The sequence below is a fragment of the Lygodium microphyllum genome, chromosome 6 (assembly GCF_053477565.2).
Source record: "Lygodium microphyllum isolate KBCC chromosome 6, Lygodium_microphyllum_v1.1.10, whole genome shotgun sequence".
Lineage (NCBI taxonomy): Eukaryota > Viridiplantae > Streptophyta > Polypodiopsida > Schizaeales > Lygodiaceae > Lygodium > Lygodium microphyllum.
In genome coordinates, this window is record NC_141140.1 from 83,918,006 (window position 1) to 84,062,184 (window position 144,179).

At 40.7% G+C, this 144,179-nt stretch overlaps 1 protein-coding gene and 1 non-coding gene across 6 annotated transcripts; both read left to right on the forward strand.

The window, feature by feature from the left end:
• Window positions 1-29,035: 29,035 nt before the first annotated feature.
• On the forward strand, window positions 29,036-109,173 carry LOC148034747 (uncharacterized). Of its 5 annotated transcripts, none has more exons than XM_087679715.1 (23): window positions 29,036-29,128; window positions 29,314-29,369; window positions 29,479-29,599; window positions 30,370-30,540; window positions 30,651-30,725; window positions 30,833-30,904; window positions 70,817-70,888; window positions 70,996-71,067; window positions 71,225-71,296; window positions 71,675-71,746; window positions 71,945-72,016; window positions 72,178-72,243; window positions 84,180-84,260; window positions 94,163-94,269; window positions 94,407-94,484; window positions 94,618-94,767; window positions 94,855-95,129; window positions 101,729-101,780; window positions 101,873-101,964; window positions 102,074-102,219; window positions 102,471-102,615; window positions 108,259-108,405; window positions 108,498-109,173. In XM_087679715.1, exons 2-23 carry the CDS (start codon window positions 29,321-29,323, stop codon window positions 108,705-108,707), a joined length of 2,397 nt encoding a protein of 798 aa, XP_087535841.1. In that variant the 5' UTR covers window positions 29,036-29,128; window positions 29,314-29,320; the 3' UTR covers window positions 108,708-109,173. The 5 variants fall into 5 exon arrangements, with proteins under 5 accessions (XP_087535841.1, XP_087535838.1, XP_087535837.1 ...); XM_087679712.1 differs by lacking the exon at window positions 29,036-29,128 and having other exon boundaries at window positions 29,135-29,369; window positions 108,498-108,650; window positions 108,753-109,173; XM_087679711.1 differs by lacking the exon at window positions 29,036-29,128 and having other exon boundaries at window positions 29,135-29,369.
• Window positions 51,938-52,040, forward strand: LOC148034748 (U6 spliceosomal RNA). Its single transcript, XR_015691246.1, has one exon. It is a non-coding gene; the product is annotated as a U6 spliceosomal RNA (small nuclear RNA).
• Window positions 109,174-144,179: the final 35,006 nt, after the last annotated feature.

The window sequence follows — 144,179 nt, forward strand, 5'->3', positions numbered from 1 at the left end:
CTAATTGAGTCAAGGGTGGATTGGCATGACAACAAAGATAGGAAAATCTGTGTTAAGACCCCCAAGTTGCAGTGCGATAGACTCTGACTAGCTTGATAAAAAAGGCTACATTAAGAGTCCACTAATGCATCAAGTCCTAGACTCGATGATTAGCTTGATAGAAGGAGCTGTATTAAGACCCCAAAACAAGTCAATAAGCACTATCCTTAGATTACTGCGGACATCAATTCATTATGTGGGGATGAGTGTCGGGGCTTTATAGTTATAACATGGTCTTGCTACCATAAACAACTCTATAAGGAGTAATAGCGACTTTGATCCTTGCTTGGTTTCCACTCTATGTGTGATACCCTATACCAAGTGGTAAGCCCTCACATGTGCAACATCATGAGGGTGTAGTATTGGGATGTGCTTATATTGTACTGTTTCTTTTATTGACTAATAAACATTATGTTAGAAAATTTGGGAAATTCCATGCACTTTAGGAACCCCCAATACCTGTATTATTTGACCACATGGTCAAACCTTGTTGTCTTACTTAAAGGTGGAGTCTACCCGGAATACTATAAGCTACCTTCCTAAATCCCACTTTCAAATATGGATCAAGATTTAGCCATGTGGTCCCATCTTTTGCTTTTTTCACAACCTTTTGTCCTCCTCCTTCTTTCATGAACCATCATGTAGGCAGAAGGAAAGCCCCCCATATTGTATTTGTAAAAGAAAAAAAAAGGTAGGTTCCCCTCCCCCTTATATATAAAGCCTCTCCCCCTCTTGGAAAAGGAGACCCTATGGGAAGGCCATGAGAGAGAGAGAGAGAGAGAGAGAGAGAGAGAGAGAGAGAGAGAGAGAGAGAGAGAGAGAGAGAGAGAGAGAGAGAGAGAGAGAGAGAGAGAGAGAGAGAGAGAGAGAGAGGTGTGTGTGTGTGTGTGTGTGTGTGTGTGTGTGTGTGATAGAGAAGAGAGAGATAGAAGAAGAAGAGAGAGAGAGAAATGAAATGATATATTAACATCTACAAAAATATCAAAATGACCTATGAGACTATGAGTTACAATCATTTGTATGATGCTACAACTATAACAATAATGAAAATGTAATAAGTAGTACAAGAAGACTAAAAGCTATAACTGGGGACAAATCTAGTAGACAAATAAAAAAACATTAGTTGATACAATCTCATGAGGATGTAGAAGGCCTTACTCTAGCCTAGAAAATAATCTTCAATATTTGCCTATGGAAGTGCTGTCAACACCTATATCAGGGTTTGGGATGTTTGGATTGGCCAAGATGGATGGCTTAATCAATCAATACTCGTCATGTATGTGTAGATGACTAAGGCTATGGGTGTGATAAAACCTCATGGGTCTTTATCACAAAGAAATCTGTAAGTTGCCTTTTGGTGAGACCTCGGTGACTTGGAGCTATTGTACTCAAAAGCAAATCCCAAAGCTATTGTACCTCTAGGAGGAAGAGACAAGCCACCATTGGTTAGTGGATTTTATGACTCTAAAGAGAGAGAGAGAGAGAGAGAGAGAGAGAGAGAGAGAGAGAGAGAGAGAGAGAGAGAGAGAGAGAGAGAGAGAGAGAGAGAGAGAGAGAGAGAGAGAGAGAGAGAGAGAAGTAGATGAAAGTGACCATGGACGTTGATGATGGATGAATGGCATACATGTAGGAGTTGTAGCCATTATCTTCTCTTCTTTTCTCCACCTTTCATTCCCATGATGCCATACAGATGCGTGGATGATGTGGAATCATTTTTGGATGTCAATCAATGAATTTATGCTCATGAACACCATCGATGATATCCAAGTTTTTCTTGTGTGATTTTGTTTTTGAAATCTATAAAAATATTTTTGAAAAAGAGAACAACAAATAATGAGTTTAAAAAAGGAGCCAATTGGTTTTTATGTGCTAGAATGTAGATATTACCATGTTAATTTCATGCAGTAGAAGATATGCCTTGCTAGAGGTGCATTTTAAATGTGCAATGATAGAGTTGGTTAAGGCAGAAGTGCACATATAATACAAATATAATTAAAGATGGTTTAAAAGACATGTGTAATCCCTCCATCTCTGATCTTGCAAGAAAACTTTAGAAATAGCGAGTGTTCATGTGATGGGTCTTTGCCATAATTGGTAGTTTGATTTTGTAGGATTCCAAGTTACCCAACGATAGAGGCCATGCGGATAATATCATTAGGAATTGTTGGGATAGGGAGAGGTATAGAAATGCTAGATGCTTGGTAGAAAGGATCAACTACTTGTAAACATGGGACAAAATGATGGCAAGTGATGTATTTAAATTCCAAGCTAGAAGGGATAGTTAATGAAGTGGGAAAAGGGTAGTGATTCCCTAGGGTTGTGTAGCTATACCAAGTTAAGGAATATGCATTTATGTTGTTAGAGGTAGTGGTGATAATAAGAGTTATCACAATAAGAAAAAGTGATTTAAGCTGCACATTGCCACTTCAACAACATTAGCAACCATCAATAATGGTTTAAATCACCTGGCATCCAAGAAAGGAGGTGTAATCAAGCCTTGTACTAGCTGTGGCTAGTGCAATACTTAAGGAATAGTCTCCATAAGCATCCAAGAAGCAAATCGTTGATGAATCTAGTAGTTGTGTTTCCCTATTCTTGGTGCCAATAGCCTAAAGTACAGCTGTAGATCGTATGATGCTTTTTTCTTCGAGAATAGTTGGAATGATAAGATAAATCAAGCTAGGGCATGTACTTTAGCCATGGATGAATAGGAAGAGAGATATACTAGTGAATCCATCATATGAAAGCTTGAAGTAAGAAGGAAGAAGAAGCTTTCTTTCAAAAGCAACCATGATTAGTCTCCCTTTTAGCTCCAATAAGGTCTTATGTGACCAAATTGGTTGCCAAAAATGCCTAGAACTAAGTGATGACCTGCTATTTTGACCTAAATGCCTCCATATTTATCCCAAGTTCATGTAGATGCCTTCAATTATAGTGTATTCTAACTATAGTTATCCTATAAGTCATTGCTTGTCATAGTCCATGTCTATAGTAGTACCTATGAATATAGATTTTCAAAAATGAAAATTTGAGAAATAAATAGAGAAAAATGGCTAGAGTGGACAAAAAACCTTAGGCCTTGATACCAGTTTTGTAATGAAGGGACCTAAGAGGAGAGAGAAAAGACTGCAAAAGGGAGAGAAAGAGAGTGTAGAGGAGAGAGCAAGATTGGATGAGGAGAGAAACAAATTAGAAATGGAGAGAGAAAGACAAGAAGAAGAGAGAAAGATAGTTGCACCCATGAGAGGATAGTAGAGAAGCTTGAGAAAATGAAATGACAAAGTTGTATTCTTCAATTAGTTGGGCCAATGTGACACTTATTATTTATTCAAATAAACACCTAATTCAATTCCTTACAAAATTAATCAAACAAGATAATTAAATAACCAATCCTTTCTAGGCAAGGATCAAGATAAACTTTCTAAGTGAAATTTTAGTAATTTTCATTCCAATAATAATAACCAACTCAATAATTGAGTTTAAAACTTTATGCATGTCAACCCACATTAATGCAACTAAGGTAACATGATTGATTTTTTATAAACTTGGGGAACATGAAAAGAAACAACTTATGATTTATTATATTGCCTTTCATTGAGCTACAAAAAATGTAAGTGCAGTGTGCATAATTTACAAGGAACTTACTTTTTCAATATAATTTTCTAGGTTACAGCTACAAAAACATTAATATTCCTAGATAATTTACTAGTATTGTGGTTTTAAAAACTAATCTAAGGGTCTAATCATTTCAAAAATAAAATTTGAAAAATATTTGATAATCTATGGAGTAAAGCCTTGATTTTTATTGATTTTTAAAGATGTATCTTGCTAATTTAATTAATTTATTTAAAAAAGTAAGTCTTAACCTCTTTTTTCTTCTCTCTCATTTTTTCTTTTTTAAATAAAAAGAAATTTACTTATAGTTTTAAAATTTTTTGTTAAAAATTCAATAGAATTTAAAACTAAATACATAATATTTCAATAATATTTGGGCATTAAATTTCTTGTAAAAGTTCTCAAAAATTAAACGTTAATATTAAATAAATAAAAATTAGCAATAAATTAAAGAAAGCTAAGAAAACTATCAATAAATCAAAATAAATCAAGAAAATTAATAAAGTTTTTTAAAAATTAAGATAAATCAAAATTTGATAATAAATCAAGAGAATTTAAGAAAAATAAAATTTGAAAATAATAATAATAAAGTATTATAAATTTAAGTAAAATTAAAATATATAAAATAACTCAATTTTAATACCAAAAAATATATTTACATTATAATAAAATATTCTAAGTATATTAAATAGAAAATGGAGTAAAATAAATTAGTTAAAGCTTCTACGAGGGTAGATGAATGTATGTAAACATAAAAAATTAAGGTTATATATGTGATTAAGAGATAGTCGCGCGTGATTCATTATGAAAATTGGTTATATTATGCTTTGTTGCCAAAAGATGCCACATTTGCAACAAAATTTCCTCTCATACACTAAGTGGTAAGAGAAGAATATTAAGCCAATATCAGTGCTTTGAAATAGGGTTTCCAAAAAAATACATTAAATAATTCATTTTGAAATTTTATAATTTCAAATCTAGGTAATAAAAAATTCAAACTAATTAAGCAAAGTTGTTTGCAAAAATGGTGTAGTGAGACAACCCACACCCCCCAAAATGGGGACTCATTTCAATCCAAAAAATATGAAATTCACACACACATACACACACACAAAATGACTTGTAAGATTCAAAGGCCCAAAGCTGCATGTGAGATCCCAATGCTCAAAGGTGCATGTGAAAAGGGAGCTTGGAGGGGTGAGAGAGAATTAAAGCTTATAACCTTTTAAAAAAAGAAAATAAGAAAAAATAGTCACCCAATCTCACTATCAATCAATGCCACCATCTCTTTCCTCACATGAATGCTAATAACCACCATGCAAACTTGAGCATCACCAACCTCGGGATCATCGCAATATGTGTGTGTGTGTGTGTGTGTGTGTGTGTGTGGGTGGGAGGGAGAGAGAGAGAGAAAGAAAGAAAGAAAGAAAGTTATATTAACGTCTTCTAAAGACCAAAACTGGCCTATGAGACAAACTGTGATACAACTGATGAGATCATCGCAAGAAAGAGAAGAAAGAAGAGGAGGAAATAGAGCATACCTACTACTATCCCGCCCTCCCCCCTTCATTGGCACCACACACTAAGACACATCACAAGACCAATCACCACGTAGATGAGAACAACAATTAAGAAGACGCCATGGAGTACTACCCTGGCCCTGATCACAATCACCTCTTCGTCCATGGGCATATCAATGTCCTCGAGAAAGTCACTTGTGCCATGAACCACAACAGTAAGGACTACCGCTCCCCTACCATGTCCAAGCTCTTCAAGTTTTCCCCAACGACGTTAAGCACATCTTCAAAACTAGCTCCACCACCTCCTTCTTCATCCTTGCCATAGTGTAGGAATGGGGGCTTGGGAGATTGCTCCGACCAACACCCTATCTCCAAGGGACAATATTCTCTCCTTCTGCTTGGGACAATTCAACTTTCTATGGATAGACCAAATGCAATGCCTCAACTTCAATGTGGATGTGGAGTGGGGAGTTGGTGTGGACCTAGATGTGCTCAGGGACAAGCTCTAGGAAGACACAAGCACAACATGAAATTAGTGTGTGTGGTGCATAATGAAATTGGAACTAGGGATACAAATGATTGGTCTAGAATTTGAATTGTCATGGGTTAAATGAATTATCGTGATTTCTCTTATTTGAATCAATTAGGTCTAATAATTGTCTTTTTGCTGCGTTCTTAGTTTTAACAGCTCCATGGCACCAATGCATCCTGCAAGGTGTTGCGTATGTATTTGAATACTACTTATATGTGCTTGTTTACTGAGATATCAAAACTTCCCTTGACTTGCATTGAAACAACCATCTCTGCTATGGCATAATGTGATGCCCCAAGAGTCATTTGTCACCATCAAACAAATTGAACCATCACTACTACCCACTCAAGCTCTTCACTTCAGAATCATCATCAACTTTGAAACCATCACACATTATCATACCTTCCAACATGCCATGCACATGGACTCTCTGTCACTATTCGAGTAGACCTCGATACCCTAGATCTATGCCCTATGTGACCATTCACGAGATAATAGGGTGATGATTACAATGAGAGAGGAGTCAATGAAGAGGAAGGGTGCTCAAGGCTTATATAAAGCCCTAGTACCTTAAACCTTGTCATTAGCATGAAATGTTGCAATAATTGAATGCGAGAGAGATTAGTTAGAGTGGGTAGGGCTACAAGCTAGGTGTTTGCTTTTTGATGGGGTGGGTGATTATTTAGTCAGAGGTGCTGATGCAATACTCTCCCAAGGAGGTAAGTCATAAATATATGTATGTATCATGTGGGTTCAACATAATGGATTTTTAAAATACTATTTTTACACATTTTTTACATACAAAAGGGTCCATTATAAAGGGATTACTTACAAATTGAATTGAAAAGGGTTATGTTTTATTAAGGATAAATTTACACACAAGGATATTTATAAATAGGCTTTGAATGCACATGATATAGAAGGTATACATATAGTGAATTACTCGAGGAGAGAGAGAGAGAGAGAGAGAGAGAGAGAGAGAGAGAGAGAGAGAGAGAATATAGTAGGAGAAGAAGGGAAGAAGAGGGAGGAAAAGAATGGAAGAGAAGGAGAAGAAGAAGTAGAGGAGGAAAAGAAGCAAAGAGGAGGAGGAGAAGAAGGGAAGAAGAGGATAGAAGGAGAGAGGAGAAGAAGAGAGAATAGAAAGGAGGGAGGATGTAAGATTCCGAGGCCCAAAGCTCCACATGAGATCCCAAAGCTCGAAGGTGCATGTGAAAAGGGATCTCGGAGGGGGGAGAGAATTAAAGCTTATAACCTTCAAAAAACATTTTAAAAAGAAAATGAGAAAAAATGGTCTCTAGTCTCATTGTTAATTAGCATGCCACCTCTTTCATCACATAAACTGTAATAGCCACTATTCAAAATTGAGCATTATCAACCTCAACACAATCGCACAGAGAGAGAGAGAGAGAGAGAGAGAGAGAGAGAGAGAGAGAGAGGTCTCAAGATCATCATGAGAAAGAAAAGAAAGAAGAGGAGGAAGCAAAGCATACTTGCCACCATGCTCCTCCCCCTTTTTGTAGCATCGCACATGAAGATGTATCAACCAACACGTAGATGAGAATAAATATTAAGAAGGTGGCATGGAGTACTACTTGGCCCTAGCCACAACCACCTCTTTGTCCCCGGGCCCTTCAATGTCCTTGAGCAAGTCACCCATGCCATGAACCACAACAATGAGGACTACTACTTCCCTACCATACCCAAGCTCTCCAAGTTTGTCCTCAATAATGTTAAAGAACATATTCAAAACTACCTCCGTTACCTCCTTCATCATCCCCACCATAGTGTAGGAATGGGGGCTTGGGAGAGTGCTCCGACCAACACCCCATATCCAAGGGACAAGATTCTCTCCTTCCACTTGGGAAAGTTTAGCTTGTTGTGGATAGACCAAGATAGACCAAATGTAGTGCTTCAACTTCGATGTGGATGTGGAGTGGGGAGTCGATGTGGACCAAGCTCTGTCAAGGGACAAGTTGACACCAAGCATGAGATCAAAGCAATGTGTGTGGTGCATAATGAAACTACAACTAGGGTTACAAATGATTTGGTCTAGAATCTGAATTGTCATGGGTAAGATGAACTATCACGATTTCTCTTGTTTGAATCAATTAAGTCTAATAATTGTCTTTTTGCTAAGTTCTTAGTTTTAACAATTCCATGGCACCAGTGCATTCTGCAAGGTGTTGCGTATGTATTTGAATACTACTTATATGTGCTTGTTTACTGAGAGAGCAAAACTTCCCTTAACTTGCATTGAAACAACCATCTATGTTATGGCATAATGTGATGCCCCAAGAGTCATTGTCACCATCAAGCAAACTGAACCATCACTACTACCCACTCAAGCTCTCCACCTCAGAATCATCATCAACACTCTTGAAACCATCATGCATTATCATACCTTCTAACATGCCATGCACATGGACTCTCGAGTAGACCTCGATACCTTGGATCTATGCCCCATGTGACCATTCACGAGACTGTAGGGTGATGATTACGAGGAGAGAGGAATCGATGAAGAGGAAGGGTGCTCAAAGCTTATATAAAGACTTAGTACCTTAAACCTTGGCATTAGAATGAAATGTTGCAATAATTGAACATGAGAGAGACTAGTTAGGGGGGGCAAGGCTACAAGCCATGCATTTTCTCTCCAATGGGGGGGGTGATTATTTAGTGTGGGGCACAATTGCAATACTCACACAGAGAGAGAGAGAGAGAGAGAGAGAGAGAGAGAACTCAATCTCAAGATCATTGCAAGAAAGAGAAGAAAGAAGAGGAGGAAGTAGAGCATACCTATCACTATGGCCGCCTCCCCCCTTTTGTAGCACCACATATGAAAACACATCACAAGACCAACTAATGCATAGATGACAATGACAATTAAGAAGATGCCATATGGAGTACTACCTTGGCCCCAACTGCAACTACCTCTTTATCCTCCTCGGACATGTCAATGTCCCCAAGCAAGTCACCCCTGCCATGAATTTCAACAATAAGGACATTAAGCGCATCTTCAAAAATACCTCTGCCACATCCTTCATCATCCCCACCATAATGCAAGAATGGGGGCTTAGGAGAGCATACTGACCAATTGAAAGAAGTTGGGAATACATTTGTTAGTGAGAGAGAGTTATTAATAATACCTTGTCACACTGACATAGGTATCAAAGGTGTGAGACATGTGATTCTTTGATGATAATACAATTACTATCTCTCATCTCACTTTCTTGTACTCAGCTTTCATTACTTCTCTCTCTTCTTTTCTATATTTCTAGTCCTTCTCTCTCCTCATCACTCATTCTCTCTCCTCTTTTCTCTCTATTATGCTCTTCTTTCTCTCACATCTCATCCCTCTTGTTGACAAGTGGTATAAGAGCATTGGTCTTTGATCCATTTGATACAATCCTTTCTTAGATTTCCTTCTCAGTCTTGTTACTTTTTCGTTACTCAATGATAGGATGTCAGTTGGGAAAATGGACAAGTGCAATGACCAAGGGGGCCAAGGATAGCTAGTCAGAGTTAGTTGGAGTACTTGAAGACAAAGTTGGAGGCATCTTGGGCAAAATGGCAGGTTGTGCATTCATAGTGACCAATTTTGGAGGTAAAATGGTTAAAGACAAGGAGAATAGAGTTAGTTTTGGCTAGAAGTCTAGTTACTTTTCAGGACGGGCTTTTTCTTTTCTCTCTCTTTCAAGTTTTGACTGAAGCTTTTATGGAGTTTATCAAGAAATATTCATTCATGATCAATGTGGACATGATCTTTCTTTGTGATCAAGAGGCAAATGATATTTGCATCGTCCTTAGTCTATAGAGTATACTTGCCAAGGGTTTTGGCCAGGCCTGGGATGTGCATTTTTCAACACATTTTGTGTTGATCTCTGTAGGTTTCTTCTTCATCTCCAGCTGGTCATGCCTCACTTGTTATTGATCAAGCATCAGTTGGCCACTTCTAAAGGGCAAGGCACTTGCTATTTCAACCTGTGAAGCTTCTCTCCCAACTCTTTCAAACCCTAGCCATGGTAGAATAGGGTAGCAGTTTCAATGGCCAATAATTTTGACAAATTTAACAAGATTATGCATCTTCTTCCTCTTAAGGCTTTCTATTTGGCTATGGGGCATAAATGGCAGCAAGATTGACCCATTTCTTTGTCTCTTCAAGCTTTCTTCACCTTCCAATAGTATGGACAACAAGCTATTTTTGAAACTCTTTTAATCTCAAGATTACTCAAGAAATCTTTCATTCAAAGACAAAGGACATTATTCCTGTAAGGATTGAGGTGTAAGATTAAAGAATTGAAGAAATTTCAGCATATTGAGCCTCTTGAAGCTCATATTGAAGATTTATTTTGGGGCTTTTCTTCAAGAAGCTTGAATCTTCAATATTCAAGTGCTCAAGCAATAGGGTACTGATTCTTCATGAATTCAATTTTATTCAAGGATGTACAGGCTAATTTTATGGATTCTTGGAGCTTCATGATGGATTGATGGTAGAATATGGAAGTTTCTTCAAATATTGGATTGAAGCTTGTATCAATCATCTTCTTCAAGTTTGATCAAGGTATTTCACTTGCTTAATCTTTGAAATCTCTCAATATCCACTTGCTTTAAGCTTTTTCACTTGTTGATAGGAGATTATTGATTAATTAATCCTATGAATTTATCAATAGATTAGAGATTAGTGCTATTCTCATTGATTAGAGCCTATTTCATTGAATTTCAACATTCATTTTAGTCCTATTTCATCATGGGTCTCATTTACAATGTCTTGATGCATAACCTTGATTTGGTTGTATGATTTTCTTTGCCCAAGATTGAAATATTGTAAAGGGTACGTACTGGCAATCAATGAATCACTAAATTGCATTGATAAGACCCTCGGCCAACACTTATTTTTTCATTCCAATCTTTCATTGATCAATCATGCATATATATTGAAGGCTAAAAGAAAATTTTAGTTATGCATTTCATCATTGATTGATTAATTAGAATGCTACTACCATGTTGATATTCCCAGCAAGAAAAAAGGTGGATGTCAGGGGAGGTGGTGGGATAATAGAGAGGTGACCCTCCCCCACTATTAAAGATCCCAAAGGGGTGCAACCAACTGACTCAGGGGAAACTTAACCCACTTCTTAGTTATTCGGAGCTTGTATAGGGAGCTTGTCATGCCATTATATCCCTCACCACATGTAGTATCCCAAAGTGGAGTTATTGAACACATAAAGATCTCACATGGATGGCATTATTTGGGACCCCATTGATCAGCCATAGGGATTATACAAGTTATTATAGTTTTACTACAAGAGGCATTTCAATAGCAGGGATCAAGTGCATTAATTGGAAACAAGACATTTGGGCTTTCATTTGGATGACTTTTTAGTTATCTACAAGTGTTATAGGTCATTCTAGATTCATTATAGGTCTTAATAGTATATTACACTCAAACAGTGAATTGCGACCACTCTTTGGAAGGCTTTTTACTAGTTATAGGTGTTATAGAGTAATTCAGAGGATTTGTAGGACCCCTACAGGATATTGTAGGTTGTATTCAACTCCTATAGGTCATAATAAGTTACCATAGGGTTGGAAACCTTATCCTTGACTAAGGAGAGTTGGATACACTAAAATAATGTTTTTACATGGTGTAGGATAGTTTTAGACAGAAATAAAATAATATTCTCAAAATATTCTATTTTGATTATGAACTTGAGTGTTATAGCTCCTCCTAAAGAGCTATTATGTGGACTTTGATTTTCATAAAAAAGTTCTTGATTCCAATATCGAGTCAAAAGCTATAGCCATTTTTGTAACAGGGGGTCTACTAGCATTGCATTGTACTAGTGAGTAGAAATGGTTGGAAACAAGGGAAGAAAGAACAAGCTTAATGACGATGTTAAGCAACAAATTAGGAAAGCACATGAGGCAATACCTGAGGCATATCAAGATGATGAAGATTCACAATAATATGGTGTATATAGTACTCTTAATGCCACTCTTTGGAACCATGAGACTAAGCATTCCATTAGAAACATGGAATTGGTTTCTAAATTGGATAAGATGGTTGAATAGTTAGTTCAATCAAACATGTAGACCAAGGAATTCATGGAGCATATGGCTCAATCTACCAAGGATTCTTTGGAGAAGTTTGCTTCTTCTACTAGGGATTCTTTGGATAAACTTAGTACTCAGATTTTTGTGCTTATAGTAGCACAAATGGCAAACAAAGAGAGTAGAGATAAATAGTCCTTTTAGCCATCAAAAAATAATCCTCAATCTAGAATTATTAGAAAGAAATGAATATCACATAGCACTTATGAGATTGGGGAGATTTCCTTTAGAGTTGATGAGCCTATTTTGAGCATTCATGGGTCAAATCCTCCTCAAACTACTAGAAACTGTACACCTATTCATCTAGGCAGGTTTCAAACCAACTATCAAACCCCAATGGTAGTTACATGGACATGCAGGCCCAAGTAACTAATGAACCTCAGTACTTTGTTGAGAGGAAACTCTGTGATAAGAGTGTGTTAACAAAATATAGTGGTAATTCATCATCACCAACTGATTTGGAGGAGTGCACTTCCAAGTTAGAGTCCTACTTTAATATTTTCCCTAGTTTAGATTACCAAAAGATTCACTTTGCTACTCTTCACCTTAGGGGCTTTGCTAATACATAGTGGAGGTACATAAAGAGGAAAAATCAGCAGGTTGGTAGTTGGGAGGAATTCAAAGCTAAGATGCCTAAAGTGTTTGCATCTCCCATTGAGAAAGAAAAGCTGGCAAGACGATGGTATCAGTTGGACCAAAGAAGCCTATCAGGTAGAGAGTATACAAATCAATTTTTGAATATTACTATGTATATAGAGAGTGTGAGCGATGATGCAAAGTTAAATAAGTATATCTATGGTTTGGAGCCTAATTTGTCAACTGATATTATGGCCCAAAAATCCCCCACACTATTCCACGCTATTGAGCTAATTGAGAGGCATACTTGCAAGTATAAGAGGGACATTTCTATACATGCTTCTTTTGGACAGCAAAGGTTTGTTTCTAAATAGGGAAACTTTGGTGGCAATTATGGAGGTTCCAATACTTCATTTAGTAGTCCCAATTTCCCTACATACCCTACTTTCAATGTCTCAAGATAACTGTGCTTCAAAGTTAGCAATCAGCCATAAATTAGAGCCTAGGCAAGGCGACAATAAACCCCGAAATGGTACATGCGAGTGATTCTACACTCTAGGCACCATTGGCCCACTTTACTCTCTTTAAAGTACTATTGCTTTTGAGGACACTATGAGGATATGTATCTTGACTATCCATAGCTCCAACAAGCTATAGTCTCATGTAGCTAAGTCATTCCATGCCCTCATCCTCATCCTAATATCATAAATGATATTGATCAATAAACCATCAAGACGAGTTGGACCTCTTCATCACAGTAGGAAAATGGGTTCATTTACTTTTTATCTTCTATCAGTTCTTCAATGTAATGAATGAGAGCATCACTAGGAGGATGTGTAATGTTTAGGCTTGGAGGTATAGGATTCTCACAGGATTGATTTTTTCTTTTTGTATTGTCTATCTCTACATTTGGGGAGTTGGTAAATCTAATTGAGATTGTCTCAAATAATTGAGACTGCAATTAAATTGTTGATATCGATAATTTGGGTTAGAGCTTGGGAGTCTTTGAGGAACTTTACAATAAGGGGCTTCAGACACCCAAAGCATTGACAATTTATGAAGGTGTGCATTGCCTCGAGCATTTTGAAGGGAGATGGTCTCCATCGCAATGTATACATTGCACATTCTGGTGATAAGGTTAGACAACTTTAGAGCTTCAATCATCTTTAAAAGCTCCTATTGTTACTTCTTTGTATTTACCATGAGGTCTTATGTGTCATTCACCTCAATCTTTCTTTGTATTTACCATGAGGTCTTATGTGTCATTCACCTCAATCTTTCTTTGTATTTACCATGAGGTCTTATGTGTCGTTCACCTCAATCTTTCTTTGGCTCAAATGAGGGTCCTATCGATTACCTATTACCTTCTTGTCTCTACCTCTTTCCTTATGCAAATCATCAATGTGGGTGGCTTCATCTAGTGCATCATTGATATAAGCTAGAGTGGCTAAGCCTAGAATCTCTTGCAATGATTTTGTAGATCCTTTGATTATGGATACCCTTGATGAATGCCTTCATTACATCCTTGGAAATGAGTCTTTCTACAATGAGGATTCATTTAAAATGGCTTCTCACTTTGGAGGCATAGTTTCTCATGCTCTCCTCTTCTTATTTCTTCATATTCATTAGTTGAATGATGATAATTTCACAATAGGTTACTTTAGCAAAGCACTTAATGAAGATCTCTTTGAGCAATGTGAATGAGGCTTTCTCAATGATATCAAACCTAATGAACTAGGTTCATCCTTTTTCTCCCAATCATAATCCAAACACTTACGCTTATCTAGCATCACCCATAAGGTTGTTCATCTCATAGATTCGTTGAAACTATCCAATGAAGTTATAAGGGTTGTTTGTAGCTATGAATTTATCCAATTTCTTGGCTAGAAGAGGGATATTTACTTGATTATTCATCCTCAATGTATTCCCATTCCAATGAGGAGAGTTTGAGCAATGTGAGTTCCTACTTGTAATATGTCTCTATGATCATATTGTCATTGGTGCATAAGATTTGATAGTGAATCTTGTGATGATTCTTCTTCTCTAGCATTGAATAATATTTTTTGAATGTTGTTCATCTTCGTTTGCAAGTTCTAAAGCTATGTAAGGTATCATTGTTGATGTCTATCAATCAAACAAGAGTGCATACTATATTCTAGTGGATAGATTATTATATGAAGTTATGCAAACTACTTATTTTGAGTAGAACACATTTTAATATGCAATGATTAATTTTATTGGACACTTCAATAGCATGGAATTATACTTTTGGGTGCTCTCTAGCATGGGATTATTGTATTTACACACACAAACACAATTTATTTATTTGGTTGTGACTCTTGTGCAAATCCTAAAGTGCTAGACAATTATTTTTGTAGACCTTAGAATATATTTATTAGATAGGAGTCAAATATTATTAAGCAAAGTGTATGTGTTTATGCAAAGAAAGTAATAGCCCAAAAAGGATATATTCCCAAAGTATTTTGAACAAAAAAATATATTGCAAAATTCATAAATGCTACATGGGAAAGGTGCTCACCACTCCATGCGTGCATAGGGGCCCACAATACATAGGTGCACGGATGCACAAGTGCACAGTGCATGAATGCACAGTAGTGGATGCACTAGTTTATGCGTTCTCAGTTAAAAGTTGATATGTAAGGAAAACACGATGGTGAGTTTAATGACAGGAACATTTCAGCCGTCAATGTAATGTTTGAAGAATCACACCAAAAAGAGACCTTCAATAATCAAATGTATTAAAGGTATCACAATTCTCCCCTTTACTTGCCTTTGGTTGAAGGCATTATATGATCCACTCCTCACCTCTCAACTCTTCTCTACCTTTCCTTGCATATAGCAAGGTGTGAGAGAGCCAAGACGAAAATATAGGCCCTCTAAACTTTCCACATTACATATTGTGTCTAGTTTAGCATATTATACATTCTCAATAATAGGTTTCATGTTTTGTCAATCAAAGTATCATACTTAGAAGTAGCTTGCTTATTGAATAAGTAAAACATTATTTTCCTTATTTATCAAACATTAAAATTTTTTAAAACACATTAAATAAATAAAAATAAATACCATCCTAAAAACCATTATTGATCAAACATAAAAATAAATAAAAATCACCACCTTAACTCCACAAAAGCTGCTAGCCCAAGGAGTTGGTGTTTCCTTGAGTGGATAGTAGAGTTGGAGAACAAAAAAAATTAAGATATACTTTTAATTAGAAAATTGATATTGAATCAAACATAAAACTAAATAAAAACCACCTTAACTTGCAAAAGCTACTGGCCAAAGAGGAGTGCCACCGTGAGTGGATATCACTGGCAACAACAAAGTTGGTGACTTTTGCTAATCAAGTGTAGTCCATTGTGGCTTGAAATGCATCAATAGATGCTACCATCTCTCTCTCTCTGTCTATATATATATATATATATATATATATATATATATATATATATATATATATATATATATGGTATCTTCGCATGTTGTACTACCAAGATCATGATCAATGCAATCAAGAGAGGGAACTTATATAGAGTAATCATTGAGGATATTAGTAGTTTTCTTGTGAATCGCGGAGATAGTACTACTCAAGGTGCAGCTTGGTGGAGGAGGAGGAGGAGGAGGAGGAGGAGCAACAACAGCCACCTGTATGGGCATGATTGATGACAGACTGTAGGTCATTAGTAGTCCCAAACTTGAGCTCCCTATAATGGGAGCTTGAACTAGATTGAACAATAAATGTGATTAGATGACTGACTATAGATGAGGAAGAAGGATGACAAAAAGTTGTGAATGAGGATGAAGTTGACCTAGTTGGTGCTCTAATATCAATACAACGCTTCTTCGAGCTAATGGCATAGTTTCAGCATTAGGGTAGCTCTGATTTTATTAACGCTATATTAGGGAATGAGGGAATTTCCATGCACTTTGGGAACCCCCACCAGTACCTTTATTATTTGACCACATGGTCAAATCTTATTGTTTTACTTAAAGGTGGAGCCTACCCTAAATGCTATATAAGCTACCTTCCCAAATCCCACATTCAATAATGGATCAAGATTTAGCCATGTGGTCAGATATTTATCACTTATTTAAAATTGGGACGTGGAAAATTCCCAAATCCTCTAATATAGTGTTTATTTCCCCTCCCCAATGCCTTTTCATCACTTATAAGTAGTGAGGAGAGGGAAATAGCAAGCAAACGGTGTAATTTTTTCTCCAATAGTAAAAGTTTATAGAAATGAATGGAGACTCGAGTTGATATACAATGATTGCCTATCATTGCATGGGAAGGGAGTGTGATGGAAGTTACACCATCAAGGAACATCTTTTTTTAACTTAAGATGATAACTATACAAAAGTGGATATATCCAAGAAAAATTAATGTTGATATATGAATTATGATTAATTATATGCATTTCTTTGTGCCTATTGCATTCTTTCTTTAGAGCTTAAAAAATGCTATACAACATGTGTCAATAATCTTTATCTATGTTGTGATAAAATTAGCTATAGCTTGGATATAAAAGTGATAATGAAGGTCCAATTGTTTTGTAAATGTCAATTAGTTCATTTTATTTTGTGAAGGCTTCTAATTACAAATGACGTTCATGAAGTGGAATTAGCAGCCTTAAAGCTCTCTATTTGTTGGGTCGCTCCACTAAAGCATCTTCTAATGACGATTAGGTGGTTATGTAACATGAGGAAAATATGCCATAAAAGTATGTTTTTCTTGAGCTTGGATATAGTGCATGTACATGCATGCATCCGCGTGCGTGCGCGCGCGCACACTAACACACACACACACACACTCTCTCTCTCCTCTCTCTCTCTCTCTCTCTCTCTCTCTCTCTCTCTCTCTCTCTCTCTCTCTCTCCCTCCCTCCCTCCCTCCCTCCCTCCCTCCCTCCCTCCCTCCCTCCCTCTCTCTCTCTCTCTCTCTCTCTCTCTCTCTCTCTCTCTCTCTCTAACATGCAAGCAAGTTTGGGTGTGTGTGACACAAACATAAAAATTTCAATCTCCTAATGATTTTGCTACCATGTAGAAACAACCCACATAGAATGAATAATGAAGACAAAATATTTGAGTAATTAACTTTGGAACAAAACGTTCTTGTCTTTGTTTTTGGGTTCACATATTTGTACACATGATTTTTACATCTTGGAAAATTATAGCAGCCAATTGAATGTGAGCTTGGCTGATAAGCGAGGATAAAGTATGTTGTCCTGGTCTAATAATCAATTAGCTAGTGATTATTGTTTGTGGGTAGACAATGGGGAAAGGTGAAATGCCATCCCTCGTGATCTTTTCATCGCAATTACCCACCATTTGAAACCCATCAACTATGTTAAGAGAGGCCAAGATGGTTGATGGAGTCCCATGAACTTGTCTAGAATGTTTCCAAGTATTAGCACATATAAACAAGAAAATATAGCTTAAATTAGGGTCTCTACCTTGGGTGGCAATCTTACCCTTTATAATACTTTATTATAGCATGCCATCACCATTTGGTCTCAATGAGACAAGCCACTTTGATGATGAGGAGTTGAACTAGTCCCAAATGTCTAAAGTGTTGTCTTCACAAAGTGCCTTTGAGATTAGAATGGTGCAAACTTAATCAAATCCACAAAAATATTTGCCTCTCCCACCATCTTCAGGGACTCATGTAATTGGACTCCACTCAGTATCTCATATGGTAACATCTTTCTCGTCCCTTTCATGGTCCATTTTTATGCTCACCCCCTTTTCCTCACCCTTCATTTCAACAACAATATTCTTGACATTAGGAGAAATATGGACTCTTTTTTTTGCCCCTTAAGGGGTTTCTCTCACCTCTCTCTCTCTAAAAAGAGATTCCAAAATAATATTATAATGAGATCTTTTACAATTAAGCAAATCTCATTTTTGTATTTTCAATAGATTTTACCTATTATTATATTCCCAAACTATAGGATAAGGTCAAATTCTCTCAAAATCCTCATAACTAAAAAAATACAATTCTATTTTCTCTAAAAACTAAGCCAATCATTGATATATGACTCTTTAATTCTCTCATGACTTTTCAAATTAAAATATATTAGAATCATTCTCATTGTTTCTTCTTAAAAGGGTGGATGTTAAAAAATAATATAAAATGACATACACATCATATTTTAAGATTACTTTTTTACCCAGAGACACCTTTTTTACTCTAGAGTTTCCTTGAAATTTTTTATATTTTTTGGACAACTATATGCCTATTTCTAGGCATTTTTTCATTCTCTCTCGAAGTTCTAGTTTTGTCCCAAATTTTGTGTACTCTTCTCTTTCCCTCCAGAATATGGTTTCTTGCATATGAATTCTTCTAAAGCAGCATTGAGGAGTGGTTTTGATACCATTTGGTAAAATAAAATAATCTCTATCTACAACACTCTCTACTCTACTACAAGCAATTTCCCTCTTTAGTACTATGCTATAAGATATCTTCCTCTTCAACATTCTATACTATAAGCAATCAAGAGAGAGAGAGAGAGAGAGAGAGAGAGAGAGAGAGAGACAGAAGGGGGGGAAGATAGAGGATTGTGTGAGAGATGAACTAAGAAAATAAGTGATAGAGTGACAGAGAGTAAATTAGGAAAAAAGATAAGATGATGTTATTGTTCTTCACTAGCCAAGCTTTTGTATAAATGTGTTTAAATATCTTTGATCAATTTTTGTTGAGAGAGAGAGTAGAGTAGAGTGGTTTATTATCGTTTATGGAAGGCCAAATTATGACCCATGGGATCTTTCCAGATATACAATGATTCTCCTTTCCCATGGTAGGAAAGGGGTAGCTACGGTGAAAGAACGATCTATGTAGCGTGGTTCTCTCGAAAGCGTAACATGCCCCCCCTAACTTCAATATAGGAGTAGTGGTTAAAAACTGGTGAAGTGGGCTCTATAAAGGGATATCAAAGTTAGCTCGTATGTGTGTATATGCTAGGCATGTCATAATCATGTGCTCCTCTGATTCTACACTCTATAGTCCACACAGCTTGCATAACCTCGTCTCTCTTGCTTGTGCACTCCATGCACCTGTCTCAATCAATAAAGTGTGTGATTAAGTTTGAAGTCGTGCAATACTCTATCTAAATACCATTGAGAGCGAGTTGGCTATGTATGACTACGTATGTGCCTTTGCCTGCATGTAGGATTCCCAACGTGAAGGATAGATATGCATATTGTAATAAGCATATGTGCCTCTGCCTGCATGTAGGATTCCCAGCATGAAGGATAGATATGCATATTGTAATAAGCATATGTGCATCTGCCTGCATGTAGGCTCCCAACATGAAGGATAGATATGCATATTGTAATAAGCAAAGTTTGCCATTTGCTCCATTGCTTTGATGTTTTGCTTGATATGCTCATAAGAGATCTAATTGAAATGTGTCCATGCATATATCTTCGGATGCCATATCTAGATATCTATCCACTCCCCACCCTTTAAACCATTTTCGCAAATCTAGTACCTATCATGTTGAAATCACTTTACTTTTTCACATTTTTGGTAGTCGTGCGCTAGCATCCCATGCTCGTTTGGGGAGCCTATTGTCATCCATTTGACATGCTTGGGTGGCATATCTTAGTACTTGGATTATAGCATGTACCTCAATTGGCCAACGACCAGTTTCCAAAAGCATAAGTACATATGGTGTGGTGCTTTTGATGCCCAAATGTCTACGAATAAAAGCTTTTTGTAGCTTCTCACATGTATTTGGAATACCTGCATACCACTTCACACATGTATGCCATTTGTGGTATTCGGAATCCCAAGTATTTTGTCTACGAATCCCCAATAATTTGGAAGTAGATACTAACTTTATAGATTGTCCCACATTATTTACTTTTGGTGGGGTCTTTGATTGCTTTGTTTTTGATACATTCACCATCAAACCACTATCTTGACAGAACCGTTCAAGAATCCCCATGAACTACTACATACGCTTGCTTCCACTTGTGTGCTTCCACTAGGTGCCCTTTCAGATAGCAGGTTTCGGGTTGACATTTAAGTGGACCCTAGTCCTACCTCGATGGACACTTCATCGATGTTGTTGGTATCATATGCATTGTATATGTTGCATGGCATTGTTCTAACTAGATGCATTTTATTTATTGAAGAGAAACCAAACTCGACTTTGCAATCAAGGAAATGCCCAATAGCTAGAAGTTTGAGTGTTGTAGGTGGGGCTTGTAAAATTGCAAATAATATAGGGGTGACTCGGTCAAGTCCCATTTGTCTAGACAACCCCAACTCAATCAAGAAAAGGAGGGGCAAGTCGTCTAAAGCAAAAGCAACAAGTATAAAAAAGGAGTTTCAAGACATAACCAAGAATCTCATGGAGACTATACACACCCAAAAGGAGAGAGTTGAAGCACAATAAAGGCAGGTTGAGGAAATGCTTGTTGCCTTGCAAGCCAGGTAGGTTCAAGTTACTAAAATCAAGTCCAAGTTTTACAAGACTCTATAAAAAGTATGTCCGACTCTAGAAAGGGTATGACTGACTTCCTTTGTGCTTACCTCTCTCGCCAATCCCCTCCATCCCCTTAGTTATGTGGTTCAAAGGATAGTCATAATGCCAATGGAAAATTCGTGCCTCTTTACATTGTAGTAGGATTTTCTATTCCATAAGTTTAAAGTTGTAGTAGGATTTTCCAATTCCACAAGTTCAATTTTGCAACATTTCTCTTCTTGCTCGAGTTGAAGTAGTCCCTACTCCTTTTTCCATTCACATATCTCAAGCTCTATGTTACTTGGACCAATGATTCTTGAGCCAATTGGTTCATATGAAGGACTTCTCTCTGTTTGTGTTGCTCTAAAAGGGTGTCTCTATGTTCATATTTCTCCAAAAGGGTGTTGAATTCCCAAATCAATACCTTCATAATGGACAAGTGATTTCAAAAGGTTTGCTACCTAAGCAAACATGATTAAGAAAATCAAAAGGATCTCTATTCTGTTATTTTTTTGCCTATTGATATGATGGTCACTTTCTTATAATGGCTTTTTTGCCATAGAAGCATTAGAACATAGTAGACCAAGGGAAAACCTTATAGTGTTTATAGTCAACCATTGAATTTATGCAACCTTATATTCAAAATGAAAGGATGAAATACAAAATGTAAAAAAGTAAAATCTACTCCAAATTTTTATTGTGGCTTCTATCTCAATCTAATATGGATTTTGGATATTTGGCAATTAAAATAGTGGATAATTCTCCTTAACTCATGTTGATGAGCAAGTGTGATGAGCTCATGCTCTGCAAGGTAAGCTAGTTTATGATATCTTGCTTGAGAAGCTCAAACAATGGTGGATGTTTAATTCATCTTCACCCATGTTTTGACATATTATTGAATTGATTGCCCATTAAAGCTCAAGTCTACTTTTGGATAATAGTGGTTTAAACTCGCTTAAGATGGATCCAAGCCATTTGCAATGTTAGAGATAGTTGTGGCTAATGATGTTTTTCTCAATGAGGTTGAGTTACTAATTTTTTTGACTTGATTACTAGATCTCAATGTAAAGGGGAATATCAGAGTCAACCTCAAGAAATGTCGACTTTAATTAGGATCTATTTAATCTGATAGGCTTCTCTTCTTTACTCTAGATATATGGTTTGTTCAACTCCATATCAACCCTAAACCTCAAGTTAAATTGTCACTTCAACCTTATTCTTAATTGAATGAACTCCTTTCAATAGTAATTTTGTTTATGACCTGTAGGCACACTTAAGTACCTCCATAATATTCCAACATGCTCACTTGTGTGTATCAAAAGGATGTTAAGTCACATTTAAGTTCACATTTATATCAATAGGTTTCATATAAGTTGAAGTGGTTCACCCATGTAAGACTTCACATCACATGTCCTAGCTATGTGAATCAATTCATAGCTCTTAAAATACATCAACACATTTTCTCTTGTTGCTAGGGATTTAGTTGAATACATGGGACATAGTATCAAACATATCTTGTATTCATTTAGTATCATATGTTGCATGCAGCAAGTAATCGTTCTACTTTTCATGTATTCAAATTAGTGTGTTTTTAGCTCGAGTCAAGTCATAGGTAAACATTTTTAAACATTGTATGCATTTTATCTTTATAAGATTACAAAAGTGAACAATGGCTTGTTGAAGATAAGATAATAAGACTATCGATGCAATTATTGGCAAAAGTTGGCAAAATTACATATGGATGCCATGAATCTCATCAAGGTACATAGTAATTGTCTTAGCACTAATAGGATTCAAAGAATCTAGTATTTGAGGCAATTCTTTGTTCTAAACTGCTAGGTCTCAATCTGCCTCATTGTTAACATCCATACCATGATCTATGGCCATGTTGTGCAACATACAACACATAACAATGATCTTGGGGACCTTGCAAACATCAATGCTTTTTATGACTCTATTCAAGATTTTAAAAACATTTTTTAGCCAACTAAAGGCTCATTCAACAATTATTTAAGAGGATGACAAGCAAAAATTAAATTGAGATTGTGATGGAGAGCAAGGCTCTTGAAAAGGAACTGGCAACCATGGCAAGTGGTAGAATTCCCATCTCCTATTATGTACTCACAGTTGTTGTAACCCCCTCCAATAAAGGTCAACCCTTTAGTTGGTTGATTGGCTTGTGCCAACTGAAAGAAGGAGCTATTCTACAATACTCTTTTGTCATTCTTTGGGCTGAGAAAACCTTACTTTCTCTTTCCAATGCTTGGTTGGCACTCTCATATACTACCTCTCTTTCACTCTCACTCAATAAGCAATAGAGTAGCAAGATAAATGCAAGCTTAAGTTAACACACACATGAATAGTTTGTTCCATTCTTTTTCATCATTTTTATACAAGTTTTAAGGGTTAGGATTTCCACCTTCCCCTTGGGCATTTAGCCCATATCCAAGTCTCTTGACTTGTCTCCCTCAAATTGCATGCATCTACCTTAGCTCAAGCCTTACTCTTAATGTGTGAATTAGTTTGCATACATTCTAGCCTCGTGGTCTTATTGAAATTTGCTTACAATTTGCATGTAGGGAGCCTAGCTCTTAGTTGTTCACATAAGATAACAAGAGTTGATAGTACAATATCTTCAAAATTTCCTTCTCAAAAAATGTGGTGGCATGTTGGACATTGCGATTGAAAACTATTAACCAAGTTGAAGTGGACCTTAATATTGATCTACCAAACCCTATTTGGTTCCCCTTTACAAAAGATCAATGGAATCAATGCAAAGAAGGTGGTTGGAAAAGTATCTAGACTCAATATAATGACAGAAAACACAATGGAACTTTTTAAAAATATGATTCCTATCCATACAATGACTATTCCCCTCTGAGTGAGTTATGTGGATGTGTCTAAGTCTTGTTTCTAAGTGAGTCTTTGTTGGTTTATGGGTGAGTACCCCACACACATAGAGGTAAACAAAAACTTCAAGGTTTGTGTGTTTTTTTCAAAGTTTTGTTTTATTTTTTTCTTCTCTAAACCTACTCTATCTTAATCGATCTATCAGTCCCCTATCAATCTAACCACAAGGTCTTTAGAGTGAGCATGATGCAAGAATGGGAGATCATTTTCCCACCTCTTCATCTTGTACTCAAGCACACATGCCTCCTATTCTACTACATGGTAGAAATGTGAGCACTATGAGAATCAGATTTTGTTATTTGTCTTGGCAAACAAAACCAAATTGTTTGCACTTATGCTCAATGTTTGTTGAAAAACATAGATCTAGAGCATGGCAGCTATGGAGATTGGAACTCAAAGTACAAACTTATGAAGACATAGACTAGATAAGACCAATTGTTACACAAGTGAATTAGGTTCCAAGATTGAGACTTGGACTCATAAAGACATTCTTATGTGTAAGGACAATGACACTGACACTTGATTGAAAGGACAATAGCATTGCATTGAAAAGTGAACCAAGTACATGTCTTTATAGCTTTCCAACTTCTCCACTCTCCTCACTGTGCTTATGGGATACATCACCTCATCCTGCAGCATACATCATTTGTCTATTTCTCAACACCCCCCCTCAAATGATGAATCTCTACCCTTGCTGGCTTTTGCCCCCCCTGCATACAAAGATGGACCAGGAGATTAGCTCTATGGCAACCTAGTCAAGTTAAGGCTTGAAATTGTATATTTTTGGGAGGGTTTTTACAAAGTCAAATCCAAAAAGATCCACTATGGGAAAAACATATGAAAGATACAATAAAAATTCTTCAAAACAATCAGTCAGAGTTGTTGATGGTAGTGGAAGCATCTTCTTCTTCTTCTTCATTCATGAACTGGTTCTGTTGACGATCACTTTGCACTTGTTGGGCTCTTTTCTTGTGGAAACATTCACTGGTTACATGGCCAATCTTACCACAATAATGGCATGTCATCCGACTTCTATTGTCGGTGTTGAATCCTCGACCTCTTCCTTTGGGTCCAGTAGCTCCTCTAATGTATAAGACGTTTTCCCTTGAGCTGGTCTCTTTTATATCTTTGCTTTTAAATTTGCTTTCTTCATCAAGCAGTGAGTGCTCAATATCTTTGAGTGAGAGACTCGGAACATTACTTAGAGTGGACACAAGGTTCTCATATGGATCCTTGTTTACACTTGCAAGCAGTACGACTATTGCTTCATCTTCATCAATATTCTTTTTAAGAGTTGCAAGCTGGGTTTTTAAACTCTTAAACTTATTAATGTGTATGGAGATGGAAGCACTATCCTTTATATCCAGCTTATAAAATTGCATGAGCAATTTTACCTTTGAATTCTTTACTTGAGTACCAAAGATCTTGTCAAGCTCTTCCCAAGCCTTTGTAGCATCTCTAATGCCAGAGATATGATGCAAGGCATCATCAGATAGTCCCCATGCAATGATGCCTAGAGCTTTGTTGTTCATCTTCTTCCATTCTTTGGTTCTTGGTGGAGCTATTGCAAGTATCCCAATTTCTGCATCTTCCTTCTTGTCATCTGTATCTTCTTCCTCATCTTCAAATAGGTCCCGTAAATCCTTCCGCATGAGGTGGTACATGGTTTTCTCCTTCCAGGCATGGAAACCTTCTCCATTGAACTTTGCTATTTGCTCAAGCTCTGCCATATTGAGCATCTCCAATTAACTGAGAAAAGACCAGCAAGGGGGATTTGTGAAGTGTCACAAGGAGGTCAGTGTCAACTGACACTAGTTGAGTATCAATAAATACTATTCTTGAGCTTAGTATTGAATGTCGGTGCTTGATCTTCTACTTGCTTGTTGATTTGAAGTGTTAATATTGCTGGAAATTGAGTTCAGACTCAGATAAGAGTGACAGTGTGTCCCCTAAGTTAAAGGGAATGAGAAATTGAAGAAAAAATGAGCTTGGACCTTGATGGCTATGGCTTCCTGGATTAGGGTTTTGACCCAGGCCTGGTTTTTTCCAGATATCTAGAGCTATAGTTGATCATTTTGAAAACTTTTTTTATGGAAATGTAGCTTACTCCATGTTCTACAATAACCCCATGAAAATCGTCAGGATCGGGTATAGCAGTATGCGCATAGATCAATGAATCGTCAATAGGCGCAGTTATGGCAGGGATGTTGAATTTCAGCAATGCTAGGCTTGTGAGTGCCCAATGTCAAGCTTAGATATGATAAAAGAAGCTCCTTGAGTAGAAGAACAATTCTCCAGAAGAAAGCGCACTGAAGTATTGCCTAGTTTGAGAGATATGAGAGCTCAAAGTGAGGTATGTTCTGCAGGCCACAAACTGGGGTTATGGCAGCAACTGACAATAGTGACAATGCCGAGGTCCAGATAGCCAAATCTCATGGATTGATGTGATACAGGGAAGCTTTGTGAGGTGGAAAACACCTCTCCAAAAGAAAGCTCAAAGAGATTTGGTATGCGGAGTGAGATACATGAGCTTCAAGATTACAGGGTGCTGCTGGCTATGGCTGACATGGAAGCTCAAGTGAAGGTAGAATTGAGAGATGAAGTCATGGACTAGAACTGAGCTGACTAGAGTTGAAGAGGGATTGAGAGAGAGTAGAGGAGAGCTAAACCATGCTTAACTGAGCTCTGATACAATGTTGAAAAACACGGATCTAGAGCATGGCAGCTATGGAGGTTGGAACTCAAAGTAGAAACTCATGAAGACATAGACTAGACAAGACCAATTGTCACACAAGTGAATTAGGTTCCAAGATTGAGACTTGGACTCATAAAGACATTCTTGTGTGTAAGGACAATGACACTGACACTTGATTGAAAGGACAATAGCATTGCATTGAATTGACACTGACACTTAATTGAAAGGACAATAGCATTGCATTGAAAAGTGAACCAAGTACATGTCTTTATAGCTTTCCAACTTCTCCACTCTCCTCACAGTGCTTATGGGATACAGCACCTCATCCTGCAGCATACATCATTTGTCTATTTCTCAACAATGTTGAGATATCATATGGTGAATATGAGTTGGATAGGGGAGTATTGAGAATGCAATTGCAAGAGGTTTAGAATCTTTTGATTATGTTTTTTGTGATGAGCACTTTGTTGATTTTTTTGTGTTGAGTAATGTTTATGAGAAGGTTAATTTGAGTTATGCGGGGATTCTTGAGTTGACTTTAGTTAGAGTTGAAGGTTGTAAGGAGATTAAGTTCAACTTGGAAGAGAGTAGACCTTGCATGGCACACTCTAATCTTTCTGTGGATGAAAGGGATATTGTTTGAAGCAACAATAAACTTGAGAGTGAGATTGAGGGAGAAGTAGAGTTGAGAGGACTAAGGAGGATTGTCCTAACATTTGGCTTGAATTTCCTTAGACAGGCTTTAAATGGAAGTCAGCTTAGACTTTGCTTCAAGAGATTAGAGGTGGACTCCAATGAGTCTCTACTCTCAATAACTCTCACCCACTAGTCACCTCATTCCCTTCTCACTACACTCAATGTACACCGTTTAAGATGGAACCATGACCTTACACTTATGCCCATTGCTAGGGTTACATGCACAACCCTCAAGTTGGTGCGCAGATCGGGTGTTGTACGCTTGCGCAGTGAATGCCGGAAGGTCCCCAAGAACAATAGAACTCTACTTTTTGCACAAAATTCAAGGTAAAAAGCATGAACGACATGAACAAGAGACCAATTGGGTGCAATCTCCCCCCATGCCTTGTGTGAGCGCTCCACAAAGCATGTATTTTATGTATTAATCATCTTCAAGCTCAAATAATAGCCCAAATTACAAAATAGCAAGCTTTTAGCTTTTAAGTTTGCTTTAGCACAAAATAAGAATAAAGCTAACGGGCGGTGCCCAAAGAGTCTGGCATGCCCAATACAATGTCCAAGTACAAATAACATAGTCGTGCGCCCATGCGCATACAAAATAATAAATAAATATCCAACGCCTCAATAAATAGGCGCGACAAAATATAGACGCCATGCTTAAGGTATGCGCCCATCAAAATATAAGTGATAAATCGAATACTCGCTATCCTCCAATGCTTTCCTCTGCCACTACTGCTATCTCTACACATCAACTGAAGTATTCACAATCATTAGTAAAATAATACAATTAAACCGACAAAAGTGAATACCTAGCAGTCTTCAGCTACAATAAATAAATCAACTGGTTAGAAATCAATCATAACCTTAATTTATAACGAGTGCGCACTCTAAACTCATAAACGTTTATTAATTTAATATGCATTTTGTGAAATCACCCGCTATGGAATCACCCATGTACACACTAAATTAATGAAATGCCTGAAAAAGATAGGTGTCCCCATCAACTTCTCGCACAAAGAATCCACTTTGTGTAAGAGCCCCGGTCAACAAAGTTTACGGAATCCACTGTAAGACCTCACGGAATCCACCGTGAAATACGCCTCCTGGCATCACAAGTGCACCTAGAAAGGCATACTTATATAGCTTATGAACTTGTGCTCCAGCTTTCAATGTTGGAGTTAAAAAATGCATTCAGTATCATTCCATGCAAGCCAAATACCCAATGTTTACAAGAAAGTATGCCTTGAATTTGAAAAGGTTATGCATGTTTTTTGTGTTTTGTGGCTAATGCATTGTGTGAACAAAGTTTCTTGAGTAGCTTTAAATCCTTTAGCTCTTCATATTCTCACTTTTAAACAAATGATGATGGAACTCCTTTCCACCCCCACAGGTAGAAGCACTCTAAAAGATCCAATAATCAACTAGGAACCATAGCTTTCATTTGATGTCACCCTTACATGATGTAATGTCCCCATTACTTAGTTTATTTTAGTAGACAATATGTATATACATTCTAAAAATTGATTTTTGTTGAAAACAAAATTACACATTTTTAAAATCAACTCTAAATATAAAAATAATTCTTATTATTAATGAGGTATTATATACAAGTTCACGGAATAAAGACTTAAAAAACCCTCCCAAAACTAACTTATTAAAACAACGTTTGTAATATAAAACAACAAAAAAAAATAGCATAGTGAATAATCACTTGACAATTAAATAGACTTGAGTGATTAGACTACAATAATGATAATACGGTATTGTACTGTACGTACATGAGTGTGTGGATTTATAAAAAGTCCAAGTGTGCGACAGGAGAGGGTTTGAAAAGTCAAAACGTGGTGCGACTCGCGAGCTCAGAGAGAAGACGAAGAGCGGTTTTTACGTGGATGATAGAGAGAGAGAGAGACACAGGGTTGTCGGAGTAAAACGAATTGGCTTACGTAACTACTTGCCTCTCTCTCTCTCTCTCTCTCTCTCTCTCTCTCTCGATAATCCATCTCCACAGACAGTGTGTACTGTATATCTCTGTAGACTAGTGTATCTTTCATCTCCACACAGAAGTGCCAGATATGGCCTTCCCCACCTGCAGAGCCTCTCTCATGAACCTGCTTGTCCTTATCATCAGCATCGCCATGCAGCTCCAGCTTCAGCTTCCATGCTGGGCGGTCGCTCTCTCTGACGGTAAAGCATCGAGAACTCATTCGCTTCTTCATATAATGATCAACCCGAGCTTATCTCTTCCAATTCCTTATATCCAATCTGTTTTCTATCTCCCTCTCTTCCTTATCAGGGGCTTCCTTACTGGCTGCCATGGAAGCTTGGAAAGCGAACTTCTCCACTTGGAGGGGGAGTGATCCGTGCCAGGGCTGGGAGCATGTCGAGTGCGACAGCAGCTCTCGCGTCACCAAATTGTGAGTTTTTGTCTCAATTACCTGCCTATTATCCATACAGAGCAAACGAAGGATCCTTTTTTGGGGGCGGGGGTGTGCGTTTAATAATTAACGATTATGGAAAATACAGAACACAAAAAGGAGCAGGGCCTATAATTATTGGTTATAGGAAATGCAGAGCAAAAAAGTGTCAGTGGATATAGTTATGACTATGGGAAATACAGAGCACCAAAAGGGCTAGGCAATATAGTTATGATTAAGGAAAATACAGAGCAACCAAAAAGCCAGGTGATGTAGTTGATGAAATACAGATCACAAACAGGAGCAGGGGATATAGTTAATGACTATGGGAAATACGGAGCACAAAAAGGAACAGGAGCTATCAAAGAGGTTTTTGGCATTTTCCCGTGTGTAAAAGGGGGCTCTTTTCACTGTTTTTCCCCTATCAGTTCAAAAGAACGAGCGTCTGCTTGGATGCGTAGCATACCTAGCTAGCTGCGGTTGGGGCCAAGGGGATGCTGACCGTGGGTGTGAGGTGCCTGCGGAGCAGAACCTCATGATGTTGTCGTAATTCACCATGTGAGAACTACAGTGGAAATTTGTCTAAAGCTTCTTGGTGTATCCTTAGTGATTATAGAAAATACAAGGCACATAAAGAAGCTGGGGTTATCATTATTGTCTATTGAAAATACAGAGCATAAGAAGCAGCAGGGGCCATAATCAATGATTATTGGAAGTTGAATGATTGCTTGCTTTTATTGTTCCTTAAGTTTTTCTGGTGGATTTTGTAGGAATTTGTCTTATACAGGGATATCAGGGCCCATCCCAACTGAGCTGAGCAATCTTCAGCACCTGGTTATCCTTGATCTTAGCAATCCACGGAATCCCAAAGTTGCCAGTGGTCGAAATCACATTACAGGAGACCTTGCCCCCCTTGGACTCTTATCCAACCTCCAATCTCTGTAATTCATCATTCCATGGATTTCTGTACACATATGCAATACTTGATTGACTGGGAACATCTGCTAACTCTCTGCCTAAATCTGTGTTTTGTTTCCATATTGTTCCCCAGAAATGTCAGCTTTAATGATATCCACCAAGAGTCATTTCCAGCAGCAGTTCTCAATCTAACTAACCTCATTGATTTGTAAGGATGCCTCCCTAGTAATCTTTCCCCTGGGTTTGCATTCATTATATTATTGAGCTTTGTTGTGATTTTCCTTGTTTGATGACATATTTCTCTTTCTTTTACAGGAGGATTGATAATAATTTCTTGTCAGGCACCATTCCAAAAGAACTCTCACAGCTGACCAAGTTGCAGTATCTGTAAGACATCTATCTTCCCAATCATTTAGAGAAAAGTAGAGAAGCATTTATCAAATTTACAGTAAGTGTTATCTATTTCAAAATGTTATGGCAACCAATCTGGGACACATGATTCCAAGATGTTGGAAAAAGGGGTTGGATGCATCTATTCACTGGCATCCATTGGGAGTAAATCAAGAAGTTTAGGTCTTACCTAGAAAACACATTCTTCATCTTCAATGCAACAAACAGCACGAGATGATTCTGCATGTCTCACACAAGGTCATTCAGTAGGCCCTTATGTTTCCTACACAGATAAGTTCTCATGTAGACTGTGTGCTATATGATGTCATTTAAGCAGGGGTTGTTAGCTTCCACTTCAGCCTAGTAGTAAAAGCAAGACTCTAGATTTCTGTACTTCCAGTCCTGGCATCAGACCCATGATGGTCTCAGCAAACTGCTTCTGCTTTCCAGCAGTTCTAATCTTATGTCCATTTGATGCATTGTATCCTTTTGGCTTCCTTAAAAGCTAAAGACATTTTCAGAGCTTGTTGTGCATTCAGCCAGCTCTTAAGCCAGTTGATACTAATCCTTGGCCACTTATTCAAGATGAGCAATTGTCTCTTTTGGCATTTCAGGTCATAAAAACCCACTGCCTCTTGTTTTCACAGCTCCATCACTTCTTATAAGCCGCTTAGAATGAGTCATGTTTCAGTTTTCTCTACCTTTTTTCTACATATTCATAGTTAAATTCATGATGACCATCACATCTTTCTCACATAGCTGTAACAAAGCTCTAGAAACCCTAGGATAGAACCTTTAAGGGATTGCATTATTAACAGAAGTTATCCAGTAACTTGAGTCCAGTTTGGCATGCTGTGTAGCTGGATTAGCCCTAGTTCAAGCCTAGAACAGTAACTTGTAATTTTGGGCATACCAAAAGATCATGCACCCGAGGGGACATAAAGCTTAAGAGAAAAAGGAGCTGAAAAGGATACTCTTACTATTTTCAGCCCCTTTTTCTTTTAGCTTTATGAATTGTCCTGGTTACTCCTTGCTCTCCTAAACAATAGCAGCCTTGTAATTACACCTTTGGTTCTCTGTGCTAAAGAAGTTAATCCTTTCACTCTTTCTTCTCTTCCTCATGTGGATAAGTTACAAAGTTGGAGTCAAAGTTTACATATATGACATAATGAAGGCTCATTCTTATCTTTCAGGCTCTCCCTTGTATTCCTTTGTGTGTGCGCGTGCGTGTGCGCATGCATGCTCTTTTTTTGGGTTGGGTTTTTTGGTGGGTGTTTTTGGGGGGAGGGAGGGTTGCAACTTGCCCATCTTCAACTGTGAGTTTGTCTCCAACTCTTTCATGTCTCTATAGCTGCAATCATGTCTTAAATAAATTTTTCTCAAGCCTCAAGAATTTGTCTATTTAATTTCCTTGAAATATTTATTGACAAAAATAAGTGAAATTTCAACTACTAAGGATACTACCTTGTACATGGTGTTTACAATGTATCAGAGCTTTGGCTTGATCCTTCAGCCCTATGCTAGTATTGCTTATAATTATAATTTTGTCTTATCTCTAGCTCTTGCATTGCATTGCATTTTTTCTTGTATACATTTTCTTGGTGTCTTTGATGGAAAAGTAGAATGGTATAATCCAAGGCATTTGAAGCCTTATAGAGGGGAATTGACATCTTCATGACCAAATTTCAAACTAGATAGAATTAAGAAGCCTGTTGAATCCAAGAAAAGAAGCATATCTGCTTCCTGGAGGCAAGCCATGTCAATAAAAGAAGCTGATCAAGAAGCCCTATACTTTTAGAATGTAAATTGGATTGAATGTAAGGACCCTCTCTATCTCAAAACAATGAAAAAGATCCTGTTATGAGTATACCATTATCTTCTTCCAAGTTATTTGATGTCATTTCTAATGGATCCTCATCAAGTGATGAAGAGTCCCAACCCTTTTTGTGAAAGATCTCATCATTGTTTTAAGCATTGACATTCTTCACCTTCAGCTCTATCTTCATTTCCATCAATCACTTCATCCTTTCCAACCTTGAGATTTGCACATGAACGAAGAGATAATAAGGAGGAGACCAAGTCAAGTATCCCAACTTGGAAAAATTTCAAATTTAGTATGCATGATGGTTCCTATTGTCAGAGTGCAACGATGTGGAAGTGTATTGCCCGAATGAAAGAAAAGAGTGAACTTAGAGAGAAAGAGATAGTAGAACGATGAAGATTGCAAAGAATGAATGCTGAATATAGAAGGCGGTATGTACAATGGGCTGTGGAAGTACATTCGGTTGAAGATCTCTCTCACCTTGCACAAGCATGAAGTGATGATGACCAGGGGGATAGGCACCACTCGTTGGAATTGGCCGACTGCTACATGGCATTGTTTGCCTGCCCGTCTTGCTTGGACTGCTCAAATTGCTGCCAAGCTGCTTGACTGGCCTGCCCAAACTGCGGAACCTGCTCCTATAGAAAATGTTGCTGCCTAAATTGCCCAAAACTGGCCTGCCCAAGCCTTTGCCCATATTGGAGGTTACCAAATCTCTAGCACCCCCTCTCAGATCTTGGACATGGCGTAAGGCTAAGGGATCTAGAATGTTGATGAAGAACGGCTTGAGGAAATGCCCATATTACCTCTCTCTTACAATACTTCACATCAATGATCCCCCATCCAAGATATTCTCATGGATGAAGTGATATTGGATCTCAATGTGCTTTGTCCTTCCATGAAACGCGGGATTTTTTGCTAGGGCTATGTAGCTCTAATTGTCACATAGAAGTTTGGTAGCTTTATGTTGCTCACATCCAAGCTCATTTTACAATTTCCCAAGTGAAACAGTCTCACAAGTGGTAGAAAACGCTGCTCACATCCAAGCTCACTTAACAATCTTCCAAGCTAAACAGTCACACAAGTAGTAGAAGATATTGCTTGGTATTCCACCTTTGTCAAAGATATGGCAATAGTAGGTTGCTTCTTTCTACTCCAAGAAATAGCATTTGTACCTAGGAGAAAAGAATAGCTTGTAGTTGATCACTTGTGATTAACATCACTTACCCAGTCTAAATTTGTTGAGGCTCAAAGCACCAAAGTTGAACCTCTTGCACCTACTAGATAAAAGAGGCCAAGGTTGGGGGTTCCCTTTAGGAACCACAGAATCCATAAGGTAGCCTGCCAATGAATCTTCTTGGGCTCACTCATGAACTTTGCAAGCAAATTAACTGAAAAACACAACTCAATCCGAGTTGTAAGAAGCCAAATAAATAACCCAATCAATTGTGGATATTTGGAAGCTTCCGTTGTTGGTGAACCAATGTGAGTCAAAGCCTTCCAATTCGGAACCATAGGAGGAGAGAGTGTGTGATACTTCATCATCTCAAAAGTAGCCAAGAGCCCCTATACTTACTGCTGTTGGGAGAGAAAGTTTCTCCTCTTAATTTGTCATATCTCATGACCTAGAAAGAAGTGCAGAAGCTCCATATTTGTCATCTTAAGTGTCTCCTTAGTCTACTTGATCATTTGTGCATGTTTGCTTGTCATAATGAGATCCTCCACATAGAGTACAACACCTTTGGCTGCCCTATGGACATAAAGGTTTAGATCACAAGCAGATCTCCGACACCCAAACTTCTCCCGAAGAAAAGAGTCTATCTTCTCATTTTCCCTTGCACGTGGAGCTTTCTTAAGGCCGTAGAGGGCCTTCTTTAACTTGTATACCTTATCATTAGAAGGTGAGAACCTAAGAGGTTGCTCAACATAGAGCTCCTCTTGCAAATCATCATTAAGAAAGGTGGACTTAACATCCAATTGATATACCGACCATCTCCTATGATTGATGCAAATACCCTGAACAATGTAATATGCTCAACAATTAAAATATTCGCTTGTTTTCAAGACTTAATATTTCAAGAAATGGAGAGAATAAATAGTTAAAGCTTAATATGACAATTTACAACCATGGAAATGTAAAAGTAATGGAGACAAGATTGAGGGTTGAAGGTGGGTAACCCTCCTTCAAGGAATTTATTTCTGCTCAACCCAAGTCCGTTAGGGAAGAGCTCAGTTTTACAATTAACCTAAGAATAAGTAGAACTAGTTCTCACTCTCACAAGATTATGAAAAGATATACATACATGTATGCATCACTTACTATGCAATAAAAATAAGAGATTTCTTTACAAGATGTGAGTAGAAAGAGGAAAAATCAGATTTTCTGCATCGTTGATAAGCAATACATTAATATGGCTTGGTTTTTATTCTAGAAATGGAAAAAGAACTTAAGGAGAAAGGGCTGTAATGAATTCATAGGCTTGTTGTCTTGCAAAAAAGCCGCAAAAAAAGAGAGAATATGGGGATATTTGATAGTATAGGAGTAAAGGATGATGATGTAGATGAATGGGGCTGACTTTTGGCTATCTTTACCTGTTGTATAAGAGTTTACGGCCAAGAAAATTGATGCAGAATGAAGAAAAACGAGTCCTCTTTATAAAGGAAAGAGAAAAGCTAGTGTAAAAAGAGAAAGTGGAGTAGCACGAGGCAAGTGTCTAGCCACATGTCATGAGCTGTGACAAGTGAAAGAACACTTGGAAGCTTGTGTGAAAAGTGTTCTGATACTTTTCTCTTCTCGATGGCTTTTCTTTTTGGGCAAAGTACTATCAAGAATAGAAACAACTAAATTTAGTAAGTACTGTCAAAATATAAAACTTACTATTTTAGAATGTCATTCATATGTTTTAGAACTAGCATTATTTCTAGAAGAATCCGAGGCTTCTAAAATTTACGAACCTTTTAATATTTAGGGACCCTTCTTTCCCCCAATATGGGTGTCATGTGAAAGCTCTTTACAAGTACATTACAAAAATAATGCTAAAATCTTCAGATGAGTCTCCCATGTAAAGATGCGTGCATTTTAAGCTTTGCATCTACACATACATAAATTATAAACATTTTATGATCATATTATCTTGCTAATTGTATCTATTTGTTTTGATAGATTTAACCCACACTTCAAGATATTAATGCTTTCTATATGCGAGCTTCACCATGATATGCTTAACTTCTAGTCATAGGCACCCAATTGGGTTATATAGGTGAAACTGTGCACTATCTTTTCTCTAACCCACTACGTAGACCCATCATTATCTATAACCACTCATCAATGGCAAGCTCTAATGCACTTTTCTTTATATTTAGTAAGTACAAAGGAGAAAAATTTAATAAGCAACTAAATATGCTAAATAATAGAAAGGATACAAGTTCTTTTTTTGTTGTGTTATGACAGCTCTTCAACTTTTACATAGTTGCCCACCATTATTTATGACCACTCTTGAGTGGCCAGCTCTAATGCACCTTTCTTTATATCTAGTGTCATGGAGATATGGAATTTTGAGATGCTTTAATCTTGTTGATAACATTTAATTAAGATATTAATCAAATGTAAAAGGTTGTTTAGCATATGGGATGTACATGGCAGGTATTTCATGGTAACAAGCCAAGGATCCTAAGGATGTAGTGGATATCAAAGGAAAAAGTTGTGATAAGCTACGCCAATTGGGTTTTGATGATCAGTTGATGTCAATTTTGGTCCTAGGACACTTGTTTGGCTTATAAGTGTTAGTGGTGGCTTTAGGGACTAGCATTAATTACTTAATCAATGCCAGTCTAAGGGTCAATTAGAGGTTAGGGACCACTCCAGGTTGCAAATGGACTAGCTAATTTAATTATGGATGGGCACATTTAATTTTTGGCAGGCTTAGAAGGATTGACATTAATTTAATGACTGGATAATGTTGAAAAATGAGTTTAGAAGACTGTCACTTGCAAAAAATGCCCATGCAAACTTAAAAAACGTTTTAGGGGGTTGAGTCTCAGCATTCAATCAGTTTTTAGTTTGAGAGAGAGGGAGAAGGTGCCACTAGTTAGAATTCAGACCAATTTTTAGCCATTGGTGGCAGTAGATAGTAGCCAAGGGGTCAGGAACAACATACAACAATAATTCTAGCACTAGGAGCTGCTGGTGATAGCTTTTAATGGAGATGATACCAGATTGGAGGACTCCAAGTAGTAGGCGACAATATTAAATGCTCATCGACGCAAGCTCTAGGCTGATTTTAGTATTTTTCCACATGAAATTCTGATTTTTTCTCTCTTTGGCATTTTTTCACATATTCCAGCATATTCTCCGACGATCTCAACATTTCTCAGCTATTTGTAGCAAGTCTCAGTCATATTTGTTGGACAACAGAGGGATTTCTATTGTAAACCCTAAATTTTTACAAAAATTAGGATTTAGCAAACACCTTGGGACCCGTGCCGTCAGTAATAGGCATCCTACACTGAAATCAGCACCTGTAATTTGTGGTATTGATAGGGATTTCAGATGCCTAGCCATCCATTGTAAATTTAGGGCAGCATTTGGCGAGTTGGGGTCCAATTTAGAGCAAGTCTTGGGTGAAATTCAAGGGGCAGTGGGCCCAATTTTTTTGTTGATTGTTGGACCAGCAACAAGGGGCTTTTGGATCAGCGGAGGAGATTGTGGGATCTCAGCTTGTAATAAATCTATTGGCAATTGAAGTCAATGAAATATGAAAAGGGTGCTAGTTTTGGGGCCAACAAGGTGTTCAATATCCAAGATTATTAAGGTAAATTGTGCATTCAATTTATGTTTATTTGTTGATTATTGTAATTAAGCGCTTGATTAGAGAATTAACACCCTATCCGAGAAGAAAGACTAGTTAGTAAATGCAAAGTTGACAAATTTAGTAAACAACTCAATATGGTAAATAATAGAAAGGATACAAGTTTTTTTTCTATTGTCTTATGATAGCTCTTTGGCTTTTATTTAGTTGTCCTTAACTGAAAAGCTTTTTCATTTGGTTGGGCAATCCTTCATAGATTTTTCATCTACCCATTGCACATATATTGCAAGTGAAATTTTGAATTTTAGCAAGAATTTTTGTGTTACAAGGCCACTTCTTGTGATTCGATCCTTGTGAAACAAAATTTGTCAAGGTTTCAAGAGTTGTTTTGTTTCTTTAACTTCTAGGGGATCTTTAACAATAATGGGTTTCTTTTGTTCTGGTCTTGTATAAGGCTTTAACGAACTTATGAAAAGCATCATATATTTCCTAATGAGTAGAAAGCTCAAGTAAATAAGAAACTTCATTTATTTTGTCAATGACTTTGAAGGATCCAAAATATCCACTAGAGAGCTTTGGAAAAAACGAGTTTTGGTTGCAACCTTATGTTAGTCTATTTTTATTAGATTTTAGCAAGTTATATTGACAAATTTCAAAAGCCAATGTCTTCTTCATTTACTTGCTTGTTTTTTTTGTTGCTCTTGAGTAGCTTTGATAGTGGTTTGAACTTAATCCATTGCTATTTTCAAATTTGAAGCTAATTCAACAGCAATATAAATCTTATCTTTAATTGAAATGATTGGAGAAGGAATCACTTTACCCTTATTATCTCATTTGGAGCTTTTCTTATGGATGGGCTCACTGTATTGTTGTAAGCAAACTTCAGCAATGGAAGATACTTTTCCCATTGTGACTTATGCTCACTAACATAAGCTTTCAACATATCCAAAAGGGCGAGATTCATGATCTTTGTTTGGCCGTCGGTTTAAAGATAAAAATACGAGAATTTTAAACTGATTTTCAAGTTCTCAAATAAGGCATACTAAAAGTTTCCTGTGAATTTGTAATCTTTGTTTGAGATAATTTTAGAAAGTGTACCATGTAAGTTGAACATATGTTGAATGAAAAGTCTTGTAGCTTATGAGGATTTCAATGTTTTCTAATATGAAATGAAATGTTATTGCTTGTTGAATCTATTAATTATAACCCAAATCATATTATGAGACTTAGTTGAAAAAAAAACATTTATTTGATAGATCTTAAGGTGTTTTTCAAATACCTAAGATGAAATCCATTTTGATAGATTCTCATGGAGCATTAGACACTGAAAAAGATTGTAGCAATCTTGGAGTCTTCTTCTTGTCATACTTAGATATTTGACATGCTAAATAAGTCTTGAAGATATTATATGTATCTCTTTGTAATGTTAATCAATAAAAGAAATGTTAAATTATACTTAAAGTGGCTGCTTTTCTATGTCATGCATAAAGAGATTCATGACTTTCTTTAAATACTTTTTATCTAATAAGAAAAGTGATACAAACATGATTATTCATGAGAAGATAATCATTTTTAATGAAATAATTTGGATGAGAATCTCCTTGTTGTAAATTTGTCGAAACTACTATAAAATCAATATCTTGATCATAAATATTCTTCATTACTTCGAAATCTTTATGATGAGCTACAGTAATAGTTGCAATGTGAGGCACTCTAGAGAGTGTATTAGTAACTACATTATGTTTTCTTGGAGTATACATAATTTGAAAATGAAACATAGACAAGAAATTTTTTCATCTTGCATGTTTTTTTGTAAATACTTTTTAAGTCTTGAATACTTTAAGCTCTGGTGATCAATTTATAAGAAATTCATTGCCTAAAATATAATGCTTCCATATCTTTAGAGCATGAATCACAACTAAGAGCTCCATTTCATAAATGTTATATGTTTTCTCTACGTAATTTAGATGATGGCTTTCAAAGGCTATGGCATGGCCTTCTTGATTTAGCATTGCACCAATATAATCACTGCGAATATTTACTTCCATAACAAATGACTTTATCAAATCTGGAATAATAAGAATAGGTTTAGAAGTGAGAGTTGTTTTCCGTTTTGTGAAAGTTGTCTTCTCTTTCTCTCTCCATTGTAATGAGCTTTTCTTCTTTGTAAGGTCATGAAGAGAAAAAAACTATATATACAAAATATTTGATAAAGCGACAATAATAAGAGCATAAGCCAAGAAAAGATCGCACCTCGTGTATATCATGAAGATCACACCATTCTTGAATTATTTTGATCTCCTTAGGATTCTTTTGAATTTCTTTAAAAGAGATGACATGTCTAATATAGTTTATTTTGTGTATGAAAATTTTAACTCTTTTTACTATTTATCAAGAGTTCATTTTGTTGGAGCAGTTTTAGAACAATCTCTAAGTGTCGATGGTGCTTCTCTTCATTCTTGCTAAAAACAAGATAATCATTAAAGAAAGTATTGATATATTATCGATGATCTCGAAAAATGTGCTTTATCATTTAATTGAAGGTGGCTAGTACATTAGTTAATCCAAAAGGAACTACCAAGCATTTATAAATACCAAATGAAGTAAAAAAAACAGTTCTATATATATATTGTGGTATTATTATGATTTAATGATAACCACTCTTTAGATCAATATGGCTGAAAACCTTTGAGTCTCCTAGACAATCCAAAATGTTGTCATTTTTGAAAATAGAAAATTGATTTTTCACAGTGATTTTGTTGAGAACTTGATAATCGATGCACTTTTTTGAATGTGCCATTTTTCTTGTGAACAAGAAGAACTTGTGAACAAGAAGAACTCGTGAACAAAATGGTGAGCTTGAGTAGATGTTTGACTTGTTTTTTGACTTTTTCTTGGTATGATGCTATATTTGGAGAAGAACTGTCCGAAATGATATTAATATGGTGGTATTCTGGCTTTTCCAGGGGAAGTTGATAAGGAAGATCTTCCAAAAAATAATCTTCATACTTTTCCAAGAGTTTAAGTTGCTCTTGGTTTTTATCATTCATGTTATTTTTCATATCATTGACATAGAGTAAACAACGTAGAACACAATCCTTAATTGCTCTAGAGATTTCAATATGGCTTATCATAGGCATGGTATCTTTGGATATTTGCTCCCCTTAAGGGACGCTCGACGCATCTGTCTATATTAGTCATTGAAGATAAGCTCCAAGGAGGTCTAAGGCTTCTGAGAAGCCTTGTTTGGGATCACATCACACTATTATTTGCTTTTGATTTAGCATACACAAGGAGTTTGACTCACCCCAACCTTTGGTAAGCCACAAACCATTTGCTTATGAGATGCCTTTCGAAAGTACTTGTGGTTGAGGTGACTGAACCAAACATGCCAAAACTTGACATGTTATTGAGAAGAAAGAAGACACAAAGAGCGGGCCGTTGTCTTCTTGAGCTTGTAAACAATGAAGACCATGTTCCTTCTTTCCATGGCACACTACCTTCCCCATTTGGCCATTGAGAATCGAGAATGATTGAGCATCGAATTCCACACGTCCTAGTCCACATATTGTGCTCACTGAAAGCAAATGAAGCGAAGATATGGGACATATTGGACCTTTGATGTAAAGGCACCACCTTTACCATTGGGAATGATATGAATCTCTCCTATGTCACGAATGGGAATGGAAGAGCTATGAACAATGTAGACTTGATCTTGCATCGAATGCAAATGATCAATTCTTTCTTTGGAGTGAGTTGTGGCGGGAAGCACCACTATCTACTAATTGTTCACGAGCATGCCATCAGTGTGGCATCCAAGAGTGAAGGTGTCTCCAACACCTCGAGTGGCAATTGCTCCAAGGCTTGGAATCCTTCCTGATGTTCTCCTTCTTATCATCCATCTTGTCCTTTTTGGGTAGTTTTCCTTCCAATGACTTACCTTGCCACACTTGTGAGAAACGGTGTCCTCCTTCTTGGACTTGTCATCCTTTTTCTTCTTAATTCGATACCATGGGAACTAGCTCTTCCCACTTAATGGTATCAACCCGTCTTGAAGCAGTCAAAGAAGTATAGAAACCAATGTAATGAGGGAGCTGTGCTAGAAGAGTGACTAAATTGTTCTTTAAGGAGATCATCTTCTATGCATTGAGGACCTCCGTCTGTAGTTGTTGGAGTTTGTTTATGTTATCTTTCATTTGATGTGAACTTTTTCGGATCTAAGGCTTGCATTTGCACTTCCAAAGATACCCTCTTCTGTTAGCAGAGTATTTGTCAGCTCATGTGTGATTCTGAGCTTGATCTGGGCTGGGCATTTTTATTAGGTATTTTAGGTATTTTTCTGGTATGGCATTTTATGTCATTGGGGCATTTTTATGCACCAGCCGGCCAGCATTAATGCTGTCCGACCAGCATTATTGCTCCCCACTTTTTCAGCCTATTTATACTCAGTGGCTCCTCCTCAGTCATCATCATCTTCACCATCTGCAGACTCTGTGGAGAGAGGAGCCAGTTCCAGTGCCCACGCAGCCAGTGACTCACTGTTGTATGCGACTGTCTCGTGTTCAGATATATGGATTCCATTTCCCGTGCATACATCTGAGTTCTCATCTGTATCGTGTTCTTTTCTTTTCTCTTTTTGTCTTGTGTTTCAGTAGTTTATTTCAGCACATGTTTATGCTTCCACCGCTGCTTCACTTCTGACATCTTCATCTCGGTATCATCGTGTTGTATAGTTGCTCCAAGTGCAGCCATATTTGTCACTCACCCACCATATACTTCACATGAGAAGTGAATATTGGTATGCAAGAGAGAAATATGAATGAGTGAATGCGCGCATTCCGTTGTCCTAGTTAGCCTATGCTTTCTCCATGGCCGTTTACATAGGGTAAGAAAGGGTAGAAGAATCTTTGACCATCAGATGATCAATGGCTTTGGTCATGAGCTCTACCAAATTGTAGGACTCTAGTATCGTTGCTATCATCACCTTCCAAATGCTGAAGTTATCACCATTGAGCTTTTGATCCTGGCGAAGAGTTGGTAGGATAAGGACTTGTAGTCCACAATGGCATAGAAATGCATGTTTGCCTTGAGAGACATCCTTCTCCCACCTTGAATAGATTGCATGTGCCAAGTAGTCCCCCTCTTGCTCCAAAAATATAGGAATCTAGGACTTCCTTCACCCGAACTTGAGGTTAGTTTACTGCCAAAGGCAATAACTCAAAATCTACTCTAGAAGCTGAAAATATAGCCTTTTCAGCAAATTTCTTATTGTTTCTGCACACACAAACAATAAAACTTTCTCTATTCATGTTGTCAAAAGACGATGTGCCAGCAAGACAGTAGGGTTTGTGGTGAGGAACACGGAGTGAACTTGGCAAACACTGAGAAGAGAAGAGAAGAGAGAAGAAACTTTGATGAATGGAATGATGAAGATCTGAATCATGGAGTGAATGTGATACAAGGGAACAAGGATGCTGTAGCACAAGGAAGATGATGAAGACAACCATGAACCACGAACTGCAATGTTCTCCTGATGGGGTGTGAGGGTGGTGGAGAGGCTAGAGAGAAGAGGTAACGGATTGAATGAATCAACCATCAAGAATGAGTGACAGAGGCAGCCTATAAATAGACAAGAGATTGTCTAGGGTGGCGCCCGAAGGGAGGGTGCCGGCTGTCTAGGGTGGTGCCCCACTATGGGCGCCCAGCCCCTTTTTGGGGCTGTCCACTGTAAAACCGTAAACGCAAAGCGCGAAACTCTAAACGCAAAACTACGGACGAAGGGTTTCTCAACACCCTCTCTCAGGCCCAAAAAAGGGGAACAAGAGAAGAGTGAGGTGGAGATGGAATGCTACATGTTGAAGAATGCTCATGTAGTAGGTGCCACTTGGACAGTGTTCCTTGTGGGAAAATTGTTCACTTGCCCAAGCGCCCTAGTACAAAGATGATGAAATCATATAATGCATAGGAGGAATGTCGGACTTTGTGTGGTGCTGAGAACCATAAGGATATGCCTGTACTTGATCTCGGGAGTAGGCTCCATGTTGACCAAGGGACAAAGAGGTCCACCCTAGAAGCTGAGAATATCACTTGAAAGGAAACCTTTGAAGATAGTTAGGAGACTGGATGAGATGTAGAACCCGAAACTCAACCTCGGGAGAGAAGCCACTAGCTTTGTGACTCCATGTTGAAAGGAATATGAAGGCCTAGCCACCAAGTCACTGTTGAAGATCCAAGTGCCTCGATCAAGGTAGATCTTCTAGATCTTGGGTATGAGTAGAGGAAATGATTGCTCAAAGGAGAGCCATTCCTTGAAAGTGAAAGGTGGTGGTGTGTGAAGAACTTCATGGCACACAGGGTCCCTCTTTGAATTGGAAGGAGTAGAAGTAGGAGCCCCCTCTGAAGCCAAAGAAGAACTGGAAGCCCCCTCTGAGGGCGAAGTAAGAAAATCTCCCTTTGAATCCTAGTCTGAGAGAGAAAGGGAATCCAATCACTCATGGCTCATGGAATGTGAAGCATTTGATGATGAAGGAAGTACCGCCGGCCGTGCCGAAGAATATATTTGGGGCTCGGAAGAAGACGGAAAGCACCTAGAAGTCGCCTCTCTAGCTTGAGTGGAAGAGGGTGGGGAAGAAGGAGGCTTAGGATGAGCCAAGGGTGCGGAACAGTCGTGGGCTCTCAGGAGAGTGGACTGTGGAGGAAATGTGGGTCGTGGAAGCCATTGTACCCAGAAGTGGGTGGGGGAAACCTCCGTGCAGTGGGGTGGTCTCTAGGAGGGCTTATCACCTCGTAAGGTCTTAGAGCCTCCATTTGCTCAAAAGGACTTAGTGCGCATTGGTTATAGCTTATTGCCTTGAGCATAATACTCTAATAGTCGATGCAGAACGATCTTTGTGGCCGAGAAAGGAGAGATGGCATAGGAAGTGCCAGGTGGGAGACGCGTATACTCCGGGGGGGTGGGGAGCAAAGGTTGAAGTTGGCACACATTGGTGGTGTGTTCGGTGATGCCACAATAGGAGCACCTAGTAGATTGGTCATCTGTAGGTAAAGAAGCCACGGGTATCAGTGTACCTTGCTGAAGAAGGAAGAGGTGAGCCACGAACCATAAACTGCAATGTCCGACTCAAGGGGTGTGAGGGCAGTGCAAGGGCTCGAAGTGAACTGCTAGTGCGAGGAGGATGCTATCAGTAGTAAGAGGTTGCAACTAGTAGATGAATGCAAGGTACAATAGTATGGTGGAGCTATTGGGTTGTAGAGAATAGCCGCCAGTAGACTGGCTGACCCGCCAAGTTGCAGAGAACAGCCACCAGCAGTAGTAAGGAGAGGCCGCCAGTAGACTAGTTGAGTCGCCAATAGTAGGGGGGAGCCACCAGCAGTAGAAAACAGCCACCAGCAACAGAGAGGAGCTACCAATAGTTTGGCTGAGCCACCAACAGCAGGGAGGAGCCGCCAATTGATTGGGAGGCGGCAGCAGTCTTGAACGCAGGTTGGAAAATAGCAAATGCAGGAGGGAGTAGCTAGTAGTTAGGATGTTGATGCAGTGGAAGAAGAAGAGAAGTGGATGCCGAACCCGCCACCGGTCTTTACCTTCATTGGAGTGGAGGATCTTTGCCACTTTTTGAGCAGATCCAACTCTGATACCATGTCAAAAGATGATGTACCAGCAGTGAGATAGTAGGGTTTGCAGGGAGGAACATGGAGTGAACTCGGAAAACATTGAGAAGAGAAGAGAAGAGAGAAGAAACTTTGATGAATGGAATGATGAAGATCTGAATCATGGAGGGAATGTGATACAAGGGAACAAGGGTGCTGTAGCACAAGGAAGATGATGAAGATAGCCATGAAACATGAACCGCAATGTCCTCCTGAATGGGTGTGAGGGCGGTGGAGAGGTTGAAGAGAAGAGGTGATGGATTGAATGAATCATCCGTCAAGAATGAGTGACAAAGGCTGTCTATAAATAGGCAAGAGACTGCCTAGGGTGGCGCTCAGAGGGAGGGTGTTGGCTGTCTAGGGCGGTGCCCCACTGTGGGCACCCATCCCCTTTTTGGGGCTGTCCACTGTGAAGCTCTTAACGTAAAACGCAGAATGCAAAACTACGGGTGAAGGGTTTCTCAACACATGTGTGCTTCCGCTCACTCCCTCTTGCCTCATATACTGAAAACATTGTCTTTGTGTTGCACTGAAAACTCCTCTTTACATCTGTCCACCTCACAGCAGCCCTTCATTGCTCTAATGCCATGTCAAAGTGGAGTGTTGCAGAAGCGGATGCATGGGCTGAGTGAAAGAGATGAATGCACAAGAGAGAGAGAGAGAGAGAGAGAGAGAGAGAGAGAGAGAGAGAGAGAGAGAGAGGTGCTGAGAGGCGAACGGAAGGTCGACGATGGCGGCTCCTTGTCCTGCGCGTCGCCCTGCCCTCCGCCTCCCTGCCCTGCGCGCCTAACCTGCTCGACGCCGCCCGTCTGCGTGTCGTTTCCCTGCTCGACGCCGTCCGTCTGCGTCCGTCCGCCTTGCCGTCTGCAGTCCTGTCGCCCTGTGTGACCTCGGACACCTGCCTGCCCGTCGCCTGCTCCTGATGCCCCTCGCCTGTCCCGTCGCCTGCCCCAGAGCCTGCCCCATCGCCTGCCCCGCCGCCTGCACTGTCGCCTGCCTCTGAAGCCCCGTGGGCTCTGCGCCTCCGTTTCGCCTGCACTTCGCCCTTTCGCCCTGTGCGTTAGGGTTTCGGCTGACGCCTGGCCCCTGCCCTGCGCCCCCGACTGTCCCCCTCTACCATCGACTGTCCGCCCTGTGCTCCACCCCTCCTGTCCTTGCACTGTTAGGGTTGTGCCCTGCCGCGCGCCCTCTTGGGACAGGTCTTGACTGCGGAGGACAAGGTTGCGTTTCCCGCTCTCCACCGCGCGTCCGTCCTCCTTCGAGATCCAATCGTGATATAAGATGGCTGGTCTGGATCTGGATTTCATAGACCAAACGGTGACAGCACTTGGCCCGGATTCTGATACTGAGGAACCTGAGGATATGGTTCCGTGCACCGAAGAGATGCCCCTTGGTCCTGACATCCAGCCTGCGGGTAAACGTACCAAGCATACTTCGGAAGAGACAGGGTTCATCAGGATCGTTCCTATGCTCAGGTTGCTTCGGATTCTGTGGACTCTCAGGATGTTGACTGGGAGCATTTGCTGGAATTTGCCAACACTCTGCTTGGCGATTATGTTCAACATAATCAGGAAGCCTTTTCTGACTCTGCACCTGACGATGTTCTGGAAGCCACTGTGGATCCAAAAACTGTCCTACGCTCCTTTTCGGTGTTTTATGATCACGCTGTGATACTCTTCTTCACTGGTCGAATCTCGCTGCTTTCCCGTATTCGCCAGTGGCTGCATAGTCTGCTACAAGGGGAATGTGTTGAAGAGATTTTTGTTGGGCCCCGAGGTTTTTTTGAGGTCCTGTTGAAATCTGAGACGCACCGTGCTGCTCTCCTGTCTAAACTGCCTTTGTTTTTTGATCGCTGGTTGGTTCATGTTGTTCCATGGCGCCCAATGGCAGATTTTCAGCGTCTGCTGCAACGTGAATGCCCTGTGTGGGTAGAAGTGGAAAATTGTCCGACTGTTTATTGGCCACTATTGACGGATGCTATGGCCGATGTGGGCACTGTTCTGGTCCCTCCAAGTCTCAGGGCTGTGAATCGCAACCGCTTGTGTATGTTATGGGACACTGCAAGGAAAAGGCCTGCTTGGTTACGTCTCAATTGCTCTGGCATGCATCCGTTACACTTTCATTTGAAATGGGGCAATTTTGTAGGACATTGCTTTTCCTGTGGACAATTGGGGCACTTTATGGCCGAATGCCCAGAGCAGCAACACACTTCAGATGTTGGCCATGTTGCACCGCCCATGGAAGATATGGTGTGTGATGCTCCGTCGCTGGATACTATCCACCCGCCTAAAGTTCTGGACAAAGGTAAACAACAGGTTTCGGGTCTAGATTCCCGTGCCACTGATTGGGTTGAAGTACGTGCAAAAAAAGGCAACAGGGTTGTTGCTGGCATGGAGAATATTGTGCCTACTACCTCACAAGATTCCATGCGTACATATATGCGCAGGAAGGAAATGTTGTCTTCAGAGCGCTCTGCTCCTGCTATGGTTTCCTCTGCCTCCCGTCGTCAGCCCGCCAGGAAAATGTATTCGGATCGTCCAAAGGGTCCACCTGCTAAGCTGGCTTTTGATACCAGAGGCAACGTCATTACCCCGTGGGACCGTCGTTATCCCCGTTCCATCCCCAAGCCAGCAGATATGCCGTCTACTTCCAAATCTGGTCCTCAGAACTCTTTTGCAGTGTTGGCAGATTTCTTGGACGAGGGAGTCCTGGACATTCTCGCAGAAAAAGTCAAATCGAGGCAAGCTGTGCCTCGTACCTGATTTTGTTTTGAATACACATGAAAATAGCCACGTGGAATGTGCGAGGAATTTGTTCTCGACACAAGCAACATGCCATGTGGACTGTATTGTATGAGAATCAGTGGGATGTCCTGTGCGCTGTTGAGCACAAGAGTCACGGAGAAGCCGGAAAAGTTGTGGATTGCCATGGCTTCCGTTTGTTCTATGCAGGGACACAGGCCATGCATTATTCGGGTGTGCTCATGATTGTACATGACAAATATCAGCCTGTTCTTATTAAAAATGATGTACATGGCCGCTTTCTGGTGATTGAAATCTTATTCGAAGGGGAGATCTTATGGTTACTTGGCCTCTATGCTCCGAATGATCCGTTATCTCGTCGGGAGCTTTGGAAGACTTTGTAGACCTCCTTGTCACTTGGCAGACGAGGTTTATTCATGGGGGCTTTCAATATGTGTGTGGATTCTTCCCAGTCCACATCGGAGCATTCGGTAATGGATGCGCCGGAAAGTCGTATGTGGCATGAGTTGGCTCTTGCTGTTCTTGAGCAAGATCTCTGGTCCTGGCTACACCCGTCTTCTACAGGGTTTACTTTCCATTCTGCCCAGTATGCAACAACATGGTCGCGGTTGGACCGCATCTACATCATGCAGAATGATGATTTTCTTCCCGAGATGCTCGAAATAAAAGTGTTGCAGCAATATGCCTTGTCGGACCATTTCCCTCTGCAGCTTGAGCTGCTTGCACAACCCATTGCACCTTTCAAGCAATTTCTGGAGAGACTCCCTTTGCGTTTCAACTCGTCTTACTTGAAGCATGCAATCTTTCAGGGCTATATGCAGCAATTGATTGACAGACTCTTCTTGGACTTCTCCTCTCAGGGCACTGCTTCATTTGAAAGATTGCTCTCTAATGTGCAGCGGGTTGCTCGGCAGTATGGGATCTATCATGCCTCGCTTTGTCGGCGGCGTCGACAAGCAGCGGAGGACCTACTGGCTTTGGTTCGTTCTCTGCTGGTGGACACTCCGGATGATGCATTTCTGCTAGCACTGGCTATGCGGGTGGCTGATCTTATTAAAGAGTTCCAGTTGAAATCGTATGACGGAGACGTTGCAAGATAGTGCATGTCAGACCCATAAGTTCTTTCGAGCTCTCCATGCCTCTCCTGCTCGAGAGAACATGACCAAACTCGAGGATGCAGAAGGCCACCTTATCCTGGATCCGCAGACTATTGTGCATATGTGCAGGAACTATTTCCGTGACCTTCTTGGTTCCACTTCTCCACCTTCAGCCCAAATTACTCAGGCCCGTTCGGTTTTTTATGACCTGGTCCGCATTCAGGTTCCACAGGACATGCAAGCTACTATGGAGTCAGATATTTGTGAGGCAGAGGTTATGGACGTTTTGTTACACTTGCCCAAGGATAAAAGTCCGGGTTGGGATGGTCTCACCAATGAGTTCTTTGAGGCTTTTGGTACCCAATTGGCAAAACCATTGCAGGCTTTGTTTCAGCAGGTGTGGGAAACGGGGATCATGCCTTCCTCATGGAAAGAAGGACTTATTAAACTGCTTCCAAAGGTTCCTTCGCCATCTATGTTGAAACAGTGGCGCCCAATTTCTTTGATGGGTTCTATGTACAAAATCTTTTCCAAAGTAATGGCGAATCGGCTACATAAGCATCTCCCTGCCATTGTGCACCCTCTCCAGTATGGTTTCATTAAGGGCCGAAATATTCTGCACAATGTGTTGAATGCACAACTGGCAATTGATTATGCACGGCATTCTAATCAGGAGGTCGTACTGATTCAACTGGACCTGGAAAAGGATTTTGACTATCTGGACTGGTCTTTCGTTGCTGAACTTATGTCTGCTATGGGCTTTGGTGCTCGGATGTCTCGTCTAATCTACACCATCAGCGGTGCGGCGTCTTCGAGAGTCATGCTGAATGGAGGTGTTACTGAGCCATTTGTCCTTGCCCGCTCTGTCAGACGGGGGTGCCCTTTGAGCCCTCTCTTCTTTGCCCTTGCGACGCATCCAGTTCTTTCGATGTTATCTCATATGGCAGCCTCTACTCAGTTGGCCGGATTGTCGCTTCCTACAGGACAACACTTCATTAGCCAATCCTTGGCTGATGATAGCTTTATGATTTTGCGTGTGGACAAGGATAACCTTCGAAAAGCATTGGATGTTTGGGATCTCTTTGGTCAGGCGTCCGGCCTTCGCATCAATGCACTCAAATTAGCCATTCTCAGCTGCACGGAGTCGGATTTGCAGTCCTTGGATTGGCAGGGTCTGGTTGTTCCTCGCGGCTCCATTGTCAAGCATCTTGGGTACCCTTTGGGTATTTTGATGTTTCCCCAAAGCAGCTTCTGTAGTGGATTTCTCAGAAACTAGTGGCTAAGTTTCTGTATTGGAAGTCTCAGGCCTGGCCCTTCCATGTCCGCCTCAAAGTAGCCCTGACAATTATGTTGCCAATGCTCACATATTTCTTGCCATTGTTGCCTTGGACTCCTACGACTCTGAATGCTCTTACTCAGTCTATTCATTTCATGCTATGGAAGGACTCATTGCATGCAAGTATTTCCTGGATTTCTTGGTCGCATGCGTGCACCCCCAAACGCATGGGTGGAGGAGCTATTTTAAATGCCCAAACTCACATGCTGGCACTCCGTTGGTCTCTTTTCCGCGCCATGTGCTCGGATCATCATCCGTGGGTCGTTATAGCCCGTTATTTCCTTGAGGACCATGGGCTTCTGCATGGCAATACCCAAATCCGGAGTTCTTGGTGGCACGTTCTTAATGCTGATTCGCGGTTCTCTAGTTCTTCTTCATCACTGCTTACTCATTTGGTATGCTCCTGGAAACTGGTCCTCCAGAAGGCTCAGTGGCATCCAGCGGAGGATCGCTTAGCTACTAACTCTTTTCAATTGGAATTGCTGGCAGTCTCACGTTTACTTTCATGGGAAGGTAAACACGAGCTTAGACCACAATTCAACCGGATGGCACGTTTGGGCTTGTCTTCAGTCGCGGATGCCACCCTTGCCAGTCGCAATATGCTAATATCGTTTTGTACAGCTAGGAGGCTTTTCAGGATCCCTCGTGGATATAGGCATTTATGGGAACAGCTTTTGACGGTGCTCCAGAGCAGACAACCCTTTCCTGCCCTTGCTTCGGATCATCCCTGGCAGGATTGGGACTTAGAAGGCCGGCTGAATTTAAGCAAAGCTTTTGCTAACCAAGTGTATCATCTTCTGATTAAAGATCATCAATGGCTAGTTACTAAAGCGAATGCTGTATGGGGACTGCGTAAATCCCGGTCATGGAGGGCAACTGTGATGGAGGGCTGGTTGAACAAGACACCCTTCAAATATAAGGTCTTTCTTTGGAGAGTGATGATTGGTGGTCTTCCGCTTGCTTCAGCTCTTTCCAAGCGACGAATCTCCAATGGCAACTGTTTCTTTTGCACCACTACTGTGGAATCCGCCCGGCACCGATTTATTTCTTGCCCCATTGCTAAGAAAGTCTGGTTATTTTTGTCAGCTGTTTGGCGAGGGGTGGTTGGTTTCACCCTACGCCCCTTTGACTGGGTTTTTGGGCAGCCCAAATACTCCACTCCGGCACAGCCACATATGAAGCTCATGTATCACTTTCTTCGATATTGGGGCTGTTGGCATAACTGGACCATTCGGAATGCTTTTCTTTTTGATTCCGCCTATAATGTTCAGCGGCATATTGCTAGGCTTAAGGGCCTCTTGTATTGGCAGTTAGATCTTCTCCAGCATTCTGACTTGCTCTCTAGGGAGGACTTACGTCCCTGGCATATGGCAATTTCCTCCGCGTCTTTGCCATGACTTTGTAACTTGTAGTACTTGGAACCTCTTCACATGATGGCTTAGATTGTCATCATGTATCAAGTAATCTTGTATTTTTTTCGTAATTAATACAATTACCTTTTACGAAAAAAGAGAGAGAGAGAGAGAGAGAGAGAGAGAGAGAGAGAGAACTCAGAGTCTCTTCGGAGACATCTGATAAAATTGGAACGATACAGAGAAGATTAGCATGGTCCCTGCGCAAGGATGACACGCATAGAGAGAGAACTCAGAATAGAGCATGCTGAACATTGAAATAATTTGGAAAGAGATGTGCAGAGGCTGCTGAATCGGTATACACTCGGCATGTAACCTCTCTTTGTGGGTACAACTAATGATGAGGCCATGTGATGGTAGGTACCAATAAATAGGCAGAAGGGGTGTCAAAAATGGGAGCGGGTCTGCCAAAAATGCTGGCCGACTGCTATTGGTGTCATAGATTTGCCCCAACTACTACAAAAGCTGTCAAAGGTGGTACCTACTGGATGGGCAGGCAGGCAGGCAGGATCGGGGGTAGGCAGCATTGTGGCAGGTCAGGACAGCAGGCGAGTTGGCGGACAAGTCTACCAGATGCAAGGGGAAATGGAAGGTGTAATAAAAAATGGGATGCAAAGTGCATAGTGTCACTTCAGTCATTGTGTCAAAGGAGAATCCTTCACTTGCTCAATCGCCCTTTTACAAAGATGGTCATCAAGATGCAAATGGAAAATGAGGCAAATTGGAAGATGAAACCTCCCCCTCTCACTCTTGAACGGTGGGAGAAGTAAGCACCTCCTCTCATCCCATCATGTCGATGCCCAATGGGGGAGGAGAAGCATTTGATGAAGAGGAGTGAAGTTCGAAACATATGAAATGAATGTGGTAGCCCCAAGGAAGGTTGTAACTTGGCCTTGGGAGGGGAAGCCTCCATGCTGGTCCAAGAATGTGAAGTCCAACCAAAGAGGAAACTAACGTGGAAATCTTGAACTATCCAAGTCTCTACCCTGATCAAGATCGTTAGGTCCTTGTAGTGTTAGTTCCTAATTGAAACACAATCATAAGCATAAGTACACATGAGACCATAGGACACGTATAACTTGACTTCAATGGATATGCCTTTGGCACTCCTTTGCACAAGGTTAAGAAGAATTTCCACTATGAAAGGGCAAGCAAGCTTAAGATGTAACATAGTAAGAGTAAGGATATGCAGCAGAAAAGTGGATACAAGCTTGAGTGAGCCCTGCTAGAATCTGAGGATATGCAGGTGGGAAGAGGGGTAACATCTCGGTCAGTGCCAATAGGCATTTGAACCAAGAGAGGCGCTATGCTCCACAATCCTTTGGACTGGATGGTCTCGTGGGTAAGTGGACTTAGCCGCTTCTAGCTATGCACTAGAGCTAGATGGCAACTAAGAAGTACAAATCAAGGATGCATCTAGCCTATCCTCAAGGGAGGTATTTGTTGAGATGGCAAGCTCAACACGTGCGGACATTGATGATGGACCGCCTGGCTAGATGAGTCCGCATGTCTACACTTAGCACGTTGGTGGTCATTATGATACTCACATGGCCACTGACTTATCACTTATTATATTTAGTTTGTTACACCTATCTACAGTTGGCAAAGATATAACGCTAGTCGATTAGTGTAGTCGGTTTTGCACTGTTTGACTTAGAAGGCCACTTTCCTTTATGTTGTATCTTATCTATACTTGGTGTACATTGTATAGTGTGTGGAAGAAGAAGAAAAAACCAGCAAGAAAATGTTTTGGCCTCCATCTCTTTTCTTGTGTTCTTGAGTGAGCTTCCTCTTATGTATACAGTGTGTGTTTGGCGTAGCACCTCAAGCAAGTCCCCCCACCACACGATTCTTGACATGGTATCAGAGCCGCGCCACTAAGAGAGGCTGATTTCGAAGGTTGAAGCGAAGGAGGAGAAGCTGTAAAAAAAAAATTACATGGCGCAGCGAACAAAATTTGAGAAAGAGATAGAGAGTATATAACAGATAAGAGGAGAATCGGTAAATTCTTTAGCTCCAAACAACTGATACAAAGATGGCTCTGTCCATCCGTGCGCTTCCACTGTGTGAAGCTTAGATGGCGATCTAGACAGAAGATAGGTAAAGAGCTTAAGGCTAGTTGGAACAACAACTCTGACTGGGTGAAAGATGAATGATAGATGGCTGTGAAGGGATTTAGCTTTTATATCCCGCGAAGGCCATTAGGTCGGCATGACTGACCTACCATATAAGCCTCCACTAGTCGGCTAGGGAATATTCCCTTTACCATCAGGCCAAGGTGCTGCCCCCGGACCCCCGCCAAAAGGGCCGCTGGCCCCCTTGGGACCCCCTAGCCAAGGGCCGCTTCTGCGGCCCCGGACCCCAAAATAGGGGCCCCTTTTAACTCCCTTACCCCGCAACTCGATGCAATGCGCCTCGAGTTGCTACCAGCTTAACCACTCCGTCTAACCCAAAGATTAGACCCACAGCGGTCACCTTTTTGCCATCCGGTCACATAGATCTCATATGATATATAAGTCAGGACTCTACCAATGTCTGGGCTCACATTTGGCTTCTCCTCATAATGGGGGCCTTACAACTTTGAGCACCATGGATCATTGGTGGCACCTAATGAGGGTGGGGCATTGATCATATCTAACACCCCCCCTCAATGTCCACCCATAGGTGAACTATCTTCTCGGCCCAATGCCGAGTCTCTGAAGATGAACTTGAAGCAGATCCTTCGTAAGTGCTTTGGTGAAGGTATCTGCTCCATTTTACTTTGTTGGACAGTAGACCAGTTCCACTATCCCATCCTCCATCAAATCACGCACATAGTGATACTAGATCTCTATATGTTTGGTGCATGTATGAAACACTAGATTTTTGGCAATGGCGATGCAACTCTGATTGTCACATCTCAGCACAGTTGGTTCTTCATCCTGCACTCCCATATGCCATAGAATCCTTCTTAACGATACTGCTTCACATGCGGCAAAACAAGCTGCCTTGTACTCTGCTTCAGTAGAAGACAATGCCAGTGTTGGCTGCTTCTTACTAATCCAAGAGAAAATTCCTGAACCCAAAGAGAAACAATAACCAGAAACTGACTTCTTGGATTCACTGTCTCTTGCTCAATCTGAGTCACAGTTCCTCACAAGGGAAGTTCCAAAACTGTATGTGATACCATAGTCAAGAGTTTCCTTCAAGTATCTGAGCACCCGCATCCCAGTCTTCCAATGACTCTCATGAGGTTTGTTTGAGAACCTGCTCAAAACACCAACAGTAAAACTGATATCTGGTCTGGTGTTACACAAGTAGATCAGACTGTTGACCAACCTCCTATACCTCCCAATGTCTGCTAGTGCTGATGTATCCTGGACGGATAACTTTGCATTCACCTCCATAGGTGTAGCTATCTCCTTGCACTCCGTCATGCCAAATGCCTTCAAGATCTCCCATGCATACTTCTTCTGAGAGATGAAGATCTTTCCTGGCTCTTGCCAGACTTCAATCCCCAAACAATAGTGCAGCAAGCCCAAGTTTGTCATTTCAAACTCAGAACTCAAAGCCTTTCGAGTTTGGTTGATCATATCTTCATAGTCAACTGTAATAAGAAGGTCGTCTACATATAGGACAATCACTACAGACTTTTTACCATCCCTGTAAACATACAAGTTAGCATCTGAGGCACATCTTTTGAAGTTTAGGTTTAAAAAGAACTTATCTATCCGTTGGTACCATGTGCTGGGGGCTTGTTTCAGCCCATACAATGCCTTCTTCAGCTTACATACTTTGTTCTCAGAATGGGGGGCCTCAAACCTTGGTGGCTGAGCCACGTACACCTCCTCCTTGAGGTCACCATTTAAGAATGCTGACTTAACATCCGTTTGGTACAGTGGCCACTTCTTGTGGGCAGCCACTGCAAGTACCGTGCGAATAGTGGTCATTCTGGCAGTTGGGGCAAATGACTCTTGAAAATCAAACCCTTCAACTTGTGAAAATCCTTGGGCAACCGGTCTAGCTTTGTACTTTTCTAAGGTACCATCAGCGTTATAATTTACCTTCTAGATCCACTTGGTGCCAATAACCTTCCGCTTTGCTGGTCGATCCACTAGCTTCCAAGTGTCATTCTTCATTATGCTGTCATACTCCGCTTGCATAGTAGTCTTCCATGATGGATCTGCAAGTGCTTCTTCCAAGTCAGTTGGCTCCTTTACTTCTCTCATTATCTCAACCATCAAGGCCATATTGACTATGTGAGTAGAAGCTCTCCTTTGCTCCTCTATTCTCTGAGGCCTCCTTGGTCCGTCTGCCTTCTCCTCAACAGATGCAGGCATAGGATTATCGTGGTCATAGAGCTGCTTCACCCAGCGCGGCAATGGCTTTTCCGGTGGGGTGATGTCAGGTTGGTGAACTTTTTCCTCATCATCTGAAGATTATGCTTCCTTCTCCTTAAGGATAGGGACAACTCTCGGGACAGGTTCATAGTGGACTACTTTTTCGCTTGATGATAAAGTGAAAGAACTTGCCTTCTCCTCCTCCACTGTATGTGGCTCCTCCTTGAACACCACATCACGGCTTGCGATGATATTCTTTGCCTCTTGGTCATATAATTTATAAGCCTTTTGCTCATCACTGTAACCCCAAAAGATACATTTTCTGCTTTTTGGTTTTAACTTGTTTCTCTTATCATCTGGAACATGTGTATAACATTCACATCCAAAAATTCTGAAATGTGAGACAGATGGTTTCTTACCAGTATAAGCCTCATGAGGTGTTTTTCCCTTGAGAGCCTTTGTGTAGCTTCGATTTAGAATGTAGACTGCAGTATTAACAGCTTCAGCCCAAAAATGGTTAGGCAATCCCTTGCTCTTTAGCATGCATCTTGCCATCTCCACAATGGTGCGATTCTTGCGTTCCACAACACCGTTTCTGCTGAGGTGTGTGAGGCGTCGTCAATTGACGCTTGATCCCTTTGCTCTTGCAAAAGTCTTCAAACTCCTTTGAGTTGAACTCACTACCACCATCTGTTCTAAAATTCCTCACACTTTTCCCTGTTTCATTCTCAACAAGTTTTAGCCATTCTTTAAACTTACCAAAAGCTCGAGCCTTATCACGAAGGAAGTACACCCACATCTTCCTACTGTAGTCGTCGACAATCAACATAAAATAAGAAGATTCCCCCAAGGCCTGTGTAGGCATCTTACCACACAAGTCAGCATGCACTAACTCTAGAGGAGCCTGTGCTCTATTCTTGCTTTGTTGTGGAAATGCCTTTCTTTGTTGCTTGCCCATCATACAAGCTTCACATGGTTCCTTCAATTCAGTTATTGTAGGTAGGTGAGCAACCATACCTTGCTTTTGTATCTCCTTCAACACTGCAAATCCGATGTGTCCAAACCTTTCATGCCAAAGCTTACTTGTGCCCACTCCAGCAGTGGCTGTAAGAGCACTTAGCTCATACAGGTTGTTCCTTCTTTCTCCTTTGCCAACAATTGTGCCAGCACTATCAAGAATTTCTGCACCTATCTTCTTGAACCTCACTTCATGACCAAGATCAGTTATGGCAGCAACTAATAACAGATTTCTCTTGATTTCGAGAACATACAACACATTTGAAAGCTTTTTGACTCCACCATTTGCAACAACAAAAGAAATAGTACCTGTGCCGGCAGCAGGGCATTTAGCATCATTTCCAACCGTCACAGTGATGGATTCTTGTAGAGGCTGCATAGAACTGTATAGACCTTTCTTGTTGGTAATGTAACGGGAGGCCCCACTATCCAACACCCATGAGTCAGTGGTAGATTCTTCTTGTGCCGAGGAGCACACTTCCTCAATGGTCGCCATGAATAATTCCAACTTTGCTTCAACCGTATTGGCTATCTCTTTCTCTTTACTTTTAAGGGTACCATTCTTTTCATCTGCCTTCTTGACACGACAATGTGCAATTGCATGTCCTTTCTTCTTGCAGTAGAAGCACTCTCCTTGAAACTTCTTCTTGCCGCCCTTATTCTTTTTGTCACCATCATTTTTGGTGGAGGAACCACCTTTGCCTTTTGCATTGGCAGAGAATGTAACATCTCCATTGTTGCTTCCTTCTCGGGCTTTCAACCTCAACTCCTCCTCCATCAATAATGCACAAAACTCCTCAAAAGTCAAAGCTTGAGGTCTCACCTGAGTATTAAGGGCAGTTACTAGTCCATCAAACTTTTGTGGACAAATCCGAAGACATCTCCGAGCTAGCTCTTCGCTAGTCTTTTGTATCCCAGCGCCAGCCATCTGGTCGCACAGATTCTTAATCTGAGTGATGAATGCTTCAACCGTCTCTCCTTCAGCAAACATCTCCGCTGCTAGTTGATTCTCCAAGTTTTGAATCCTTGTTTGGTTTCGTGTTTTGTGTACTGACTCCTTAGTACATTCCAAGCCTCTGATGCTTTGGCTGTATGCTGAATCAAAGTCAGAACATTGTCAGAACAGCTTGTAACTAAGGCACACAATGCATCTGCATTCCTTCGTTTCCAAGCTCGTAGAAGATCTGCATTCGGAGGAATCATCATACTAGAATTTGATGGGTCGGGGGTAGGCTGTGGTTCTGTGTCAGTCCCCAGCACAGTCTCCAGAAGCTCATAAGAATCAAGGATAGTTGTAATTTTTTACATGGTATCAGAGCCCAGGGGGCTCTAGAGATCGGAGACTGTGTAAGAGGCAAAGGCTTCAACAGCAAAGAGAAACTATGTCGACTTCCGGAAGCGGTTTTGGCACATTAGGAAGCGGTGCAGGAGGTGGTGTTGCTGTACCGGCTATTCAAACACTGAGGATTCATCCACCAACCTTCAACAAAGGCAAGTTAGATGGTACAAACTACACCTTGTGAAACAGAATTTACTGATTCTCCTCTTATCTGTTGTGTACTCTCTATCTCTTTCTCAGATTCTGTTCGCTGCGCTGTGTAATTTTTTTTTAAATATGGTATCAGAGCCCAGGGGGCTCTAGAGATCGGAGAGTGTGCAAGAGGCAAAGGCTTCAACAGCAAAGAGAAACTATGTCGACTTCCGGAAGCGGTTCTGGCGCATCAGGAAGCAGTGCAGAAGGTGGTGGTGCTGTACCGGCTATTCAAACACTAAGGATTCGTCCACTAACCTTTAGCGAAGGCAAGTTAGATGGTACAAACTACACCTTGTGGAAGTTCAAAATTACAACTATCCTTGATTCTTATGAGCTTCTGGAGACTGTGCTGGGGACTAATGCAGAACCACAGCCTACCCCCGACCCATCAAATTCTAGTGTGATGATTCCTCCGAATGCAGATATTCTACGAGCTTGGAAACGAAGGAATGCAGATGCATTGTGTGCCTTAGTTACAAGCTGTTCTGACAATGTTCTGACTTTGATTTAGCATACAACCAAAGCGTCAGAGGCTTGGAATGTACTAAGGAGTCAGTACGAAATACGAAACCAAACAAGGATTCAAAGATGGCTCTGTCCACCCGTGCGCTTCCACTGTGTGAAGTTTAGATGGCGATCTAGACAGAAGATAGGTGAAGAGCTTAAGGCTAGCTGGAACAACTCTGACTGGGTGAAAGATAAATAATAGATGGCTGTGAAGGGGTTTAGCTTTTATAGCCCACGAAGGCCGTCAGGTCGGCCTGACGGACCTACCATATAAGCCTCCACTAGTCGGCCAGGGAATATTTCCTTTGCCATCGGGCCGGGGGCGCTGCTCTCGGACCCCCGCCAAGGGGCCACTGGCTCCTCTGGGACCCCCCCAGCCAGGGGCTGCTTCCGCGGCCCCTGGACCCCAAAATAGGGGCCCCTTTTAACTCCCTTACCCCGCAACTTGATGCAATGCACCTCGAGTTGCTACTAGCTTAACCACTCTGTCTAACCCTAAGATTAGACCCACAACGGTCATCTTTTTGCCATCCCGTCACATAGACCTCATCTGATATACAAGTCAGGACTCAACCAATGTTCGGGCTCACATTTGGCTTCTCCTCATAATGGGGGTCTTACAACTTTGAGCACCATGGATCATCGGTGGCACCTAATGAGGGTGGGGCATTGATCATATCTAACAGAAGCAAGGTTCGAGCAAGCAAGCAACAGGTAAGAAGCTCTCCCATTCTTCCACTCTCTCTTGGATAGTGCCTGTGAAGGCACCGGAAGCAGGGTCGAGCAAAAATCTCAGATTGCTGTGAGATTTGGTGTGCGAGCAGATCACTATATATTCTGCAATGAGGCCCTTTAGGGCTTGTCCGCAGTTATTTTGGGCATCTGAGGCCGTTGCAAGCCCCGTTTTAGAGCCGCAAGGTTGCGGGCAACAGTTTCAAGGTATACTGTGATTTCGGCTGTATTGACCGAAAGTGGGTGTATAGGTTACAGATTGCGAATCTGTAATTTTTGAGGTGTTTGCAGGAAGCAAACATAAGGTTTATCTGCAAACAGGTTGCAGATTACATGTACTATAGAGCAATCAGTGAAAAAGGTTGCTTGGTGTATTGCTGTGCACGTTTTGTGAAAGATTGCAGAAGACTAGCTTGCTGTGTTGTATCCTTGTTTGTGATAATGGCAGAGAACAGTGGAAATCCCATTATTGAGAAGCTCGACAAGAACAACTACCCTTCATGGAAGTTTCGTGTAACGAACTTCCTCATTGGAAAGGGCCTTTATGAGTTTGTCTTAGGTTAAGAAAAGGAGCCAGAGCTGGGTATCCCTCCGACTGCAGATGAGTTAAAAGCATGGAAAGAGTGGAATGTGAAAGACAAAAAAGTGATGTACTGGCTATCTGAAGTCATTGATAATACTATGTTGGGATATATCAGGAATGCAGAAACTTCACATGCAGCTTGGACAATTTTTGAGAGCATGTTTTCAGTAAATACAAAGGCACGAAAGATTCAACTCAAGCAAGAGTTGAATGCCTTGAAGAAAGGGAAAATTTCTATCAATGAGTATGTGTTGAAGGTGAGGAGCATTGCAGATACTTTAGCAGCGATTGATGCAATGCCGGATGATGATGATTTGGTTTCATCCACTCTGAGTGGCCTTAACAATGAGAAGGCATGGAAATCATTTGTTACTTCAGTATATGTACGGAAGCCATTTTCAGATTTTGATGAACTGATCTCTTGTTGGGATGTAAAGGTCCTTTATTCACCTCCGTGTATTTTACACGTGTATTGCTATGTTGTACATGTGAATGCACCCTTACGGGCCCTAAGTATAAATACATTTAATTCTTTGTGTACCAACACATTGTTGGTACACCCAAATCAGTTCGTCACTCTCACTCTCACTCACCTGCTCACTTCCTCTGCTGCAAATCTTCACGCTTCCGCTACCCGCGCACTCCAACAATTGGTATCGGAGCTTTGGCTAAGGTGTGCGCGCTTCCCGGAGCCCGTGCGAGACATCGCCAGTGTTTCGCTTGCAAGAAATCAGCAAGTCGTCATCTCTGCTGGTCAAGCGAGAGCACGCGAGAAACAGGCAACAGTGCTGCAGGCTTGTTTTTGCTCAATCTGCAACCAGACAGGTCAGGCACAGCCATTCAAGGTCAGCACAGGTCAGGTCGTCACTGTTCTCAGCCACGTTTCTGTTCAGGACAGCCAGGCGACAGCTCGTGCAGCAGGTGACAGGTCAGTTCGCCACTTTCTGACCAGGCGACAGTCAGCGATAGGCTGCGTGGCATCAGGCGACAGTGACAGGCTGCGTGGCATCAGGCGACGGGCTGACGGGCAGGCGCAAGGTCAACGGCTGCAGATTCGTCACATTTTCTTCCGGAAAATTTTTAAATTTTTCTAAGGTTTACTGCAAGCAGCCCCTTTGCTACTGACGGGAGTTCGCGCGCGCAAGCACAGTTCTCAGATTTGGGCAAATTTGAGCCTGGAAATTTGGGGCTTTTCCCAGATTTGATGCTGCTTATGCTTGATAGTGACATCTATGTCAGAAATTGCAGACATTGTGCGCATTGACCTCAATTAAATTGGGGATTTTTCCAAATTTGCTGAAATTTTGCTCATCCGAGTAAAATTTCTTGGCATTGGACCAAGGAAAATTGGGGCTTTTCATGTATTGATGTAATTTTTCTCAGCTGAGTCAGTTTGTCTGACATTTGCGCACATTTGGACCTGGAAATTTGGGATTTTGTGCAGAATTTGATAAATTTCTGCATTATTTGCTTGTGCAGTGGCTGGTTTATGTAAAAACAGCAGAGGATTATTGCTGGATATGCAAGAACAGCAGTGTATTTGCTGATTTAGCTTGTGCTCTTGCAGTTCAGTGCATTTACACTTACTGTGATAAAAATGGCTGCAACTTCTTCTAGTTCTGACATTAAAAGTTTGATGGAAATCAAGTGATTTGATGGTCAGGGCTTTGATCTTTGGAAATATCGTATGCAGGGCATATTGTTCTTAAAGGATTGTGAGGATGCTTTGCAAAAGGATAAACCCGCACAAATGTCTGAGGCGGATTGGGCCAAAGTCAATAAAAAGGCTGTGGCTTATATAAAGATGGGTGTCACTGATGACATTTTGACAGACATTAAGGGTTTAGACACTGGTCATGCAATATGGGAGAAGTTGAAAACTACCTATGAGATCACCACACCTGTTAATCAGGTGCATTTAATGCGCAAGTTGGTGAATATGCGGCTGGATGAGTCCAAGCCTGCATGCAGGATATGCAGATCACCAAGGCTGATGTGATTGATGCACTTTTGTCAGTTGATGATGGTGTCACTCAGACTTGGATTGTAGACTCTGGTGCCTCTTTCCATGTGACTCCATGCTTGGAGTGCTTTGCTACTTTTGATGCAGGCTGTTATGGCAAGGTTTACCTTGGAAATAATCATGCTTGCAGCATTGATGGGATTGGCACCATACACTTGTCTTTGGATAATGGGCAAGAACTTGTGTTGAAAGATGTCAGATATGTGCCTGGCATCAAGAAGAGTTTACTATCTGTTGGACAGCTTGACTTGCATGGTTACACCACACTGTTTGGTGGTGGTTTGTGGAAATTAAAAAGGGGTTCCATGCTGATTGCTAAAGGAATCAAGAAGGGCACTTTGTATTGTCTGCACTGTAAAGCTTTGAATGGCAAGTTTCTTGCAGTTGCTGAAATTGGCTGTCATTTGGAGTTATGGCATAAGAGATTAGGCCATATGAGCCAGAAAGGACTTGATGTCCTTACCTCTTTGAAGAGGGTTGATGGAAAAGGCTCTAAACTTGATTTTTGTAATGACTGTCAGTTTGGAAATCAAATGAAAAATTCCTTTTACTCTGGTGTCTCCCGTAAGTCAAATGTCTTGGACTTAGTGCATTTTGATGTATGTAGCATGCCTGTGAAATCGTTGGGTGGTGCTGCATACTTTGCCTCTTTTATTGATGATTGTTCCAGGAAGATTTGGGTTTATTTGTTGAAAAAGAAAAGTGAAGCGTTGACTGTTTTTAAAACTTTTCATGCATTTGTGACTACTCAGACAGGTAGAAAGTTGAAATGCTTGAGAACTGATAATGGGGGTGAGTTCACATCTAATGAGTTTAAGTCCTTTTGTGACTTACATGGAATCAAGAGGGAGCTTACAGCTCCTTACAGCCCTTCTTCAAATGGTGTGGCTGAAAGATACAATAGGACTCTATGTGAGAGAGTGCGGTGCATGCTGTCCACTGCTAATCTCCCTCATGAATTTTGGAGAGAGGCACTTAAAACCGCGGTTCACATTTGCAACCGCTCTCCAAACAGGTCCTTAAATAAAGGCATCCCTGAGGAGGTTTGGTCTGGCAAACCCGCCTCATATGACCATTTACGAATATTTGACTGTGATGCTTTTGTGCATGTTAGAGATGAGCTGAGGAATAAACTTGACCCGAAATCCACCAAAGGCATTTTCATGGGCTATGGTGATGAGGGTGAATTTGGCTATAGAGTGTGGCTACCTCAGTCTAAGAAAATTGTTCGCAGCCGTAATGTTGTGTTTAATGAGGCAAAGTTGCTGAACAGTACTTTAGCCTCTGATGAAGACATGAAAAAGGTCAAATTTCAGAATTCGCAGCCACCTATTAGTTCAAATGATGAGCCTCATGGTGCTGTACCACAGGCTGAAACTGATGATCAGCCAGTTATCTTTGAGCCAGATGATGATGGACAGCAAATAGAAGCACAGGGAGGTCATGGACAGCAAGATAGACTTGCTGATTATGAAAATGCAAGTGCTGGAAATGAAAATGAAGGTGCTGTACAGCATGAATAGCATGCTGAAAATGGCTTACAGCAGCCAATAAATGCTGAAAATAACATGCCTCTAGATGTAGATCCGATTCCTGAGAATGTAGATCATTGGGTACGCAGGTCTACACGCCTAAGAAGGCAGCCACATAGGTATGACCCCTCTTTGCATTATGTGATGCTTACTGATGAGGGTGAGCCTCTGACATATAAAGAGGCTAAGTCATGCAAATTCAGCAATAAGTGGGAGCTAGCTATGTAGGAAGAGATTAAAACTCTGTATGCTAATGATACTTGGGATCTTGTCTCGTTGCCCAAAGGAAGAAAGCCTCTTCCAAACAAATGGGTTTACAAAGTAAAGACAGTTGATGGGAAACCCAAGTACAAGGCAAGATTGGTTGCCAAAGGGTATGCACAGAAGGAAGGGATTGACTTCCAGGAGGTCTTCTCACCTGTCGTGAAGATGACTACACTACATGTGCTTTTTGCTCTCACTGTTGTATTGGATTTAGAGCTGTACCAAATGGATGTGAAAACAACTTTTCTGCATGGTGACATTGATGAGGAGATCTACATGAAATAGCTTGAGGGTTTTGTAGTTCCTGGAAAAGAGCAGTTGGTGTGTAAACTAAAACGCAGCTTATATGGGCTGAAACAAGCACCACGACAGTGGTACAAAAAGTTTGACACTTTTATGCTCTCTCATGGGTTTACACGCAGCCATGCAGATCATTGTTTGTATATGAAAAAGGATATGGATGGCAGCCCTATCATACTTGTTTTGTATGTGGATGATATGTTGCTAGCTGGGAAGAGAAAGACTAGCTTGGATGCTCTCAAAGATCAGCTGAAATCAGCTTTTTCCATGAAAGATTTGGGGAATGCAGAGCATATATTGGGCATGAGGATTCATAGGGATAGAGCGCAGAAATTGCTGTTCTTATCTCAAGAAAAGTACATTGAAAAGGTACTGGACAGATTTAACATGGCTGAAGCTAAGCCTCTCGGAGTACCCTTACCTCCATACCTTAAGCTTAGTAAAGCCAACAGTCCAAAAGATGATATGGAAGCCAATGCTATGAAGGGAGTCCCTTATGCATCAGCTTGTGGCTCTCTTATGTATGCTATGGTGGCTACTCGTCCAGACATTGCTCATGCAGTGGGAGTTGTCAGCAGGTTTATGTCAAATCCTGGCAAACCACATTGGGAGGCTGTTAAGTGTATTCTTAGATATCTGAAGGGTACACAAAGAAAGTGTATTTGCTATGGGCAGGGTGCACTTAATCTGCAGGGTTATTGTGATGCAGACATGGCAGGTGACTTAGACACTCGCAGGTCCACTAGCGGGTATGTCTTTACAGTTGCTGGAGGGGCCGTCTCTTGGTGCTCCAGGTTGCAGAACATCGTAGCACTGAGTACTATTGAAGCTGAATACATATCAGCTACTGAAGCGTGTAAGGAAGCTATATGGTTGAGCAGACTCGCAGAGGATCTCGGTATGTCTATGAGTACTCCAGTGTTGGGATGTGATAGCCAGAGTGCTGTGTATCTGGCTAAGAATGCCATGTATCATTCACGCACAAAGTATATTGATGTGCGATATCACTTTATCAGATAGATTTTGGAAGACGGTTTAATCACATTGACCAAGATCAAAACACATGACAACCCTGCAGATGTTCTCACTAAAAGTCTAGGCAAGGCTCAGCATGAGCATTGCATACGACTAGTGGGAGTTGGTTAAAGGTTCACTCCGGACCTTTAAGTGGGAGGTTGTTGGGATGTAAAGGTCCTTTATTCACCTCCGTGTATTTTACACGTGTATTGTTATGTTGTACATGTGAATGCACCCTTACGGGCCCTAAGTATAAATACATTTTATTCTTTGTGTACCAACACATTGTTGGTACACCCAAATCAGTTCGTCACTCTCACTCTCACTCTCACTCACCTGCTCAATTCCTCTGCTATAAATCTTCACGCTTCCACTATCCGCGCACTTCAACATCTCTCATGATCACTGAAGAGATCAATATGCAGGGTGATTCGTCTGAAAGAAATGGTGAACAGGTTCAAGCATTTTACTCGAGTTCAGGAAGGGGACGTGGTAGATCCTCTTCGGGAGGCCGTGGTATGGGACGTGCTGGCGATAACCAGCAAAACAGGTTCAATCTACAGTTTGGTGAAATGCAGGTTTCTGGAGGCAGAGGAAACTTTAGAGGCAGGGGGAGCTCTAGAGGAAGAGGTGGATGGCAGAATAGAGGTTCTGGAAATTCTGCTATTGTTTGTCATTATTGTGGTAAAACAGGCCATATTGCAGCCCATTGCTATGCAAAGAAGGATGATATTCATAGTGGTAAATTGCAGCAAGGAAACTATGCATCGTCTTCACAACAAAACGAAGACAAAAATGAGCGTTTGTTTGTTATGCAACATATGATGAATGCAGTTGCAGGAAAAGGGACACATGATGATGTATGGTATGTCGATTCAGGTGCATCTAATCATATGACCAGTCATGTTGAATGGTTTGGAGAGATGCATGACTTGCAAAACCCAAGTTATGTGCAGACGGGTGATGATTTATGTCCCCAATTTCACACATTGGAAAGATTCCATTGTCTTTATATGATGGCCAGACAAAGAGTCTGACAGATGTATTACATGTGCCATCAATTACAAAGAATCTAGTATCTGTTGGCCAAATGGTAGAGCAGGGGTTGTAGGTCCGATTCAATGTATAAGGTTGTTTTGTAGAAGACTCTAATGACAGGTGCAGGTTGGTCGCAAAAGGAAGTAGAGTTGGCCGAATGTTCACTTTAGATGCTGAAATTCTTGTAATGGATGCTGTTATGTATGCTAAAGGAAAAGGAGTAGTTGCATATATTGAAATATGGCATAAACGTATTGGACATGCAAATATGCAAAGGTTGAAATTATGTAGTCCAAAGGATTGGTTACAGGATTGCCTTCTTTTAGAGTTGCAGAATTGCATAAAGTCTGTGAAGCATGCCAGTTTGGTAAGCATGCAAGACAACCCTTCTCACATGATAGAGAAGTGAGCAGAAATATACTTGATGTAGTATATACAGATATTTGGGGGCTTATACAGAATGTATCTCTTGGTGACAGCAAATACTTTGCTACATTTATTGATGACTGTTCAAGGAAGCTATGGGTATACTTCATGAAGGAAAAGAGTAATGTGTTTAAGCACTTCAAATCTTTTAAGACAGCTGTTGAAACAGAAACATGCTTGAAAGTGAAGTGCTTGAGATCAGATGGAGGGGGAGACTACCCCTCTAATGAGCTCAGTGGGTTCTTGAGGACTCAGGATAAAGAGGCAATTTACTTGCAGGTATACCCTATAACAAAATGGTGTTGCAGAAAGAAAAAACAGGCATATTGCAGAAGTTGCACGGGCATTAATGGCTGAAAAAAATATGCCCAAACATTTTTGATCTGAGGCTGTCCATACTTGCTGTCTACATTATGAACAGAACTTCCACAGCTGCAGTTCATAAGATGACTCCTGAAGAGTGCTTTATTGGCAAAAAATCCGATGTATCGCACTTGAAGGTATTTGGATGTGTTGCATATGTTCATGTGCCAGATGAGCTACGAAAAAAGCTTGATTCAAAGGCTGAAAAATGTATTTTTATTGGATACTCTTTAGAGCAAAAAGGGTATTGCTGTTATAACCCTGTCACAGGTGAGTTGAGAGTGAGCAGGGATGTTATCTTTGATGAGATGGGCAGTTGGTATGCATCTACTGGTGATGTATTAGATGATGATAATGATCAGGTAAGCTATGTGCAAAAAGAAAAACAGGAATCACAGAGTCTTAGTGGACCAGAAACATCATCTGGTATTATACCTTCAGTGAGCCCTAGGTCTGGGAGACTAAGGAGTAGTCCCACATCTTCAGGTGGATCTATAAGTGTTGTAGGAAGGACAAAGGAAAGAAGAAAGTGCTGGATGGTAATGATGCATCTACCAGTCATTTGGGATTTGATGGAGATTCTAGTGGTTCGGAGAGTTTGGATGATGAGCTTGGCATTCCTTCAGTCAGGACACCAGGTGTACAGAGAGCTCATAGTAATGTAAAGGCTCCTTTGAGTGATCCAGTGGTACGCAGATCTAGCAGGGTTAGATACCTTGTTAAAAGATTTAGTTTTGAAGGTTATGCAGCTCACCATTATGCTTATATGGTGAAACTAGTTGAGGATGTTGAGCCCACTTGTTTTGAGGATGCTGTTGGTCATGCTCATTGGGAAGTAGCAATGGATGAGGAGATGGTTGCATTAGAAGCCAATAAGACATGGGATTTGGTACCCTTACCTAAGGGTGAAAAAGCTATTGGTTGTAAGTGGATTTACAAAGTCAAGCATAATGCAGATGGTTCAGTTAGCAGGTATAAGGCTAGGCTGGTTGTAAAAGGAAATGCTCAAATAAATGGCATAGATGATGAAGAGATATTCAGTCCAGTTGCTAGGATGGCAACTATTAGGTGTGTGATTGCCTTGGCAATAACCAAAGGTTGGAGTTTGCAGCAAATGGATGTTAATAATACCTTCTTGAATGGTGAATTGCAAGAAGAAGTGTATATGGAGCATCCAGCAGGTTACGAGGATTTAGAGTATCCCACTTATGTGTGCAGGTTAAAGAAGATGCTCTATGGGCTGAAGCAAGCATCTAGAGCATGGTCTGACAAGATTAGAGAGTATCTTGTCAATATTGGATTTTGTATTTTTGATGCTGATCACTCACTTTATGTGAGAAAGGGAGATGCAAGTTTGGTTATCATAGTCATCTATGTGGATGACTTGATTATTACAGGTGACAATGATAATGGGATTGCTGAAGTTAAGGACTTCTTGAAGAAGAAGTTTGAGATGAAGGATTTGGGTGAGCTGAGATACTTTCTTGGTATTGAGGTGATCAGATGTGATGAGGGTATATGCCTATCCCAAAGGCAGTATGGCTTGGATATGTTATCCAAGTATGGTATGACAGCATGTAAACCTCTTTCAGTACCATTGTAGCAAAATGTGAAGTTGAGTGCTGACGTTGGGGATGAGATAGAAAACCCTACTATGTTCAGGAGGATAGTAGGGAGTTTGATTTACATGACTATCACAAGGCCAGACTTGAGCTATGCTGTTGGCCTTGTCAGTCAGTTTATATAGATGCCTAGAAAGCCTCATTTGGATGCAGTTAGACATATATTAAGGTATGTGAAGTTCACTTTACATTATGGACTTTTTTATGAGGCAAGTAAGGACGTACAGGTCTTTGGATACACAGATACAGATTGGGTTGGTAGCATGTGAGACAGAAGATCTATAAGTGGATTCATGTTTTCCCTTGGTAGTGCAGCAGTTATATGGAGCAGCAAAAAGCAATCTATAGTTGCTTTATCGAGTACAGAGGCTGAGTAGAGAGGTGCTGCTATGGCAGTATGTGAGGTGGTATGGCTGTAAAAGTTATTAGGTGATTTGGATGTGCAGGGAGATGGTCCAGTTGTCATTCATTGTGACAACATGAGCAGTATACAGCTAGCTAGGAATCCAGTGTTCCATGCTAGGACAAAACACATTGAGGCGCACTACCACTTTGTGAGAGAGAAGGTACTTGCAGGAAAGATTAACTTGGTATATGTCAGCACACAGGATCAGATAGCTGACATTTTCACAAAGGCATTGGGTGCAGAGAAGCTTCAAAAGTTCCGAAGCTTACTTGGAGTTGTAGAGATAGAATTGAGCTTGAGAGGGAGTGTTGAGATGGCAAGCTCAACACGTGCGGACATTGATGATGGACCGCCTGGCTAGATGAGTCCGCACGTCTACACTTAGCACATTGGTGGTCATTATGATACTCACATGGCCACTGACTTATCACTTATTATATTTAGTTTGTTACACCTATCTATAGGTGGCAAAGATATAATGCCAGTCGATTAGTGTAGTCGGTTATGCATTGTTTGACTTAGAAGGCCACTTTCCTTTATGTTGTATCTTATCTATACTTGGTGTACATTGTATAGTGTGTGGAAGAAGAAGAAGAAACCAGCAAGAAAACGTTTTGGCTTCCATCTCTCTTCTTGTGTTCTTGAGTGAGCTTCCTCTTGTATATACAGTGTGTGTTTGGCACAGCACCTCAAGCAAGTCCCCCCACCACGCGATTCTTGACAGTATTTCCTCACCCATACTGTACACTTATATGAGTACTTGACAATCTTTAGTGTGTGACCCTGGCAAAACATTCACCTTTCGATTTCCATAGAGCAAAGTAGAGGAAAATCTTACAACATGTTTCCCATACAAAAAGAGTATAAGCACATTCTTACAGAATTTTCCCATCCATGTAGGTTATTCAAATCGATGATGCACACTTTACATTGACACTTAATACTTGAGCAGGTACCAAGCCCCAAAACAAAAATTTTGCACACTTTTGCAAAATGTTTATGAAAGATTGAAAAAGTTCAACTGTATTCATAAGATTATGGCACTGAATAAATGCTTTTTTTCAAGGCATTCCACTTTGAAGTACTAGGAACACAGATGGCATGTGTGCTGTTTGTATGCATAACTGAGGGGATTTTCGAAGTTCTAAGTCAAATAATGCCTCTTTTCCCCCTAGTTCGTGTCTGTTCATGAGTATAGATTTACTGCTCAAATTTGACATAGTTTTTTGGTTCCTTTACATTATTCTTTTCTGTTTGTACAGTGATGCTACACGATTAGACATGAATCCAAAACTTTTACAACATGATTTACATTTGGTTATACAATTTGTAAGTGCAGGTATCTTGGCAATAATACGATAACAGGACCATTTCCTGAAGAGCTTGGTGAGCTGATCAATCTGCTAGAGTTGTAAGTGTATCCTAACATAGTGGTATACCAATACATACATTTGAATAAATATAAGATATTGGTTGTGAGCTCAAATATGGCATGTTGTTTTAAGAGAGTATTTGCAGGAGCTTATGGAACAACAATCTGTATTCTAAGATACCTCCCCAATTAAGCAAACTTGTCAATTTAAGATATCTGTAAGTTTTTTCAAGCCTGAATATATGAGGTGTTCACTTTTGTATCTTTTTCTGCTTTATTTGTTTTTGGGAAAGGGGGGGACTGTGTGCAAATGTTTGGTGTATGCATGCTTTGTATCTGGATGCCTCTTGCCTAACTCTGTCAAATTCATTTCAGGAATCTTCATGATTGCAATTTGTATGGAGGTCTTCCTCCTGAGCTTGGAAATCTGAAGAATTTACAAAATATGTAAGTTTTCCAGTTGTTTCTAGCTTAGGATGCTTTTGTGGGAGAAAGCAGCATGTAGAGAGGTGCAATTCTGAAAATCAGCACTTCTGTGTTTAAATAGGGGATTGGATGTCTGGATTTATAAACTTCCAGGCTGCAAAGTTGTTCAGGAGTAGAAAATTCATAGGCTAACTCAGTTCTTGGGATCCATGCAAAATTTTTTATAGGACATCTTATAAACCTATTTTTTATACCTAGATTGATAATTGATATGTTGTTTTAAACAAATTTGGCAGTTTTCAACCGGCAATTTATATATAACACTTGAAAACCATGGCAAGTCTAATGTTTGCAGTGGTGATACTCAAAATCATCTGATTTATCTTTTGGATGTTTCAGATCCTTGTACAGGAATTATTTGACAGGAAGTATACCTGACACTTGGAGCAATTTAACCAGCCTGAAGACTTTGTAAGAAAGATTTCTGGTTAAGACTTTTGGTGCCGGATGTTTTATCCGACTTTGAAAGTAGCATGAGGATTATTGATGCATACATTGTACCCGGGAATCTTAGTCAGAGTAATCCAACTTGGAATTAACGTGATGATTGTTTAAGCATCTGTTGCATTCTTGAAACTTTGCTCACTTTGAATCAATTCTTTTCCACAGATCGTTACACAGAAATTCCTTGACTAAGTACTTTCCGTCTTGGATACAAAACCTCCCTCATTTATATAATATGTAAGAAAAATTGCCTCTTTCTAAGTCGGTTGTAGATATTTTCATCTCAAGTGCAGGGCTTCCCAAGTTGCCAATATTAATCTCTATTGCGAAGAACCATTTCTTCTTTCAAAGTTATTTCCATTGAGAATCTTTTTGATGTAAGTTTTTTGTCATACCAGAAGTATGGACAACAATTTATTTTATGGCGATGTTCCCAGCTTGCAAAACTTCAGAGTTCCATATATGTAAGTAATGCTGTTTTTAGGTTTATGAAGATACACCTACACACATGCACACATCTGTGCACACACATATGCACATGCACACACATTTTTTTGGTGGATCAACTATATGATACTATATCAATGTACAAAAAGTCTCATGTTCAATGTGAACATAGCCCATATCAAAAACATTGAAAAAAGAGGAAGCACTGATCCTTTTTGAAGAAGATGCATCCTTGTTTTTTCTTTTGGGTTAAAACCATTGTTCATTGTATCATAAATGTTTGTAGAAGACAGATACATTTTTTTTGGTAAAGCAATATGAATGAATTATATCAATGTATAATTTTACTGCATGAACAGAACACGTATACAAAACACTAGGAAAAAGGAAAATTTGTTGTTGGCAAAAACATGAAGAGAAAGACAGTCAAACAAAGACTGCTGTATTGGATCTTCAGGAGTAAGCTATATTTGTCAATGAAATGACATCCGAATACTATGATTGGGAGACTTCCCTATAGCCTACAATGCCTAGTATCCTACCAATTAAAAAAAGATAAGTAGGATTTCAAGGCCAAGGGAACTATCCCAAAGATCCAAAGTCTGCAGTAGTCAGCCTATATCAGGCTGGTCACACACCAAATGGTGGACACCCACTTTGCAAGTATTAACCAATGCCTAGTATCCTACCAATTAAAAAGAGATAAGTAGGATTTCAAGGCCAAGGGAACAATTCAGAAGGTCCAAAGTCTGCAGTAGCCGGCCTATATCAGCCAGGTCATACACCAAATGGTGGACACCCATTTTGCAAGTATTAACCAATCCAAGTACTTTAGGGGTTGGGCATCCGCAGTCCTTTACACACCAGAGAGGACATGACCTGTTGCCTACTGTTGGATGAAGAATCGTCCCCTATGACAAGGGTGTACTTTTTGCATTTGCAACCAATATATATATATATATATATATATATATATATATATATATATATATATATATATATATATAGTTTTTTACTTTTTTGCAAAATTTGCCCTTTTGGTGTGTAAAGGCTTTGTGCCCACGCAACTCTGGCAGGGGTTGGGCATTCATCATGTAACTAACCTCAGTATCCCTGTGAGATGACTGTCAAGGGCCGATGGACTGAACTGCAGCCACGCTGATTCTGCTACCTGGAATGCCTCCTCCACCTCTAGTTGGCCCACATTTTCTCAAAAAGAGCACTGTGAGTTCGACATGAATTGAACCCTCACCAATCCCTTCACACCTCATGTTCATTACCAATGAGCCAACCACCTTTTGATGGAATGCTTGGGCACAGTTAAGCGTCTAATCAAAGCAATCGACAACTTGCACATAACCCAGCCGCCCGAGGCTGTGTGTAACCACCCTGAATGCTGCCAGTTTCTCCATCTCGCCCAATGCCCCAGCTGCAGTCTCCTCACTCTCGTCCAGTGCCCAGCCTCCCTCCACTTCCCCACTCCTGCCCAGCACATCTATGCTGCTTTCAATATTGGCCTTCTGTTCTCTCTCACCCAGCGCTCAGAATGTTCTTCTTCCCCCTCCTGCCCAGCACTCCTGCACTGCCTATCACTAATGCCGCCCGTGTTGCTCACCCTGCCACTGCCCACGCCCAACCAGGCCGCCCAGCCTCAGATTCCTTTGCCTTGCTGTCCCCTCACGTTTAGCACTGCCTGCTCATTCTGTATAATACAGCTGCTGGCCCTTCCTCTTACATCCTGCACACCACTGCTCATTCTACCCACATGCACTTCTGCCAATTGCTCCCTCCCTCACGTTTAGCACTGCCTGCCCATTCTCCACAATACAGCCGCTGCCCCTTCCTCTTGCATCCTGCACACTGCTGCTCGTTCTACCCACATGCACTTCTGCCAATTGCTCCCTTCTATTGAGGCATGGAAGCCTCTTCAACATACTCTTCCACTTTTGCAGCCTTTGTCCACTTGCTTTACCAAGCTGGCTCTCTCTCCCCCTCTCTCATCCAACCTTGTCCTTAGGCATTGGAATCACTGCAACACAGGCTTGAAACAGATGTGCAACCTGTTTCAGCATCATAGACATAAGGAGTGAGTGAGACTCACAAGATCGCAGCCAATCCACCACCACCATCAGGGGACTCTAGTGTAGCCCCTTGTGTACCCTTTGCCGATACCTTCTTGGTGATTTATTTTTCTTAGGACACAAGCTTCCCCTGATGATCCTCAAGAGTTTTAGATTTGTTGGAGTTCTCCCACCCACACATTAGCAGCCCGCCCCCATCACCCCCAAAAAAAGACACACATGCATGTACCCTTCTGGACTCCATGCAGGTGGCTCCTATGGGCACCCAAGTGAGCTTTACTTGAGTGGTACCCTTGGGAAATGGACGCTCTAGGTTGCAGTTCAGCTCATCTGAGGCAATGAAGGTGGCACTCACCACTAGTCCTCTCAACATCTGATCCTTGGTAGCATGGTTTGACAAAAGGATTGAAGGCCGGGGCTATTCCATACTCATGGATGCCACCGCCATCACTTTCTTCTTTTCAAGCCTCAATGAGTATTTCTCTCCCTATGGGTCTGATATTGATAGTGCATTTAGCCATGTCATCGGGAGAGAGAGCTTTGATGATGGGATCTTGGAGGATCCCCATTGATACCCATTGGTTGAAGTTATTGTCGCTATAGGATCCCTTGATGCCCTACCTCAAACAATTAGGATTCCTTCCATTAATGGAAGATTCACAGTTCAGTCGATTTCATACTCAGGCCCCCGTGGCCAGTGTTCCACCTGCAAGAGGATTGGCTACCTTGCAGCAGAATATCCCAGATGTAGACTTCCTCGCAAGACAAGGGAGGTGGTAGGCCTCAACCTCGGAGGTGGAGTGAGGCAATGCACTACAGATGGCACAATGCAAAGTGGAGGATGAGATGAGACCAGTGACAATGAGGGCACACTGGTGCTGGACAGAGATAGGGGTAGAGAGGGCGGGAGCAACAAAGACAAGTTGAGGGGTGATGGAGAGTGGTCAGAGATCTTAGACCGGCAGCCCAGGTGGTGCCATCGCAGCCATCTATAACCTTTGTAGACATTCTGCTGGTCCCCAAGTCATAAGCTAAAGGTGCATTACACTTTAAACCTTATTGGCTCATTAAATGGCCCAAAACTTAAAGGAACTTAGTGTGCTTTAGTGTCTCATAAGCAAACCCACACACGTTGGTTGGTCCCATCTCTGTAAAAAAGAGATGTGCTAGGTCACTTGCAGCCTTTTGCATCCACATCTTAGTCCTTCATCAGTCTACACCCTCCAGTGACTGCCATCTTCACTGACTGGCTGCTGCCCATAATCTCCAGCTGCTGTCATGACCATCTTCTGCTACCCCCTTGATCATTTGGAGGCTGTCTACATCTGCGTTTGGTTCCAACTGCTGATATCCTCATCCATTGCTCCATTTGCTTTAGATTGGAGTTGCCCAGCTTGTTTACCTCTGCTCATGTCACCATCAGTAGGAGAGGGTGCATATTATCAACTCGGCACTTCCTCATCGTGGCGTAGCTGCTACTTCACTCTTGTAGGCTGCAAATCAGACTGCCTTGACTGCCACATCATCACTCCAGCTGGCTGTTGCCACCAGCTGTGTTTTGAGTGTTACAGCACTTTTCAGCATCAGGATGATTTGGGTCTGTAACATGTCATTTTTGCATTTTCAGCACTTTTCCTGGCTAGCCTCTACTTTGATTGGTGGTTATTGCACTCAAGATCAATGTCTGGGGTAGTATTGTGCTCCCAATGAGGATACCGCATCCTCTCCCTCATCTTCATCCACTTTACTATATAGATGATGGAGTTTAGAGAATTTATAAGTAGCAGCTACCCCAACTACACACCTTTGCCTACAATCAACTCTTTGCTAGGAGTTGTGGATCGGTCAGATTTTGATGTTGAGGCTGGCCACCTCTCCACTCGAGAGGACACACCAAATTACAGGACACGTGGCTAACCCTCGTCTTCATCAAAGCCAGCCCCATTGTCAAACTTCATATAACTCTTTTGCTTTGAATGAACTGAAACCCTTCTATGTTGCTCCTCCTCTTGTGCAAGATCCGGTTGTAAGCTACCATGGAGACTGTGACTCGTGGTATGTCAATCTTTATAGAGGAGATTGTAAGGAAGATTCACATCTTTAGGTATACATGTTACATTACCATTTTCTTTGTTTGAGCATATTGTGGATGCTAATCAATTGCAATTCCCTCCTATCCCTTCCATATCTCATACTTATTTAGATTCTATTTCTTTTACTTTCAATAGCTTAGGATTAGATTCAACACTTGTATCATCCACATTAGGTTCAATTTCTCCAATGTCTAGTACAAATTAGATTAGGATCTTTTGTCTTAGCTCCTAGTTCATTTTCTTTTCAATTCCACATGTTAGCTATTCACAGGTGCATGCCACTCTACACCTTGGTACTTTGTTATTGGGAATGCCACCCATACACTTTGTACCCGCAAGTGAGCACAATTGTCTAACTGGGGATGGTTGTGTTGGGTATCTCTTGTTGAGCTAAACATGCATTGTAAACTTAATTAGCTCTTAATAACATCTCCCAAACTTAAAGTTACCAAACATTTATTATAAAGAAACGCTATCCTAGAGAGTGTTTGTGTCCCATAAGCCAAACCCTAATTTTGGGAGGACCAATCCATCTATAAATAGATAGGCTTCCCACTACTCAGTCTCAATCTTCTTTTTGTAGTTTTCAAGTGCCTTCTCTCCCTACTGTCCACACCCCATTCATGGAGGATATCTCAATTTGAGCCGTTTCCCCCTGTTGTCCATCATTAGTTACCAACTTGTTGCCTTTTGCTATTGTTGTATCATCCTGCTCAGTGCAAACCTTAGAAGGACTTATTCCATTGTCAACAAACTGAAATCTATTTTCTTCATAACCTATTCCAGAATCTTGCATGGATGTAGAAGCAAAAGGAGAAGGGTTAGAAGTAGAACTTGTGTACCTTGCCCTTGCATCTTGTAAGTGTTCCTCGTGTCGGATCCCAGCTCCCACCAGGCAGTCTTACCACTGTTTGGAAAACAGTATTCCCCCCTCCCGCCCCCCTCTCCTTGCCATCGACTCCCCACACATCCAAATGCTCCCTTCCCCTTGCAGCAACTTTCCTCCCCGGTAGCACAGCAACGTGATTGGTAGGTTCCCAATAGGGATGCGCAATGGAAACCGCTGGTCAGACGCCGGCGCATTCTGCGAGTGCCCCCCTAGTCAAACACCTTGTGCATCATCCTCTCTGAGGAACAACTCTTAGCCGTCCGCGCCATAGAGCTGGAGCTGAAAGAAACAACGATATTTGGTCAGGTCGTTGGACACTCCCTATCGAGGGCCCAGCTGTGGGACTGGCTTCACTCCATGTTGTGGATTGGCACATCACAGATCGTGGAGGTAGTCCTCATGGGCTGAGGGATCTTCATGGTTCGACTCACCTCTGTGGACGCAGCTCGTGAGTTAGTGGAGAGTTCGCCCTATGCCTCCACGAAGGGGGTCATCTACATGGTTCCCCGGTATAGCGGCTTCATTGTGGAGACATTTGTGCTCCACAACAGTTTTTTCAGACACCTAGTCATCTTACTTTTCCCCAGATTGGCGGTAGAGTACCCCCAATTAGTGGAGGACTTTGGACGGCTCTTTGGCACAGTTCTTCCTGCCTCCTTTGCAGATGCAGCGACAACAGCAGGAGTCCCAAAGGTACGGGTCGCCATGAAGGACACAAAGAATATACCAAAGTTCCTAGAGATTGAGGCAGGAGGTTGCTCCTTTAGGCAGCAGGTCATTGTGACTGGGCAACCAGGGCAGTGCCTGTGCTGCCACGACTTTGGGCATTAGGAAGCAGATTGTACGCGTTTCGGAGCCAAGACGGCTCCACTGATAGGCCCACAGGTGGACGCTGACAGCTTTACACGGGTCCAGAGACGACAAGGAGGGAGATGGTAGGGGGGGCCGCAACCACTCCTCAGACCCAACCTCACAGCAGGGAGCAGGAGGGCGGGCAACGCCTCCTCGGTAGAGCACTCTGTAAAACCCCCCCCCCCCCCCCCCCCCCCCCCAAGCAGGACCGCAGTCCCTCACATCCACCACCTGCACCACCGACTATCTCACCTGAGATCCTACAGTCCCCACACCCAACCCCCCACCTCCCATACCCCCCCTGACCCTGCCCCCCCCCAGCAGGACCGCAGTCCCTCACATCCACCACCTGCACCACCAACTATCTCGCCTGAGATCCGACAGCCCCCACACCCACACCCACCCCCCTTGACCCTGGCCCATAGCAGCGCCCCCCCCCCCCCCCCCCCCCCCAAAGCAGGATCGCAGTCCCTCACATCCACCACCTGCACCACCGACTATCTCACCTGAGATCCTACAGCCCCCACACCCACCCCCCCTGACCCTGGCCCATAGCAGCCCCCCCCCCCCCCCCCCCCCCCTTTCCAGGACCACCAGTCCCCCCACACCCGCCACGTACCTCCGACCATCCCACCATCCCCCCCCCACCCACCACCTCCCCTGCCGAGTACCCCCCCTGATCCGCACTTGGTTCAGGTGATCCCTCCCAGACCCACCCCCCCTCCTCCCATAGGAGGTGAGGAGCTACACTCGCGCTAGCAGTACTTCCCCTCCCACACAGCCACCAGCTCATCTACCCCTGTCGCTTGTCACACTTTCCCGAGACAGGCACAGTTGTTGCCATAGGAGTTTTTCTGTAGTGGTCCATGGTCCTACTTGAGAGTTGTGGAGCACGGAGAGTTTTCACTACCTCTTGAGGTGGGGATTTTCGTGGTTCGTAAGTCAAGGAGGGGTAAGGTCCATCTACTAGCACCACCGGATGGACCGAACTACGCTTTTTTCCTTCAGTCCTCTCGCTCAGAGGATTGGACGACGACATAGATAGAGGAGGAGCTGGAGAGTCAGGTGGTGGACCACACCTCCTAGTGGATGGCAGAGGAAGGACTAGCACTGTTTGCATGGCAGTGGCTTGGTTGCATGATGGACATTAACTGGTGGGCTGATGCCGAGGTTCCACACTTGAGCATTATCTTTCGAGCCCCTCCACAGTGGAGAGCTCCGCGGAATGTGATCAAGTGGCCCCTGGCATAGGCGGCCCGTTTCTACCAGTGTACAGAGTCATGACTCTCAGTATGGCTTATAGATGCATTGATAGTACCACTTGGAGCATTTATCACCCCTATGGTCCGACCGAGGGCCAGCATGGTGGACTGGAGTTCGTCATCCAGACCGGCGGCAAAGCTTACTTGTATGCCCCATAGTTTTTTCTCCTCATCGGCAGCCTCCACACCGAATAGATGCCTATTTAGTCAGTCACAGGTTTCTGCATGAGCTTAGACCTTGCATCTTGGAATGTGAATAGTCTCCACTATAGTGGGGCATGTGGTTCCGGGAAGTTGATTGTTCTGCAGGAACTGCAGCCTGCCCTTGCCGGACGGATCAACATCTTACTTCTACAGGAGCACAAGCTCACTCCCATCCAGGCCCAGCGGGTTGGGAAGGTACTCCTAGGTAGCTCGCACACTTACTGGGAGTACGCCATAGGTGCCCACAACAGGAGTGGAGGCGTATGCACCTCTATTGACCGGAGTCTCACCGCTTGTGTACGAGACCAAAGGACGATAGTGGCAAGGAGGGTTCTATGGATCAAATTGGATATTGGGGACTTGTGTCTTGGAGTCCTCAATTTCTTTGTCCCTACGGAGGTTAGGACACGCACCAGGTTCTGGGTGGAGATTGTGGATGGACTCCCAGAGGTAGACTCCTGGATCGTTAGAGGAGACTTCAATAACCTAGAGGCTTTGGAGAACCAGCAGGGCAGAGGCAGAAACTACCAGGGCATGGCAGGGGAGGAGTAAGAGGCATGGGAGGAGTAAGAGGCATGGGAGGTCTTTCTACTGGCAATTGGAGCACCCGATGCTTGGAGAGACCCTGCCTTCCACAGGAGAGAGAGGTTGCTGGACTTCTCTCGGGGATACAGGCGGCTAGGTGGAGTCCTGGTGGAATGGTTGGATAGGTTTTATGTGGGAGAGGGGTGTGGTTCTCATGGAGGCCAGATTGAGCAGTTGGCGGGCACCACACTGTCCGATCATTGCCCGGTTCTCCTAACACTTGATCCCCCAGTGTCTGCCCTAGACACACGATCCTGTTGGATCCCTGACTCGATCTATAGGAGGGAGGAGGTGACGAGACAGATAGAGCGGATTTAGACTAGGGAGTGGGGCAGGAGAGACCGGATCGCAGAGGAGGTGGCAGAGGCCCTAGCCGAGTTGAGCAAAATATGCCAAGCGGCAGCCCTACAGGCCAAGCAACAGTGCTGGGAGGAGGAGAGAGCACTCTGGCGGGACCTTGCAGCCACACAGAGATTATTACAAGAGGCAACAGGGGATCCCGCCCTCCACGCACAAGAGGTGGGCGCATGAGCAGCCATTGCTGGCCTAGAGAACAGGCGTTCAGAGTTCTCTTTCCGCACCTCAGTAGCCTTCTGGGTGCGGAAGGGGGACACGATGTGCAAGGAGTTCTTCTAGGTGCACCAGCCTTGCACCACAGGAGAGCAAATACGCAACCTTTGGAATCACTATGGGAGGACTCGTTCTAGCCCAGACGAGGTGATGGAGATTGCCACTAACTACTACATGCGCCTTTTCCAACAGGAGATAGCCTCAACTAGAGGACAACAATGTAGACAGTAGGTCTGGGATTACATCCCGTCCCTCGTCATAGAGGAGATGGGACGCTCCCTCCTAGCCCCCTTCACAGAGAAGGAACTAGAGGAGGCCTTCCATACACAAGATGGGCAAAAATGCCCGGGAGAGGACGGCCTCTCTAAGGCCTTCTTCACTACCTATTGGGAAGTGGTGAAGGACCCTCTATTGATGGCATTCCAGGAGATTTTCACTTCAGGACAGATGCCAAGGAGTCTTTCGGCATGCCTTATCAGTCTTCTCCCCAAAGGGGGAGACCGGTTGGAGCTTTCCTAGTGGAGACCAATTACCTTATTGTCAGTGGCCTATAAGGCATTGGCAAAGATGATTGGTAGTCGACTACGCCCCGTGCTTCCAGACATCATCCATGACGTACAGACAAGCTTTGTCTAGGATAGGAGCATCCTAGACAAAGTATTTACCTTCTTTGAGGCGAGAGAGTGGGCTTAGCACAGTGGGCAGAGATTGCTGGCCGTACTACTCTTGGATTTCGAGAAAGCTTATGATAGGGTGGACTGGGATTTCCTAGAGGGCACCATGGTGAGGTTGGGTTTCCCCCAGGTTTGGATCCGCGAGATCTCCGCACTTAACGATCAGCCACCAGTAGGGTCCTCATAGGTGGAAGGTGAGGGGAGGAGTTTCAGTTGGAGAGATAGGTCCGACAGGGCTACCCCCAGCCCCATACCTGTTCCTACTCTTTGCAGAGGCAATGTCTCACTTCCTTAGGTCACGTGTGAGCGGATTACGCGGCCTCCGATTTTCAATGAGAGAGGAGACTGAGTTATTAGACTCAGAGTATGCAGATGATATAGCACTCTACATAGAGGACGATGAGTTGATGCTGGAGAGAGTGAGTCTGGCTCTTGAGGTCTTCTGTTCTGCAGCGGGAGCAAAATCAACTGGCGAAAGTCGATTGGTTTCCTCACAAACCCATGGGCGACAGCTTGGAGGAAGGCACCAAGGCACTACTGCAAGGGCTGATGGGGAGGTGGCAATAGTCGCGAAGGCTGGACAGCCACGTGGAGGTAGACTGATGGCTGAAATTTGCACAGAAGGGTGAGAAACCTGCAAAAAGGGATAAGACTGAATGGCGGCAGCTTGTCTATTTATAGATGTTGAAGGGTGCCCCAAAGAATTAGAGTTTTTGTAGGACCACTGAAACTTTGTCCGGACCACTTCCCTTTTTAGGGTTTTTCATTAATTAAGTGTGTTTTGGGGCTGTTTTAGAATATTAATCAGCTGAAAATCGTGTTTTAGCTCAACAATATTATCGTACTTGCGTATCTAGGCTTTTCCATTTTGAGTTCTTCTATCAAGCATTATAATAAGATTGTTCAGTTATCTCTCCTTCTTAACAAGTATGCTAATCATTATCCGATTCTCTTTTACAGATCATAGCACTAATCTTACTATCTACGATATTGATGCTTCTAATTTAGGACTTTGCTTCAGTATTGAACATACTAATGATCTGTATTATAGCATGTTTATCTTGCATGTTCTTCCTTCATCCTAGATTTTGAGAATTCCATCCGTCCAAATCTGCTCAAGTCTGCACATCATGATATTAGTGGTATCAGAGTCAGCCAAAGGAGAGTTTTTAGTTGCCACTGGAGAACTTGCTCAGTTAGGAGGGAGCAAGAAAAAGGGTAATAGGCAATTTGCAGTTAGGCCATCCAAAGCCCTGATAAGTCCTCTGTTTCTCTCTGCTAGGAGCTATGGCATTATCATGCTAGAACAAATTATCTTCTCTGGCTAGGAACTTATACTAAAAATATCAATCTTTAGCTAATTCTGCTATCATAGTAGATGAAACTAATCCATCAGGCAAATGGGTGTTACCATCTGTTAAGCATGCAGAAGTTTATGGGGAACACTCTTTTTAAATTTCGACCTTCTTCCGTCTTTATTGAAGTCTCCTTCAGCCTGTTCCAATGGGTGACCATGGCTGTTGGACAGCCTCCATTCCTTGAGCACACTCAGCTTTATCTCTTACCTCATTTATCATTCACTATTCCAACTTTCAGTCATCATCTTCTTCATTTGTTCTTGTTTGAGTGTGTTAGTCATGTTCATACACTCTCTGTGGTTTCTCAGCAAAACCTACTGTATCCTCACACACTTTTCCAAAGTTTTTGCCATACCTGGTAGATACTCGTGCAAGTATTTAAAAAAAATCTAATACTACACCCATATGACGCAATGATGTCAGATCAATGACTGTCAGTCTTTAGAAGCTGCCCATGGCAAGACATGAATAAGCTGGGTCCCATACAAAAGAGGTGATTGTTCCAACAAAAGTTGCTTGTATTGACTGCCAATGAGCAACACATCGTAATTTATTGCACTCTTTGTGCTATAACTTGTGCTGAAGCCATTCCTCAGAAGAAAAAAATAATACTTTCTCAGAATATTTCTTTGGTGGGGAAACTGGAGGGGAGAGGCCACACTGCCAACAGCAGGCCCAATTTACGCAGATATACAGGCGCTTCTTTTTTGGAGTGTAAAACCACTGTTCATCATAACACCTATGCACATACTAATATACACACATGGGTGCACCTGCACAGCAGTGCAAAGTAGAAAGGAGGTGAGGGGCAGGTGACGAGAGCTGAACAGGAGCGGTGGACGTGGTGCACAGGTCTAATACAGCCCCTTGCTGGAAGTCAAGATCATGCTAGCTTGAAAAGAGACCAAGTTCAGCAAAGACTAGCCCTAAACAGGCTGTGCCAGGCTGGATTTGAGGTAGGAACAACCGCATGCAGTGTGTGCGCACATGCATGGGTGTGCACACACACACATACCTCACATGTGCAGGCACACACGTAGCGCACACAGATTTTGTACATATGTTCACATTGTGTAAAAGAAAACTGTAAAAAAGGAAAAGTTATTTTGTTAAATACCAATGTTAGTTTTGTATGTTGGCTTTCATATTTTTAAAGCCTGCAGATTTAAAGGGCTTTATGTGCCAGGCCGGATTTGAGGTAGGAACAACCACATGCAGTGTGTGCACACACGCACATACTCACACATGTGCAGGCACACATGCATGCACACAGATTTTGTACATATGTGCACATTATGTAAAATAACTGTAAAAAAGGAAAAGTTGTTTTGTTAAATACCAATGTTAATTTTGTATGTTGGCTTTCATATTTTTAAGGCCTACAGGTTTAAAGGGCTTTATGGTGGTTTATGCAGCTCCATAACATGCAATTATTTCTCTGGTGCTGCCCCCTCAATAGTGCCAGTGTAAGACATTTAAACTATTATCTTTACCTACTGCTGACATAAATAAAGAGTCAATTTTGCCTGCTCAAATGTTAGATAATTGGTCATTGTTATTACGTTCAAAAGTATGTACAAATTGGCCACAGAAGCCTCACCAAGCCGCCCCCCCCCCCCCCCCCCCCCCCCCCACCACACACACACACACACACACACACACAGAGTGAAGAAGATTGAATTAATAAATTAAAATATTTACAAAGGGCTTTTTGGCCAACCAAGCACACTCAAAACACATGGAACTAAAAATCTGTGTGTGTGTGTGCACGCGCACGTGTCTCCCTGTAATGGTTGCTGAAGTTAAAAGAATAATCAGATGTACAAGAGGTCGTCTGGCCAGCATGTGAAAGCCATATTCACCACTGGTTAAAACAAAACCAAAAATAGTCAATAGTGTGAAACTAGGAAAGATAAAACTTGTTGAAGCCCTTGAATAGTATCTATATCCTACACCATCATGGATGAGTAGGGATTGAACTTGTGCAAACAAGCTCTAACCATGGAGCAGCCACATCGCGGATGACACCCCTTGTTGATATCATAGAAGCCATTTTCCACAAAAAAGCCTCTAATGTGATCAATATGACCATGAATGCAAAAGGCAGAGTTGAAGATTAAAACATTTCTAATATGCTAGATGTGCCAAAGTCCAATCCAACACAAGAAATGAAGCAAAGATGTTGCAGCTGCAATGTGCCAATATGGGGTAATCTTCCCAAGACCCATGCACGATTAGTAATTTTTTGGGGTGTCACTGAAGTCCAAACCCTGGAAATAAAATCCCAACCTATCTAGCAACCAAGCATGAAACAAAAAGATGGGATGCAGTTTCTACACATAAAGTGCAAAATACACAATGGCCACTAGCAATCTTGCAGTAGGGAGGCCTCCAATAAGAACTCATGAGATAAAAACCTTTCCATGATATGAGATCTTTGACCTTCATAACTATAGCCATCTATCACCATGGTGTGTGAGGGTTAGAGATGCCTAGGATTTTTATTTGTTGGGGTGTAGATGACATAGAGAGATCTTAATGCCCACCTTGATAGAGAATACTTGCGAATTTCTTCATCATGGCTGCCATTGGAGAGCACCCAGCACCACCACCAATGTGCCCCCCCCAAACGATGACTACCCCTCCCTCAGCCATTGACAAGCTCAGATGACATATAGAGATCTTCATGCCCACCTAGATAGAGAGTACTCACAAATTTCTTCATCATGGCTGCCATTAGAGAGACCCACCTAACCCCCCCTCCCCCACTTTTCGATGATAACCACTTGTCCCGTAGCTATTGACAAGACATTTTTACAAGGAGTTATGTTGTCAAGAGCTACAACTTTATGCCAAGACAAGATGTCCACAATCTCTAAGGAGATGACCACGTTGCCCTCATGGCTTGTCAAATCCAAGCCATCATCTCTTGCCATAGGAAGCATCCACCTAGATACATGAGCTTGGATGACTGGGAGTAGTGGAGGCAACACCACCACAATAGACAGTGTGGTGTGATGGTAGCAACACTTTCTAGGAGTAGACTTTGTTAGATCTACTTGTTAGACTTCCTTCATCTACTTAGTAGAGTTGATGATTGAACTTTATTTAGCTATTGTTTCATGTTATTTATAAATCATGATGAGATCTCATTTGACTTGTGTTACATAATGAGGTCTCTGTGAGGGAGGACATGATTGAAGCTCAGCACAGAAAACCAGTAGACAGTAGAGAGTGAAGCACGACACCCAATGGAATAGACTGAAACAATGTAAACTGAAAGTACAAGGTACAACCCTTAAACCTTAGGGTTGTAGGGGGGTGTTCACACCCGAACACGGTAAGTGACCGTAAGTGTGTGTCATAAGCACATACGAAATAATACCATAAGTCTGGGGGAAAAAAACCTCTCCTATCGAGAGTAAAAAATGCCCCAGTGCCCTACTGATCACCGACACTCCGATGTGAGCGTAGGCGTGAGGCGTGAGTGAAATACCCAATAGAACCCCTTGGAGTGAAGAGTGATCAAGAGTACAAGGATCATCCGCCACCAAAGGAGATCAAATTTAAAGCATGGCGAAATGCTTCCAAATTTTCACGAGGAAGAGCTTTGGTGAAGATGTCTGCCATATTACTAGTGGTAGGACAATAGACAAGGCTAATATCACCTGCATGTAGCTTCTCTCTGACAAAGTGATAATGTATCTCAATGTGTTTCGTGTGTGCATGAAACACTGGGTTCCGTACCACTGCAATGGCACTTTGAGTGTCAATGAACAAAGGAGTAGGCTCCGTAACAGATACATCCAGATCAGCAAGCAAGCGTCTAATCCATACGCATTCAACTGTGGTAGTGAAAGCTACCTTGTATTCAGCTTCACATGACGATGTGGCAACAGTAGACTGTTTCTTGCTAAGCCAAGATATGCAAGACGAGCCAAGAAAGAAACAATTGCCACTAGTGGAGTGACTTGAATCTTAATCACTAGTCAATTGAGAATCATTGTAAGCATGTAACTGCAGTGGTCCCCCCTTGGTATAAAGCAATCCAAGAGATCTAGTATTTTGCAAGTAACGGAAGATACGCTTAATAGCTTGCCAATGTGATAGAATCCAATTTTGTTCCAATGGCTTTTTTCCCAAATGGCAAAGATACCAAATCCCATGTTTGATTCTTAGTGATAGAATCCAGACCATCTTTCATTGCTGCCATCCAATGCACACTCTGTTTTGCATCTTTAAAACATTCAGGCTCCTCATCATCAAGGGTGCTTGCTACCATAACAAACTCCATGGTATGTGCAGTATCATGCATATGAGCTTGCCTTCTAGTACGACCAGCCATGGGTGCATCCAGATGACTATCTTTCATAGTCTGTAAATACCATCTAGTCATTTGTCTTGCCTCTTGACTATGCATAAGCTCTTACTGAATTTCAGTTTCAGCACTTTGCTGAGTATTCAGATCAGTTAATGGCTGATTTTCTGCATTTTCCAAAGGAGTAGCTGGCTGAACATTGAGTTCACTTGCTGAAACTCCAGCTGAATCACCAAATGTAATGGGCAGCAGCCCTTCAAATACATCACGGGCAACCTGATATGTGTGTAAACCAGCCAGGGACAATTCTGATTTTTCATCAAATAGTACATCCCTATTGACAAACACCCTTTTTGAAACAAGATCATAGGGTCTGTAGCCTTTGCTTTCACTACTATATCCCATAAAAATGCATTTAACAGCCTTGTTATCCAACTTTTTCCTGCGTACCTTTGGAATATGTGCATATGCAAGGCACCCAAAGGTACGAAAGTGTCCAACAGAAGATTTCCGGTTGTTCCAAGCCTCAAAAGGTGTAATTTTCTTCAAAGCTTTGGTGGGACATTTGTTCAAAACATGGCAAGCACACATGACGGCTTCCATCCAGAAACTGTGAGGCAAGCTCTTTGCCTTCAGCATACATCTGGCCATCTCCATGAGTGATCGATTCTCTCTGTGCAACCCCATTCTGCTGTGGAGTATAAGCAGTAGTGTACTGATGGACAATGCCCTTCTGCTTCAAAAAGGAATTTAGCATAGAGGACATGTATTCCCCTCCTCGGTCTGAACGGAGAGTCTTAATTTTACAACCAGACTGGTTTTCAACAAGTGCAATAAAAGCCAAGAATGCATTATACACTTTTGACTTTTTGACCAAAGAGTAGACCCAGCAAAATCGAGTAAAGGCATCAATAAAAGTCACAAAATAGTAACATCCTCCCAATGACTTTGTTTGCATAGGCCCACATACATCTAAATGCACTAACTGCAACCTGGCTGTTGCTCGAAAAGCAAAATCACGGGGAAACGAAAAATGATGCATTTTCCCCAAAATACATCCTTCGCACAAGTGCTCAGGAAGTCTCTCCAGTAGAGGTAATCCATCTAGCATTTGCGTACGCTGTAAGAGCATTAAGCTGCCAAAGTTCACATGCCCCATCCTAGCATGCCATAACTCTGCCTGTATCATAGCAGAAGTAAGAGTGGATGTCAAATACGCTGACTGATCAATTGAAAGAGCATCCAACTCGAATAACCCATGACATAAAGTGCTTGTCAAGACCAAAGTCATGTGTTCTTTGTCTCTCACCATGCATCGGTCATCATCAAATGTGACATGCAATCCACAACGTGCCAAAGAAGAGATAGAGAGAAAATTCTTATTTATGCCTGGCACAAATAAAGCAACTTGTAGGCAGAGAATAGAGCCATCAATGGTTGTGAGCACAATCTCCCCAATACCTCTAATAGGGTATGATGCATTGTTGGCACACTGTATAAACTTGCCAACTGGAGCTGCATGAAGAGATGCAAATAAATCTCTGCGAGAGGTAATATGCCTAGAGGCACCACTGTCAAAAAACCAAGTGCATGTATCCTCAGTAGAGCTGAATACTTGATCTGCCCAAGAGGTGTCATAACTGCATGTGTAAAAACAATAGTCCCTACCTGCAACAAGGGACGCGGACTCAGTAGCAGTGGAAGGAGCATCAGAAACAGACATTCCTGACTCATTTTTCTTCTCTTTGGCAATGCACTTTCTGCACTCAGTGATATAGTGGCCTGGCTTCTTCCAATAATGGCATTTTCCCTTTTTGGGTTGCATGTCCCCTTTTTTTTTTGCCTGTGATATGCTAGAAGTCCCAGAACTCTGCGGAGCATTCTTCACTTGGCTGCCTTTTCCCTTCTGTCTAGCCATAAAAACGTGCTCAGAGGCTGTAGCATCTACACCACTAATCCTCCGTGTTTACTCCTCCTCTGGAAGCAAACTAACTAACTGAAGAAAAGTGATTGGCTTGCGCAGCAATCCTCATGGTGAGGTTTAAGGCCGTATGAAAAGCCAAGTACGAAGGAGGTAATGAGTTCAAAGTGGTAGATATCATCTGTGCATCCGAATAGTACTCATCAACATTCATGAGTTGCTCTTGCAAGTCCTAAATTTTGTTCAAGTGATCATGAATAGAATCACCTTCATCAATTTTCAATGTCTCTAGCTCTTTCTTTAAGAAAGAGATGCGAGTCTCATTCTTGCCTGCAAACATCTGCTCCTAAGTTAGCCAAGCTTCTCGTGAAGAAGTTGCTGAACGAATGTGGGGGATGATTGACCACTGAACTGCCAATGCAATCAGGGACAAAGCTTGTGCATTCCGTGTATCCCATGCTTTTTGAGCTGTTGTTCTTTGGGGAAGTGGCTGAAGTGGAGCAAGTTGAGGTGCCTGTGGTGCACGTCCTGCTTGAGGAGGAGTAGCTGGAGCCACAACTCCAGGTCGAGCTTCTTCTCCACTGATATAATCCCGAAGATTTTTGGCCACAAGTATATTCTTCATCATGAAGGACCAAAGTGAATAGTTATTTCCATCCAATTTGTCCTCCTTGGATACATAGGTGAAAACATCTCCTCCCTGATTTGCGGTGATTTTTCAATTACCAAAAATTGCAAAAGAGCAATGTCGAAGCAGGACTACACTGGAAATCTGAAAATTTTCAGAAATTGCAAGAAATAACTTTTTGCAATTAGTGTACAGAGGTGCACTCTGTCAAAACTGTCTGTTATGCATGCAATCCAACGTGCAATCAGTGCTCAACAACACTTTACCAGAAAAACCCCCAAAATTTCTTGCCTCGTGTTTGTCAAAAACAGTCTTTCAGTGATTGTAACTGTAGTGTATATGCCAATGTTCCCAGAAAACATAAAAGCCCAAAAAAAATTTGATGAATGTGTCCAGAAATTGCATTCAATGTGTCCTAGACACGTTTTTTAATGCTTTGCCAGTGGCGTAGGAACCCCTGCTTCCGGAAGTTGCAGGAAGTTAAAAAGTAGAAAAAAAAACCAGAAAAATATCAGGTCTGAGCTAACGACGATTGATAACTGGCGAGCTAGTTCTAGACGTCGGGCAACGAGCTGGAGCTGGTGCCACTGGCAGGAAGGGTGCTAGGCACGCGACGCGTTGCAGGGTAGGGGTGACTTTCTCCAGGCGTGAGGTGGTACAGGCGATCGTTAGAGCTGTGGACGGATGAAGCGACTGACGAGGCAGGGCAGGGGCACAGTTGACTAGCGAACAAGAGGTGTCAGGTGGGCGCGCCTGTGGCAGAGTCCAAGCGGATGGGTGCTGATCCAGGCGAGGTGATTGCTAACGGGACAACTGTCGATTGTTGACAAGTGCAGTGATTGACGTATGTTGGACGAGTGGGGGGGCAGATTGAACTGGCATGGCAGTTGGCGAATGGACCGCTTAGGGGCTGTGTTTGCCACAAACGCAGGCAGCTGAAGACTGTTGGGGCATTGGTCAAGCTGCTGCAGGTCGTGCTGAAAGAGCCAGAAGCTCCCAGAGGCTGAGCAGAACTAAGCCTCAATTGAACATAGTCAATGCTCTGATACCAAATGTGAGGAAGGACACAATCGAAGCTTAGCATAGAAAACTAGTAGATAGTAGAGAGTGAATCACGACACCCAATGGAATAGATTGAAAGAGTGTAAACTGAAAGTACAAGGTACAACCCTTAAACCTTAGGGTTGTAGGGGGGTGTTCACACCCGAATACGGTAAGTGCCCGTGTGTGTCATAAGCATATACGAAATAATACCATAAGTCTGGGGAAAAAAACCTCTCCTACCGAGAGTAAAAAGTGCCCCAGTGTCCTACTGATCACCAACACTCCGATATGAGCGTAGGCATAAGTGAGGCGTGAGCGAAATACCCAATAGTCTCGTAGGTCATTTCAGTCTTTTGTAGATGTTAATAACTTTCTTTTTTCTTTCCTCTCTCTTTGTCTCCCTCTTCATAAATGGCTTAATTGTATTTATAACTAGAAAAGTACAAAAGACAGGAGTAAACTAAATGGCCAGCAAAGGAATTGAAGAAACTATAGCATGCCAAGAGACCAAATTGTCCCTGATAAGAATGTTTGTTTACTACAATATACCAAATTGCCACCAGTGAAGAAGAAATCTCAATCAACCAATGTGACTTTGTACTCTAGAATGAGGATTAAAAATGAATACATTGCAAGTAGCCCAGCTATGTCAGCAACCCTAGAAATGCAGAAAGTGAATTAGAATCTTCATATGTGGTTGCACAGGATATGATAACTTAGGCTTTCCAAATATCCAATCACGGGGTTGCATAGTGTAAAGAAAAATACCCTAACACAGAAACATAAACAGAAACCGTACGACAAAGCACAGATTGATAAAAAGAACACAGTTAGGGTTAGGGTTAGAGTAACTCAGAGACAATGAACACAGTGAATAAATGAAATGATATGACTACTAATAATACGATGCTCATGCAGCAAACACACTATGCAGTGAATGAATACTGAACCTCGAACTCCTGTATCTCTAGGATCAGGGCAGGGGTAATGAGCTGGAGAGTGTGTCGTACTCCGAACGGATCCCGAATCGTAGCAAGGCAGCCTCCGGATGTCGAACACCAGCAAATGCAGCAGTGAGAAGCTAGATCTGATGCAGACAGCAGTGAGGAGAGAGAAAGACTAAAAACGGAGCCTGCAGGAGAGAGAGGCTGAAAACGTAGGCAGGACAGCTTGTAGGAGAGAGAAAGACTGAAAACGCAGGCAGGACAGCCTGCAGGAGAGAGAAAGACTAAAAACGACTGCAGACAGGTGAGAGAAAGATTGTAGCGGCTGCAGACAGGAGAGAGAAAATTGTCAGGGTGGCAGCTGGAGCCAGCAAACGCAGCCGTTTGCTGGCGTGGCAAGCTGTACGACAGCAGTGCAGATGAACAGCAGTCAGTCGCCAGGCAGAAACAACAGCAATCAGCGTGTGGAGGGCTGGAAACAGGCGCCAGCTGTAGGGAACAATGATGGACAGCAAGGGCTGAGATGTCCTCCGTGATCGGGGTGTGGCCAGCAAGCTGGTAACACCTGAAACTTGCAAAAACGAGATTATAAAAGAGTGGAGGGCTGGCTGCCAATTTATAGAAAATTAGGGTTCTAGATCCTCCCTTGCTTAACTTTCTCGATCCGCTCCCCGTTTTAGGGTTTTGGCTAAAATAAGCCTAAAATAAGCATGTTTTGGGGCTGTTTAAGTGGCTAAGCGCATTTCTTAGCACAACACATGGCAGTTCCATCCACATGACACCAAATCTCAAACAAAAGAGACCAGATTTCCTTGCCATTGGGCAAGAGATAAATTGATGATGATAGGTCTCCATACTAGTAATACCGAATAAACAGGAATCATTGATTATATTGCATCTAGACTGTGCAGAAGCAAGAGGGAGACTGCCCACCAACATTTTCCAAATAAATACTTTGTATTTGAAGGGGATTTTGTTGAGCCAATCCACTATCACCGTGGACTTTCACTACATAATGCCTTTGCAAAGACTCCAAATGGAATTACCTTTGCGTGTCAAAGAATCATGATTGTTAGTAAGCAAATGATATATCTGATTAACTGATGCATGCTCCAACTACAGCCATCCTTTAATTCTCCAATTTTTCCAGGGACTCTCTAGAAGTAGTTTGGGAAAGGATTGGTGAACACGCAAAGATGATGAAATAGTTTCCCAGAAGTCATGGTGTCCTCTGGGAACATGAAAGATCCTCGAACTGACCAGAAAGGTTTGTCATGCAGATAAAAGCACATCAGCAACAGAAATAGATCCCAGTTGTGCCATTCAATTTAACCTTGGTTTAGGTTGCTGCTTCCTTTCCCACGAAACAACATTTGAAACAGCCACAACAATTCAGCCTACACTTACCCTGCATAGAATTGGTTTGCAAACGATCATCACTTGGATGCCAATTAGACTTTTGAAGCACCATCTTTCATGAATGGAGCAAGTGAGCCAGTAACATAGAAGATTTGAGACTGATAGGCTGATCAGTGTTGAGAACATGCCAGCATGAGATTTGAATTCTGGTATTTCCATGCATGATACTCCTATTTTCAAGAAAGAATCGTGCTGTATAGGTCCAACCAATAACAGGAGATTATCATTTAGGCTAGTTTTCAGGTAGCTCAACACCTTGTGCATAGTTCTAGCATGAGCTTGGCAACAATTATACTCCCTGGTTTTGGAAACATATTATCTCAGCTTAAAGCACGTCTCTTGGTGTTCTGTGTTTTTTTCGCTCTATGTATTCTTGTTCTTTAGCTAGCAATTGTAATAGTCCACACTTGCTTCCACACCTTTGCATTGGACCCTCATCATCACATCTCTCAGCATTTTTTGACATTACCTCATGACACTCCTTGCACACCTCTCTCCTACAAGTAGCATCTCCTTCACAGACTGGCACTCACACCCAGTTGACTAGGTATCACCTCCACCCCACTTTAGCTCTAGTTGTAGCCTAAACCTGGCGGCATCTGGGTCTTGTCCCAGCGAGGGTAACCTGCAATGAGACCTAGTACAAGGGTGTAAGAGGAGGTGGTTGCCTTCCTCATGAGACAAATCCAAGGGCAAGAAATGATCGCTGTGAGGGAAAGTTTTTTTAATGGATAATATTTTATTTTTCATGGCTGTGTTTTAAGAGATGCTGAACAAGCATCTATATTCTTGCATTTAAAATCATTTTTATTGTCATGCTTCTCAGCAACTGACATGTGTGGCTAGATAGGGATTAGAAAGGAGGAGATATGATTCCTCGCAATAAGGGTTTCCCAAATATTCTAAACTTTTTGGATGAATTGTTTAAGGGAATGTTTTTGAAGTTGTGGATGTTTGGCTTCTTAAGAAGTTAGAACAACTTGGAATGATGAATTCATATTTTGAAGACCCTTTTTGACTCCATGTTGAATGGAGTAATCTGCTGAAAGAAAACTCTGGTTGTTATACTTACCAGCATTTTATTTTCATTTCAGTGTTAATCAATCAGGAAATTGCTTTACAAACTCTGATCCAAATGACAAGATAAAATGCAGCCAATCATATTTTGACTGCTCAGAATTTTTCCAGGATGTATTAAATGGTAAGGTTGAAACTTGACTTCTTCAAAGGAGCAGTTTGTGGTGATCAAGATTTAGACAATAGTGACTCCTACAAACCTAACACAACTAATTATTTGTATTCAATAATATCTGCTAATGATTCGGTTGGATGTGAAAGGGAGCTGTCCCAATTGTCCCCAAGGGCAAATACTGGAAGATCCTACAACATGTGTGTGCACAGTGAGTGCAGAAACAGGTGGTTGCCATCTTCTTGGCTTACTCTAAACTCATGAGCTCTCACATGGACAGTTGGTTACTATGTGGAAATGTCTGCATAACTTACATGGAATATTCATCTAAAGCTTTTGTAAATTTGGATCATATTGAAGGTGCCTCATCATCAAGCACAAACAGAAAACTCATTGGGTCCCTTGTTGGATTAGGAGGGTTCCTTCTCATATTTATATCTGGTTTAGGGTTCTTGTGGATCAGGAGTTCCAAAAGGAAGTTTTCATCATCGCAGTTTGTTGAACCTCTAGGTTTGTTTACTCAAGAAAATAACCAGTGAGTGCTATGGTTTACTACACTGGAAATTACAATGAAGCCATTTCATATTTCTGTCACAGACCTTTGGGAAGGGCCAGATGGAGTGCAACGGTTTAGCTTGCATGATCTTTCAAGAGCCACAGATAATTTTGATAGCACTCATGAGATTGGGCATGGTGGCTTTGGTAAAGTGTTTTATGGACTGGTGGATGGCAAGAAGGTAGCCATCAAGCGTGCACATTCTTCATCTATTCAAAGCAGCTCAGGGTTCCGCAATGAGGTCTTACTTTTAAGCCGGCTCCATCATCGAAATCTTGTGCGGCTTGTGGGCTTTTGTGAGGATGATGGAATCCAGGTTCCTACTTCAGTGCTGAAGTTTTCTCAGTCTTGTTCATTTCAGCACTTCTTTCCCTAGATACAAAACTCATATTTAATCACTTGGCCACTTCTTAAATGCTGTCTCATCTTAATTTTGAAGCATATGTATCTTTGAAAAACAAATGATGCATGATGTGCCTGTGTATGTGGGAGCTCATGCATTTTGCTTTTTGAATTCTTATGCAGGTCTCATCGTTTTGACACTTGTTAAGGGGTTTCATTTAGTGAGTGATTGGGATGTTTTGGTTCTAGTGAAGTGTGGATGTAATACTTTGCCTTCTCTAGTTTCTGAAGGTAAATGTTTTCAATGGGAAACACATTGGGTACCTACTCCGGAGTCCTGTCACCTCCATGTGGGAAGTACATCTGACCTTGGCCATTCTGTTAGATCACTAAGCATAAAGATCAGGTCATGGGTGGCCTTCTTGTCAAGGAAAGATCTCTTATTTTTTTTTCTCGAGAAAAGAAATTTCCATTAATAACATGTCAGGAAAAATGCCTGAAGTAAAATACAAACCAGAAAATAAGGCCTGTATAGGACTACATGTAAACAGCCAGTCCAGTGGGCTGTAATGCCGTTGGAAGAAGGTGCTGGAGTCCCAGTTACAAATAAAGCTCTGTCCTTACCCTGCAGTCTCTCTCATCTTCCATGTGGCAAGGCTCTTTGTGGTGCTATGGCAATAAGGTTTGCTAAAAGATTTGGTATAGTTTTCCTCTCTCTCCTACTCTTGGAGAATCAATCAGTCAAGAACAAAGTCATATGAGTGGGCCTGGAATGTGCCTATGCGGCCATGAAAAGCCCCCCACAAGGAGGAGTTCCCTTCTTGCATGAGCCTTGCAATATCCTCATATAGTAGTCTAGGAGATCAGCCTCCAAATCTAAATGTATATTTAATGTGTCTAGGGGGGTTTACACAGTAGATGAGATTTTTTTTCACCATCTCACACATGCACTACATGTTTACCCTTCTCCATTGTGTTAAGATAAAATAAGCATTACATGCTGAATTAGCCTCTTAAATAGCCCCAAAAATGCTTCATTAATTAAATCCCTAAATTGGTGTGTGGTTCGAGAGAGTTTTAAAACAGTGCACGGTACGAGGTCCCAAAACTTTCTATAAATAGGCCGGCTGCCCTCCATTCAATCTCAATCTCGTTTTTGCAAGTTTTAGGAGCTGTATATCCGCTGCCCACACGCCGTTCGTGGAGGACATTGTGGTTAGAGGTTCCCCTTGTTTGCTACCATCTGGCGCTTGATTCCAGCCTCCTTCGCTACCTTTTGGCTCTCGCCTGGTCCTCTAGAGCTATTTTTACTGCTGTTACCACTTGTTGGAGCTGTCGCCATCATCTACACCTTCTCATCACCTGTCAGACATTTGCATTTGCTGATTTTCTCTCTCCTCTAGCTGTTGCCTACACTTCGTGCACTATTGCCTTCAATCTTCACCAGCTTTTCTCTCTCCTTAGGTAACTGTGTTTTTAGTCTTTCTTTCTTCTCACTGTCCATCTGCATCAAGTTTAGCCTTTTGTGGCTTCATTTGCTGGTATTCGATTTTTAGAGGCTGGCTTTGCTGCGTTTTGGGATCTGTTAGGAGTACAACACATTCTCTTGCTCAACATCTCTGCCTCGGTCCTTGAGACACAAGAGTTCAGGATACAATTTCCATTCTTGCATTGTTTGTTTGCTGCATGAGCATTGTATGTTCTGTGTTCATTCATTCATTCAGATTCAATGTATTCATTGCCTCTGTGTTATCCTAACCCTAATTGTGTTCTTCTAAGTTTATGGTTTGTCGTATGCTTTAGTTTATGTCTCTGCATTAGGGTATTTCTTCACACTCTGGCAACAAGAATTTCATATACATTACCTTAGTTTCCCCTCTCATTGTTTATAGACATGATATTGCCAATGCACCATTATGATACAATCGGCTCTATCTTTGATTTAATGCAACCAATTTGCCTAGTGACCACCATGAGCTTGCCCAAAAAGCCACGCATTGGACCAAGTCTACATGACACCCTCCAAGCTAATGATGACACTTACATTTGTGATGTTGGGTCATTGATCAAGTTAGTATAGATTGCATTTTTGTTGACCTTGAGCCACAAGCCATTTGAAGTGTAACAAGGGCAACATTATAGACTTGACAAATGGGTTTAAAGAATTTTGTTTTGGTAGACTACAGCTGTAGCTAGACGGTTTCTAGGCTCAATTATGTGATTCTTGCCAATTATGTGGTTTGTTCGTCCATGTGACTATTGCTATGCCTTGACTTATATTAGAAAGTGATAAGTGGCTTGCATAGTTAGTGATGAATGTGACTCTTGAGTGTTAATTAGTGACGAATATTTGTTGCTCTCTCTCTGTGTAGTAGCTTGCCCCATCAGTCGACCAGGAAGTCACTCAAAAAGTCGTTGAAGAAAACACACAATGGAAACCTTTAGTCTGACATTGGTGCATCCCACAAGTACTCCCCAATCATATACTTTGCACATAGTTCTCTCTTAAGAAATAGCTTCAACCAGCCTGTGCCACAGAGAAAGAACTTGAGGAGAGTGTGGTCTTTACTCCCCATCTAGAGTTGCACTCCCCATCTAGAGCAGGCGCGACGCGACGGGCAGGGAGCCATTATCTTCTTCTCACTATCAGCAATTACACGATCAAGCCCAAGAATGGTTGTCCATCCCTATGTATCTATCCGTCAAGTAAGTCCAGTAAGATTGAGCAGTCCCCCCTTGGCATAAAGCAATCGAAGAGTCCTAGTACCCTGCAAGTAACGCAAAACATGCTTCACAGCTTGCCAATGTGATATGTGTGGGCAATGCATATATTTGCTCGGGACTGAAACTGCAAATTGAATATCTGGCCTTGTGTTGCATAACTAAATGAGACATCTCACTGTTGGAGCATACGTATGGATATCAAACAAATAATTGATATCATGCAAAGACAACTTGAGTCTAGTCTCCATTGATGTGCAAACTGGCTTGCGATCCTGTAAGTCAAACCTCTCAAGAAGTTTATCAATGTATCTAGACTGTGACAATCTAATGCCTCTAGCATCATGAATGAACTTAATGCCCAAATAGTAGTGCAAAGGCCCTAAGTCTGACATCTCAAAAGTTTGCTGCAAACTTTGTTTGAATGCTGAAATTTGATAAGCATGTGTCCCTGTGAGGAGAAGATCATCAACATAAAGACATATGACCAACAAGGATCCTGTAATATTCCCCCTCCCCCCCGGTGCAGCCTATAGAAATCCCCCCCCTTAATTTTAAAGAATAATCGAAAATTTTTTAACCCCTCCCTCCCCCTGTCGCCGCCGACAGGTGGCAGGGGGGAAAAGGAAGAGGACGATGTGGGAAGGAGGATGATGAGGATGCTGAGGAGGGGGGAAGTCGGCGTGGATGACGATTGCGCAGATCGTGATGACGAGGATGATGACGTAGACGAGGAGGGAGGCTACGTGGCCAAGCACCCCCCCTTGGGCGTATTGACCCTACCGTGGCCACCTGGAGGGGCTAAGGAGTCCCCGCCGCCATACGGATGGTAGGTGGTGACCACCACTCCACGTCCCCTCCCCCCTTTGCCACTATGAGAGAGAGAGCGCCCCTTGCTGCCAAAAAGAGAGAGAGAGAGAGAGAGAGAGAGAGGGGGAGAAAAAGAAGAAGAAGAAGAAAGAGAGGTGAGAAGAGAGAGAAGAAGAAGAGGGGGAGAGGAAGGGAGGGAGAGACTTCTGTGAAGGATCTCCTTCTCTTTTCTTCCGTAGAGGATGTCCACATGCATTCTTTCTTTCCCCTTTGCCCACGAACCCATATCCTGTTTCCGCAAGATTATCCTTCAATTGCAAGCTTAATTCTCTTCCCAATTGGCCCCTGCTAATTGAGAACAAGGTGTGGAAGTCTTGTGTGATTTGCATCTAAGAGAGACAAAGATCGAGAATGGCCCCCAAGCGGAAAATGCCACACGCGGATGGCAATCCCGCAATGAAACCCTCGAGCGAGGACATCACTGCCTATCCAATTGCGGTACTGACCGTAAGTAACGTATTTTCAGATTGATGAATGCTTGCTTTGATTCACGCATAAGATGCATTAGACCCGCACGAGAATGGTTTATTGAAAATGATAAATTCATCGCAAACATTTAAAAGGTGGAGTTTGTAAAGTGCTTGCATCAAGAGAAGCAAATTGCATCTAGTTGCTATGCGACAAATTCGTACATAGCATAAATAGCATATAAGATTCCAAGGTATTGTCGACTCTCCTTTTCTGGAAAATAATAGATAAGTATTTCACCACATTGAAAGTATGTTGTAGCTTGCACGCTTGACAGATCACATGGCAAGTAATCTATCCTAGAGGAAATTCAATCTCGAAACTCTAGTGCGTAGTTAGCACAAACAACGATCATAAGGATTAAAACTAAGATGCCTTGAGATCCGCTGATAGTGACTATGTTTATCAATCCTATTCGGGGTTGGGCTAGGTACAAACAACATCTCCAAGCCTCAAAGGCAAGGGAAGAACTCAAGGGATTAGGAAACCCTAGGATCAAGTATGGACCAATACTTCTAAACTTGTTGGGAAAAAGGTCGGGTTGTCGATCAATGTAGTTGCTCAATAGAATTTACATTCTTGCATAGTTGTATGAGACCTCGGTATGTGTCTTAGCCGAAGTGTTAAGTAAATTTTGCGTAGGATCACTTAGATTCCAAGGGGGAGAGCGGATATGCGATGAAAGGGTTATCGTGACTATTCTTGCAATGTTTGGAAAAGAGTACCATTGTTTTGTTGGTCGATCAAATAACACCCTAAATGCTTTTACATTCTACTAATTGTTGGATTGTGGTTTGGATGATTATTTCAAGTGCTTGTGATTGTTGAAAAATTCATGGCAGAGGTCTATAATGACAAGTTGCCATGGGGATAAAGGAATGTTTTTCTGGAAAATGATATTAGGGCTGATTGCCTTGATTGCATTTCATTCTTAATTGGATTAATTAAGGAAAGGATATTTTTGCGCGGGTGGATCATCTCCAAGGTCATGTTGCGTTTCAACTCGAGAAGGGCACTGCTCGATTTACAGGCCAAAGGTCGTGTGGTGAAAAGGCCGACCACGAAAATGATGTTTCACTCTTAGGACGCTTGTGGGTGAGGTGGAGCTTTGGACACCCCTTGCAATCCGGAACGGAGTTGAAGACGGTCGTGGTTCCAACGTTTTTGGCGTTTGAAGATCCTATTCTAGTTAATGGATGGAGATTATGGTGCCATGTGATTTGGACCGGGTATTTCTGTTGGGCAGAAGGGATATATAATTTCTCCTGTATGGGTAGGAGACAAAGATTAACTGAAAAATAAGTTAAGGAACTTGTTTGTCAAAAGGACTGTTTGCTCTGTTTTCGTGTCAATGCTATAAGTTACGCAAACGAACCCTGTTCCTTAAAAGGCTTAATTAATGAAGCTGGTTTTAAATGTTATACATAAATGTGGGTGGAAGTGGAGCATTTTCCGGTTGTTTATTGGGCCCTCCTTAAGGATGCTATGGTTGTAGTGGGTCATGTGTTGGTGCCCCCTAGTGTAAAAGCCACCAATAGAAATCGCCTATGTATGTTATGGAATACAGCCAGATAGTGGCCTAATTGGTTGCGTCTCAATTGCAATGGTATGCTGCCTCTCTGGTTTCGGCCTAAGTGGGGTGATTTTGGTGGACATTGCTTCTCCTAAGGTCAGCTGGGTCACTTCTTGGTAGAATGTCCCAATCGAAAGAGTACCTTGGTGGACCAGTGTATGGACCAAGATCGAAATGTCCCCCCTTGTCCTACTAAGCAACAAATCACTCAACCTACCTAGTCCAAACCCAAGTAGCCAGTTTTTCCTTCAGGAAACACTGGAATGGATGGAAGCCCGATGTAACAAAGGAAAAGCCAAGGAGAGTCTTGTGCCTTCAATAACTATAGACTCTTCTTCATTGCCAGACCACCTCTGCACGTATTCACATTGTTGAGATAAATCATTGGATGCACCAACCTTCAGAGTCCCTACTACCCCCAAGGGTCCACGGCCCCCAAAACAGCAGCAACAGCAACCATGCACCCGTGACCCTCCAGCCTATCTGGCTTTTGATGTTGTTCACCGTGTCATTACTCCATGGGACCACAAGTATCCAGGTTCTACTTCCCACTTTGCAGATGGACCCTCGTCTTCACAAGCTGCACCTCCAAGGCCCAGCCCTTTTGCAGTACTAGGAGACTTCTTTGAAGATGGTGTTCTGGAGACATTAGCAGCAAAGGTTCAGGCCCATGCGGCAAAATCTCGTCAGCACTCTTGAGTTTTTGTGTCTGTTTGGTCCCGGGGTGCCTCTTGCACATAGTATCTTCTTATGTTTATTGAATCCATTGTACTTGGTTCCTATATGATGGTCTAGTGCCACATCGCAATTTGTAATCTTGTTTTCATGCACATTTTTTCGTAATTAATATAAATTGCCCATTATGAGAGAGAGAGAGAGAGAGAGAGAGAGAGAGAGAGAGAGAGAGAGAGAGAGAGAATCATTGCTGTGCATCTGGGCAGATCCTTGTTTATGAATACATGCCGAATGGGAATTTGCACTCAGTTCTGTTCAGTAAGTTTTCATGATGAAAAGGTTTTCCACACAACTTACTTTTTGTCACAAATACATGCTTTGAAATGAGGATCCTGTTGTCAAATGTGTAGAGGATCAGAGTGGACTCACACTTGATTGGTTGAGACGGCTTGACATTGCAATTGGGGTTGCCCAAGGATTAGAGTACCTTCATTCTTTTGCGGTACAGTAATGTGCTTATTTGATTGGTATTTACTGTCTTTGTTTTGTTCTGTTTTTTAATTTTTGTGGTGAGAAACACGTCCAAGAGCTGGTAGTAAACCTGTGTGCAGGATCCACCTGTCATTCACAGAGATGTGAAGCCAAGCAACATTCTCCTCGACGATAACTGGGTTGCTAAACTGTCAGACTTTGGGATCTCAAAAGTTGCCCCAGAATTCGAAACACACGTTGAAACCAGGCCTGCTGGAACAGTTGGGTAATGCTTCCAACCTTTTTTTGAAATATGGATTGTTTATTAGCGAGTTTTCCAAGATACAACCACAAGCACAAAATTAGCAATTGAAAGCTACCTTATGAAATGTTAAGAGACTTGTATGAACTCAAAATCCGGATGCCTTTTGCAAAAACTAAGTAAAGGCATCTTACCAAATGTTAGAGACATGTATTCAATCAAGATGTCTTTTTTTGTGTTTACGTCTTGTTAAAATCTATACTGGTCACTTGCAGATACATTGATCCTCAGTACATGCTCAGGGAGTATCTGACTACTGCAAGTGATGTTTATAGCTTTGGGATGGTGCTTTTAGAGCTTATTACTGGTCAGAAGGCAGTTGATAACAAACGACTGGAGGAGCATAATCTTGTGGAATGGGTATCAATTCTAATACTTTGGTTACATGTTGATATATTTTGATTGTGACCAAAATGTAAAATGCTTTGTCATGAGAATGCTGGTATCCTTCTTTTGTGTGTAACCATAGCATGGCCAAGTTTTGCCAAGTGGCAGGCTTCTAATCCCATTTTCCAAGCATTATCCAGCTTATTAAACTAATTTTAAATATTAATTCTAAAAATTAATTTAATAATTATCTAGCACTTAGAAAATTAATTTCACTAAATTAGCTAGGCCAACTTGTCTCTCAAGTGTCCTTGAGCAATCATTACCCTTAGATTGGCATTAATTAATTAATTAATGCCTAGTCTCCCTTGCTCCTCCCCCCCCTCCCCAATCATCATTATCATCACCATCTTCGTCATCGACGTCCTCATCCACCCAATTATCTTTTTCTCTCTCCACATAAGCTTCTGTACAGAAGCTTAGAAGCTTCCAAACAAGGCTTAAACCCTTTTCATCCACACCATCTCGGGTTTTCTAAAACCAAGTCCCTGAGACCGATGTCTTGTGTGGGAGAGGGAGATAACGGACAGACGTCGATTCGATACACGGAGTGACTCAGAGGAGAGTTGCTAGAACGAGATTACTGCGTCAAATGGCCCCCAAACAAAAGACGTGAGGAGCACATGCGGGAGCTTCTACTCCGAGTTCGCGTGTGGATAACACCCCGAACCTCAATGCCCAGGTTCTTAGAAATTGATTTCGCATGGAAAGAATGCATTTAAGCATGTCTTTAATACACGTAGTCGAGTTAAATACATTTGGAAATTTTAAACGCAATTATCCATTCGTTTACGAAGTTACTGCATGTCATGTCTTTGAAAAATGCTTGCACTTTCAAGTTGCAATCCTAGACGCATATTGCATAGGGTATGAGGTGGATTTGTCCAAATGCATTCTTGATCTCCTCGCAAAAAAGAAACAGCGCATAATGCATTTAGATAGTAATATCCTAGTTGTGATTCGTACGAGATAATCATTGACGTCCATTCGATGTTGTCCAAGTAGTTGCATGCATGAAAAGGATTTATGTACCTTGCAAGTTGCATGCGATATTAATTACATCCTAGGTTGGGTTAAGTGCTGTAGGACGGATTAAATCAATAATAGTCTTATGACATTCGCTTATGCATGAACTTCTTTTATCGAAGTTGTTTTAGAAAAAGATGCATTTCATATTAAAGCTTGAATTCAATGCATTAAGCGAAGGGTTATGAGCATAGTTCTTGTTGAAATTCAACGTAGGTTTTTATACAAGTTAGCCCTAAATTGTCAATCATTATAGTTTAGGCAAGAAAAAGAAATGGTCATTGTACATTTTATAGTTGCATAAAAGGAAAAAGCCAATATTTGCGTGTAATGTTATGTCTTGCAACTATTTACACCTTTTAGGAATAATATTAGCGCCTCTAAGAAAAGACCATCTCTTGTCGCAAGACAATTAGATCGATTTAGGTAATCGCTTGTGAGGGCATAATCCACATGGGATTCATAAAAGTATAAATAGTTAGTACGACAAACACCTCATAGTGCTAGGTAGGGTTTGGTTACATTAAAAATTCTGCCTAGTATCGCACTTGGGATCCCAAGTCAAGACTTTCGATCCCAAAGATCCTACCCACTTTCATAGAATGCTAGGGTTAGCTGAATGCTTATGCAAGAACGATCTAGGGTTTTTACCCTAAGGATCAATTAACCAAAGACTAGACTTCCATTTGTATTTTAAAACCCTAGGGCCAAACGTTGTCGGCCTAGTAAGATTAGGGTTGGGTTGAGTCAAGAGGACATCCCAAAACCCTACATCTTGACCAAATGTATTTCTTGACCAAGGAACGCTGTTTGATGGGAGAAATGATCCCACAAGCTAGGTGGGACACTTGTCTCGTGCGACAAGCTGCAACGTCGCATGGCTTTGTGTTTAAACCACAAGATAGATTTGCCACTCCTTGGAACAAGGTTAGCAGGTTCTAAAGTACAAGTTCAACTTGCAAGAGGATGAGTGGTCATTCTGCTACATCACCCTTCTTTGGGCTGAAATGCCAAGTTAGGAAAATTATGAATTGCCTAGCAAGAAATTGACCAATCAAGTTAGGGCGATGAGGTTGCCCAGGATTTACTGTCTTAGTTTAAGGAACCTAAGGTGTTTGTTAATTTGGGTTAACAAGGTATAAACCCTAACCCAAGGATAAAAGGGTAAACAAGCAATGAAACCCTTGGGGATCTTGCCAAGTCGCAATTGATTCCGGATCGAATGCTAGATGCATTCGGAGAGAAGGATTCATACCTTAGCAGTTGGCCAAACAAACGACCACGGGATTGATTGTGTTTGTACAGTTAGGAGCACTGTTTGTACTTCTTTGCTCAATGAACTAAAGCTGAAAAAATAATCAATGCTTCAGGTTGAAGGCCTGGAGGGAGAGGCAGCATTAGTTACCCCCGACTGTCTGTCTGACCCTATTCAAGGGGGTTGTTAGCCGTGCCGGGTACGTGGACCGAACCTGTCGGGAGAGGTCTCTTCATGGGTGCTACTTGGAGCAGGAGGACGCTTGGGTGCCAGGGGGGGCTCTGTCCGTAAATCCCTTGCCTCCGGGTCCTGTAGAAGAGGCTGACATAACTCGGGATTGGATCTCAAGGCCCGCATACTAGTCTACGGGCGGAAACTTGGAATAGCGATCCCTGAGGATTGCTGGAAATGCCTTTGGGCGGATTATGGATTAGCCTTCGGGCTGGATTATATGATGTATTCCAAAGACTGATAAATAAGATCAATTGTTGAAAAGGAACTTGTTTGGCATTGTTTTTCCATGTCAGTGCTTAAGTTACGTGAAGGAACCGGTGATTAATTTGACTAATTAAAGAGGCTGTTTTTGCGTGTCAAACTAAATGTGGTAGGTAATTAGACAACTAAAGCAACCGTGAGGAAAGTGCGGTGGATGTGACCATGGGTCCGTCCTACGAAAGGGTGGTCCCGATTGGCCGGGAACTTTTCTCAAAGGAGTTGACAGCAAAGGACGATGACCTAGAATCTAGAGTACTAGAGTCCCGATTTATGCTGTTTTAGGGGAACGGAATGGGACTATGCCTTATGGGCAGAGAGGTCGAGCTTTGCATCCCTCTCGTTTCCCATTCTCCTTGAACCAAGTACAGCATGAATCCGCTTCGACCCTGACGTTTATGTGTAAAGTAGTTCGCTTGGGGTTTGACGCTAGCTACCGTTCTAGGAATTTGACCACTAGGAAAACCCTGATTCAGGTCGGTCCTAAGTAGGAACGGCCGGAATGCTTCCGCTTCGTGGTAGACTCGAGAAGACTTAGATCGCAAACCCCGTGACATTCCGTGGGAGTGCCGGGCGGCGCTTTCTGGATTCTCTTCCCGATGGGTTGCTAAGACATGCCCTACGAGCGAACAGGTGGACACGTTACATGTACAAGTCACATTTGCACATTTCATTAGCTTTTAATCAAATGCCAAGCAAAGCAATAAAATTTCACATCCTTCTGACACTACTGTGATGATAGGGTGTGGGTGAAGGGCTTACTCCTAATCATGTGTGATATCATCATCATCATCTTTAGCCTTTCTATGTAATCCTAGCCATCATAGTGGTCTCTTTCTTGTCCAATCTGATCCTCAAGCCGGCTCAATTGTCTATGGTATAGGCTTCAACCCCAAACCTTAACTCCATATAGAACAGTAGACATGACTAAGCATAAAAAAACCATAGTTTAGTGCAAGCTTCTTGAAATTGTATGTGGGCACACTAACTCTCAAGGGCCTTGTATCGCATAGGGAGCTTTCTACTGGCAGGCAGTTAGCCAGGGCCGTCACCTTCTGTATGAGGCCGGGATGCAGGACACGATATTCATCATTGAGGCAGGGTCGTGCGCAATGGTCGGTTTGGAGACTCTACCCATCCGCCAGGTACTGGAGCCCATAGCAAACCGCTCTGAGGTATGGGAGATCATAGGGAGTCTTACTGGATGGCATATCTGGAAGGCGCGGTGTTAGGAGACTTTCTGCGGAGAGAGACTTTCAACACAGGTGACCCTAGCTGAGCTTTGGACCTCCATCATCCACTCCCTCCGCGGCCATTGGGATCAGGTGCAGGGCGAGTCCGGGGCTCGTCAGGAGCTCCGTGGTCACTTCATGCATACATGGGGCGGCCAGGACCTATTTTTTGTGATGCAGGCAGGCAGCCCCAGATGGCGATATACCCCCGCTCCATGGCTTCTTGCCCCCATTCCCCCCAGACCGCCCTGAGAGGCTTGTATTCATGATGTATTTGTGTTTCTGCATCAGCTTCAGCTAGTCTGTTGAGCATGAGAACTCCGTTGTAATAAGTTTCTTTGAGTAATTTAATCAGCCACATTTTATTTTATTAAAAAAAAAAAAACTCTCAAGGGCCTTGAGTGTTGCATAGCGTCGTGGAATAGCCGGGGGCCCTAGCTAATCCACCCCCCCCCCCCCCCCCCCCAAGTGAAAATCTTGGTTCAGAGAAAGTGACTCCCATGTATACATTCTCTCTCACATGCTCCAATGCATCTCCCCTGAATGTGAACTAATACATAGATTGAGTCACCCACGCTGGCAAAGTGTCAAACGCTATGACTTCGGTGTTTTCAAGATTCACTGTGAGATCTCTTATGTCTATAAAAGGTATATAGTGCATCCAAGTGACCCTGCAAGCTCTCCAATGTCTAAAATGAGTACCCCTGTAATGCTTGGGGTTGGCAAGGTAGGATTGTATCTTGTGGAGAGGGCATAGGCACTTGAGGTATCTCGTTGAAGTGGATGTGGTTCATAGAGTTCTTCTTGATTGGATGTCTTCATGCATTCAAGATAAGTTTATGTATTAGAAATCTTAGGGATAGCCTCTACATGTGCACCTTAAAGTAGCCTAGATAGTGACGATCAATATGATCTCCTATTTCTTGCCTTTACTCCCTCGGACATAGGGTTCATTGTAGGAGTTGTACAGCCCATCTGTACTTTTTTAAGCGACATGGCTAACAACACTTTGTACTTTTTGAAGCAATATGGCTTAAAACACTTTGTAGTTGCTCAAAGGTAAGAAGCTAGCATTTTGACTTGAAATCTCGATTGCTAGTTGTTGTACCTCTCATCTTTTTTCTCCACAATCTCCCCACCACAGGGCACCACCTACAATGGTTCTATCTCTAAACATCTGTTGCCCCAAATTGTCCTTGATTGCTTTTGTACTAGTACAGTTGTTTCTTGATGAACTCGTGAAGAAATCTCCATCTAAGGGACTGCTATGCCTTGAAGAGCAAGACCAGCTGAAACCTTGGAACCCACTTGCCATAGCAACAAAGTCTGTACATGCCTATAGCTGAATCAATCTATAGATGCATTACATTACGTATTCTCCAAATATGCCAAAATCTTTCTCTCCATACCTAAAGCAGATCTAGTGATAGTTTTTACCATGTCAATGATACAGTAACTTAAAGCAAGTGACCTTCAACAAAAATTTCAATCAGTGTTAGTTGATAGTGCTTCAAGCAGAGGCAATGAAAGGAGTTTCAGTGATTTTTACATGGAGCGTGCGTTGGTTATTCAGGCAATAGATTTCTGATCACTATATTCTGCATTCCACAGGTAAAGCTGAAACTGATTCGTGAAGATCTAAACTGCATTGTTGACCCACGGCTCGGTGATCGATATCCAGAACAAGTTTATCATGACATTTTCAGACTCGCTGTAGACTGTGCATCATTCAAGGCGGAGGACAGACCATCCATGAAGGTGAATTCTGGAATTCGAGTCTAGTCTTTTATCACTGTTGCGATTGTTACTTGTGGACAGCTAATCACTTAAATCACGGAATTATTCTTTAGGCAGTGGTAACTATACTTGATGCCTGCCGTTGGTCAGTCTCTCCCCATCTTCTTCAATTGGCTGTACATGATACAGAAAGCTGTGCTCTTGAAGCAGAAGAAGATCACTCTATAAGCAGTCAAGTCAGTAAGGAATGGCTCACAAAAGATATGGCAAGCAGTTCAGCTGTCAATACCACTTTCAGTATGTCTGTTTTATTGCCACGCTGAGACCACGTATGTGTGAACTAACTGAGAAGAAATCTTCATTGCCAGGAGCTATCTGATTCATCTCCAAGGCAAGGCTTGTTTGGTACAGAATGATTCTATCTTACACATTCTCCATTGATTCTTTCGGTCTTGGAGCCTATCATCAATCATACTTCAGACAAATCCAAAGGCACATTTCATCGAGGGTGGCCACGATAACCTCTTTAAGGCTGTCCGAGCCAATGATATCCTTGCCAGTCTGATTGACGCATGTAAGTTTTCTATGTGGGTGCTCTGTCTTTCTGTCTATTTAGAACAGGGACCAGAGTGTCAAGTGTTCAACAAGAAGCTCTGTTTCCGAGAGAGACCCATTTATTGAACATTGCTGCAGACCTTATCACTTTGGCCTTGGTCACACGTTTACATTAACCTTTGTAAAGTTGTGCCAAGCCTTCATGTTGTAATATTATTATTCTTTTGACACCCACTTTGGCCTTGGTCACTTCTTCATATCGATCTTTCTAAGGTTGCATGTAAGTCTTCTTTCGTGTTGTAATATTATTCTTTTGATACTCGTGACTCGGGTAAGAGGATCCTTATATTACTCCACTATGGACCTCTTTTCCAAGGAAAAAGAACTGCAAATTGCTTATGGGAAATACCTTCCTTTAGTCATTGCATTTCGAGCCTTCCTTTTTTCTATTAATCTTTACAACTACTATGGTTGTGCATCACTTGATGATGTGAATAGCTCCATACGTCATGTTTTCCTAATGTGATGATGATCCTATCAACAGTACCTTGCTTCTAAATGAACATAGAAAGACATTGTAGACCAAGTTTTCCTAATCTTTTCAAGGCTAAGACAAGGGTCTGTCTATGGAACTACATCCAAAAAGCTCCAATTATAGGCCAGCAAGAGGGTTGTATCCCTTGTTGCCATGCTTTAGTCACATGGAGGCGCATGTGGTAGAGAATATTCATAGTAATGGTGGGCTGAAGACCAAGTCCAAAGGTGCATGTTGTATATATGTGGCCATGTCATGTATACTTAATGAGATTTGAAACCTCAAAAGCCTATTAGTAACTATATATTGAATGTCCTATGTATAATGCCTTGAGCCTGTATGCCAACAAGGATTTGCATCAATTGTGGTAGATATAAACATGATATTATAGGCTTGCAATATAAAAATGAGATCTGAAATCTCAAAAGCCTAGTAATAACTATATATTGAATGTCTGATGTATAATGCCTTGAGCATGTATGCCAACAAGGGTTTGCATCAATTGTGGTAGACAAAAACATGTTATTATAGGCTTGCAATGTAAAAATGAGATTTGAAACCTCAAAAGCCTAGTAATAACTATATATTGAATGTCCAATGTATAATGCCTTGAGCCCGTATGGCAACAAGGATTAGCATCAATTGTGGTAGATATAAACATGGTATTATAGGGGTGCAATGTAAAAATTAGGGGTGAATTTCACCCTAAATGGATGTTTTGGGAGGTGTCTAGGTTTGGTTAGAAATTTGCCCCAAGCATTAGAAATAAGGCTTTTAAGCAAGATTTTGCTCTCTTTTCTAAACTCTTGACCTTTGATCAATTTAACATCTTCACACATGTCTACAATCAAGAAATCATAGGAATTCTATTTACATGTGAGACTACAAGTTTATGAAATTTTTAATGTAGAATCTCTATACGTACTTTCATGGACATCAATTTCTAAATGTAGAAAGTTCTCAAATTCATAGGTCTTTTGACTCAGCATGCGGGTTTCTGTATCTGATTGCAAGTAATGCAAACCAATGACAATTGTTAAAACATTCAATTTTCAATAACCAAGTCTAGGATCTTATGATGTATTCATGGTTAAGCACTAGTGAAGGTGTACTTGGTTGCACTAGAATAATTGAAGTACAATGCATCCTTTGACCTCAAGATCAGCTTTGGGTGGTGCATGGACACCACTCCCCACAAACCACTCAAGTTCTTCATGGTCAGCTCTACCTAGTTCAATAGGTTTTGAGATGATCATTGTTAGCTACCAAAAATCAAGTGGCATGCTCAAGGTCCCTCGACGCATCCATACAATGTTTCTTTCCCTTCGACCATATCACAATATGCCAAGGATAGCCAATAGGCTCACGGAAGAGATCCTTACAGGAGAGTGTCAAGCATCACTTGAATTCTTAATCGATTGAATAGGTCTAGGAAAGCACAATAAAGTTGCAAGTTGAAGTGCCCATGCATACACCATCCACAAGCTACAAATCAATGTTTGCAAAAAGGTGAATCACAAGTGTGAGGAGAATATGGAATGAGCACCCAAAGCTTCCAATAGAGGAATAAGAGCAAACGGAAATCGACCAAATATGCATGGAGCTAATTTTCTACTTGGTCTAGCAAAGCTACACGAGCGTGAAAGGCTAGAAGCGCATGGTCCTAGGAACATGGCCCTAATTCAAGATGCTAGTCAAACTTACCACATTCATTGTGCAACAAGCAGTCCTCCCTCAATGGCTTACACAAGCTATTAAGGATCTTGGGAATGCACTACCTATCCAATCCACCAAATGTAACCCTATTTCACTCCTAACTACAAAGGCTAGCTAAAACTACTCCCAAACCTCACCCTCATAAAATTGTTGTGATTCAAGAGGAGGTATAGTCCATATAAGAGCACCTAGAAGAAGTATTGATATCCAAGGATACTCCCACAATGAGGCCATAGAACTCAAATGTAGTTTGTAAACAAAGATTAAGAGAAAAAGAGACAATCAAGCTCCAACAAGAAATGCAACAAGCCCAAAGCCAACACAAAGCAAGTTTGCAATCTACAAGAAGCTCTCAATTGTGAAATTGAAAGAGTTGATCCAATTTTAGCAAAAGAACAAGGTTTTGACTCTTGAGAAGAAGTAGCAAGAGCATGCCTTCTTTTTATTATAGATACCCTTAATGCTAACATAGATAAGAAACTGAAGGAAATAACAAAAGAATTGAAGGGTCAAAGGAAAAACAACCAGGATCTAATCATGCAAATGGCCAATGACCTTTGTTAACACCATGAATGACATGCATTTAAAGAGCTTGCCATGGAAATCTCTCCTATGCTCATCAAGCTAGGTCAATAGATGTGGAGGAACCAATAATCTAGTTAGACTAGCTAAAAGAAGGCTCATTTACTCAAGAGGATCGTACTACTACACTCAAGCTTCCATCCCATCACTTCGAGGAGAAAATTCAAAAGAGGTTCAGTGGTATAATCCAACTTATACTAGTATGACTCAACATGTTCTTAAGCTCCAACTTTCAATTCCTCCTAGTCAAGAAGATGTAAGATCTCTAGGCAACATACAAAGTATTCAAGGCAACATAATCTCTAGACAACATCCATGTCTTTTTCAACTTTGTATTCCCTTGAAGCTTCACAAAGTTCTACTTCTTGCTTTAGTGGATCGAATCGTCAAGACTAGTGTCCACATGGGATGCAAGCTAGTCCAGTATCTAGTGGAAGATCTTACAAAGTCTTCTTTTAGAATCACCAAGTATGGCAAGAAAACTATAATAAGAAGTCGCAATAAGTCTATAAACTCCAAGTAACATGGTGGAAGCCCTTATTTAACAATGAACTTATTTGGTATTCCATTACAATACCTCTATTAATAATTGTAGTGACCTAGTGCTCTAGCCAAAAAAGAAGATGACATGACAAGAATTATGATCCACCCTAAGGGCCAACATGGTCATGCTCCAAACTTATGAAAGACCAAAACATTTATGCCCAGTAGGGAACTACAACTTTGTCTTCTTATGTGAAGATCGCATTCCCTCTATTAAAGTCTTTATGGAAGTTCACCAACAATTACAATGACCCTTATTTTTTGTCCATTGTCAATTACAACAGTCTCCTCCTCATCCTTCTCAACAACTCAAGGAGCCGACAAGATCACGTTCCATGACTCTTCTTGGATGTCAATGCCAAGTTTGCCCTTGCCCCCTCCCTCGGCTCTGCAAAACTATGTGCACAACTCTATCTCCATGCATAGTTTCTCCACTTCATTGAAAGCTTAAAGGATGCAATCTAGAGTTACTTGACCAAGCTGTCATATAAAATCCAATAGAAACTTGACTACTTCCCAAAGAACATTTCCTCTATTACCACTTTCTATCTCAACTTCTCTACCCAATGTTCTACTTCCATCTCCATCTCCACCCCATCCCTTATGTTAATGACAAAATGCAGAAAGCGAAGTCAAAGAAGTCAAAGCAAAAGTGCCAAAAATTACCTTAGAAGATATATTAAAATTTAAGCTTTGTTGGAGTATTTTTAGGGAATTGGTAATTTTACTTTGAAACATCATATGTATGATTTTATTATTTTGTGAGAGATGGGCTCACTCTCGTGCAAATTGCACTATCTTCAATGGATGTACTCATCAATTGATAAAGGATATGAGGGTTACAACCCCAACCCCATTACAACAATGTATTTTGTTCATTTCCAAGCCTAAACTAGATCTCACAACCTTAGGAGGAAGTATGCACTAAGTGGAAGGTTGGTCATGAACTCATTAAGAGGATAGGATGTCCAAAAAGTGGTGGAAACCCTAACCATAACTCTTTTTGTATATAAGGCTTGATAATGAATAGAACAAGCTATTCATATGTGTGCAAACTTATGCCATTACTCTTTTTGTTATTCGTTTCTCTTGTACTAGCTTTCTTGAGAGTAAGTAAAGGATAGAGATTATGTGAGTGTATGCAAGAGTGAGGAACTTGTGAGATGAAGCTCTTATCAATTCTTTGTTTTTCTTTCTCCATTGATTTGTAAGAGGTAGAGTTGATGGAGTGTGTGAGGATCGAGTTGAGAGAGAGGGAGGGACTTGTGAGGTGAAGTTTGATCTTTCATCTTTTTCTCCTTCTCCTCTATCATCTTATTTCTACATAGGCATACAAGAGGTGAATATGAAGAAGTGGAGTTGTAGCATTTGGAGCGACATGTGGATCATGAAGCTATCATGGAGCCTTCGAGTTTTGGACTCCAACACAAGGTAAAATGGTAAGCTCTCTATATCTTGAAATTAATCTTGCATTCACTACTTCTTTTGATGTTGGAAGAGTGGATGATTGATTAGTTTGAGCTACACATGAGATTGCTAAGTGAGAGGTGGCCAACTAACATGGTTGAAAAACTTGAAATAATAAGAGTTCATCCAATCTTCCAAATGTTGGGTTAGACACACATAACTAGGTTTGGAATAAACATAGAATAGGTTTAGGGAAAAATGGGAAAAAAAGTACACATATAAAGCTTTAAGATTTTTGTTCACCTCTACTTACATGGGCCTGTGTACTCACTCACCCACAGGTCTGTCAGCTCCATGTGGGGAGATAAGAAGCTAAGACTTGGCAATGATTTGCTTTTGTAAATGGTTATCATAGAGATTCTTATCTCTTTCACTACAATGTAGCCAATGGCGTGTTAGGGATACCATTGATTTCAATTTTTGGTAAATCCTTTGCTTGCTCTTTGACTAGATGGTGTTGCAACCAATGGCTTATTAGGGGATACCATTGTACTAAGTGTTTTCCTCAAGCATTGATTGATTGACATTGTGACTTGTTTTAATCTACATTCATTTGGTGAATATAAAAAAGCATCATGTAATTGATTCTAGTAGAAAGTTTGGGAGAATGAAAGTTACCTTGCATGCAAACTTTGGATTGGTATGTTGGGTTTCCCTATATGCTATAGAGATTCTATATAAGCATTGATATGTACTGTAGGGGTAGCTAAGGAGGCATCAATTGTATAATTTAAGACATGTCTTGTGTGTGTGTGTGTGTGTGTGTGGACATCAATTAGAAGTTATTGGAATCTTTCTGACTAGCTACACACAGCTCTTCTCACTTAGGATCAAGAGACTTGGGAACTTTGCAATGCATTGGTGGAATCTCAAATGGTACAAATGCAAAATAATCCATGTCTATATTGATTGATAGAGAGGGTGGAAGGAAAAGTCATGAAGAAGACTTGACAAAGAGTGACAATGTTGCCCTAACATGTGATGAAAAATATCCCACACATGGAAGCCCATTTTCAACATTCTATTGGATCATATTCACATATTTTCATTGCATTCTTCGTAAGGATTATGGAGAAATTTGTATATGAATATAGTTTCTTTGTTATAGAATGCAACAAAAAAAACAAGCCATTGCAACATGTAAGAATGTGGAGCAAGTGCTATGAGAGATTGGGCTACACAAGCATCAAGAAATGATTCTATTGGATTGTATTCACATTATTTCATTGCATGATTTGTCAAGATAATGGAGAAAAATGTATATGAATATAGTTTCTTTGCTTATAGAATGCAATTGAAAAAAGAAGCCATTACAATGTATAAGAATGTAGCAAGTATTATGAGAGATTGGGCTACACAAGCATCAAGTAACGATTAAAAAGGATGAGAAAAGATCATTAAAAAATGGTAGTTGATCAAATAAGCCTCACTTTGGAGGAGCCAATGCTAGAAAGTTTCTTTTAGTACCCATCAATAAGGAAGGGAATGCCACATTTCACACGTTGCAAGGCTACGATGGATGGAAAAAACTACATACTATGGTTTTCGATCGAAGTAATGGAAGAAAAACAAGGTTAGAAAAAGCCATGTTTTAGATTATTCTCAATAAATTGATCGTATACTTTAAATGATGGTATTGAGGATGGAGATAAGCAAGATTTTATTGATGTTGTAGATGGCTTTTATAAAAGCATGGTGAAGCGTAGGGTAAAAGTTGTATCACACATTGCAGGGTATGTTCAAAGTTAAGATCTTAGAAGTATATGAACTGTATAAGTTATTTTGGATATTTTTATCCATGTGTGATGTATACCTGTGTAGCATATCCTTGAGGTGCATGTGCCATACTTTGTAGTAAAGGGAAGCATGGGAGTTTGATTCACATAAGTGATAGAAAATCCTTATTCGATAGCATGTGGTGCATACAAAAAAAAAATCAATCATGTTGAAGGGTTGAATGGTAGCAATCAAACGATCCAATTGTTATCTTGGTTGCAAAGAATCATAGTGGCAAATGAAGCTCAAATCTCACATAAGAGAGAAAATGAGAGTATTGATGACATGATCGAACCATGTTGTGTCACTAATCAAGCACATTATGATACATTGAGTGCCAAAGAAAACCATGTCAAGTGGCTAGAAACAAGGCTTTGAGAAGGTAGAAAATGGATTCAAAAAGAGCTAAGATAATAAGATTAAGAATGCATTTAGTATGACTGCAAATTTTTATTTAAGAGAGAAAGACAAAGAGTGAATCTATGTGAATGAATCTTAAAATTTAGGCACTATATATTAGGATTTTGCTCTCTATTTTTAGTAAAATTTCAAATCTCTTGCCATGTTGGAAAGATGGCGATGCCTAAGGTAGCTAAGAAGAAGCTTCCTCTCAAAGCCCCATATAGTGTTTAGCTTAATGGAGCATCTACATGCCTAGACATACTCTTTAACTTCACAGTCTCCATCCCCTTTTCAACCTAACCTAGCTTCCTCAAGCCACCCTAAGAGGGCTCCTACTTAGCATCCCTCTACAAGAAATGCAAGTGGAGGCAAGGTAGAGTGGTCCTAAGAGAAACCAAGAAGTATTGACACTTTTTTTTTTCTCATCAATCCAAAGTTTAGCTTCTTGGGACTTGTTTGTAAGATTATGCGATACCTCTATCAAACAAAAAGTCAGAGATGATTTTTGGCATATGGTTGGGATCAATCCGCTCGTTTCACAAAAGAATGTCTTCATGCTCTAGAAAGGGCTACTACATAGGCATTTTAAATTATTTATGCTTAGCATTGTGCAATGTATGCAAAGCGCATTATTGTAACCCCCAAGAACTTTCAACTTGTAAGGAATCTTCAAGGAGTAAAGGACACATTCATTCCAATGGAATGAATGTTATTTGTAATGTTATCTTTTTTGAAATAGTATTATCCACATGCATAAGATATATGACTATATCTCACCACAAAACTATTGTACCAACTTAAAAGTATGAACAACGTTTTTGTGTTCAACCTTTGCTCTCAACTTTAACGTGCACATTTGCTATAATTTTTGCTATTTAATTAGAGTTTTTGCTATGCTTGTCAATCTCAACTAGAGAAACATACAAAAAGTTATAATTTCTTGTGTACACTTTACATTCATATGATCTACGTGGTGTAGAATTTCTTAAGGATAAATAATTACAATGTTGATTCCTCGATTATTGATCCATCCATAATTTCAAGTAGGATGAAAGCTTTGTTGGCATCTTTGTTGACCAAATTTTTTTTATAGACTCTTGGCCATGTAATGGGTGCGCATGTGAAGTTTCATCACATTTTGATAAAAGATTATGGATTTACAATTATACAATGAATTATGCATATAAAATTGCATTTACCAAGGGTTGAAAGTTCATTCTTCTCATTTTAACATTTTTCTTTCTTTGTTTCTTTGTCACTTCCTCAACTTTCATCTCAAGAACAAAACATAGTCTTGAAGCATGAAAATGGTGGCATCTATAGTAGTGGGAAGCACTCACACAAGTGTGGATAGAGGCTCTTGCATAATGGATCTAAAGCAAGTGCAAATGTGAAAGTGCTACATGATAAGGTAAGAGAAAGCCACTAGTAGGCTCTAATGAGAGGACAAGAAAGAAACTCAACACATAAATGATGGGATTGGAGATAGGTGACATTCTAAAATCATCAGGATAGAGGCTTCATATGGTTTGTCTCCCCTTCCAGCCCCTCTACCAAAGCAACTTAGCGACAAAGTTGCTCAAAGCATGGTACACCTAGCTATCCAATGCATTCGACCATTACAATAATTCTTTGGAAAATGACTAAGTTACAACATGTCAAATACAAAGAGGATAGTGATGTGGCCTCTTCGAAGAAGTACATGAAGGGCATAGTTTCTGACCATGGTGAGGACAAATGATAACATGAAGTGAAGAAGCAAACAATTCAGAAGATGAAGAAGAAGGGAAGCAACCACATTGTACAATATTGTCTCATTATTCAATGTTTAAAAAAGGAAAGCTTATTTTAGTAAAGCAGCCACACACCAAAGAAAAGTGAAAGTATGTGATGAAAATGCCTTCATGTGAAATGATGTTTAACGAATGAAAGTATATGCTATAAAAAATTTAGTAATTAGAATGAAAAAGTTGTGTTCACCCATTGCATGAGGGTTCTCCTACGGTGCTGCATAGAGCTCAAAAGTGGTTGTGTATATGCATGTGTTCTTAACAAAGCTTGTTTGAGACAAGGTTCAATATGAATTGGCTTGTGCGGGATTCTCTACCCGAGACTGAGGTCTCAAAAAGATGTGAGTGTATTGTATGAGAGCATGCACATATTGAATGCACACATGGATTTTTCATTTCTTTCCTGAACATTTATGGGTGTTCAAAAAGCGTGAGATGGATTTGCACGAATAAGTGGTGCTCAATCAAACATTGGTACATCACAGGTAACATGCATATAATGCACTAGATGAGTCCAATCACATGATCACATTCCAATATAGCATTGAGGGGAGTGTTCAGAGGTAGCAATTGTAGTTGTGCAATGCTAAATTGTATGGGTGGAAAGATATAGGAAACACCTCGCTTAAGAGGGGGTGTTGAGGATGCAAGCTTTGGTTATGTGTATGCAGGCACTCTTAGGTGCTAGAGATTGTTTGGTGTGTGGTGATGTGAAATCTGGAGAGAAGTGTGCACGTAGGTGCACACATGTAATGTATGAATAGGCATGTGTCACTTAGGGACACACATTGAAAGTGTGAGGCTACATAATTAAGGCATCATCTATTCTATATATAGCCATTGTATGGAATAAAATATAGAGAATAGATTAGAGTGTGCAATTTGGTTTGTAGCCATGTCTTTCTTGGTTAATTTCAATGCAGCTAGATTACATACGTAATCTATGTTATACACCATGTAATTGTTTACATAACCCTCGCATACCATCCCTTTAGGCTCACATCCATTGCACTTAGGCTAACACATGTATACTACTGCACACGTACATGTGCACCTATACCCCTAGTACACTCACCAAGCAAAAAATCTACAAATAGCAAGGCACAAGAAGCAACCCATCACCACAACACATGCGCATATACAATCTCACAGAACCAAGAAAGACAAATGAATCACAATCAACAACTAAAATGGGAAGGGAGCACACAAAAATAAGAAGAGAAAGCAACCTTGGAAACCAAACAGAGTCAAAAAGGCAAATAATACAATAAAAAAATCTCAAGTGAAAAACCACCACCTAAACCATGGAAACTCAAACCCAAAAATGGTTAATTTGTTGGTTAATCATCTTTAAGGTGTTGCGAATTAAGGTACTGTCATCACAGTGCACCAAAACCATAAAGATAAACCTTTAAGGAACATGATAGAGCAACAAGGTAAATAATAATGAATAGAAATAAATCACGAAGAATCTAAATTAGCTAGAGGAAACCTAGGACGTGAACCTATGATGTAGATGTGTATGCTTGCAAAGATGACATGAGCTTAACTCCCATCACTAGCAGAGCCCCTAGTCATAGTCAATCTCTCAACATCCAAAATACCCTATGCATGACTTTATCAATCAAGTCATCCAACTAGTCAACCTAGAGTTCCAAGTGGACCACACCAAGCATGAGGAAGAGAACCAAAAGTTTGGGAGGAGCCTCCGATGACTTCTAGGCAACTGTTGACAAATTCTAGCACATTTCTCACTTCAATATCTCAACCATGACACGTGGAGCTATGGATAAAAAATTTGTAGAACTATAGGGGCAAGGGAAAAACACCCTTAATTGATTGTTGGATATCAAATAAGGATACAAGACAGTGACTTGCAACCATGCAAGTAGAGATAGATGGCATCTGGAAGATATTATTGAATGTCAAATCCATAAGATTCCCACAAGATTCATTATCACATCTCGTATAGTGATGCATGTTTTGACTGCATGGATATATTGTAAGTAGGCATATACAGTGTTTAAAGACTCTTAATCAAAAGGATGAACACATCAAGAAACAAAGATCAAGTAAAAATCCCATTAGTGGCTAACCAATTAGACAAGTATCGTGTGCTAGGAATAACCCTTCTAGATTTGTGCATTAGGCAAAAAAAAAAAGCACTTTTGTTTATTGGCTAACATTTTACTTTACAGAGGATACTAGATATTTATCGACTTTGACATTCTTGTTAGAGAGGCTATCCATATAAATTCTCTTTCTAGAATTCATGGCATGGAAAAAATGCATTGTGAATGGTTTTCCCTTATTTTCTAGTTATGTTGCAGATAGGTCATTTATTGTTTGCTCTAACAAGTTTGCATTTGTAGTGCTACTAGACTTGTTACTACCCACTTAGACACCATCATTGAAAACATTACTAATTCTTAGAGGCCTTTCAAGTTTCTCCTTCAAGAGGCCCCGTTACAAAGTGACACACACAATTGTGGTAAAAAGAGTGATTTTGAATGTTTATAGAATAATAGATTCAAAGTTACTGAATATAGATGTGATGAAAAACTAACTTATTGTGTGCTCTATTATAGTGTAAAGATTACTTTGAGTCATATTCTAAGGGCAAAGGCAAGGGACAGGTAAAGGCAATATGAAAAGGCAAAGACAAGGGGAAGTCAACCACCAAGAAATTGCCATAGCCTCTATAAAGAAAGAAATATCCAATCCACCCCCTCTGAAGCCTTAACAGAAGAGGGCACCCTTTAAATTTTTAATTCTTTCACCAAGGAAACAACATATTGTAAGGAAACTAGTGATGATGGATGAAAATAATGAAGAAGAAATTGTGGTAGAGAAGGAGAAAGGCCCAAAGGGACGAGAAACTGAAAAGAAGCTAAGGGGTAGCCTTGAAATCTTCCATTTGTACATTTATACTATAGTGCCTTAGCATATTTGCACTATAATTTTAATGAAATCTTTCAATCTTACTCACATGAAATATTTTTTTAAAACAGAATCATATTAAAGTGTAAAGTGAATGCCAATTATTTTTTACAATGCTTATGTCTACTGACTAATATTTTTGGAAATAATATCTATGAGTAAGAACAAATTTGAGATTGTTATATATTCATGGTTCGAAACGTAAAATGCTAGGAGACAAACACCTCATTCAAGAGAAAGAGCATTTAGCTCTTCTTTCAATTTGTAGTACCATTGATCTTGAACTTATACCTAGAAGTTGTATTGTCTTAAAAATCCAAGGTATCTATTACATCCTTTAGACTTCAGTTGGATGCTACATTAACCTTCTTTACTTCTTCGTCAATAACTTGCATCCTAAGTTTCGATGGCATATCGTTGAGGCTCTCACAAGCTGTCACTTCATAACTTATCAATGGAAAGATGTCTAACACTAATAACCCACTATTTAGTAACACACAAGACCTTATGTTTGATTTGGGGGGTCACTTATAACTATGTAAGCATATCATGTAGGTTCAAAATAAGAGATTTTAAAGATATAACTTCATACATACATAAGGATATCATTTTAATATACTATTTTTACAAATTTTATACATACATAAGGATACCATATAAATGGTTTTTTCATATATTGAATAGAAAAGGGGTATATTTTACTTAGGAAAAAATCACAGATAAATAAATTTTAAAATAGGCTGTGAATGCATGGGATATAGAAGATTTATATGTAGATAATTCCTTGAGATGCGTGATGTCAAAAAGCAACAAAAGGAGCTCTAATATGGTAGAAAGACTAAAATATCTTGACCTTAATGTCAACTATAAAGTATATTCGTTGCAGTGGAGATCAACTCCCTTTGGAGTAGTCAAGGCTAGCATGCACTTGCACAAATTCTAGGCACCTTAGGCATGAAGTTGATAACGTAAAGATCCATGAAGACTTTCAAGGTTCATCCTATTTTGTCTACGTGTAATACAATTAGTTCTCGATTATCCACAATAGACAAGCTAGTGTCACCCTTAGTCTTACTAGCTTCCTAGGAGCATAGAAAAATCGTGCTAAGAACTAAAACCAATCTCTTAAGGGTTCCTAAATTACTTGGCCCAATCAGTACTCATCCTCCTTAGTGATGGTTCAGTCCACTACATAGAAGAACCCAAGGAGGACTTTGACCCCTTTGTTTACTACAAGAAAGAGGGTCATCCTATTCTAATGGATTATAGGCATGTGTAGATTGTGATATTAGGATGAGGAAGAGGGTGAGGAATGATCTAGCCCTAAGAAATAATAGCTTATTGGGACTACAAATAACCAGGATATGTATCCTCACACTATCCCTAAAGATAAAAATAAATGGAGGATAATGATGTATACCAACATTGCCCAAAATGTTGAATCACCCACATGTATAAATATTTCCCAAGACACAAAGCTCTCCCATGCTTCACACACTCCTCTACTTACAACTCCAAGGAATGCAAGGAATTACTAGGTCTAATATCAAGAGATAAAATCTAATGCCATCTTGAGCCTAGCATCCATAAATGTCTCCATTTTTCTTGGAGTCATGATGAAAGGAAGCCCTAGCATATGGTACACAATAAGAACTTGATGTATATAATTTGAGCTTATGCTATTAATACAAAATATATCAATGTTAGGAGCCTTTGGGGTTAATATCTTTTGGGAAGAACCAAAGCATCACATTGTCCTCTTAGTGGAAGCCTCAAAGACTTTATAAAACAAGTAGTTACTTATAAAGGTTATGGTGGAGTAGATTTTATAGATGTTGGGGGATTGCTGATGGGAGCCAGCTATAGGGAAAACATAGTGGAAGAAATGGTAAACCTATTAAAAGAATTAAATGCCTTTTATGAATATGATATAATTTTATTTGACATATTGGGAGATGTAGTCTACGGTGGTTTTGCAACCCAATTTTAGCTTTGAATCATTTGGAGAGTCTTGGAATTATCAATATAAGGGCTACAGTTAGCATGTTCAACAATGAAGATGGGATCCTTGCATAAAGAACCCATCAACCAAGCCTATCCATTTCAATTTTATTATCACTAATAATGGATTCAAAGTCTACCTGCAAGGTGTGTTAAAAGACCTATTGGTCAAAATTTTCAATGTAAAATTTCAGGTTGAATTTCGGGGTTGGTGCTTACATGTCCTCGGATGTGTAATATATGACTTATTGATGATGAAAGGATTGGTGCTTGTTGGACATCCTCGGGTGCATAATGTATGACTTATTGAGGATTGGGTTAATGTTCTAATCTTCTTATAGAATAAGAAGGATGTAGTGCAAGTCAAAATGGAGACTTGGAGAATCTCTCTAGTTGATCTTGATGTGATTTCTACACAACAAGAAACATGAGAAACCACTATTCAAATGATCAGTCCTTATTTGGATTGTGTCTTAGTGACTCTCTTTATAATGATCCCTAACTTAATATTGTAGACCCATACCACATTTTATCCTATCCTTATGAGCAAGACTGAGTTGAGCAAGTTATTGAGCTAATAAGAGCCATGTTTCCATGGTAAAAGCAAAGCCAATCTCTCAATCTTTACTCAATAGGCCCAATTAGCAATGGATGAACTTCCATTAAGCCCCACTTGATTATCACAATGAACTCTTCATCTCCCTAATGCAAAAGTAAGGTGTGGATATCGAGGAGGATAATAAACTTGAGGAAGAACTTGTAGATAGTGAAAGCAATGAAAATACTGACATTGAATCCATTGACTATGATATCCATGAAAGTATGATAGAGAAAATCTTGGTAGATCCCAAGTCCTCATAGATAGGAGGAATACTTAATGATGTAGGCATAGTCAGACTTAAACTTAAGTGGAATGGTTGGAGCACTTAGGGACACTAAATTACAAGTGAGCAGGATATCAACTTGTTGAGTTGATTCCCACATCACAAGTACTCATGGTGGTTGATAATGAAATTGACAGAGTATTTGATGCCCCATCGAAAGAAAATACCAACTTAGAGATGGATTGGAATGAGGACTCAAATCTTGAAACTTAACCACCTAGCAAGTCTCACAAGGATAAGGCAAAATTATCAATCTATCTTACGTACAAACATCTTGAAAACATTGCACTAGATAACAAGTCAAAAACCAAGAGTCGTAAAGAGCCATAAGATCTCCACCACTAGCTTGTATGAACACACTGGTGGCAAGATGACATGCATAGTGGATTGTATCACTACCTTGAAATGCTTGTATGAAGAATTGAGAAAGGGAAAGGCATAGGTAGTCAAATACCAACTAGAGCTCCTAATGAAGTTTGATGAGGAAGGGAATACTTAACATGGGTTCTTGTAGAAGTTTGCCAATAAACCCATGATCTCTAAACCCCTCTTGAAGACAATAGTAAGGAAATGGAGGAATTGATGAAAATATTGTAAGAAGTAGAGATAATAATAGATCACAACAATATAGCAAGAGCTCAAGTAGCACATCTCATTGGCAGTAGAGCAAAATAAATCCAAATGAGTCGCATTCATAAGGGAGTTAGAGATGAACTAGCAAGCCCAATCTATGCATTTTACCATTGGACTAAGCCTAATCGGTGCTATCACATAAGTGAAAGAGGGAGCTAAAAGAACACATAAAGAAGTCACTATAAATTTAGTGAAATCACTATACAAAAAAATTCAGTCTAAGGAACATGTGGAATCTTATAAACATGCAATCTCTCTACAATAGTAACTTTAGTAGAAAGCTATTTTAAAAGCTTACATGAGCAAAACCAATTATGTGGAGGAGTTGAAGGCTTAGTTAGGACTCACCACCACTGTAATTGAAAAACTAGATCATGATAGAGATCTCAAGCTCTTTACTCCTGATCTTATAGGGGAGAGACTAGTTGATTATCTATGCAATGTTGGTTGCAATAATTAGGGGCTAAGAGACATTGAACTTTGGAAATCAAAGTCCTCTAAGCCAAGTAGTTTGCAACTGTAGTCTATAGTAGAAACATCTTTTACTATGAACCACTATAAATTTTAGCACATCTCACTGATTATGTTGATCCTTTAAGTTTTGATAAACCCAAGGATGGATCTAAAAAGGAGTCTCATGGCTTGCTCACAAGCAACTATCCTTGATGTTAAGTGCTATACATCTATGAACTATAACATACGAGACTAAGAAGTCCTCAGTGGTACGATTTTAGTTGCCCATCAAGAGATAATCTTAAGTGGCATTGCCCATAGTACTCCTTAGAATAAACAAGGTTTGTTGTCACCTACATTTTCTTGAGTCTACTTCACAATGGAAGGTTCAGGTGACTATAGCCCATAAGGATTGAATCCGAGTTTCTAGAGTAGATTAAGGTCACATGTGGGTTTACCTAGCATCAACTACGAGCTACTACATTTTGCAAGTCAACTCAAACCAAAGCAAATCAATGACGCGTTTGGTTCATATTAAGTGACAAGTAAGGGGGAGCAATGCACGTCAACCCCTCTATTTGTAGGGTATAGTCTCAACTCCAATCCCCTGAAATGGCATTGATCGAGATCTAAGATGCCACACTAGGTAGTCAAGCATTCGGTCTTTTCCTAATCCTAGCACCTTGAAGAAAAACTCTCGGATGTGATCCATAGGATGAACCCATTAGGGGTTCCACCCTTGAGCTTTCCTCTTTGGATCATCTTAAATTATCTTATTATCTACCATGCATATGTTTCAATACATAAAGGCAGCTTCCTTAGTTAAACTTTTAGAACACTAGGTTCCCTCACGTAAATCCATCCACAACATAGACTATCAAGCATTCTTTTGAAAATAATTGCAAAAAAAGAATATTTATCCATATCTTCTCTAAGGTGAAATGCCAACCCAGCATTATGCTCGTTAATTTGGGACTCATATCCAAATCTCATGGCACACAATCCACTAATCCATCCTTATGTAGCATAAGAGTCTTTCAAGAAGTCCATCTTGGGCTCATAGGGATTAGGTCAATCCTCAATAGATCCAAGGGATTTATGTCTATAACCCCCCTAGCACCCTTGTTTCCTCCTAGCCTAATGTCCTCCCTACAGAGAGACCTCTCACATCTAGGGCGAGTTCTAACCTCTAATGTGATCAAACTAGGCCCTTGGTAAGGGCTCTTGGCACTAACCTTAGGGAAGTTTAGTATATAACAAAAAATCTACCATGAGAATACAATAACTTTTGTAGAAATACATAACCAATGCAATTATTCTATCATTAATAGCTTAGAAAATAGTTATTTTTCATAATATCAACCAAATACTCTCCTTAAGAGTTAACAAATTGATCTTTGGCTAGGAAAACCATCTTTTTCCCAAATCAATAAACCTCTTAGGGGGGTCATCTTATAGAAGCCCTCTATATAACATGCATTCAAAGGATAGTTTAAAAATCCATTTTTAAAAATTTTGTACCATTTTATACACCCCTTCTGTGAATTTCAAAGGCAATACTTATATCCCTTTTGCAATTCTAAAATTCAAAGAGTGTGAATTTTCATGGCCCCGTCTATACAATTCAAATTAAAACATGATGCTGCAATACTTTAGCCATGGAATTTTCATTATGGTCTCAGATGGATATTTGGACATGATAATATTATTAATGATTTACAATAACGCTATGACATAGAGCTATATGCAAAAAACTTTAAGATTCACATGTCCAAAACATGTTCTGTACACAATGTGTGAGGTTTGTTGATTGTCATACATGCATAACCTCTTGTCCTCATTCTGCTTTGTTTATTCAGCATTCAATATTTAGCATTCTCAACGTTCTTTTCTCTCTTTTTCTCTCCCTTCTCTTCATGTTCAACATCTACGATCAATATATGCATACACTTTGCATCACTACATTGTGATGTGGTATTAGAGAAAGTTTGGGGCTAATCAAGCATACTAGATAGATCGAATTGGTGCAAAAAAAGGCTATGTTTTCAGCATATAGGTGCAAGTGAGAGGGATGCACATCAACACATTGCTGAAGTAAGCAAAGATGCGTGTAAAAGAAGGCTTCTTTGATATTTATTTGTGCAAGAACATCTGTCAAAGTGTGAAAAAGGCTACATTTTGAGCATTTTGAAGAAAATTTGAATTTTTGTCACCTCCCATGAAAATTTCTTCAATTAACGAGCAAAGAAAGTCTAAGACGCTATCTTTTTAGAGCAAAAGGGGGGCTATCCAGCATGCATAAGAAAGTGTCAACAAAATAGACGTCTCATGTGTGAGTTTGTGCATTACAATGGGCATTTATGTATTTTATTACCAAAGTGTGTAGATTGGTAGCCCATTTTACAGTTTTGGCCTGCTTGTATTGTTGGGCTAGCTAACTTGTGTCAAAAGTGGATGCAAAAATGGAAGCATAAACATATGTTGTGATAAATTGCTGAACATAAGGACAGAAGAGAAAAAGACATAGAAAAACACTAAAAGGAAGAGAACTCAGAAGAATGTTCAAAAAATGGAATCCATATACTAAACATGAGATAGTCACATACAACAATAACTCATTGGCTGCATAGGCAATGGCACCAACCCCCTCTCTCCAATAGAACATGTAGGTGATAATGACTAACTAAGGAGGAGGAGCATGAATATAAAGGACAAAAATATGCCATAAATAGCAATAGATCAAGCAGTGTAAAATGCCCAAATAAATTTCATAATGGTCACAATAAAATGTCTAAAATGCCTACAAATGTCAAGCATGAACTAGACTCACATGAGCTGACCAGATTGCTAACACCTTCTCTCAGTTCATGGGTGATCTAATACAATAGAATGATACAATGATATTGTCTCATCATAGTCCATACAACAAAGACCACCAAAATAGGACCATGGATACCCAACCAATGGGTGATGAAGCTACCACCAAGTAGAGAAGAATCATAACAAATATCTATGTCTATCAACAATGTCTCACAATATCATACAAGACCATCCTATCAAAAATGTCTCTAAACATATGTGACCATGGATTTCCTACCTTTGGCCAAGATTGCCATAGTGTCTCCTCATATGAGCTGGGACTGGGAGCTAATACCATTCTCTATCAAATAACAACTCATCATCAACCTGAATGTCAATCCCAACTCTAAGATTTCTAAACTTGCTGGACTTTAGTTGATGTGTCAGGGACATCCCTCTTCGGAACCTATGCACCTGTATAGATGAGGCATACCTACCCCATCTTACCACTTGCTCACACTCCCTCTTTGGCACTAGAGAGTTGTAAGGGATAACTGCATCACTAGTACTAGAAAGCAAGAGGGGCCACCAAGCCCTTCACATGGTTTGAAGGAGATGACCCTATCCACCCCTTGGCCTTGGCCTTGGTTGGAGGATCCCAATCAGAGTCTGAGGAAGAGGATGACTTAGTAGAGGAGTCAAGATCCTACTTCATCTTCATCCTTGCGTTTCTCAAAGCTACTAACTCTTACCATAGTGATAACATTGGTTCTTCAACTTCTTCTTCCAGCCACCCCTCTCTAAAGCTATAAAGGCATCACTGGATCCACCAAATTGTGAGAGAGCCTCTCCTATAACTTCAAAGACGCCTTGTGCTCAAGCAACATCTAGGACGTATGTAGAAAACTGATGAGTGTTCATGTCGTCTTAGGCCGCAAAGCATTGGCCACTCCATTAAACTCTGGAGGGAGCTCATAAAGCACAATCCCCGCAAGATGAGCCTTTGGAAGGGTGTACTACATGTGTCAAAGCTAGTCATATACCTGTGTAACATGAAGTTAGAAAGACCGAATTATATCCTTCGGCTCAAATTTCATCTATTGGATCTATCCACAAAGAGTAATGGCACACATAGGTGAGATAGCCTCATACAATATCTAAAGATTTGCCCAAATTGTAGGAGAAGTCCTATAGGTAGTGATTGACTGCTAGAAGAATTTCTTTGGAAATGCAGCAAAGAAGGGAAAAATATGCACGAGCATCATCAATATCCCATGTGAGTATAGCTTCTTCATAATTATCCTAGTCAAAATAAGTTGGAAGAGAAGTAGGACACTCACAAGATCTAGATACAATGTATCATAACCGCTTCTGCACAAACCAAGCTTTCATAATAGCATTCCATGTGAGATAATCAGGGCCATGTAAATTGTCATTGGTGGAACAACATGGGGAAGTCATCTAAAGACAATAGAAATAGAAAAGAATGGAAAGAAGAGGAGGAGAAAGAGAGTATAGGCAAATCAAGAGCACAAATTATATGATAGAGTTCAAACAATGGATAAGGTGAAACTACGGATTAGGCACATATAAAATCACCTTGAAACATTGTTTCCTGATCCTACACAAGCACAAGCAGTGAAAATGTAAAGGTTGAAGTCATAATGCAATCAATAATTGTAATAAATGAAATTTTCTTACATAAAAATAGGGCATCCTAGCATGTAGTCCCTAAAGCATAGATGGCAAACTACAAAATAGTGAGAAAAAAAAGTAGAAATCAGGTTGAAAATTAGTAGAAGATGGTCACCTACCAGGCTAGAAGATCAGTGTTGTAGCAATGAAGAACAAATCCAATCAATAGTAGAAAAGCCAAAATGCAAAGCTGAAGCAGTAGAAAATAGCAGTACGAACTAGGATCCTAAAATCTAATACCATGTCAGAAGTGGATGTAGCAATGAAAGCATTAAAAAAATGTTGTAATAAACTGTTAAACACAAGGACAAAAGAGAAAAAAAAAACAAAAAAGAATGATGTAAAGAAGAGAACTTAGAATAATTTTTGAAAAATAGAATCCATATACTAAATACGAGACAATCACATACGACGATGAATCACTGGCTTGCATAGGTAATGGCATCAGTTCCGTGTCTCCAACAGAACTTATAGGTGATAATGGATTGACTAAGGAGGAGGGGACTAAATATAAAGGACAAAAATATGCCATAAATGGCAATAGGTCAACTAGCATAAAATGCCCAAATAAATATCATAATGGCCACAACAAAATACCTAGAAATGTCTAGACTAGATAAGGAGTTTGTGGATGCAGATGCTACAAAGTTTGAGGATGCAGATGAAATGCTAGCAAAAGGATTACGGGATACTCATGTCTTATTTGATGTTTAGGTGGATGTAGATGATTGAGAAAAGCATAAAGAAGACATTGGGATGAAGCTACCACTTTTCTTCCAAGGGAAAGTATGCATACAAGAGTATGGTTTAAGGATATCGGTAAAGTATGACATGATTAATGGACTACCATTTGATCCAAGAGAGAGTGTTTGGGTTGCATCCAACGAGTCTATGTAGTGATTACAGAGACTTCCCAAAACCCTACTATGTTAAGAATCACATGGCGGGGGAACTTTCTTGAGCTGTTGTACCAAACATACACCATACACACAAGAGCAAGCTAACTCAAGAACACAAGAAGAGAGATGGAAGCCAAAACGTTTTCTTGTTGGTTTCTTCTTCTTCTTCCACACACAATATAATGTACACGGAGTATATATAAGATAAAATATAAAGGAAAGTGTCATACTAAGTCAAACAATGCATAACTGACTATAGTAATTGATTAGCGCTATAACTATGCTAGCTGTAGTTAGGTGCAACAAACTAAATATAATAAGTGATAACTCAGTGGGGTCATATTCTTCATCGAGGTGAAAGCAAGTTCTCATGGAGTTAATGAACAAACCTGTACATACCCTAGAGTGAAGATTGAACTGCTGGGAAAATCTTGAGTAGATCATTCTTGCTAGAATAATAGTGAGAAGGAATTTTTAAATGTAGTTTATGGGTGCCTTGGCCCAGAAAGGCTGCTCTTCTTTTATTTGAGTTGAGAGCTTATTGAATAGGACATTGTACTTGGGATTTTATTGTTATACATAAAGAGAATTAGTGTAGTGCTTTTGTTTCCAAATATACATAGAGGATTTTGGTGTCGATTGATTTTTCATCTATCTTATCTTCCGTCTTGCATATTCTCAAGAACCCCCATGGTTTGTGGCTAAACATACTACCCATCGACAACCTGGGAGCAGAAGTCTACAAAGAGAAGCATGCTGTCCATGTTACAATTAGCTAGGCAACATTTCCATGTGCTAAATACCTTGTGTTGATTGTTCTTTAATGTAGGGCAACCTATTTTTTCCACCTTCCCTACTACATTTGGAGCTAGACTGCAATAAAAACTTGTGTTTGATCTAGTGGACCCTTCATGCTTGTTGGATGATGCCTATGCTGTCTAGAGTGACCTCAAACTAGGCTAGATAGACCTATGTTTGTGCAAGATAGCTATCTTCTTATGCTTTGTTTTCAGCCTATTGGTCTCCTCTAGCATAGACAATACACTACAAATTTTTGTACTCCAAAAATCAATTTGCTGGAATACACATTGGAATGTTCATTGGTATGTGTAATAATATACATACTCATATTTACTCAATGATTTTTTGGCATGTAGACCAAGGTGATATATGCACAAGGTAAAAAACCTTTGAATCTTATATGAATGGATATATCAATATTGGTTTTAAATCACTTTGATCAAGAATTCCTTTTTTTCCTCAATTTTGGCACCATTGAACGTGTTGGAAAACCCTATGGTCCTTTTTTCTCGACTTCCATGATTTTTTTTTTGAGAAATTTGTATACTAAATAACACAATTTTGAGTAATTAAGGTTTATATTTTAATGAATTTTTTCTTTGGATTGAGAGAGAGAGAGAGAGAGAGAGAGAGAGAGAGAGAGAGAGAGAGAGAGAGAGAGAGAGAGAGAGAGAGAGAGAGAGAGATAAGGAGGATATTACATCCTCTCCCCCTTAGAAGAATCAAGATGTCCTCATCTCGAGAGAAAATTGGGGATGATTGTTCTTTAAGATAAGTTTTTATTACACCTTAAAATGTGTGGGTTAGGACCCACCATGCTTCTATTGTGCTACTCTTACTCACTTCAAAGTATATTCAAGGACAAGATAAAATAGTCACTGTAAGGTAGTTTTATTACAAGTATAGACTTATTACATCTCATGAAGATCTTTCTAAGATGTCCTAATACTCTTCAAAGTTTTTAGTAGACTCTAGGCCTTCATCATTATTCAATTCAAAAAGGAATTTGGATGGTGAACTTGTGCAACTTCCTTTTGTTGTTGGTTCCTCATCTTCTTGATCCAATTCAAGGAAATTTTCTTGGATATGTCCTAGCTAATTTGCAAAGGAAGAATCAATGACTAGGGTATCTCCTTCAAATATGCCATATCTTTCCATACTCATGACATGTCTTTCCTTAGTTCTTTGAGTTCTCATACTCTTCTTTGGGGTTCACTAGGAAGTAGTTATCTTCCATACTATACATCATGACTGCCAAAAATGCATAGAAGGTCTCACCTATTTTAGGTATTTTCAAGACATGCACTTGCCAAGAACCCGGTGCATTACATAATCTAAAGGCCACTATGACATGACACGCAAAGGTTCCAAATACAATTACAAACATCATCTTTAACTTGTCTTCCACTGTGATGGCCATTGGATTGTAGCCTACAAAATAGTCCATACAAGAGTATATATCCCTATCTACTAGTTGTTGTAAGATTTGATCAATGAATGGAAACTGATAATAATCCTTAATTTTTGTTTATTGAGCTCTCTAAAACCAATGCAAAGCCAAATTTGATTATTATTCTTCTTTTTGATAACCACTAATGAACACCACTCCATGTGTTGCACTAAAAATATCAAGCTAGCCTTACATAAATTTTGTACCTTATCGAATAGGCCATCCCTAAACTCAAAAGGCATGTGCCTTATTGGACAAGGTGACTTCTCTCTTTCAAGGGAATATTATACATACATCTCACTTTCTGTTGTGGACAAGGCAACTTCTCTCTTTCAAGGGAATAGTATGTGCCATCATGGTTAAACTAGGGGCAATACCCCTCAATTCAGCATAACTCCATGCAAATATATCCTGGAATTCCTGGATTAAAGACATGTAATCCTTCCTTTCTTCCATGTTGAGCATAGATCCTAATTTGATCGGTTGTGAATCATTCAATGAACCAAGGTCTATCTCTATCACATCTGCATCTTTGATTCTATCTTGATCTTCTATAGGCTCATTTAGAGTTATCTAGTAAATATCTTCCATATTAGAATTCTCTCTTGATTCATCACTTGATGAAGTCTCACTACTAGAAGGCCTCTCTAATGCATCCAATTCCATTGAGGATATGGGTGCTCTCTTGCTTTGAGGTGATTCCGGGGAAGCATCAAGTATAACTCATTTGTCACTTCTATCATCAAAGATCAAATGACTGGCCAGTATGTTAACTTGGTAGTCAAATTGCAAGATCCATGGCCTCTCCTAATAGCACTCGATAGCTTGGCTGCCTTGCAAACGTGATGACCCTAAAGTCTAAGATATATTAGCAACAATTACATAAACTTTAGTAATGCAACCTTCCAGTTGTCTCAATTGTCATCAACCATCCTTAGAATTGGAGGCATCTTTTTGTATCTCTAATCCTAACCTCTTCATCAATTCTGAGCTCATAATGCTAACAAAGGATCTTGTATTTACAATGGCATGGTCCACCAATATACCATCAACATTAGCTGACACCCTTGGGCAATATTTTTCAACATGCTCAAACTAGTCATCAGCAACATGAGCTATATCCAAGGGTTCAATAATATATCCAATGTGAAGGATCTTCTTAAAATTCTTATGCACTCTCAAGGATAGTTTAATTACCTACAAGAGGTTAATATTTGGCTTAATCTCACAAAGAGAACTTGCTAGATCAAATTTCTAAAGGCTAGCAATAACTCTCTTCTCCCACAAAACCATCCACTCTCTTGGTCACTTCATGGGCTTAGACACCTTTGTCTTGGCCTTCACTTTCTTCTTCATCGGCTCCTATAGTCTTCAAAGGACCACCTTGTACATTAAGGCTAAGAATTTGCATGCTCTTATCATCCTATTTAGGGGTTGCGTCAATAGGTTTTGCATTATATTTATCTCCCTCTTTGACCTTTTGAACTCTTGTAATCACTCATAAATTAGAAGCATCAATGGCATTAACATGCACTGCTTCAATCAAACTTATGCCACTGCCACTAGGCAATTCTTCCACAATAGCCTTTCCTCTTTGCAAAATATACATTGGTCCTTCATCTTGCTGAAGATTGTTTCCTTGTCCTTGGTGATTAATAAGACTTGGATCTATACTTTCTTGTCAAAGAAAACTAATCTTGCTCTAGCAATTGTTAGGTAAGTCACTGGACTTTCTATATATGATGTCACATTTAACATTGGGGTAGTTTTGAGGGAAGTGTTTACCACCACAGCACTTACATATAAATCTTGATGGACCCGCATCATCAGGCTTCCTAATGTCCATCAAATTTTATTGACGCTTTAGGAAATTTACATCCACAAGGATATATTGATATATTTCAATAATCGTGTTAGTGTAATGTTTCATCATGTCCTTAACTTCCTCAATAATATTTGATATAGAGGATTCATAACCAGTGGCATCACAAGCCACCACCACACTAGGTTTTACGATTTGTAAAGGGGTTGATAGCTACACATACCCTTAGTTTATGGTGGGACCTTGGTTACTACTCAAAGATATCATGGGTCTTGGTTGGGCAGCATTTGACCCTACATGTGTGGGTAATTGAGGCAACCCTTGATTTTAAGTCCCTTGACTTTGACCCATGATATTATTTATTGGATGGTGCAGGTATTGAGTGATATCCTATAAGTAGCACATTTGGAACCATCCAATAATTGAGAGGGCTTGCCCTCTTGCTACATAGGCATCCTAAATTCTTGACTCGACTCTCTCTACTACTATTATAGCCATATCTAAATCATTTAGTGCCATGTTGCTCAAATGCAATTGGATCATGAGATCCAACCCTCTTAAGAAGAATTGCAAAATGAGGAACATGGGATAATTGGATAGTATCACCCAAACAACGATAGAACTCACATAGCTTTTGGGTGTATGCTTTCACACTCTCATTGAATTTTTGTCAAGTATCATTTAGGACACACAACCAATATTGGCTCTTCTTTTTAGGGGAGAACTCTCTATGAAATGTAGTGTAAAATGCTTGCATAGTGGCAATCAAAATTACCGCAAGTCGATAGTACAATTGGGCTATATTTCCCTTCAAAGTCATGCAGAAAAACATCAAATGATGTGCTTTCTCATCAACTTGATAGTTAAACATAAGTTTTTGGAAGTCTTTGATATGTAATTCTGTATCTTCATTTGGACTTCCACTAAAGATGGGCAATGGGTATCCCAAAGTAAGTAGAGCCACTATGCCCATTGGGATTTGTATTGCTTGAGAAGGTATTAAGGGTGGTTGTGCCATCTTTATGGATATAGAAATAGGCTTAGGAGGGACAATTATGGTGCTACTAATGTCACCACTAGGTAGTGGTGTTGATCTATCACTTTGGCTCATCTTAGAAGGATTTGACCGCCCTGCTTTAGGTATTGAAGGTAGGCTTCCACTCATGCACACGTTGGGATTGTTCTTACTACGAGGGGCTATAAGCCCCCTAACTTTAAGGGATATTGGACTAGCATAGTCCAAGGAGTATTTGCATATTTTCTAAGCCATTCTTCACATTGCTCTTGTTGAATTTGAGAGATCTCTATCCTATGCTCATGTTCTTGCCTTAATAGCTCTTTCTCCACTTCTAAGTGAAGAGTCATATACTCAAAAATGGAGTCTTGAACCCTTACAAAAATCCCAAAGACTCTCGAAAAATGCACCACCTCTCGAGACATCCAATATTGGCTCTAATAGCTCTAGCCAAGCTCCTAAACATGCCAAATTGTTTGGTTACTATAAACGATTCTTCTAATCGATGTATTTGTAGATGCAATTTTGGATTGTAATCCAACTAATTACCCCTTCCAAGTCCAAGCAAAGGATTTTCCCATGCGTAAGTGACTATCTCACCTCAAATTACATATATAAAGGGTACCCCTAGCCAACTGTTGTAGCCCCTCTGACTCTCCTACATCCCGGGGATTGGTCCCATGATGTATTATTTGAAACATATAAAACATTGAAATATACCCCTCTCTTGATATTTATTGTTTCGAGAGACTTTTCATAACCTCACATAATATTTCTCTCAATAATAAAGGCACTAATCTACAATTAGGGATCCTCTTCTACTCCACGTGGATCAATGGGCTTTTCAAGCAATTGCTATGCGTCCATGAGATTTATTCTGATACCATGCATTAATGCTCTTTCCATGCAAGGTGAAATTCTCTAAAGTACACAAACAAAAGAAAAACAACATCGTATTCCATGTGCACAATCTTTATCTTTTCATGCTTTTCACCATATGTATTGCAACGATATAGAAGACACCACTAAGAAAATTGTACTACTATCTTCCTTACACTTTTAAAAAACAACGTATATGCATATGAAAAGGATAAAAAATTAGCACATTTAATTTTATTTTTCCCTTCTCACCACCCCCTATCAATAAATTTTATGAGCGTTGTCACATTCTTAGGTATGTAATAAAATGAGAAATTGCATATAGGAATGCATCTTAACACACAATATGAAGCCACCTTGAAGCAATCTCCATGCCGTGGAACCCATATAAACATTACACAAACATATATGTATTATTCCACAACATTGGGATCCATCTAATCATTTAATTCCCCTCAAACTTCCATTTTTCATAAATTTACTCAAATTTTCTCATATGGATACCTTTTAAAAACCAATTTTCTCATATGGATACCTTTTCATAAATTTACTCAAATTTTCTCATATGGATACCTTTTAAAAGCCAATTATTATTACAAAAAGCATGTTGATCAAGCATTCAAAACATATTCTGAATTAGCGTGAACTGCGCCTGTTGAGTTGGATGGACTGCAACCTGTCAAACATCAAATGGGGCACTTGGACAAGACTCATAAGGCATGTATGCTCACTCTTGAAGGTATCTGAAGAGTACAAGAGGTAAATGCTTGTGTGGGAGATCTGTTATGAGCTAGAGTAATAGACACATATCTATAATCAGTTCTAAACTGCTGTGAAAATGAATGGACAGCATGCATTCAGTCATTATTGGCATATAGAAGCCTTGTACTACACTCAGAAGGCATCTTTGAAGCACAAGAATGTGTCAAAGCATGTATAGATTGGATCAAATGTCTTGGAGTTGAGATTTCTTGCTCAAAACACTTAGATTTGAAAATCATTGACAGGCTGAAAACTGTCATACACAGTGAATAGCAAGCATTGTATCTTGCTGAAGCAATACATGTCACCTTGGAGCTTCTATCACCTATATGAACTGACATATGCATGTTGAATGTATGGAGGATTGTGGAAAGCATTGGATGTTGCTGAATACTCAGATCTGGACCTGAAATAATTGCTTTGACAGTGCTTGGGCTAGTTATGAACAGTCATGTATTCCTTGACAGTGATTAATGAATACAAGTTGTCTATGCGTACCCAAATGCCCATGTATTGAACCCATCACTTCAAAGTGAATGTATGACATGATTTGAAGACTTTTTGGAGCTGCTTAAAGCTTGTTATGCTGATTTTTGGTTGACTGTAACTTGCAACCAAACTAGTTAACATTTGTACTTGCTGGTTATGCACTGCTTTGTGCTTCTATGCCTATGTATGGGTTGACACATGTACTAGCAGCCATCTGGGAAGTTCTGGGACATGTATGACATGTATGCATGTTGTTTTTGGCCTTGAAATTGTTGCTGGTTATACACAGTTTAAAGTTTTCAGACTGCATCTTTGGTCCCTGGCAGTGAGGTTTCAGGATTGTAAACTGAAGCAAATACATAGCATATGTATTGATCGTTTTACCTACGGGTTAGACCATTTGTTTTGGGACCTTTTTGGGTTATCAGTGGGCTGAAATACCCTAGTTTTTTACTGCAATTAGTTGTAGAAAACTGTCATAAACTGTTGTGGACCGAACTTGGTCAGTAATACTTATTGGTTTGCAAGTAGTTAAACATCTGATAGACAGTCTATTGCATCATGGCTAATGCACATGGGACTGATAATATCACTCAGATAGTTGGAGAGAAGTTAGAAAACAAGAACTTTGCATTATGGAAATTCAGAATGAAGAACTTTCTAGTTGGCAGGGGTTATTGGGATCTATGTACAGGAGATGAGGCTGCTCCTGAATTGCCTACAATGAATCCAACTAATGAAAAGAAAAGAGCTCATAATCTATGGAATGAGAGAGCATGCAAGGTGCTGCATTGGTTTTCTCTATGTATATCTGATGCTATGGTAATTCAAATCACTGGATGTGAGACTCCGAAGGATGCTTGGGACATACTGATGAAAAATTATGGAACCATGACACATGCATGAAAGATCCAGTTGAAACAATAGTTCAACAACATGTCTAGGAATGGCAGGAGCATCCAGGTGTATACCACGGAGATTAAGACCATAGCTGATCAACTTGCTACCATTGGCTCAAGTGTATCAGAAGATCATATGATTGCTGTTGCCTTGAATGGATTAGGGAAAGAGTACAAAGCTTTTGACACATCCATTTCTGTTAGAGAAGAGCCACCTACCTGGGAGGAGCTAGTTGCTTTGTTGCTGCATGAGGAGGTCAAGATTGGTTTGAATACAGGTTCCAGTGTATCTCAGAGTAGAGACACGGTGTTATACTCTAGCTAGCGTGGCAGAGGATTTAGAGGTCGTGGTTCATTTCGAGGTCGTGGTGACACTCGTAATGCTTATGGACAGCAGCAGTAGCAGGATAATTGGCATGGTGCAAATACACAAGGCAAGTGTGGATCTGGCAGGTTTAGAGGCAGGGGGAGATCACCCTGAGGTAGAGGTGGTGGATCTGGTTCATGGCAGTCATCTAATCAGTCCAATAGGGACAAGAATTGCCATTATTGTGGCAAGTATGGGCAGATTGCAAAGGATTGCTATAAGAAGTAGGGAGATATGAAGGCAAAGGGCAAACAACATGGGCACTATGCATCGTCCAGTGGTGCTCATGATGAGCAAGTTGATAGACTATTTGCCATGCAGCATGTATCCAAAAATGCATCGAGACATAATAGAGATGATAGATGGTACATTGACTCTGGAGCATCAAACCACATGACATCGCATGGAGAGTGGTTTGATGAGATGGTTGCAGGAACACATGGTCATGTATGTACTGGGGATGACACCCAACATGACATAAAGCATAAAGGGATTGTTCCTCTCCTGATGCTGCCTGATGGCAAGAAGAAAGGCCTGCATGATGTATTACATGTACCAACCATAACAAAGAATCTTTTGTCTGTGGGTCAAATAGCAGAATAGAATTTGCAAGTGAGATTTAACAAAGATGGGTGTTTCATTGAGGAGTATGGAAATGGCTGCAAGCTAATTGCCAAGGGCAAAAGGGATGGCAGGATGTTTACTTTGGATGCGATCATTCCAGGACTTAAGGCAGCCATGTTTGCTCATGATGAGAGTGCCATTCGGGATGTAGAGATTTGGCATAAGTGGATTGGACATGTCAATGTACAAAAGTTGAAATCTATGCAGCAGAAGGAAGTAGTACTTGGATTACCTAAATTCAAGTATAATGACTTTGGTCATGCATGCCCTGCATGTCACTTTGGGAAGCAGGCACGGTTTCTGTTCATGAGACATGTAAAAAATAGCACTAGGCCTTTACAGTTGGTGCACTTTGATGTCTGGGGTCCTTCACATAATGCTTCATTTGGAGGTGCATGGTATTATGTCTCATTTATCGATGATTTCAGCAGGTACACTTGGCTTTATATTTTGAAGCATAAAGATGATGTGTTTGATGCATTCAAAGATTTCAAGAAGCATGCAGAGAATGAGTTGGGTTGCTACATATCATGTTTGAGATCAGATGGAGGAGGTGAATATGTCTCTAATTACTTTGACAAGTATCTTGCTAAATATGGGATTAGAAGATAGCTTACTTGCAGCTATACACCGCAGCAAAACGGTGTTGCAGAGAGAAAAAACAGGGTCCTGATGGAATCAACTAGAGCTATGCTGAATGAGAAATGTTTGCCAAATGGTTATTGGGCTGAAGCAGTGATGACTGCTGTCTATGTACTGAATCGAACCCCTACAGCAAGAATTCATGATGTCACTCCATATGAGAGGCTGTATGGTCATAAACCTAATATTTTGCACTTGAAAGTATTTGGTAGCGTTGCATATGTGCATATACCGGATGAAAAGAGGAAGAAATTGGATCCTAAGGCAGTGAAGAGTGTGTTTCTAGGATATGCATAGGAATGGAAAGCTTATAAGTGTTATGTACCTTCTACGCATGAGACACTCATAAGCAGAGATGTAGTATTTGATGAGTTAGCATCCTGGTATGGGAATCCTATTGCAGTGCCTATTGATGGCTCACCCAGTATGAGTCGTGCTGAAAATACTCCTGCAGAGAGTACTTCCATGAGTGGTCAAACAGGTGATGTATCATCTACAATGAGTCCTTGGATAGGACGATTGCGTAGTCACACTACTGCATCCACTGACACGGATATGTCAATGAGGGGGAGAATAGATAAGGGAAAAGAAAAAGTTTTTGAAGATGTAACAGGTCCACTCATTGCAGGTTATGAGTCATCTAGCAATGACAGCTTAGACAGTGAATTGGGGATTCCATCTGTTATGACACCAGGTGCTAGGCAGAGTCGTTATGTGCTGCCTTATGAGAGGCAAGCTCACAGTGAGCCACAACTCAGGAGATCAGAGAGGGTCAGATGACCTGTTGATAGATACACTTACACTGGATATTCAGCCCGTCATTATGCTTATATGACGAAAGTAACAGGTTTTAGAGAACCAAGTAAGTTTGATGAGGCAGTTGTTGCAGATGAGGATTGGCGTGCTGCTATGGATGAGGAATATTCAGCTTTGGTTGAAAATGGCACATGGGATTTAGTACAGTTGCCTGAGGGCAAACCACCTATTGGCTGAAAGTGGGTGTACAAGGTAAAATGTAAATCAGATGGATCATTGGAAAGATACAAGGCCAAGCTGGTTGCAAAAGGGTATGCATAGCAATATGGTCTTGATTATGAGGAGACTTTCAACCCTATAGCAAAGATGGCTATAGTTAGAACTGTGATTGCTTTGGTAGCAGCTAGAGGCTGGAAACTATGGCAGATGGACGTAAAGAATGCCTTTCTGAATGGAGAGTTACAGGAAGAAGTTTACATGGAACAGCCTGAAGGCTATGTGCATCCAGAATTTCCAACACATGTATGCCGATTGAAAAAGGCATTATATGGGCTGAAACAGGCACCCATAGCATGGAATGTCACATCAGCAGTTATTTGCAGCAACATGGTTTCCGATTGGGTGATGCTGATCATAGTTTGTTTGTGAAGAAGACAGATCGTGGTGGCTGTGTATTCCTAGTTGTTTATGTTGATGACTTGATCATTACAGGAGATGATGAAAGCGGGATTGCTGAGGTAAATACATGTTTACAGGCTGAGTTTAAGGTCAAGGACCTAGGAGAGCTGAAATATTTTTTGGGGATTGATGTTGTCTCTACACCTTAAGGCATATGGCTGCTACAGAAGCAATATGCTCAGGACATGTTACAGAAATATGGTATGGCTGATTGCAAGCCTATGGATACGCCTTTAGAGTAGAATGTCAAGCTACAAATTGATGTTGGGACAGAGATTGAGAATGTTACCATGTACAGACAGATGGTAGGTAGCTTGATCTATCTCATGATCACTAGACTTGACTTGAGTTATGCTGTGGGGCTGATCAGTCAGTTCATGCAAAAGCCTCGCAAACCACACTTGGATGCATTCAAGAGAATTCTAAGATATGTAAAGAGTACCACGGATCATGAGTTGTTTTATGCATATGGGAAACCCCTTGACTTGATGGGGTATACTGATGTTGTCTGGGCTGGTTGCACTTATGATAGGAGGTCAACTAGCGGCTATGCATTTGGATTGGATAGTAGCATGATCAGTTGGTAGAGTAAGAAACAACCTACAGTTGCACTGTCCAGTATGGAAGCAGAGTATCATGGTGCGGCCTTAGCGGCCTGTGAAGCTATGTGGTGTTAGAAGTTGCTAAATGACTTGGGAATACACTTGGACAGCAAAGTAAGGCTGTATTGTGACAATTTAAGCAGTGTCATGTTAGCAAGCAATCCTGTTTATCATGCAAGATCGAAACACATTGAGGTCCACTACCATTTCATTAGGGAAATGGTTTTAGTAGATCAGATTGACTTGGAGCATGTGAAGACTGAAGACCAGGTAGTAGACATCTTTACCAAATCACTTGGTAAAGATAAGTTCATTCACTTCAGACAGCTACTTGGAGTGATGCAGATGGTTTGAGTTTTTGGTTTGAGCTTGAGGGGGAGTGTTAGAAATCAAGCTCCACCATCAGTTTGTCTTGGCGTGTAACCAACATCTGTGGCAGCTAGTGTACAGCTGTCTCCATGTGACTACATTAAATAAGTCAGGTTAGTAGTTAGTTAGTGACTTGACTAGAGTTAGCTAGTCTAGTCAGTCTAGTTTACTATACATTGTATTGGGTGGTTTAGTGTTATGTTGAAAAATGAAGAAAAGACATTGCGAGCCTGGAGGCTCACGGATATGGTGTTTCCCTGTCCCTCTCTCTCTCATCTTTGAACAGGTTTGTAGGTGTATTAATTGGCATTTGGGGGGGTGGGGGGAAGATAAAGTATGTTGAATTGTGTGAGGTGGAGATATCGTTGCTTATAATGGGGGTGGTAATGGGGGCGGTGATGGTGGAGGGACTGCGATGCTAAGATGAGACCATCCGAAAAAAAAATTCAATTTTCTTATTTTCTTATTTATTAATCTCCCCATTTAAAACTCATTCATATGTCGAAAGGGGAGGAATATATATCACATGATCCAAGTCATGACCCAAGTCCTATAGGCTTCTACACAAAAAGTGCTAGACTATCTACTTGAAATCCGAGGGGCAAAAGAACAAGGTGACTAGAGGAAACCTTGCAATGGTACCATGAGAAGAAAAAGGTTCAATTGAATATTTCATTTGACTTCAATGTCCTATTAGGAAGATAGATTTGGAAAAGTCTTGCCTTTAAGCATGGTCAAGGTAGGAGAGAGCATAGCAAAGAGATGGATCAATTAATAAGACCAAAATGCTCTTATCTACGATGAGAGGAATGAAAGAAAATGTCTAATAATGAAGCCTTGGGATGTACGGATGCTTCAATGAGAATCGCGATATACTATCCTTGAGGAAGATGAGCTTGCATGGTTTGATATATTCTACTCAATACCATATGAATGGGTGGATGTGCTCTATGCTCCATACCCCAAAAGGGATGGTAGGGACTACAACAAGTAGCATCATGGGATGTACAACTTTTCTAATATCCTGAATGCAAATGCATCTACTCTAGAAAAAATCTCTTTCTTTAGCTAATGGATTCAAAACCATTATTCAATAACTTCATGTGAAGATTCACTAGCTATCTTCACCTACTGATTAAAATCATTCCAACTCCCTATGAGGATGGATTATTTGCATCATTTTTTAATGCTAATGTTGGGATTGATCATGTTTCCATGGCTTGACTTCATCTATGGATGCTTCTTCTTCCATCATGCTATACAAATTTACTAGAAACAATATTGATGCAGGCTGTACTCACCCATTATACTCCAAGTTATCTATCAAGTTGCGAGAGTCATTGAAGGAATCACTACTCAATAAATTATACTTCTTATACACTTTGCAGCCACTCCTTGAGAAGTAACACAATGAACTTGTAAAACCAAAAAATAATAATAAAATAGAAAGAGAGGAACACAAAAAAGAAAATATCACAAAAGCTCAAAGCTAGATAAATGCATACATAATCATTGTACCTAGAGATGATCAAATTACATGTGTTAGATGGCTTTGTTTAGCCAGCTCTATCACTAAACCCTTGGATCTTTTTCTCTCACCTTAGAGTCTCAAGGCACATCAAGTGTAGGACACTTAGTGCTTTCTCAGATGACCTATCACCCTAGGCATTGCATTTCATAAAAGCCTTACACTCAGTGCTTTCTCAGATGACCTATCACCCCAGGCATTGCATTTCATAAAAGCCTTACACCCAGTAGGTTCTCAAGTGTGAGACAAGAATCCATAGTTTCTTGGAATTCGACCCCTCCCTCAGTTGCATTTATATAAGCGCCCCTCACTACATAGTAAGATAGATACTACCCCTTAGGGAGAGCATAATTTGTCTTGCAGATACCTATGAAGATCCATCAATATGGGTGGCCTACACATCCTTGCTTCCTAATCTATTTTTCTTCTTCAACAATGCTAT

Bases quoted from the DNA above. Each gene is read 5' to 3' on its own strand.
- LOC148034747 (XM_087679711.1), top strand. From the start codon at position 29,258: ATGGCCTTCCCCACCTGCAGAGCCTCTCTCATGAACCTGCTTGTCCTT. The intron at 94,485-94,617 runs GTGGTTGCCATC...ATCATATTGAAG, and splicing joins CACAGTGAGTGCAGAAACAG to GTGCCTCATCATCAAGCACA. The intron at 101,781-101,872 runs GTAAGTTTTCAT...TCAAATGTGTAG, and splicing joins TTTGCACTCAGTTCTGTTCA to AGGATCAGAGTGGACTCACA.